Source organism: Amphiura filiformis, chromosome 14 (genome assembly GCF_039555335.1).
Source record: "Amphiura filiformis chromosome 14, Afil_fr2py, whole genome shotgun sequence".
Lineage (NCBI taxonomy): Eukaryota > Metazoa > Echinodermata > Ophiuroidea > Amphilepidida > Amphiuridae > Amphiura > Amphiura filiformis.
In genome coordinates, this window is record NC_092641.1 from 8,726,848 (window position 1) to 8,871,026 (window position 144,179).

Consider the following 144,179-nt stretch of genomic DNA (forward strand, 5'->3'; position numbering starts at 1 on the left):
CTCCATCTTTCTCTAGATTGACGAGACTTTGAAATGGAGTACCGCTTTTTAGCCTCATCCCTTTCAAGTTTAAGTCTGATGGTTGCATCTGATACCCAACTTGGTAGTCCGCATGGCTCTTGCTTTCCAATAACTTTCTCAGCAACTTCACGGACCGCTGTTTCGAAGGTCTCATACCTATCAGAGATGGGTGTGGTGTCATCCATGCTCAAGACCTGGAATCTGTTTGATAGCTCCAGCTGAAATTCCTCCTTTGTATCAGGATCTTGCAACTTCTTCCAGTTGAATTTTGGTCTCTTGCAAGGTTTTCCTTTGCTAGTTCGCAGACTGGCAGCTAGACGGATGCTCACAATACGATGATCGGAGTCCACTTCTACTGAGTTGTATGCTCGACAGTTGCGGAGAGAATTTACCCACTTGCTGTTTATTAGTATGTGATCTAACTGTGCATGGGTTGATCCAGCTGGATGGGTCCAAGTCCAGAGACGGTTCCTGGGTTGCGGGAATCTCATCTGGGCCGGTCTGAGATTGTACTCCTGGCAGGTGTTGACCAGACGCTCACCATTGTCATTTGATTCTAAACTTGCTAAAAACACAATTAAAACCCAAGGCCCAATGACTTGGAACCAGGCCCGTATCCAGGAGGGGTGGGGGTGCGACGCGGCACACCTTCCCTAAAAAATGCCAAAAAAATGACCCAAAATGTCCCACGCGAGCAAAAAATAGAGGTTTTTATACCAGTTTGGTCCAAAAATGTCCCAATCCGCTCGATCCCCCAGTCCAAAAAGGTCCAAATTTTGAAAAAAAAAGTCCACTTGTTCAAAATCAGCACCCCTAAATAAATCCTGGCTACGGGCCTGCTTGGAACTCATTAAATAAAGCCATTAAAAATTGCCGCTCCCTTGCTGCATTAAAAAAAACCCTTGCTCAATTCAACTCTATTGAGACCATCAACAAGTACGCTCCATTAATTTAAGTCATTATTATTGTTATATTCTTATGTCCCCCCGCACCTTTATTTTTCTTTATACAATCTAGTTCCTAAATCATATTCACCCATAATTAATATTATACACATGGGTACCTATATAGTTTTTCTGTTATCAAATAGTATCTTATTGCTAATATGCTTTCTTTATGAAGCATCTTCCATGGTATAATTATTTAGTGATTGTATATACCTTTGTTTTCCTTTCTGTTTTTGTTTTTCCTTTGGATTTATTGAACTATTATGTAGTTGTATTTATATTAGGCACTATGTGATATTTTTGGTATATTTGTGAATATGTATGTTTGAGATGGAACCAAATAAATGAATCTTCTCCAAATGGTTTAATTGCTTTTTGCAAGGAATCAGGAAACTGGTGGTGGGAAAGTGATTCATGGATGTGACGGGTGGAAGAAGTTACGAGCCTTAGTAGACTATCTCCTTCAAGGTCCTGGGGACTCAGAAGAAAGAAATGTCACGCGCCTACTCAATAAGGCACCGTATGACCTTGAATCGCACCAAAACACTGACTTGTGTATTCATTACGTGTTTCTTGTTTAAATGTCCTTTATGGAGTTACCATGGGACCCAGAATCCCCATTCCTTGCAAGAGATCGGTCATCTTTTACTGCTATTTTCGTCCAATCACCACTTCCGTACAAATTTCTTCCGTAACCATTTTCCTGATACCTTGCAGAAACCAATCAAACCATTTGGCGACCATTCTTAGCGGGGCATCTAGACATTTTGTGGACTACGATCTGTTTTGAAACCATGACATTTATATCTTAGACAAATAATAAGCAGACATTTGTCGAACCCAGTAACGCATGGTTCATTTGGTACTCCCCCACTATGGGTAGGTCACAGTAAGGCTTTGCACTCCCAACCTCTTGACTTGTAATGAGTACCGTGGATTAGCTGCGAAGCTCACCTGATCGGCTAATATCCCGGGGGTTCTTGCCTAGTAGCTAATTTGCAAGGACCGTTGGGTCGGGAACAAAGTTAGATTGATTCCTTCGTCTATGGTTTAATCAAGTGTGCCTAATTATTCAATTAAGTAGGCCTACTTTTACGAGACACAATAAAAACTAATTTGCATTATTCAATAGAGGTGTTTTAGGTGTCATTTAATACACAGAGTGTCCCAGAAAAAAATTACCGGGCGAATGAATTTGAACATCAGTCGAGAAATAGATATCAAAATCGAAACATCTAAATATCAGCGTGTAGCCCATCTTATTCTGCATCTTATACGCCAATTTTACTGGAATCGGTTCCCAGTGGGCACACCTGACGTTGAAATCACGTTGAAATTTCGACGTCGAAATCAATTTCGATATTAAAATCAGGTTGAAATCACGTTGTATTTGCAAATGGACTTCAACCTGATGGAGTTCAACCTGATTTCAACCCGATTTCAACCTGGAGGTTAGTTGAAATCAGGTTAAAATTTCAAAGTTGTATCAACGTTGAAATTTCAACCGGATTTCAACTAACCTCTAGGTTGAAATAAGGTTAGGTTGAAACTTCGACGTTGTATCAACGTTGATTCAACGTCGAAATCCTAACCTGTGCCCACTGGGTTGACTGATCGCGAAGAAATCAGCGATTACATAGCGCATGCGTCAATTCCAAGTTTGAAAGAAAGATCATTCAACACAAGGCACACTGGTGGTTAACTGTCAATGGGGTTCATATTTTGTTCTGTGAAATCCTTTTCGTTCTTTTTAAACAGTCTGTTTCTTGCAAAACATTAAATTAGGTTTTGTTCAAATTTGAAAACCTGTACGATATTGAAAATGAAAGCTTGCATGCATGTAAGATGATGCTCGGTACTTGTAATTATATTTTTTCGTTAATGTTGATATAAATGTTGCATATAGAATATCATTGTTGCATAAAGAATTCCAGCTGGCTTAAAAAAATTCTCACACACATTAATGTTTTTGGAATATTTCTAAGAAACTGTAATGCAAAGTTTAAATCTTTTAAAACTTCAACATTAATGTTGCATGGTATCAAAAATCACACGTAAAGCTGTAAGCACTTGATCATTGTTATTCTTGGCTCAAATGTTCTTTGGAAAGTTAAAATATTATTTGCACAACATAAAGAATCGAAGTTGGAAAGCTTCCAATTACAGAAAGCAAAGTTTTCTCTGACAAACTGTTATTTATCTTCAGTGAAAGCATGAATTACATAACACCGTCCGATTATGAAATAGATAATGTGGACTAAATTAAATGAGATACACAAACTTAAGGAAGCGGTGAGCGAGTATGAAAAAAGCCTGTTGATCAAACGTGGAATGAACTGAATTGATGCACGCATTATGTAATCGTTCATTTCTTCGCGACCAGTCAACTAAATCAAATACAATTTTCGTATGTGATGCACAACAAAATAAGCACAGTAAAGTTAGACGGATATTGGATATTGGATATTGGACATTCAAACTATACAGATTTTTGATATTCACTTTAATCCACCTTAACAGACTCTATACTAACATATGAGTGAAGAATAAATGTTTGAGATAGAGGGCGCTGCACACTTGAAATGATGCAAATTTGTCAATTTTTTTGCTAGTCAGAGCCCTTTGGTAGGACATTACTCTTATCCAATATTGAGCCTATTATAATATTTTTAGCTGAGATATTACCCATGCAAAACCCCAATTGTACATTTTTTGTACATTTTGACCCCCCTGAAAACCAATGTCAGGCATTTTGATCCACCATCAACTTCAGGTATGTTGAAAATATGTCCTTGGACAACATTTCTGAGGGATATTGGCTTTGGGACTCGATCGCGATGGCTTCAACACATCAGTAAGGTTTGCATTCTCCATAGAGTTGTACATAAATCATTATACATGCGAAATCAAAATGTGTACAACTCTATGGAAATGCAAACCTTGGGGTGTTTGTATCCCAAAATATCTCAGCTATCTTCAACATGAAAAAGTTGATGTATTCTAATAGGCTCAATATTGGATAAGAGTAATGTCTCAAAAAACCAAATTGGATAAAATGTCTACCAAAGGCTCTGACTGGCAAAAAATGGACAATAAAATTATTTTTACTTTTGGAGTTTTGACCCCCAAAGTTGGTCCTGGATGGACGAAGTTGCATTTTGAGGGCCCTATATCTTTTAAAGTAAAGGAGTTACAAGTTTTCTGATGCCAGATTTGAATTCTACACAAATAAGTACCCCAGAATACATACAAAGTTGTAAATGGTTCCCTTTATACATTTATGGACCTCCAAACGTTGTATTTCGCGTTGCGACACATTTTTTACGCTGACCCCCCTAAATTTCAAATTGATGCCACGGGAAAATGAAATGGAGTATGAAGCTCAAATTTTCGGAATTTTACTTTCTCATCAATGTCTACCACCACACAGAAAAAGAAAAAAATTTAAGAGGTGCTGCGGTGCACATCCCCGGAGTTGACATGGAAAGGGTAAAGTCGCTGGCACTATTCGCTGTCGAAGTTACGTAATAATCGGATTAACTACCATGGCAATGGATGAATACAATTTTTGAATTAAAACCTGTAAACGAACGAGAATAGCCTGAATTTTTTCTGGGACACCCTGTATATATATATACAGGGTGTCCCAGAAAAAATTACCGAGTAAATAGAATTGAACGTTAGTCGAGAAATAGACATCATCATAATCAAAAAATTTAAAATGTATCGCATAGCTTATTTTAATGTGTATCACATACAAAATTTGTATTTGATTCGGTTGACTGGTTGCGAAGAAATTAACAATTACATAATGCACTCATCAATGCAGTTCATTCCAAGTTTGATCAACAGGCGCTTTTTTCATACTCGCTGCACCGTTCCTAAAGTTTGTGTATCTCATTAAATTTAGTCCACGTTATCTATTTTATAATCCGAGGGTGTTATGTTATTCATGTTTTCATTGAAGATGAATAACAGTTTGTCCGAGAAAATTTTGATTTCTGCAATTGGAAGCTTTACAACTTTAATTCTTAAGGTTGTGCAAAATATGTTATATTTTAACTTTTCAAAGAGCATTTGAGCCAAGAATGACAATGATCAAGTGCTTACAGCTTTACGTGTGATTTTTGATACCATGTAACATTAATGTTGAAGTTTTAAAATATTTTAACTTTGCATTACAAAGTTCCAGCTGGAACTCTTTATGCAATAATTCTTTATGTAACATTTATATCAGCATTAACGATAAATATATTGACAAGTACCGAGCATCATCTTACATGCAAGCTTTCTTTTTCAATATCGTTCAGGTTTTCAAATGTGAGCAAAACCTAATTTAATGTTTTGCAAGAAACAGATTGTTTAAAAAGAACGAAAAAGATTTCATCGAACAAAATATGAAGCCCATTGACAGTTAACCACTAGTGCGCATTGTGTTGAATTATCTTTCTTTAAAACTTGGAATGAAGTGAATTGACGCATGTGTTATGTAATCGCTCATTTCTTCGCAATCAGTCAATCGATTCCAGTAAAATTAGCGTATAAGATACAGAATAAGATGGGCTACACGCTGATGTTTAGATTTTTGGATTCTGATGTCTATTTATCGACTTACCCTCAAATTCATTTGCCCGGTAATTTTTTCTGGGACACCCTATATGGGGTGATATTGGGAAATACATATCGGTTCTCATTTTAGCAATACAGCCCGTGGTTGACTCAATCTTTTATCGGGTTAGTAATCGCGCATGCAAAGACACAAAGTGTCATGAACCCGGAGAATAAACAAAACCAACAAAACGGTATGCCAACAGCGTATTATAAATGGTTCATGTTACCGGCCATGATAAGGTATAAAAGTGTACATTGTATATACCCTGTCATTTTATTTTCTGCAACTTACTTCCTTCTACATTATGAGAGTCATATTTCGAGTGGTATACTGTTATACATGATATAGAAGAAGAATATTATCCGTACAGTATATAAACGAATAGTGTTTCATTTTAGGTTTGGGTCTGAAAAGAGGAAATCGTTCACATATTTAATTAGGCCTCTTATCCCGGCCTCTCGACTTGCGGAAAGACACATTTTATTCTACACTCTACGTACAGTCATGGAATTGAGTGACATTGTATTACGTAGCGTATCTTCTAACTTGGGCTCTGAATGGGAGAAGCTAGCGAGTTTTCTGGGATTTAGTCAAGCTAAAATAGAACAGTTTATGATGGAATCAACAGTACGAGGTATAGAGAATGCTATGTTTATTATGCTAGTAACATGGCGGGAGAAACAGCCTGTTGGGACGACCAATTACCGAAAGGAACTCAAAAATGCTTTGGAGAAATGTGGCAGATGTGATCTTGCCGATATCATTCATGAAGGTAAGAGTAGTTACCATTCTAATAAATGGTTCTCTCTTCTAATTACGATGGATAGGTTTCTTTCGAGTCAAGTACGTTCTCGCACAGACAGGTATGTCCGGAGTTTTTACTCTGATATATCTGGCTATGCATGTCATATCCATTTGTAAATTCATGTTTAATTGTGCTAGTGTGCGATGCGTAATTCTTCTTGCCCCTGTTTGTTGATAATAGAATAACGATCAAGTATCATTAATTTGATCTCGTGCGCTACTTTGTAATGTTTGAATGTTTCCATGTTCCATACCAGTATGATTATATCAGGCTGGAGGGAGGGTAAACGTCATTAATTGATCTCGTACACTGGTATGTAATGTATTGTTTGTACTGTTTACCCTGACTGCTCATATCCATATAAGTACCAGACTTGAGTCCTATTTATCTGGCAGTCTAGCTCAGTGGTAGAGCGCTCACCCGGCGAGCGAGAGGTCTGGGGTTCAAGTCGCCGCACAGGCAGGTATGTTTTTACTCTGGTATATCTGTCTATGCATGTCATGTTTCCATTTGTAAATTCATGTGCTAATATTGAATAACGCATTAGAAAAAGGACAGCTCCCATTCACCCGAATTGGCTACGCCGTATAAACAAATGTATTTAGGTCAAAATATCACAGTTAATATTGCTTTGAATAGGTTATCTTCATAATACACGGAACCCCCCCAAAAAAAAAAAAAAAAACATACTAGATAGTATCGACCATAAGGCATATTCTAGCCAAATTTTGACACCATCTGGCTATTTTCTCTATCAGGTGGTGTATGACGTGCAGTCCCTAAATTCAGTAAATTTTCATCGTCAACCGTGTGATTGAATGGGATTATTTTGAAATTTTAAAACGCTTGAAATATCACAAACAAATAGGCCTATGTTGATAAATAATATAAATACAAGCTAAAACCGTTGGGGTTCGATAATGAACCCCACAAAACTAACTGAGTATATGGAAAATGCCATACGGCCGGGCGGTTTCACGAGTTGCCGGCTCGATCATGTCATCCGCCGCCTGTTCTCTATGTACCTTGCAGCATTCATAAATATTGGTCATAATTTCCATATTTGGAATTTAGCAAATACACAAATATTGGCCTAAACACATATACGCTAGAAATCCCCACACACGGAAAACAGCTAGTTTCTCTTTTGATGTTTACTGAGGTATGGCGAGTGTGGCCTTCAGCACGTAAAATTGGGAAAGTTATTTAGCATAACAAAGTGTTAGATCCCATTACACTGTGGAGCAAGGAAAGTGGTTATTTGCACAGTAATACACTAATAAATCACGGCGAGATGTAAATTGGGTGATGATGTCACAGTTCATTAAAATTTGTCCCTCGGTGTATTGCAACTTAATGCAGTGGGTTAAAAATAAAATATACAATCACAGGATCAGTCCAAAAACTGTAAATGAGTATTTTTAGAAAATGCATGTGGCATAAATAATAAATAGGACCTAAACCAGCTTTAACAAAAAACAACAATAATTTAAAACAACAACATTTGAAACAGCACAAGCAAAAAGAGGCCCGTCGGTGGTCGGCCCAGCGAAGTTCGAAGGGATAGAGCACATGATCCCAACCACCACGAAGGGCTCCTAGCCTAGGATGTCCAAGAGAGGCCTTCTAGGTATGATCATTTGTTAGAGAGATTATTTGGACTTTTTAAATGAGAAAACAAACTATTTGATAAAACCAATGACATTTTGATTTATGTAATGCAGACTCTCCAAGTGCACAACTAGACGCAATTTACTCTTCTTTGACCGGCAAGTTGGAGACCAAACCGGAGTTATTTGAGGACGCCATCAATGCCTTCTATACTGGCTACGTTTCTATGACCAATGACTCTGAAATAGCAGCAGCTCTTATCAATTTTGGCCAATCAATTGGTAAGTGTTAAGGTGTAGAGAAAATGAAGACAACGATGATGATGATGATGATGATGATGATGATGATGATGATCATGATGATGATGAATATAATTTCGAAATGAGATTTCCAAATATGTGGGCAATTCTAAGCAACATCATTCCGCATCGCGAAGTTTGCACATGAATTCTTTTTAATGCAGCAGCCAATTAGGTAGGTGAATAGTATAATGGAAACTATTTTTGGTAAGGGAAAGATTAAGGTGGGACCGTGGGAGAAACTTTTCCAAACGACCCTAATTTGTATATGGAATTGCCCATGTATTTCATTCTGTGAATTTTTCACAACAATCGAATCACAAAGAAACTGGTATTTACTAACCATTAACATTTTCTCAAAAGTAACTCAGATTGGTATAAATGCAATTAATTTTATGCAAGAGCCTTTGATTACAAAATCAGTGAAGCGAATCATACCAAAATATTACTGATTCTAATAATACTTAATTCGTTCTATGAATTTGATACAAAAACTGAATATTTCTTGCTTATTTTAACACATTTTCTCACTGAGTAATCCCCTAAGAAATATGTTTTTCTTCGGGATGATGGTGTTGTTAAGAATCTTTGAATGAGTTAGATTACGTTCCGATTAAATGATAATCAGTCTTTTCAAAACCAGTGAATCGAATCTGATCCAAATTTTACAGAAAGAAACAGTGTAAATGTGGTTTCGAATTATGTAAAAAGAAATAATCAAAAAGTCCTCACGTGCAGTAAACGAAACCCTTTCTCTCTATAAGGTGTGCGCATCGGCATGACGTCTTTAGGATTAAAGGCATTCGGGATTTAACTAAAAGTTAATCAAATAATTATGTCTACTTTGATTTCATTAGCGGCCTTCAAACCATGAATATTATGATGTGAAACGATGACATAACATACCGATAGGAATCGAAAATACGTTATCAGGCCCTTTTAGACTTTATTCTCCCCATCAAATTGATCAAAAGAAATAAAATATAATAATAATAAAAATTAAAAAAATTATGCGACCGGATTTTTACACATGTAGGCATATAAGACATGCTGGTTAATACGTGAAAGTGTTTTTAATACTTGAACATTGAAATTTAATCCTACAGGAAATATCAAGAAAAAGGAAACCAAAGAGGATATCTCGCCTCCAAAAAAGTGGAAACAACAAAAGAAAATATCCAAAAGAAGCGCGGACGATGATGACGTTTTCTCGTCGGCAAAAGTTATAACGTGGCATCAGTCTGGTGATTTCGCGGTGGTCGACGATATAGAACACACGACGCCTCAAGAGAGTGGATATGGGGTTCATCTCTTTACTCGGTCAATGTTTTACGTGTTTGGGGAAGACGGAACACAACGCTTTGTTATCAACACATCCGAAAGTCGTGGAAGCGGTGGTGCCATGGTCGCAAATTTGAAACTTCACTCTGCCGTAGCCGTTACCAAGCAAGGATATTTCGCCGTTACGGATAACACAACACAGGTGAAGCTCTTTGACATTAAAGGTGAAAATGTCGGCAACTTTACAATATCGGAAGACAACAAAGAAGGTGGAGATCGGGCTCGGTGTATCGCGGTAAATTCAAACGGTGAAATCTATGTTGGAGACTTTTCCGAGCAGGTTATATCGGTACACAATGCGGACGACTTCACCAAACTGAGAGAAATATTCATTAGTATCAAGCCATGCTACATCGCGGCAAACAGCCGCGGTCAGGTTTGCGTAGTCAGCTTTACTATTCGTATCCTTCATCAGAATCGCATGATGGTACCGACTGAGTATAGCAAAGTGGCTATCTTCGACGATTCCGGCAATGAGATTTTTACAATTTCTCCCACAATTTGGGGCAAGAATGCGACCCCTCTCGGTGTCATTTACGATGCAGATGATACGTTGCTACTAGCTGTGTTTGATAGATCAATAAATAGAGGGGGTCATGTTCATCGATATGGTAAGAAGGGGCAATTCTTAGAGTGCATCATCAAGGGAACAGAGCAACCCTGTGGAATCGCGTTGAGAAACAATACTCTAGCAATTGCTGATGGGAAATCAGTCCTGATATACAAAGGGGAGTAATAAATCTGTGTTTGTTTCTTGAGGTGGTTTATATTAAACAATTGTAGCCACATAAGCCTTAAACATTGCAGGACCCACAATTTGCCACTATCATGATCAAAATTAAACATAATGCATCAAAATGGCTGAAAACATGTATTACTTGCCTGCGGGAGTACGTGTTCTCAATCCAATCTCCCACATAGGGAGTGTAAATTTTTAAGAGGTTAACTGAATGGGTGATTCCATTTGAAATCTACACCCCCTGTTTGGAAAATTAAGGACTGGTCTCTTTGTGGTATCTATAATACAATTTTCAATTCGGCCTGATTAAAAACATGACTAACATGCCGCTTAAAAGTGTTTTTCAGTGCTTCCCGAATATTGGGGAAAAAACTCCCGATATTTCGGTAGGTTGTAAAGATCACTTTTTATGCATAATATCATGCCTTCATTTTCAAAATGATACTTTTTGTGGCGAAAGTTGGTCGCGTTGCATGAACCGTCGTGACGCCGTACAAAACTGTCAATTTCAACGTCCACCGTGCGTTACTCCCCCGGGTTACTCCGTGCGTTTGTAACAAAGATGTAAATCGCAATCTTTTTATACGGCCGATCTCATACGCATTTCAATGAACATTCTGTACGTATGAACCGCACGTATAAATGAAGTCAAATTCTTACACCTCACTTTACTTTATTATAATGATTTCTTACAAACAAAAGGATAATATTAATAATTAGACTTTCCTTCGTATGTTCAATATCCTTGACTGTCTTAATATTTATTATGTAAAATGGACAATTAATGTTATGCATTTTCTACGTTGTCCGTACGTTCATTTCGTACGTGCAAAAATCTTCAATACTGACTAAATAAGGGACTTTACTTCGTCATAGGAGAGTGACTTTGAATAGATAGACTGGCGTACAATCACGTTTAAAAAACGCAACCGTATACGTACTGTATTGTTATTGGTGTTGCCATACCTGAAATATTGATTTCAAAAACCTTGCGAATATAATAAACCACTATGATTTCCTATATAAACGAAATAAACCAAAGTAGTTTCATTAGGGGTGGAGGGATAAAAATGCTCGATTATGTTTGTAAAAAAAGCATCGATCTGAAGAATGTGTCATTATATGTGATGTGATCAAACAAAATCAGTGGGTACTCGGTAGTCAGAAATGTTGATTTTGAGATATAGCTACCCAGCAAACACAAAAACGTTTTAAAAACGTTTTAAACAAGTTATATTTTGGCTTTTGGTTTACATAAAACGTTTTAATAACATTAAAATGTCGGGTTATATAAAGGTCATGAAAACGTTTTAAAACGTTTTGTATGAAAACACACTACAACAATATTTTTTAAATGTTTTCAAAAATGTTATTGTAAACTATTTTTTCAAACATTTGTTTGCCAAATATTTTTTTAACACTTAAATAACATTATGTTAAAATATTTGCACCCAGCAAACACAGATATGTTCGTAAAATGTTTTTTTCAAAACGTTTTAATAACATTTAAATGTCGGGTTATATAAAGGTAATGAAAACGTTTTTAAAACGTTATTGCAAATATTTTGGGCAAACATTTTTTCGCGAAATATTTGTTCAAACCCAAAATAACATTCTGTTTAGAATGTTTTGTATCAAGTTTTCAAAAATATTTTTTGAATGTTATTAAAACTTGTTTATCCCCTTTATATAACCCGACATTTAAACGTTTTCTATAAAACATTTTTTGTTTGCTGAGCAGTAGATTATCAAAAAATGATTTTTAATGTTATGAAAACGTTTTATACCCTTAATATACCCTTTATATAACCCGACATTTAAACGTTTTCTGACAACTTTTTATAACCTTTTGCGAATGATGTCGAAAACGTTTTGTGTTTGCTGGGTAAACAAAGAAAGTCTTTCCTTTTGTTTTGGAAACTCTTCAACCGCTCATATCTTTCGGACTGGTTGTCCAAATTTAATGGTGTTTCTTGCAAAATTTAACTGTGCAAATGTTGTTTGCAATCTTGAAACAGAAACATTTATATGTCCGACTTCAGATTTTGCTTCATCACACCACATATTTGTAAACTTTTCCCTATTTAAATGTTTTTCCCAAAATTAAAAATTGCAAAACCGCTTTCAAAAATATAATACTAATAAATTATATTGCACTAATCAACATTTTTCCATTATTTGTATCAGTTGATCACATTAAGGGATCTAAAATGAGCGTTTATTGCTTTTCGACAGTATTTTTTGTGGAACATGAGAGCACCTCAAACCTATCGAATTGCATTCTGAATACGAAGCATGTCTTTCTGATATCAAATAAGTTTCATTTTTTGAAAATCATAATATAATACAAATTTTATGACAAATTATAAAAATTTATATTTTTAAAATTTTTGATATATATCAGTCCTCGAAGTAAATTATATAAATCTAATGACATATTCTTAAAGTGTATGTAGCAGGGAGGAAAAGCCGACGGTCAATTGAAAATTTTGACCTTTCATATTGAAGATATGGATTTTAATCCCAAAAAGACCTAATTTTTTTGGGTGTTTTGGGAAAAAAAATCCATATCTTCTATACGAAAGGTCAACAATTTTCAATTGATCGTCGGCTTTTCATCCCACCTACATACACTTTAAGTATAAATCATCAGATTTATAAAGTTTACTTCAAGTACTGATAAATATCAAAAATATCAATTTTAATGATTTGCCATAAAATGTGTATTAAATTGCGAATTTCAAAAATCAAAATTATTTGATATCAGAATGACATTCTTCGTATTCAGAATGCAATTCGATATGTCTGATGTGCTCTAATGTCCCAAAATAAATACTGTCCAAACGTTCATACCCCAGCCCTTAATGCAAACATTAAAAGGGGGCATATAATTATTATTTCTTCCTCGGCATTGTTATCATGGATATGGTACTCAGTCATCATGAAACACTGTATGGTTAACCGTCATTAGCATACTTAAACTTGAACTTAATGGCCATGGAGGTGAAAGCAATGATCCAGGTTTACAAAGAGAAGGAACCGGAGTTCCTGCTGGTGGTGTAACCCATATCACATACATAAGTTTTACTAGGTAGAACGACTGGGGTACGAACTCGGGACCTCATCCGGAGTCACGGAAATGAGTAAATTAAAGAAAGGTCACCATGCTAGCTTGACTATAGTCTCAATTGCCACAGGGACGTGGACATTCGTTTCAAAATCAAAGAACATGTCTATTAAGTATTATCCCCTAAACAATATACCAGGAGCCGTTGACATTGGCGATGACTCTCGGGGAACACCCAGCTCGATAGCTCTTTGGGGCTATCAATTTCGTGGGAAGAAGGGGTACCGAATTTACAAAAAGTCGGCGTCAACAATATTACGACCCCGCCCCCTTATTTCGTCAACAAAAAATGTATCCCCCCCCCCCACCATCACCACCACCGATACACCTTATACCCCAACCTAAGGCAAAAATTGAATTGAAATCATTTTTAAATTCAATAAACACACTATGTTTGGTCATTTTGTGACTCCACACATTTTGGTCATCAAAAATTTATGCCCCCTTTTTTCTTTCCAAACATTTTGACCCCCCCGTATATTTGGGACCCTCCTTCCGAAGAAAATGATAGTCTCCTTTACTGAAAGTTTACATCAAAGAGATTTTCTACACTAGCATAATGTGCAATTTGTACTCAGTGTCAAAGATAAATAGATCCCTATGGCTATTTGCGGGCGCGGGCGATATTCTTGAGAAAAATGATTGCAAGTGATACACTTTAAAACTATTCAGGTGCCGGGTTAAGGTGTTTCAATTACTTAAATCAGTGGAAATAATGACATTTTAAATTTAACTCAAAGGGCCCAAAATGTCTTGCCTCCCCTCAATTTTACCCTCCCACCAGGGCTCATAATTATTGCACAGTCCCTTATTTGGTGGAAGTGTGAAATCTGAAGTCACAAGGCGTGTGACAATGCCAGTTTTATTTACCATGTTTACTCATCCACGATACGCTTAATACTAGGGGTAATCTATGGATCTCGGTCACCTCCCTTTGCACAGTATTTAGTGGGAGGTGAGAGGACGAGAGTCTTCAACCAGTGCATATTACATTACCTACAATGACCTATGGTTGTGAAACCTGGACAACAACTAAGTTTTTAGAACAAAAACTCAAGGTAGCACAGCATGCTATGGATGGAGAGGAAAATGCTACATATCACAGCTTATTACCATATACGTGACAAAGTAAAAAATGTGGAAATCAGGGACAAAACAGAGGACAAAACAAATGTCAAAGATATCATGGAAAGGATCAAGGAGGCAAAGTGGAGATGGGCGGGACACATAGCTCGTAGAGGCGACAATAGTTGGACAAAGAGGCTAACGGAATGGCAGCCAAGAACAGGAAGGAGAAGAAGGGGAAGACAAAAACGAAGATGGCGTGATGATCTCACATCATATCTGGGTACAACCTGGGCAAGAGAAGCACAGAACAGAAGCAAATGGAAGCTACTTGAGGAGGGCTACATCATGAAGCAATTCCTGGAGAGGGCAATCCCTCATTTGCATGTGACGCATTCTTATTTAAATTAGCCATTGTGTTATTGCTTAATATTCATATGTTATGGGGAGCACTTTACACCGTACCACCAGGTTGGGCAAGTCATGAATAATTTAGCGTTGTGAAGCCAAATAAACTTATTATTTCTCAGGCTTGAAAAAAAATTACAGGCAGAGGTGGGAATCGATCTCGGTACCTCCCGGTTAAAAAGCACAGTGCAAGACCACTAAACCAGCTAAATATCTCTTGTGAGACGTGTAACATTAAATCAGTAATAAAAGAAGTAGATTCTTATTTTGGGCTCAAATTGTAGAAAAGGGGAAATATTTGTCTCTGCTCTAAAGAAAATAAAAATTGAAATGTTTAAACAAAATGTTACGGCTCTATTGAAAAAAAAAAAAGATAATTGAAAAAAAAACCACTTATATTTATTTCACGAGACGGCATTGTCACAGACGAACACTGTATAAGCTAAAAACTAGATCCTCACCACTGGACGACGTCGTAGCTCAGTGGTAGAGCATCAGACTGGCGATACAAAGATCGTTGGTTCGAGTCCTCCTGTCAGCTATGTTTATTTTGTGAATGCAATTCAACGATACCATTTGTTCACATTTTTCTTATTTATTTTTTATTTATTTTTTTATTTATTATTTTATTTATTTGTTTATCTGTTTATTTATGTAAATAATTATGCATGTATTTATTTTGTTTAATCACTCACTCACACTCTTTAGAAAAAAGGGCTCTTGGTCGATCAGTTCATTTATTCATTGTTTGATGGTTTGATATGTCTATTGATCGAAATTGAATATCATATAATTTATTCATATTTATTGTTTGTGAATTGATTGATTGGTTAATTAACTGATTGATTGATTTGTTGAGCCGGTGCAAATGAGTGCGTGAAATGTTAGAGGTGAGTTACTTGAACAAGCCTCAATAATTATAATAAATAAATAAATAAATAAATAAATAAATAAATAAATAAATAAATAAATAAATAAATAAATAAATAAATAAATAAATAAATAAATAAATAAATAAATAAATTAATTAAATAAATAAATAAATCGCTTTCCCTCTCAGCCTGCCAAAATATTGTGACCACCCCTGTTGGACATTCAAATTATTGGGATCCCAAATAATGATTAAATATATCAGATTTGTAGATGTAGGCCTACAGTAAGAAAACTTTTTTAAACTAAACCGATATTTTACTAATTATTGACCATGGTAGGCGAAACCGTCAATAGTGATTAAAGAATTTTTGTTCAAAATAAAATTTCCATATCATAAGCGTTTCCGGACCTTTACTGGAATTAACTCGGTGTGGGGTACTCACGTACAAGGTTTTCCACGACAAATCCTTAGACATGGGTCTCCCTTTAAGATTTTCCGTGCTATTTTTCCCCCGGGGGGAAAACATGTTGCTTTTACTATTTTCAAGCTCAAATCCTTAGATATGGGTTCTTACTTTCCTGACAATCCTTAGATATGGGTAAAATCGGTAAAATCGTGACCCTTAGAAATGGTTATGGGTTCGGAAGCTCGGGCCGCACATCTCCGTCGAAAAATAATCCAAGTACCCCCCGGTTATTCTAAGCCTTTTAAAGCGTTTTAAGGCCAAAATCGCATCTCTCTCACCCCAATTTTACCCTCCCCAGGACTCATAATTATTGCACAGCCCTGATAATCTCCTAAATTATTCAATTGTTTTTTCAATGGGCCTATAAAACTCCTGTAATATGCATGCACATATTAAATACAGCAAGCTACATTCAAATTATACATGCATGATACAAGTGCTATTCCAGAAACGCTGCACATCAGTGACATCACTTAATTATACCCGCATGCGAAGCATGGACGGGTATATTGCCATCCTGTGGTTTCTTCTTCTCCTCTTCCTCCTCCTCCTTTTTCATCAAACACATCATTCTGTCAAGGCTAGCGCTAAAACTACAAGGGCCCCAGGTCCCATATGTGGTACACTTATGGGCCCTACCCCTGTAGAAGTGCCTTTTGCCCATCTTGGCCCCAGAGGTCAAAGGTCACGGGCCCCAGGGGCCCAAATGTGAAAATACAAGCACGCCGTTTCTCATCAAATGAAGCAGCCTCAGGGCCCTGAGTTGGTACACTGATAGCCCTAGAGGTACTCTATATTTACAAATATACAAGAGCCCCATATGTTATATATTATGGGCCCCAGGGGCCCAAATGTTAAAATATGGTGCAACAGATTGACAAGCCTAGCTCTATAAGTATAAGATCACTAGGGCTCATATGTGGCATATGTATGGGCCCTAAGTTGTAGATGTGCCTTTTGCCCATTTTGGCCCCATATATACAAGGCTAGGGGCCCCAGGGGCCTAAATCTTAAAACAAAGGGCCGGCCGTTTCTCAGCAAATAAAGTAGCTACAGGGTTCAGATTTGGTACACAGATAGGTCTTTAGTATTATATTGTCATATGTATATATAACCCCCATATGTCGCATAATATGGGCTCCAGGGCCCCAAAAGCTAAAACATAGGGCCGGCCGTTACTCAGTAAATAAAGCAGCTACAATGCCCAGCTTGAGTTTACTGATAGTACTTGAGAATTATACTTCAACATATGTACATGAGCCCCATAAGTCAAATATGATGGGCCCCAGGGCCCCAAATGTTAAAACAAAGGGCCGGCCGTTTCTCATCAAATAAAGCAGCTTCAGGGCTCAGAGTTCGTACACAGATTGCACCTGAGAATTATATAGTTATATGTACATGTGAGCCCCATATGTCACATAATATGGGCCCAGGGCCCCAAACGCTAAAACATAGGGCCGGCCGTTACTCAGTAAATAAAGCAGCTACAGTGCCCAGCTTGAGTCTACTGATAGCACTTGAGAATTATACTTCAACATAATTATGTACATGGGCCTCATAAGTCAAATATTATGGGCTTGAGGGCCCCAAATGTTAAAACAAAGGGCGGGCCGTTTCTCATCAAAGAAAGCAGCTTCCGGGCTCAGAATTTGTACACAGATAGCACCTGAGAATTATATAAATGTTACTAACACCCACACACCCATCCACCCCACACACATAGGACTAAACGGACAGATCGTATTATATCATAATCGGAAATACCAGCGTGAAGCGTTATGGCTGTTCCAGTTAAATTACATACCCATTGGTTGTTCCATTTAATTTACATACTCCCTCTGAAATGTCCCCCAAAAGGCTGTTCCGTTTAAATTACATTCTCCCTCTGAAATGGCTGTTCCATTTAATTTACATACTCCCTCTGGAATAGTTTCCCCTGAATCATATCGCATAGCCTCACTGTGAGTAAGAGATACTGACAACAGCAACCTATGGAGAGTAAGAGAGACGACTCCCCTGGGAGGGGACGTTTTACAATTTCTTTATTTTAAGTGCTACGACAGTGCAACCTACATTCAATTAAAGCTTGTGACTTGGACTTCCACTTTTTACACATTTTCGGCCCAATTAGGCGACTTTTTACAATTTCTTTATTTTAAGTCCTCAGCAAATAAGGACTGTAAGTTTAGGTACACCGATAACATGCGGGTATAGCCGTATTTGTGTACAAATATATAGCCTTCTAGTTAATATTACCAGCGGTAGTGAATGGCAAGCTTCGAAGGTTGAAAGTGCGCCCGCTTTACTACCTGAGAGCAATCCGGTAGTGGCGTTTAAATTTATTACGTGTTGGGAAATCCACAAGATCAAATAGAACGGTGAGTGATGATTATTTACTTGTTTTTAAAAACAAACTTCTTAGGCCAGTAATAAACTACGTTCACGGCCGACAACTATAAATTTGAATGATATTTATTATCACACGAGGAAATAAAAACAAACGAATATGGCGCCTCACGTGCTTCAGGTCAGGTCAGTGGTCAAAGGTTTTTTTATCGCTAAATCGCTGGCTGAATATCGTATCAAATTCAAGTGATTCACTACCGTCGTATTATTGACACCAATTCCTAATTTCGACATTAGGCCTACTATTGCGAAAGGTTATTCCATTATCAAATTAGTAGACTCTCTGTAAAAAACAAGTCACTGTTGCCTGATGGGAAATACTAGTGCGCCATCACCGGATTACTCCCAGCTCTGCTAGCTGGCGCGCTTTCAAGCTTGCTACTCGCATTGAACAGGCAGAGTTCGCAAAACTAACGGCGTCGTTATTTTCCAACCCTAAAAGGGGTCGAAATTAATTATTCATATCCGATCGATAACTGGCCTCATTTTCTAACTAACAAACCAGCGATGATAATAGAACAACCGTGAAGTTAGTGTCACCCCCTTGGCTACATCCGACAGTGGATGACACAGCCTGTGAGGTGAGGTGAGGTGAGGTGAGAGCACATCAGACACACATTCTGATATCAAATAATATTATTGTGAAATTTGCGATACACAAATTGTATGCCATATTATCAAAAATAATGACTTTTCTGACATTTAACAGGCATTGCGTTACTAAAAAAATTGTGCCCAATTTTGACGTGAAATGACATTTTGCTCAAATGACTTAAATACCGCGACCGGTATGTAGCTGGGATGGGAATTCTAATAGCGATAGACCCTTCATGTAATCAAGCATGTAAATAACTCAAGAGTGTCATGACCCCATAGAGTAAACATAACCAGGCTGGCCAACAACGTACGCGTAACATATAAGAATTGATAAGGTATGAAAGTGTATATTTGAGGCCTTATATACACGGCATTACATTTTCTACAACTATGATTAACTATTGACATTCACTTCCTTGAGCATGTAAATCCTGTTTTGAATTCCAGTACATATGTATGCGCCTCGATATTATCTTAATAGAATCGGAGACAAAATGGTCGTATATTCTGCGAGTTTAGCGAAGGAAAGAGGAAACCATTACACTTATATAATTTATAGACTTGCAGAAAGACATACTCTTTTCTACACTCTACATAACAGCTATGGAACTGAGTGACATTGTATTACGTAGTATATCGTCTAACATGGGCTCCGAATGGGAGAAGCTAGCGAGTTATCTAGGATTTAGTCAAGCTAAAATAGAACAATTTTTTTTTTTTTCCACAGTAAGAGGTATAGAGAATGCTATGTTTACCATGCTAGTAACATGGCGGGAGCAACAGCCTGTTGGGACGACCAATTACCGAAGGGAACTCAAAAGTGCTTTGGAGAAATGTGGCAGATGTGATCTTGCTGATATCATTCATGAAGGTAATTCTTTTTAAAGAGATTTTTCTCTCTGCGACTGCGACAGAAGTTAGGACTAGTCTTACAAAACTAGAGTGGTTACCGCACCATAGCTGAACCATGGGTCGTTGACAGTATAATGTGGTATACCACTGCCACCCGAGGGTAATATCTTCTCGGGATTACGAATTTCGAGACATAGACCAAAAATAAGAATATCATTCAACCTTTAATCTTATGTACGTGAAGATTTACCCCCAGTGGGGAAATTATTTGCATTATATTCCTTACCAGTTTTTCTTTCATTTGACACCACTCAGGAGGCCATGCCCGGGGGGGGGGCACTTCAATTTGAAATGGATATAGGTGTAGGGCTGACACTTTCGCACTAAGGGACATTCGGTGAGAGCAAAATGTAAAAAATATGGGGTCATTGGGTGAGAACATGACCTTTTTTTAAATGGAATCTTTGGGTGAGAGCCGAAACAGCGCAACATAAACCTCGAAAATTGAATTTCTAGCTCTAAATGGCTTCAAATTTCTTTGTTTTATCAAAATAAGTGACAAAATCAGTGATAAATGAACGTTGCTGTTAAAATTGAACAAGTAAGGGTCTTTGGGTGACAGATCAAATGAAAAAATAAGGGGTCTTCGGGTGACAGAACATGTGTTCGTAAAAAAATATGGGGTCTTTGGGTGACAGCGATGCTGAAAAAGGGGGTCTTAACAGCCCTACACACGCGTCACCTCCAAAGTTGGAGTGCCCCCCCCCCCGGAGGCCATGCCGTCTTGACATTTCAAGATATGAAAAGGACCCACAATATTGACCTAGGTCTTATGAGGAGTGTCACCCCCGGTGGGGAAATTATTTTGATTATATTCTTTGCTTTTTTCTCTTTCATTTGACACCATGTGGGGGGGTCCCTTCTTTGGTTTTTGAGATATAAAAAGGACCCAAAATAGGAATATTGACCCGGGTCTTATGAGGAGTGTAAGTAAGTAAGCAATTAAACAAGCAATTACGTAAATAACATAAACTAATACCATTTCATGGTTCAGCGAAAAATAGGGGCCCAGTGCAAGTCTTGCCGAATTGGGTTATTCCAGTTAAAATCCATGCACCCTATGGAAGACATTACCATAATAATATGTTTTACACAGGGAGTGTGAATTTCAAATGGAATTTGAATTTGCCACCACTCCATTTCAAATCTCCACCCCGTGTGTCCATTGTCCGACCACTAGACGTAAACATGGAATATCAAACTTATATCAATACTGCCAAAAATCTGAATAACGTGTGCTACCTGGTTTTCTTTTCATGTGACACTATATTGTGTTCGCGACCCAGGTATTAGGGGGATGCACCGGGCCTGATGGGAGGGGGCACATACCGTTTTCAACGTTTAAGATGCAGCTCAATTCTCTTTAGTGTATTGTACCATGTGCACAATGTTACATTACATTAACCGACATTTATAAAAATTAAAAAAAGTCCAGGCGTCTGCAAAAAAGCAGTTTTGATTAATGCAAATGTACGCAAATTTCAATACGGTTTTAACCTGTTTAATGACCTGTTTAATAAAAAACATCTTACGTTTGATTTGTAGTCTCTCCACAAGTGCAACTAGACGCAATTTACTCTTCTTTGACCAGCAAGTTGAAAACCAAACCTAACTTATTTGAGGACGCCATCAATGCCTTCTATACTGGCTACGTTTCTATGACCAATGACTCTGAAATAGCAGCAGCTCTTATTAATTTTGGCCAATCAATTGGTAAGTGTTAAGGTGTAGAACGATGATAATGATAGTAATGATGCTTATGATGATGATGATGATGATGATGATGATGATGATGATGATGATGATGCTGTTGCTGCTGATGATGATAATGATGTATAGTTAAGCTGTTAAGCTCCCACATGTGGTACAATATTGTGTACTTTCTGATACAAGCGTCATAATTTGCATACATCGTCGTCCGTATTCCATAGTGGCGTATAGTGGGGCGCCGCGAATAAACAACTTTTCGAGAAAATCGGGTTTGAAGAAATGCCAATTTAAAATCGAGTTGTGTAAATCAGACATTCATTATATTTTGTAAATGATGTGAAATTTCTGTAGTAAACTAAATAGATTTTATTGTTATATATTTTTCAAAAGAAATAAATACATACTTTTGCTGGCAAACTGACAATAAAACTATACGTCACTATGGAAAACGAACAAAACGCAATACCTAACCTTTTTTTCGTATTCCATAGTGGCGTATCGACCATACGCCACTTTTTATACACATTTTATAATTATGAAATATCGGCAAAATGAAAAACATCGTATTCCATAGTGGCGTATAGGTCCGATACGCGTACGCCACTATGACATACGATGTTTTTCATTTTGCCGATATTTCATAATTATAAAATGTGTATAAAAAGTGGCGTATGGTCGATACGCCACTATGGAATACGAAAAATGTCACTTTGTAACTATACGCCACATTTAATTAATCAATTACTAATTAATTACCTAAACATGACTGCTGAGACTTAGAAAAATGAAAGAGAACATCATTAAAGACATATGTGCCAATTTTCAAAAAAATGACCAAAAATCACTATACGCCACTATGGAATACAGCCGACGACATGTTTTACATGGTCCCAAGTTTATTTTAAGATGTGGAGGCATTTTAAATTTGACCCCTAGTGACCGCCGGAGGTCACGAAAGGTCATACAGGGGTTAAAATTTGAAATTTCAAATCTTGTTAAGTGATATTATACCAAATTATTCGTCTGATCACAAGGATTTCAAAATGTATAGTTTTTGCTATCTGCGGCCTATCGTTACCGAGTTATTATACAAAAACATCATTTTGAGGTAAAAACAACACATTTTTATTTGTACAAGCGTAAAATTTCAACTTGTTCCGATTTTGGTGAAAAGGGTGGCAAAATGTTTGTCTTGATGACATGCGAATCAAGAAAAGGTATAGTACTTGCCATCTAAAATGTACTCTTTAGTTCTATATACAATATGAGCAAATACGTTAAGGATCAACAGTAGCCTATGATCTGTCAATGGCCTATGACTTTTTTACCCTGTACCTTATAAGGTTAACACCGTAGATATGCAAAACTATTCTTATTCTGATTCTATTCAGCTAAACATTCAATTTGCCACCATTTTCAACAAAATCAGAGCAATTTGAAAGTTTTACCCCCGTGCAACCAAAAATGTGCAATTTTGACCAAAAATTAGTTTTTTGTGTAATAACTCGGTAAGGATATGTCGTACATAGCACAAACTATACATTTTGAAATCCTTAGGATCAGACAAATAATTTGATATATAATTCAACACGATTGGAGAAATTTTAATTTCTTACCCCTATATGACATTTCGTGACCTCTGGCGGTCACTAGGGGTCAAATCCAAAATGCCTCCACATCTTAAAATAAACTTTGGACCATGTACTGCATGTGTGCAAATTATGATGCTTGTATCAGAAAGTGCCCCATTACTTGGCTTAGTAAAATAAATGAATAAAGATGCGAACTCATCAGGCCCGCCCAGGATGTTCATCATTATACATGTATTTGTCTACTTGAAGCAGAGGCTTTTAAACCATAAAGATTTGATGTCAAACGATAATGTAACATACCGATACGATATCTTTGAATTTATCAGGCCGTTTTGGAGCACCTTGAGATAAAAAACAAAAAAAAATCGGCGACCAGGCCTTTACCGTCTCGAAATGACCATGCTGGGTTATACGTGAAAGTTGTCAGTATTAACTTTAATCCTGCAGGTGCCGGAAATACCGAAAAGGAGGAAGCCAACCAGGAAGTCTGGTCTCCCAAAAAGTGGAAGCAACACAAGAAAATATCCAACAGAAGCGCGGAAGTTGACGACGTTTTCTCGTCGACAAAAGATATAACGTGGCATCAGTCTGGTGATTTCGCGGTGGTGGACGATATAGAACACGCGAAGCCTGAAGAAAGTGGCAATGGGGCTTATTCATTCAGTTTCAATGTAGAGACACAGATGCTTCTGTCCAGTAACACCAGTGTTCGGTCAATGATGTACGTATTTGGGGAAGACGGAACGGAACGGTTTGTTATTAACGCATCCGAATGTCTTGGAAAACCCTGTGGCATGGCGGCAAGTTTGAAACTTAACTGTGACGTGGCCGTTACCAAGCAAGGATATTTTGCCGTTACGGATAACACAAAGCAGGTGAAACTCTTTGATATTAAAGGTGAAAATGTCGGTAGCTTTACAATATCGGACGACGATAAAGGAAATCGAGATCGGGCTCGATGTATCGCGGTAAACGCAAACGGTGAAATCTATGTCGGAGATTTTACCGAGCAGGTTATATCGGTACACAATGCGGACGACTTCACCAAACTGAGAGACATATACATTAGTATCAAGCCATGTTACATCGCGGCAAACAGCCGCGGTCATGTTTGCGTAGTCACCTTTGATATTCACATCCTCCATCAGAATAACATGATGGTACCGAAAGAGTATAGCAAAGTGGCTATCTTTGACGATTCCGGCAATGAGATTTCTACAATTTCTCCTACAGTTTGGGGCAAAAATGTTACACCTCTCGGTGTCGTTTACGATGCAGATGACACGTTGCTTCTAGCTGCATTTGATAGGTCAATAAATAGAGGGGGTCATGTTCATCGATATGGTAAGAAGGGGGAATTCTTAGAGTGCATCATCAAGGGAACAGAGCAACCCAGTGGAATTGCGTTGAGAAACAATACTCTAGCAATCGCTGATGGGAAATCAGTCCTGATATATAAAGGCGAGTAATAAATTTATTAAGGAAGCAAAATTTCCAAATCGTCCCGCTGACACCTAAAATGACTTTACCGGGACAAATGTACACGAAACGTGCGAATGGTTGCAATTTTGTAAAAATCGAGGCCTAAAACCGGACCAGAGGTAGATATACACTTCGGGGCAAAGTCTCTAGGTTTCTTCATGGTTTTGTAGACCGATGAATATCCATGCAAATTGTTGGCAAATTTGATATTAAGGGATAAAAGCCGGTTCCCGGAGCTGAGGGGGTTCTCCATGGTAGAAGGTATATCCACGGTTTGGGGGTACCTTTTCAGCGATTTTGGTATATCGATGGGTGGGTTTTCAGTGAATACCAATGCGCCAAATTGGGCGCATTTGGGCAAAAGTGCTCATAAAAGGGACCAATTAGAGCAAATTTTGGTGCATTTTTGGTGTTTTGGTGAAAAATTGGTATACTGATGGGTGGCAAAAACAGCAAAAAGTAGGTGGTAGGTATAAAGAAAGTCAGCATCCAAAAGTCTGCGTGGTACATGCCCGTACACAATGTTTGTAGAATCCCCCGGGAGCCGATGCGTGACAGCCCAGCATACACAAAACGTTTTCGACATCATTCGCAAAAGGTTATAAAAGGTTGTCAGAAAACGTTTAAATGTCGGGTTATATAAAGGGTACATTAATGGTATAAAACGTTTTCATAACATTAAATAACATGTGTTGGTAATTTACTGCACATCAAACACAAATATTTTACAGAAAACATTTAAATATCGGGTTATATAAAGGGTATAAAAACGTTTTTATAACATTCCAAAAACATTTTTGAAAACTTGGTACAAATCATTCTAAACAGAATGTTATTTTGGGGTTGAAAAAATATTTTGCAAAAAATGTTTGCCCAAAATATTTACAATAACGTTTTTAAAATGTTTTCACGACCTTTATATAACCCGACATTTAAATGTTATTAAAACGTTTTGTAAAAAACATTTTAAGAACATTTCTGCGTTTGCTGGATGCAAATATTTTAACATATTGTTATTTAAGTGTTGACAAAATATTTGGCCAAAATTGTTTGCAAAAATAGTTTACAATGACATTTCGAAAACATTTTAAAAATATTGTTGCAGTGTGTTTTCATACAAAACGTTTAAAACGATTTCATGACCTTTATATAACCCGACATTTTAATGTTATTAAAACGTTTTTACCTAAACCAAAACCCAACTTATTTAAAACGTTTTAAAAACTTGTTTGTGTTTGCTGGGAAGGACTCCTGACGGCTCCTTTCCAATAATTCATCAGACATGTTAAAAATGTTTCCTTTGGACTGACGAAATTTATCTAATATATGGGGGTTTGCAACAAAAGCAGTTTTTGGCGGGATGCTTGGGTAGGATGAGCATCCCGCCAAAAACTGCTTTTGTTGAAAACCCCCTTATATCAGTTCTTAAAATTGCTCAAGTGGATGTAAGTGCTTTTGCAACAAAGCTCTTCATATGTAAAATATTCCAATTGTTCTATGTTAGGCAACAGAAACAAATTAGTTCGATCTTTCGATCGACCATCGATGATTGGTCGATCCTTATTACTTATGAAATCAATTAATTTACTATTTTTAATTGTGTTAAAATTGTAGTTTGGGCCTGTAGTGATATTGACCAATAAAAATGTAGCGTTAATTCTGATTAATTAGTTGATAGTTCATTAATAACAAGCATCGAAGCAGCATAGACGGTCGATCCAAAGATCGAACACATTTGTTTCTGGTGCCTTATGTAAAATGCAATAAAATTACTGCAAGATGATTTGTGTCAGTGGAACCATTGCATTATTTAAAAAGCAGTAAGATCGAAAGCGTATCATAGTTACAATTAAGACAGGCCTGATTAAATTATTGCGGATTGGACGCGGCATGCAAACGTATGACGTCAATTTGAGGTTACATTAACCAGTATAACCAATCGACACTCTTAAATCACTGCAGATTGACGTCACGCAATAGTGAACCGTCCAGGTGAAATACCGTAAGACCTCGTCTACAAGCATATAGTGTTTTTGATGAAAGCTTAATTACTACGATACATGCGTAAATATGCCAATACAATAGATTGGTCTTACAATTATACTTGTTTGTATATGCTTGGATCTGTAATTTATTTGCTCAAACTCCATAATGGTGCCTGGATTAATTTAGCTTTCGTCAGAAGCACTCTATATGCTTGTAGACGAGGTTTTACGGTACTCTAATACTGTCTACCTCCTTGATACAATTGTGACGTACTCAAGTAGCTGGGGTGCATTTCTTCTCGTTTAGTCATGTAAACTTATTAAGCGTAAAAAAGACCCAGAGGCATAAACGCGCGCATCTATAATACTATGCGGCGTCTTTAATCACCTCCGTGTTACAGTACACTTTGAGCGAACACTAGCGATACGAATCTTCGTCCAATGAAATGCGCACTGACGTCACTGCCACATCAGGTGAAAAATGGTATAGTAGAGTGCGCCCAACCGTTGACTGCGAATTATGTGGAGAGGATTTTCTATCCGCATATTCTGTAACCGATTGTGTCTTTATTAGATTGTTTTATTTGCTACGGGTAGTTACTACACCATGCCTGATTCCTAAAAAATGCCGAAATCTTCCTTGATTTGGCGAAATTTTTACGGTGTTTTCTGTTGCAAGGGAATAAGTGCGTTAACCCACTATACACACATTTGGTTTTACAAAATGATAAATTCAAAGAAATCATCTTACAGCTACAAATTTTCACAGTGTCAATAGGTTAAAATAATTATGGTGTTTCCACTGATACCAAAATCTCATGAGCTATATGGTACTGATTGGCACATCCTCCTTTAAGGTTAGCAACTATTTTAAACTGTTGCGATTTGGTAGTTCACAGCATCTTGCGAATGGTACTGAGCTTTGGCAAAAATTGCATTGATCATTTCATAGCGAGTGTGTAGAAAAATTCAAATATCACAGATATACTTTTGTAGGTCTGGTTGTTCTTGTGTTATGTTGTAAAGAGGGCTGAAACAACAGAACTTTTGTAAAACGTATAAACAATAAATCAAGCAAGTTTTCAGAGTATATGATTTGTAGAATGAACTTTTGCAAAGCCTCAAAGTGTTATTTTTCAATAATATATTGATTTAGATAATGAAATGAATTTTTTGGCTGCTTCGACCAACAATACCTCGTCTACCCTTAAGGATGTAATATAAATGTATTTTCCTGACATAACGACTGTATATACCTTTAAATCAGTTTTGTTTTTGTAGAAACCTACCATTGAAACAAACCATCACATGACCATGATGAGCAAGTGCTACACCTTTCATTATTTCCGACAATTCAATGCAGTTGACAATAAACTGTGGGCAACAAGCAGATTAATTAAACTTTATGTTTTATGCAGAGATTCGTTTTGCTTGTTCGTAAGAGTAGCGTATTAGGGGTCAATGTTATTTGTCAGATAGTCAGAGGGACAAAGATGAAACCAATACAGGTGCATTTTTGTGTGAACTATGAAATGGTCTCATGCAGCCTATTCTAGTCTAACTTACTTCCTTTTCTGACTTACTGACTTACTCAGCATGTCTTAAATGGACATATCTCGCAATGCCAAGGGGGTATGACCCACCCTCCGAGTGGTGTCACACGAAAGAGAAAAAACTAATGAATAGTATAAATAATAATTAGTGTTAAATGAAAGGGAAAATAGTAATGAATTCTTCTAAGATAAAATTAATTTCCCCACCGGGGGTGACAATCCTTATAAGACCCGAGTCAATATTAAAATTTTGGGTTCTTTTCATATCTCGAAATCCAAGGAGGTATTACCCCGAGTGGTGTTAAATAAAAGAGAAAAAAATTAAAGAAAACGCAACATACTGCTGAAGTCACATGGTTCAATGGAAGTCTTTCAAAGTCCCCAACTATGAGCAAAAACAAATTCCACACTATCACTAAAATCTCTTTTCCACCTAACTTTGTATACAATAAGGTCTGGAAATTAAATTAAAATACAAAGAAATACCCACGCAATACCTAGTGCAACAACATTTGCCCCAACTTCAACTTCCACCCCCCGCAAGACAAATGGTGCATCCCTAATACTTCCGTGGTATATTCTGCTTCTGTTTTGATTGCACAATCAAGGGTATTTCTATTAAAGTCAAGAATAGCCATACATTGTGTCTGCTAAAATTGGCATTGCGTATTTTAAAAAGTCATTTATTAAACTTATAATCCTTCATCGATTTGGAGAGATACATTATTTTCTGCAACCATGGAACTGAGTGATAATGTATTACGTAGCATATCGTCCAAACTGGGCGCTGAATGGGAGAAGCTTGCTGGTTATCTTGGATTTAGCCAAGCTGAAATAGAACAGCTTATGGTAGAATCAACTAACGACATCGAGAATGCAACGTTTACTATGCTAGTAACATGGAGGATAAACAGCCTGTTGGGACGACCAATTATCGAAAGGAACTCACGAATGCTTTGGAGAAATGTGACAGGTGTGATCTTGCTGATACAATTCATGAAGGTAAGACTTACCTGACTTTTACAACACATTGTTATCACTTTTAAAATCCCGCTCCTCTACAAAAAAAATCATGTTGCACCTCAACCTCCGAGCATCTTTAAAACTTCTAATGCGTCGTTTTATGCACACCCACGTCAAATGGCCATGGCGCACCGTCGTATCACTAGGACACATTTCTCTGTGTTGGATCGCAGATTTTTCACAGATTTTTCAACCGATCATGGATGTTTGTCCTCTAGTTGGCTTAAGGGATCTAAAATGAGCGTTTATTGCGTTTCGACAGTATTTTTTGGGACATGAGAGCACCTCAGACCTATCGAATTGCATTCTGAATACGAAGCATGTCTTTCTGATATCAAATAATTTCCAATTTTGAAAATTACAATATAATACAAATTTTATGACAAATTATAAAAATTTGATATTTTTCAAATTTTTGATATATAACAGTCCTCGAAGTAAATTATATAAATCTAATGATATATTCTTAAAGTGTATGTAGCAGGAAGGAAAAGCCGACAGTCATTGAAAATTTTGACCTTTCATATTGAAGATATGGATTTTTTTCCCAAAAAAGACCTAATTTTTTTTGGTGTTTTGGGAAAAAAAATCCATATCTTCAATACGAAAGGTCCAAATTTTCAATTGATCGTCGGCTTTTCACCCCACCTACATACACTTTAAGTATAAATCATCAGATTTATAAAGTTTACTTCAAGTACTGTTAAATATCAAAAATATCAATATTTAATGATTTGCCATAAAATGTGTATTAAATTGCGATTTTCAAAAAATCAAAATTATTTGATATCAGAATGACATTCTTCGTATTCAGAATGCAATTCGATATGTCTGATGTGCTCTAATGTCCCAAAATAAATACTGTCCAAACGTTCATACCCCAGCCCTTAATCAAACAACTTCATTATCTATGATATTCAGGACCGGATTTACCATTGGGCAGATGGGCCAGGGCCCAAACAATTTGCTGACCCCAAATTGCCATGTGCATCTTCCTTTTGATATGTCATGAGGCATATGACAGATAACAAATATTATTTTAATTCTTTTATTGCAGATTTACAGACCAACCCGTCAAATGAAGCAAGTAACAACAAAGTAGTTTCCAGAGACACGAATATGTTATTTGCATAGTCCTGACACTGGCGATAATACAGATCTTACATGTAATACTGCACCTGCTATCAATGTTACAGGAACGCTTAATATTTACAGCGGTGATGGCCAAGCTATCGTACAAGGAGACCAATTCAATCAAACGAAACCTGGTAAGAGAATAATTTAAATTTATACCACACATACATCATTGCGCACATGATTTACTGAATAGGTCAAGTAAACATATCTTCTTTGATCAATGAATATAATGATGTCACGGTCAGTGCCGCCGAGAACCATTACCATTACAGGCCCGGGGTAAATCAACGCACGGGTCCCTTTGATCAGTAATTATTTCATATAAGTCTGGGGGGATCTTAGTTGGCCGGTATAATAAAGAAAAGAAAAGATGCCATAATTACATTTTTACTTTTTACGGGCCCCCTGAGGTCCATCCCTTTTCTTAACTTTTATGAGCCCATTAAGGGATAGGGTATGAACGTTTGGACAGTATTTATTGTTGGACATTCGAGCACATCAGACATATCGAATTGCATTCTGAATACGAAGAATGTCCTTCTGATATCAAATAATTTTGATTTTTTGAAATTCGCAATGTAATACACATTTTATGGAAATTATGTAAAAATTGATATTTTTGATATTTAACAGTACTCGAAGTAAACTTTATAAATCTGATGATTTATACTTAAAGTGTATGTAGGTGGGATGAAAAGCCGACGATCAATTGAAAATTTTAACCTTTCGTATTGAAGATTTTTCCCCAAAACACCAAACAAATTTAGGTCTTTTTGGGAAACAAAATCCATATCTTCAATATGAAAGGTCAAAATTTTCAATTGATCGTCGGCCTCTCCTCCCAGCCACATACACTTTAAGAATATATCATTAGATTTATAAAATTTACTTCGAGGACTGTTATATATCAAAAATGTGAAAAATATCAAATTTTAATAATTTGTCATAAAATTTGTATTATATCGTGAATTTCAAAAATGAAAATTATTTGATATCAGAAAGACATTCTTCGTATTCAGAATGCAATTCGATATGTCTGATGTGCTCTCATGTCTCACAAAAAATACCGTCGAAACGCTCAAAACGCTCATTCCAGATCCCGTAATGCAAGTTTTCTTTATTTTACGGGCCCTTGGACCCCGGGCCCGAGGGTAACGTACCTCCGTACACCCCCTTGTCGGTGGCACTGCAAACGATGATGTAACATACAAATGAATACATGAATACAAAAGCCACCTAAGTCCATGCGAAGTTATTTTGAGAGAAAACCCGTGTATCATTTTAATTCCTTCAGTTAGATTTACCTGGTCAATATGGTAAGTTTTACGTGCAAATGAGTGGATTAACCTGTATTAGGTATGACGATTAGCATTTCAGGGACTTCGTGGGGTTAATTTTAAATTCTGGACTTAGGTGATTTTTTGATTCATATACAAAGACAACAATGTTAGAATGAGATTACCACTAGTAAGATAATACAAAAATAAAGCACACAGGTATGTATAATGTTGATAAGCATTCTGCCATGTAATATAAACTACACACTTTCCTTTATTAAACCCATTTTTTGTTCAAAAAGTCATTCTCTAGCAATGAATGTGTTACAAGTGGACTTTTATACATACTGGATTTCAATCAATGTGTTACAAGACTCAAATCATGGAATTGGGTGATTCTTTCATACATGCTATTTTTCACATGCCCAATAGACACAGAGAATGAATTTGAGTTGTTCTTTCATGCATATGACAGGCCTATGTATAGCAACAATTTCCCATGCTTAACTCAATTTGGCCAAAGTATGGACTTAGGTGGCTTTTGTATTCATATATTCATTAATGTTAATCGGAGCTACATTTCCTTGAATTTGTCAGGCCCTTTTGGACTCTACCTGCCCCATCAAATCGACCAAAATAATAATACGTAGTACATTTATTTGATTTAGATTTATTGATAATATAGGCAAGCAAACAAACAAAAACAAATGTGACAGGGTTAATACCGTTATACGTGAAGGTTTTTTAATACTCGAATGTTTAACTTAACACTACAGGCGCCGGAAATGCCGAAAAGGAGGAAGAGGAAGTCTTGCGTCCAAAAAAGTGGAAGCAACACAAGAAAATATCTAAAAAGAGTGCGGAAGATGGTGACGTTTTCTCGTCCGCAAAATCTATTACGTGGCATCAGTCTGGTGATTTTGCGGTGGTTGACGATATAGAATACACGACACCTCAAGAAAGTGGCAGTGGGGTCCATTGTTGGACTAGGTCAATGATGTACGTATTTGGGGAAGATGGTACGCAACGTTTTGTTATGAACGCATCCGAAAATCGTGGGAAGCCATGTGCCATGGTCGCAAGTTTGAGACTCAAGTCTGACGTAGCCGTTACCAAGCAAGGATATTTTGCAGTTACGGATAACACCACGCAGGTGAAACTCTTTGACATTAAAGGTCAAAATGTCGGCAGTTTTACAATATCGGACGAAAACAAAGGAAATCGAGATCGGGCTCGATGTATTGCGGTAAATTCAAACGGCGAAATCTATGTTGGAGACTTTTCTGAGCAGGTTATATCGGTACACAATGCGGACGATTTCACCAAACTGAGTGAAATATACGTAAGTATCCAGCCATGTTACATCGCGGCAAACAGCCATGGTCAGGTCTGCGTAGTCACCTTTGTTAATACTCGCTGGAGTGAGTATTGCAAAGTGGCTATCTTCGACGATTCCGGGGACGAAATTTTTACAATTTCTCCCATAATTTGGGGCAAGAATGCGACACCCCTCGGTGTCGTTTACGACGCAGATGATACGTTGCTATTAGCTGTATTTGACAGGTCAATAAATAGAGGGGGACATGTTCATCGATACGGTAAGAAGGGGAATTCTTACAGTGCATCATCAAGGGAACCATGCGACCAAATGGAATAGCATTGCAAAATAATACCCTTGCTATCGCTGATGGGAAATCAGTCCTGATATATAAAGGGGAGTGATATTTTGAAGGTTTTATCAATAGTTTGAGATTCCATACGCATCTAGCTCAAGTGTAGTACAGGAGCATAATTTGGTTATAGAACGTACTGACGTATAATGGTGTATAATATATCCATTCCATGCTTAGTAAAAGACTGAGTTAGGTGTCCGTATTTTGGGGCGAACAAAAACGGTAACAAGATTGATGTTCTAAATGTAGCAAATTGTCGGGCTTAGGAAAAAACAAGTTTATCTCTATTCGAGGAGAATAATTATTACATTACAAGTTGACACTCGATGCAATTTTTTATGCGTATTTCTCCTGAAAAAAAGAGAAATTGTGTGGGTAAAGTTCGGGCTCGTACGTGTTCTTCCCCCGTTTGAAGCGAAATTAATTTTCAAGGCAGCGGGCTATGACGTAAGTAAATGAAGCGGACATTATATCATGCTCTCATTTACTTGTGTGACACAATCACAATCACTTTGACAAGTTTGACATTAGCAACAATGAGTTGTACTATTATTTACCATAACAATGATGCATAACAATATGCAGACTATTGTTCTTATTTCGTAAACAAAGCCTTACACAGTATTGTTACTATGCGTTTCCGTTGTAATATTTCATCCAACTGAAACTATAATATAAACTATAGCATTGCAATATCGCACAGGGAAATCAGATACATGAGTTTGTGGACTCAAATTATTTTTAGCCCACATATTTCTCATGCTATTGATATACATATGAATTGTAATATCATAATTTACTAATATATATATAAAAAAGCGGCTGATTTTATCCATATGTTTAAAAACCATTAAATTTGTAATACTTAATTCAGAGGTTTTTTCTGTGAACAATAACAGTATACGTTCTGTGCATTGAGAATGTTTATAGTCACGAATGTTTATATGGACGAAAATTTGGCTTTGCCTCCCACGCTAAAATCCTGGTTACGCCACTCATTTTCACATGACCTAAATTTATGTAGAATCATAAATGTATTCTGCATGTAGGGTTTTTGGTTCCATATCAAATTATATTTTCATCGGTGATCATGATCATTATGAACTTATTATTTTCCAGCATGTTAATTGAAAGTATATAGTTCATGGTTTAGTTTTAATTTGAAAAGGTCACTTACCTCATTCATTACTCGTCGAGTGGTCGATAGACGTCCCAATAAATCGGTCACCGGTCAGTTCTACAGCATAGATATCCATGGCTAGCGATGGTTAACTATGGAAACATGTTAAAGGACATCAAGAAAATTTTCTAAGTTATTTATTTTGAGCTCTTTCGAGTATCGACGAGTAATGGATATATTCTGTAGATTTAGGTTTTGTCTGTGACTGCTAATGTGAGGCCGTCGTAGGTCGTACGGGGCTCAAACTCGGTGGGTGGGTGTAGTTCTGTCCTGGCAAGAAGAAGTTTATGTTCGTTAAGTCATCCGACCCCGGGGCCCCCTCCAAGGGGTCATTTGAGGTCAAATGACTAAAAACTGTCATATGGGCATAAAACTAGGTCCTACGGGGCGGGCTCAAACTCGGTGGGTGGGTGTAGTTCTGTCCTGGCAAGAAGATGTTCATGTTCGTTAAGTCATCCGACACCGGGGCCCCCTCCCAGGGGTCATTTGAGGTCAAATGACTAAAAACTGTCATATGGGCATGAAACTAGGTCGTACGAGGCTCAAACTCGGTGGGTGGGTGTAGTTCTGTCCTGGCAAGAAGAAGTTCGTGTTCGTTAAGTCATCCGACCCCTGGGCCCCCTCCCAGGGGTCATTTGAGGTAAAATGACTAAAAACTGTCATATGGGCATAAAACTAGGTCGTACGGGGCTCAAACGCGGTGGGTGGGTGTAGTTCTGTCCTGGCAAGAAGATGTTTATGTTCGTTTTAAAGTCATCTGACACCCAGGGGTCATCTGAGGTCAAATTACTAAAAAGTGTCGTATGGGCATGGAACTTGGTAGGTACAGTCAAAATTTAAAACAACATTTTGTTTATGTTCGTTTTAAAATCATCTGACACCGGGTCCCCTCCCAGGGGTCATCTGAGGTCAAATTACTAAAACTGTCGTATGGGCATGAAACTTGGTGGGTACAGTCAACATTTAGAGCCAAATTTTTGGAAGGTCATTTTGGGGTCGCCAGGGGTCATGTGAGGTCAAATTAGTAAAAACTGTCGTATGGGCATGTCACCATCAGCCTGGTAATCGCGCCCGGCCGAGAACCGCCAAATATGGTAACCGCCTAGTCTATTTTAAAACTGATGCATCAATGACTATGTTCATCATGTCATTATTGTATCATTCTCACATACATTAGGAAATGAATTTGGAGAATAGAGGCCTTGCATGTGACATATCATCCCGTAAATATGGCGGACTACTCAAATGCATTCAACAAAAGCATGATTGCAATCAAATAGGTTGATGACAACATTTGATTGAATGGACTGCACTCCGCCATAACTACGGTGAAGGACACCGGCTCAAATCCTTTGTTTGGAGCCAATCGATAATTTCATGCAGGGCCTCTATACTTTCTGTTAATAAAATACTATGCTGACCTCACACTCCAGTAATTTCAGATCATTGAGCTCAGTAATACATCAAAGAATGTCTTCCAATTCATGAAAACAAATAGATAATCTGAATATCGGATTAAAAGCTTGAGGCATTTCAATTACAAGACCCATTACTTATACACCAACAACAACATAGGCCTACAAGTGTATATAATGTAGCATGTGCACACATTATCATGTTGCGGATGGTGAATCAAGCTGCAGTCCCTACACATTCCCAAATGAATGCAGTGACCACTCATTCATGATGGACGTACTGATCATTATGTATGATTTAAACTCATAGGTGTTGTGCGTTAAGTTTGGCAATTTGGGAGGGGGTGGGTTCAAAATGACCCCATAGGATTATACGGGGGTAAAAAATTCAAATGGCTCAAATACCCCTTTCAAATATATCAAATTATTTAAATAAATAAATAAATAAATAAATAAATAAATAAATAAACGAAAAAAATTGAACAAATTGTAGCGTAGCATTAAAATCATAATAACCATTGCTGACGGGCGGATTCGAACCAACGATATTGACATTACCAGTCTGATGCTCTAACACTAAGCTATGCCATCATCTATAATGAGGGTCGAGTTTTTAGCGTATACAGTGTTTGTCTGTGATAATGCCTGCCTCGTGAAATAAATAAATATAAAATCTCAATTTTTAATTTAAATTTATTTGATAAGTTTCTAACCTTTAATTTCTTTAGAGCAGGGACAAATATTTCCCTTTTATCCAATTTGGCCGCTAAATAAGAATCTACTTCTTTTATTACTGATTTAATTCCGCGATTTGTTCCATTAAGCAATATCAAAGATTAATATCAAGCATCTCACAACAGATATTTAGTTGGCTTAGTGGTTTTGCACAGTGCTTTTTAACCGGGAGGTACCGAGATCGATTCCCACCTCTGCCTGCAATTTTTTTTCAAGACTGGGAAATAATAACCTGACATTCGCCGCTGACATTCGTACTGCAGAAGCGGAGTTATAACTTGTTGAACTTTGCTCCTTACGTAAAAGGGTACATTATGTTGGCACTACATGTACATTATTTCTTTTTTTCCACATTGCTGGTACAGCTCAAATTACCGTACTTTTCCTGACCAGACAGTCCATGCCAAAATTGTTACTACACCTTTACATTTCATCGAATCTCTTTTTGATGTCTGTCATTTTGAACATCACACTTGAAAGATGTATGCTATGTAGAAACTTTATTTTGCAATTTCATAATTTGCATATTATTAGCATATTTGCAAGAAAAAACATGAAAATCAATAAATACCTATATTTTTCACAATTTCAATATTTTATTAGAAATTAAGCATGTAGGCCGTTTGTTATGACTTGATGAATGAAGCTGTTAAACAGATTTTGATATTTTTGCTTATTTTTCCTTTTTGCCCCAAAATGTGTAAAAATCTAAATTTTTGGATGACCTATATTTTCTTTGAATATTTATAAAATTTCTTAATTTAGGTATAATACAGTGCAGAAAAGATGTCAAAAAATCTGTTAAACAGATTTCCAATAAATTGTTCCATTTTCCATGTTGGGTTAAATACTCAATTTTCATGCGCGGGATATTTGAAACATAAAATGAAAACATGTCCATTGCACTTTTTCCTCGAGATGTACTATAATATCAAGGTTACGGATATATTATAATCCTTCTTATCTTCACTGATCCATCAGATACCTATTGTTATGAATGATCAATGAAAAGGTTCAGAACTGGGCTACTGTCAAGTATCTATAGTTATTTTCATGACTGTGTCAACTCAAAAATCATGCAAGGTCGAATGTAGGAAAAGTACGATCAGTTGAGCTGTATTAAATATCAAATGGTCATAATTGGCGGTCACTTCAAATCATCCCCAACTGAACGAATATTATAATACACATTAATGTTTTAAGCAGATAAAATTCCAAAATATAATACGTTTTCTGTCTTTGCTTGTCACGTGGTAGGCCTATATTGAAGTTGCGATTATATTTTTAAATAAGTTTCAGATGAATAACAACAAGACAAGTGGTCGAGTGGTCTAAGGCGCTAGGCTCATAGAGTACTAGGCGTTGCGCCGTGAGTTCGAACCCCGCCTCTGCCAAACTTTGAAAGAACAAAATTAAAATTTGACTTTTTTAAATTTCATATTTGGGAAATATGACTGGGAGAATTTATGTATGGTGTGGAGTGGTGTGATAGGGCATGTACTTTAACTGGCCGGCGCGGTCCGGTGACTAAGTCTTTGGGCGTTTTATCGGCAGTCACCGAGTAATGGATCATGAAAATGTAGACATCCTTTGATTGTCAAGTTTAAGAGTACTTCAAATGTTTACCTCTTCATTGCTTATTGTCTTCCTTTGACAGAAGTTTTGAGTTAAGTGCACTTTGGCAATTTCAATTGATTCCTTTCAAACAAGTTAAGTGCCATGGAATTTATTGCCCTTTGTCCAATCAGAGAAGTAAACAGCTATTGACTTTGTTCTTGGAACACTTGAGAGTGAATAGGTGGTGTACTTATGAATGATTCATGAGAAAGTTTTAACAGGTTATGTATTTTTAAGATTTGTCATAAAGTAAATGCTTAGTTAAGGTTATTATTTAGACTGTTGCAGAGATGGTACTTAAAGTTGGGTTTCAAGCAATCTTCTGGTATCCTAGCAATTTTACTTCACTTCTCTACCAGGCATCCATCTGCCAACATCTACCAAATTTGATACATCCATCTCTACATATTGCATTGCTCTGTTGTACATCAATTTTGTGAATAAAATAACATTATACTCCATCGTATAAAACTTCAAGTATTCGCTTCCAGTATAGCCCAAATATTTGGTTATTTGGTCATCATCATCATCATCATCATCATCATCACCATCATCATCATCATCATCATCATCATCATCATCATCATCATCATCATCATCATCATCATCATCATCATCATCATCATCATCATCATCATCATCATTATCATCATCATCATCATCATCATCATCATCATCATCATCATCATCATCATCATCATCATCATCATCATCATCATCATCATCATCATCATCATCATCACCATCATCATCATCATCATCATCATCATCATCATCATCACCATCATCATCATCATCATCACCATCATCATCATCATCATCATCATCATCATCAATAGGCTTTTATTATTTTACAGAACCCTTGTCCCTACGATCATCGTTGAATTTCATCCATTTGTCCATCTATGGCATAAATCTAGCCCGTTACATGTATATTTCAGAATAATCCAACATTATCAGGTTGTTGAAAAGAAATTTTTATTTTCCACATAAGATGCTATTTTGTTGGGATTTGCATAATTTGCTATTTTCTTCACCCAATTCACACAATTTACCATTTTCCGCGCAATATGATATTTTGCACGCAATTGGCACATTGTTCACTCCTCATTCATGTATTTGATTATTTCAATTAAATCTGTAACTACTCGTTTCTCATGATCTCATGAGTTATAAGTACAGGTTTTGTCGACCAACATTATTGTTGATTAAAAACTCTTTAAGCTTTATTATGTCTTTGTTTGTTTTTTCTGATCTGAAAATTGAAAGTAACATAAAATGTATTGTATATAATGATGACATGCTATTATGACTGTTCACATGGTGACTCAATCACAGCACGTGGGATACTCGTGCTTACAGAAACTATATATAACGGAATCTGATATAGTCAAGCCGAAGGTCGATAGTTAGATATTTAAGAGGACAATAAAGTACTCTGTACTCTCGAGGAAAGCAATGTTATTAACACATACGCGAGATTCAATTTCAGTACAATCAAAAGCTTTCATGTTCATTATAATCTAATAAGAAAAGAAACAAAACCTGATATCTATCGAAAAAAGAATAGACAAATTAAAATTTGTCTATGCTTAAAAGTTTTGCACCAATGCTACATAAGAAAAGTCAACTTCTTCTTCCATGGCCAAGTTCTATGAAAACAATTGTGTCCTAATGTCCTTATTCCTTAATCTCACTTAAAATTGGCATTCCTTCTGCTTAAGGGTATATGAGGTATTGTTGGTCGAAGCAGCCAGAAAATCTGAATCAATATATTATTGAAAAATAACACTTTGGTGTTTTGCAAAATTTAATTCTACAAATCATATACTTTAAAAACTTGCTTAATTTATTGTTGGTAATGAGTTATGTAAGTTTTACAAAAGTGTTGTTGTTTCAGCCCTCTTTACAACATAACTCAAGAACCACAGGACCTACAAAAGTATATCTGTGATATTTGAATTTTTCTACACGCTCGCTATGAATTGAGCAATGCAATTTTTGCTAAAGCTCACTACCATTCGCAAGATGCTGGGAACTACATTTTTTTGGCTGCTTCGACCGACAATACATCGTATACCCTTTTAAAAGTATGCAAGTACACAGACAAAAACCAACAGTACAAGTTTATACACAAGGCAAGTAACATGCTGTCCCTTAAAATCTGTTATAATCGTATAATTTCTATTACATTGAAAAACAATTGAATACCTGAGTGGAAGAAGGGCTCAACTCCATCAAAACTGTTTTTTGAGATATTAAGAAAAAACTTTTTTAGTTTTATAGACAGAATGTTTTCATTTTCAGGGACCTTTAGTACATGAACACACAATATTACATACATTCGAAATTATATATAATGTTTACATGGCAGTTTACGTGCCAGTTCCGTGAGAGAGAAACAGCCTGTTGGGACGACAAATTATTGGAAGGAACTCAAGATTGCTTTGGAGAAATGCGGCAGATGTGATCTTGCCGATATCATTCATGAAGGTATTAAGATTTTATTCATTTGTGTACTTTACACATTGGAATAATTCTCTAAATTCAAATGGCAGTTTTAAGCGTTAGAGATGACCGGCCTTACATAAATACACACCAGGGGATACTACAAAGATCGAGTAAAACCCGCCAGCCAGATTTGGTGTACCAAGTTGGAGGTAGACTTACAGCAATAGATCAATACACTTATTGCGAACGGACAAACTTGGTTTCGTATCACTTCTTGATTTTATGAAAGGATGAGGATTTTTTTGATTTAGCAAATCATTGATAGTGTCTTTAAAGATTCATACCTATTGTTTCTAGTCCTTTTCTTTTGTTCCACCTTTCCATTTATTTTCTCTTGTTCAAAGTTTGTTGAACTGTCCAAAATTATTTAAAGTGTCATTACCAATATGATCGCCGTCTATATTACTCGAATATAATGGACAGTTTATCGAACTTTTAACGGACTTTGAACAATAGATAAATATAGCAGAAGGGCTACGCCATTTTAGATGTTAGTTGCTAGTTGAAAATTAAGTTAAGTATTTTATTATGTATTTTATGCGATTACTTTACACATACAGGGTGTCCCATAATCAATTACCGGGTGAATGAATTCGAACACAAGTCGAAAAATAACATCAGAATCCGCAAATGTAATAAACAGCGTGTAGCTCATCTTATTATGCATCTAAATTTGATTCGAATCTGTTGATTGATTGCACAAAAGTAATAAGTATAATTCAATTTGAAACGCAAGTTTTGATTTAAAGAGGTATCCTTTCGATCTTTTCTTTTTCTCCTTTACTCCTAGCAAATTCCAAAAATTAAAGTCCACCCATAAATATGAAGCTTTTATTTGCCCTTAACAGGATCTACAATAATTAAAAACATCGGTAGATGTTTTGCCACAAGTTTAAAAAATAACGGTTAGTTCATGAAAAAGAAGAAGTGAAATTTAGCAAAACGCGACGAGGTTTATTTGCCCGTAAGAGAGCTATATTGTTCCGCTATTGTATCCGCTATTGTATCCACTATTGTATTCTATTCATAAAAGCTACTGCAAGAATCGCGGCAATCCCTGATATTGCTGGTGTCTACCGACGGCGTTTCGCATTTATTAACATTCAAAATGATCCGATACTCTTACATTTATAGACTTATTACCGCTTTTTATATCATATTCAGAAATTGCAATTATGAAAACTACAAACTTTGAAAGTGAAATATATTTACCATCGAAAATATATCATACTTAAATTCTATAGAATCTATAGATACCCAACCCAGAAGTGCCATTTTCTAAATTTTTGAGTGAACACGATAATGCGATTGATTTTCTTACACGTAAAATACGGCCAATTCAGAGAGAAAATCTTGTTTCACGTATAGGGCCAGCTAAGGGCCTACTATAGACATTTTCTTTTTGTTGGCTGGCCGCTGAGCTACATCTTTTACTAATTATAGATACGTCAAAACGTGTTCCCATGTTGAAAGTGTACAAGCTATTTCTACTTGCTTTAGAGAGAGCACAATTGAATGAAGACGATTTATTTATGCCAGGATTTCATTTAAGGGACCGTTCATTATTTCTACCGGAGGGGGGGGCCGGGAGCAGACAGAAAGTCACTGCCGAAAACTATATGCCCCCCCTTCTCCGATAATAAAAACCATATGACCCCCCCCTCCGAGCTACATGAAAATCATATGACCCCCCCCCCCCCAACCAAAATTGAAAGTATTGCTGCGGAGGAGTCATGGGGTCTTTGTAATTTTGGTTACAGGGATGTGCCACACAGACCTTTGAATGCAGACTTTCTCGCATCTATACCATTTTTCATCACCATGTAGCAGTGATGTCAGTGTGCATTTCATTTATAGGCACAGCTTCAAGTAGCTAGTGGACACCCCGATGGACACTTAAAGCGCTGACGTATGCACACGCGCAATGATGCGCAATAGATGCGCGCATGGATCAGCTGCCTCAACGCATCACGTCACTGCCACATATCAGGCTGAAATACTATGCCTTTACTGTTTTTGCCACCCGGCTATCAGTATACCAATTTTTCACAAAAAGCACCTAAAATTTACCCTAATTGCAGTAATTGGGCACTTTTCTCCAAATATTGGTCTTTACTGAATAGCCACCCATCAATATACCAAAATCGCTGAAAAGGACCCCAAAATCGTGGCACATCCTCATCAACTAGGTAGAACCCCACAGGGTATTTTAACTTGATTTATTTATTTTTCTAAAATATTATTTATTTCACATGCAAGTAGGGCCTACACAGGTTTTGGTTCAACTGCCACCCTGTGCTCCAGCTAGTACATGTACATGTACTTCAATACCACAGGTCCCTGAACAAACCACAGTGATATTATCCATAGGACTACAGTTTTTTTGCACCAAGATCTTTCAAGTGGCAGGTTTGGAAACTTAGGGTCAAAATTATTATAATTCATTAGTTTTATGTAAAATGGCTGTAAAACGAATTTATTTCATTTTTTAAGTTGTAATTTAATTCAATCATACAGAATATAAAAAATCAAATGAGTTTAATAAACTATCAAGCTGATTTATTAATTTTCAATCTCTCAAAGTGTAAATATGCATCAACTTCTCATACATGTTGATACTGGGTGCAGTACATAGCCCCCTTTGGTGTAAAATGAATGAGTTGCAAAATCTTCTTCATCAGTTTATTAAAAGGAATAAAAAGTAGTTTGTGACATCTTACCATAAATCAGTGGTGTAGATTTCTTTTTGACATGGGGGGGGGGGATGGGCGACATAATTAGTTGATGGTACAAATGCGCTAAAAATTTTGATATTTTGAAGCTAAACTGATAAAATATGGTGCAAAAGTGGAATAAATGTGTGTGAAGCGTGTGGAAATTTGCACTTTTGGGGCTAAAATGGGCAAATATGTGGTCAGAAACCTACATTCAGGCGTCAACATTGGGGGATGATTGTATGGAGCATCCCCCTGGCAAAATATTGGGGGGGGGGGTCTACGCCTATGGTGATGTACTTTGGTTCGGCTCAAACGTGGACACAGAAGGTCCAATTAGATCCATGTAAAATGTGAAATGATTATCTAAAAATGTCAAAATAGATCTCAAATTTGATTCAAAATTTGTTGTCATAATATCCAACAAATCCACAAAATTATTTAGATTTATCTGTCACTTCCCAGAATCATTACTGTTATCGTTAATGAAATAATTGATAACTATACATATTTTAATTAATATTTTGACTATATAATAATATCTAAAATTTCTTTCATGGAACTTTCTAATTCATTAAACTCTTGAAAGAGAAAAAACATGCACACAGACATGTACACACCATCCATAGGGCTAGGGTGGCTGTGGTTTGTGTGTGTTCACTACTCAGTGGCAGTCACTGCACATTTGTCCGAACATTTGACCATCACACAACCATAATATAATTTCTGAAAGGGTGAATTTCTATTATTATTATTATTATTATTATTATGATGATGATGATGATGATGATGATGATGATGATGATGATGATGATGATGATGATGATGATGATGCTGATGATGATGATGATGATGATGATGATGATGATGATGATGATGTTATTTTTCTGTAATGTATTTGAATACATTGCCCAAGTTTATTGTCATGGTGGTTTGGGCGAGTCTTTGTAGTTTCACTAGGGTATGGAATATGACACCTGTGTGGGGTGGGGTTTGATAGTGGATGTGTATTGGGGGAGCAGTTTGGGGTGGTGTAGTTGTCTCTTTTCATTGTAAAAGAACAAAGATGAGTCTGAGCACAGCATTACTGTGCAGCAGCTTGATTATTCTTAATTCTCTATTACGAAAATGGCAGTGTACATGTATATTTATGAAATATGGTTCAAAATTCTCTTATTTCAGCAAATTTGTATTGTACATTTGACAAATTAGAAGGAAAATCTAGAATATTTCTCCATTTTTGGAATGTTTTACCCAATGACCCATTTTTTTCAAAATGTTATAATAAATTACTTACTTTTGGTGCAAATTTCTGTCAATTCACACCGTGGCAGGTGAAAAACAGGTGAGGCCCGACTTAAGTCCGGACCAAAGCGCAAATCTAATGGTCAGGGGTCCAGGGGCAATGTTCCAGATGGGGTCCAGGGGCGAAGCCCCCGAAGCTCCAGGATTTTGAGATGCAAAACCATCTGACCCCCCCTTTTTTTTGCCTGACAAAAACCATCTGACCCCCATGTATTCTCCCGGTGGAAATAATGAACGGTCCCTAATATAACTATTTTTTATTTTAATAATACCCCATACCTAACAAGAACATAAGGAAATATTATAAAGGCCATAAATATACGCACTCATGCATAGGGAGACAAACATGATAAAGTTAATCTGTTCTTTTCATTCTCGTTCATTAACCTTTGGAACATTTCACATGCATGATGTTTGCATCAATCCTTCTCGGCAATCTAGGGCCATTATATAGGCCTATAGTAATTTAAATCGTGAAACCGTAGAACGATCTGTTGGTTGGCATAGATATTGAATAAAATTGAATCCCATCACATCAATTCAAAGCTACACCCTTTTTGAAATACTGGTTACCACTGGCTTAAAATGAATTGACAATAACTTGAAATTTGGACATTTTGAGATAAATCCATATAATGGGTAATGTGAGGCCGCTCTTTTCATTGGTGACATCCTCAAATCACCACTATGCCACCAAATACTGAAAAGTAATTGAACAAAGTGGTGTTGTTCAACGATGTTTTAATATAAAATTATACACTGACGTTTCGTACAAAAGTACTTTATCAAAGTGAGCAAAATAGAGAATGTCTGCGAGTGCGGAAAAAACGCGATGTTAAAAGGTGTGTACTAGAAATGGCGCAACACGCAAATTAAAGCAGCGCGAGCGAAAGCAGTCGCAGACAAACTCTAGATATTAATTTAAAATGAAATGCAAAGAAAGAGGAAGAGAGACTGATGAAAATAAAGGAAGAAAGTAAAGAATGAACAAGAAAGAGCAAATAGAAAGAAAGAAAAAAGAAAGGAGGAAAGAAAGAAAGGAAGGAAAAAGAAATGAGAAGAAAGATAAAGAAAGGAAAAAGGAAAGGAAAGAATGAAAGTAGGCCTATGAAAGAAAGAAAGAAAATAAGAAAGAAAGAAAGAAAAAGAAAGAAAGAAAGAAAAAAAAAAAGAGGAAGAAAGAAAGAAAGAAAGAAAGAAAGAAAGAAAGAAAGAAAGAAAGAAAGAAAGAAAGAAGGAGAGAAAGAAAGGAAAAAAGCAAGGAAGGAAAATGAAAAGAGAAGAAATAAAGAAAAGAAAAAGAACTAAAAAGGAAAGGAATAATGAAAGTAGGCCTATGATAGAAAGAAAGAAAAACGAAAGGAAGGAGGTAAGAAAGAAAGAGAGAAAGAAAGAAGGGGAGAAAGAAAGAAAGAAAGAAAGAAAGAAAGAAAGAGAGAAAGAAATTAATACAAAAAACTGCTATAATGGAGAGAATGAAGATCTACCAAATGGGCAGGGCGTGACCAAAAGGAAATTAAAGTTTGAATGCAGAAAATTGGACATTAAGTCCGATGCTATCAGGGCCAGCAAGGGTGCCGTAATGGCATATAGTATGTATATGAATGGATGAAATACATTGATTGATTGATTGTATGTTGTTCCTTCAACCAACGCTAGTGATCTGAACCTGAGGTTTGGAGAAGGCTAGTGACTTTAAGATCAGACGGAATATGGGGAATCTCGTTGTAGTGGCGCGTGATGGGAGTGTCACGGTTGTTTTTGCTCACTTTGATAAAGTACTTTTGTACGAAAGTCAGTGTATAATTTTATATTAAAACATCGTTGAACAACACCATCTTGTTCAATTACTTTTCACTTTTTACCACGCGATGTTACGTGGGACTCTTAATTTTTTTCTGCACCAAATAATGAGATTTATATATTTTCTAAGACATTAGATCTGTTTAATAATTCATTTTATTCAAAAAGAAAAACGTCAAGTGTTCAAACTTTAAAGCTCTTTTTCTCGAAACAGCGATTTTAATTTCAAGTTAGATCATTTTACCAAATCAGGGCCGAATTAGGCTGTTTAGCTTAATCATGTGAAGTGACCTCTTTAAATGATATCACACTGATCAGACTGATCTTTATGTTATTACAGTGAGGCCCACATACAAAGTTCAACAAAAAGTGAACGATGTTATAGCTTGGAGGGCTAACAAACCAACACCGCCAAATTCGACTGACGTGTGTACAACGTGGGAAGCTATGAGGAAATTGAACATTCGTTGTCTGATCATGCATGTGTTTATGGTTATGGATAACGGTTACTTAGCAGCTCTCGTTCTGCTTGGGTTTATTGAATACACTCTATATATAGTCATCAATATGTCGTTTCCAGTCCTTCGCTGAACTATTGGGTTCAGCTATTAATTTTTGTAATAATTCTTACCCCATGCAGCTGATTGGGGTGGTTACGGGTCGCCAAAACCACTAACCGCGAAATGAGGATATCGAACTAGTTTGCCCTGCAAGGCTAAAAAGAACCACAAACCGCGAAATATGGATATCCAACTAGTTTGCCCTCGAAGCTTCAAAAACCACTCATCCCGAAATATGGATATCCAACTAGTTTGCCCCGCAAATCTACAAAGAACCATTAACCGCGAAATATGAATATCCAACTAGTTCGCCTCGCATGGCTACAAAGAAACACTTACCGCGAAATATTTTTTACCTAAAAAAAAGAATTAATATCTACCAAAAAACGTTTAAAAAAGTAAAAAGTGGCCAAAGTTTAAAAAAATCTTTCCTGTGTGGCTTTTCACCCTTTTTAAAACTTGGTCCCATTTATGAAAGTTTCTAAAGACCCATATGAAGTCATCTGTAGGCTACTTGTTTGTTTTCTTAGTTGTCATTGTTCATTTTGTAGAGTAAATGAATTAATGTTCGTGCGTGATTGAAGTTTTTCCGTAAAGACGTTATAATGTATTTTGATTTAAGCAAAAGTAGCAAATACTCACTTTGTTAAATTCTTAAATTGTTAAATTCGTCTTGTGCGATTCTGCGCCTCATGTACAGATGTAGGGCCTATATGCAAGTTGACAGACAGTCAATTTGCTAAGTATATATAATACTCTACTACTCTCTATGAACACGCAATATAATAAAACACAAACCTTTAAATCAGGCTCCCTCAAATAGATTTGTTGAAGCGCCACATGAAATTAAAAAAACACTGCAAAGCGCCACTACATGGCTTCCATACCTCGGAAGCTATCGATTTTTTAAATTTGATGTGCAAATGACGCCATTTGGTGCAACATTTTGTATACTATTTTAGCCTGTCTTTACAAGGATAACATGGGAATCGCATTGTTTATTTATTTATTTTTAAATCTAAACGGCGCCGCGCGCCACTCGGGAAGCCACGGCGCGCCACATGTGGCGCGCGCGCCGCTATTTGCGGAGCCCTGCTTTAAATGATTTTGATAGAACATAGCCTATGCTTTTGAACAGTCTTAAACCTAATTGTAGAAATTACTACTATACTAAATGGGACCAAGTTTAAAAAAGGGTGAAAAGCCACACAGGAAAGATTTTTTAAACTTTGGCCCCTTTTTACGTTTTGAAACGTTTTTTGGTAGATACAGAGTTTAAAGGTATGAAAATACTAAAATTGTTATTTGACATTGGTATATCTCGTCTCGTAATATATGCGAGTGAAGGGAGGGGGTAAGAATGGAAAGAATGGGAAAGACATGAAGGAAAGCAAACACCTGATTAAAAATGTTTGAAAACGATTATTTATCCTTTTTTTTTAAATGTCTTGATAAAATGATCAATTTATAGACATAGACAATTTATAAACATATGTTTTCAAAATATTGGATTTTTATGTATTTTGGTGTCTGAAAGGTAGCCAAAGTGGCTACTTTTGCCTTGCTCCCAAAAATAGGCAATCGGACAGCCAATTGGTTACTTTCAAACACCTTTTCAAAGGTAGCCAATCGGCTACCTTTTCAGATGTAAGACAAAACGCAGCCAATTGGCTACCTTTCAGACATTTTAGAAGCAAGGCAAAAGGCAGCCAATTGGTCACCTTTTGAGACATCAAATAAATTAAAATCACACATTTGCCAAGACATGTTGGTCAATTCTCTATTTGATAAGACATTTTGGTAAATTTTCTAAATCTACAATATTTTATCAAGACATTTTTGAAAAAGGGCAAATAATCGTTTTCAAAAATATATAATCGCGTATTAGCAATGTTCGGCAGGCCGAGGGCGCAATTTTCGGCACCCATACCTGGGGCTCATAATTATTGAACAGTCTATAATATATAATCTCACGTGTGAACTCACGCAGCATGCGTCATCTTGAGCGCAAGATGAATCTCCATCAAATCGGGAATTTCTTTTTCATTATTACACTTCTTTAGTTTTAATAACTTTGAGATTAGATGAAAGGGATCTTCTGCATGAGATTTTGGCTTTACCACTTGTTGCCTATTTCATTTGGTATTTTATGTTAAGCTAGAAAAACCAAATCAAGTTAAAATAAGGATATTCTAAACATTTCAGTCAACCTCCCCCATAATATCGCTCTCAAAAATATAACCAAGGAAGAGAGAAAGAGCAACTAATGCATATAGTCAAGCCCAAACTGAATTTCAATTTCCAATGAAAAAGATTTTACAGCTTTTTGTTTTGTTACTCGATAAAGTACTCTTGGGTAAAGTACCGTATGTTATTAAAAGACACGAGAGTTTCAATTTCAGTACAATCAAATCACAAGTTTTCCTGTTGTTTATAATCTAGTCAGAAAGGAAGTAAAACCTGGTATCTATTGAAAGACATATGGAAAGGTTAAATTTTACACCAATCAATGCTAGATATAAAGGTCACCTTCTTCTCCCATATCCAAGTTATATGAACACAACTGGTTGTCCTTATTCCTTAATTTTGCTTTTGGTATTCTTTCTGCTTGTGACATAAAGAAATCAGCAGTTCTAGAAAACACAGGCAAGTTATAACATGCTGTCTCTTGAAATCTGTTATCGTATGATAGTTTGAGATACAATTCATTATCACCGGTCATGGAACTAAATGACACTGTTTTGCGCCGCATTTCTACTAATTTGGGGTCTGAATGGGAGAAGCTTGCGAGCTATTTAGAATTTACACAAGCTGAAATTGAACAATTTATGACAGAATCAACTGTAAAAGCCACTGAGAATGCTATATTTGCTATGCTAGTAGCATGGAGGGAGAAAAAGCCTGTTGGGACGACCAATTATCGAAAGGAACTCAAGGATGCTTTGGAGAAATGTGGCAGATGTGATATTGCCGATATCATCCATGCAGGTAAGATTTCTGTATTCACACATTGTTATAACTCTCTGAATTCCAATGGCGTCTTTAAGGGTACGCGAGATATCGTTGGTCGAAGCATCCAAAAAATCGATTTTCATTGTCTAAATCTATATATTATTGAAAAATAACACTTTGATGTTTTGCAAAAGTTCATTCTAAAAATCATATACTTTGAAAACATGCTTTATTTATTGTTGTTAATGAGTTATGTTACAAAACGAGGACAGTTTGTGTGATAAAGCACATGCCTAGTAAGTTAAAAACAAACTTATACATAAAAGTAAGAGACACCAAAATGGCGCCTGCATACAAAGCGAGTACACATACCCCCACTTTTGTCGCACGTCGTTAAGTTGAATGTGTGTATTCAATATAGAGTTCTCAAATTCCCTTGACACCCCCCCTGTGCATTACATATACTTCCGAGGACTTGAAAAAAAAAGTCCAAATGTGCGTGTGTCCTCGGTGTGTCGGTGGGTTGTTATGTCAAGTGCTCAAGAGGTCCGTAATACCGAATAAATTCGATTCCGGTTAACACTACGAGGACATTAAGCTATAGAGGGGGTAGTAGGGTATAATACCTCATTTTCGACCGTTTAACAAGGTTTGCGTAGCGAGGACGCGTGTTTAGGTCCTCGGTAAAAAAATGTCCTCGGTGTGTCGGTGTGTTGTTATGTCAGAGTCCTCGGAAGTATTTATAATGCAAACGCACATACACACACACCAACCTGTTTCTCCTGACGAGGCAATGAACTGTGTTATTTATAAATCTCTGACATTTGCTTTACAGACTCTCCACAAGCACAGCTAGACGCAATTTACTCTTCTTTGACCAGCAAGTTAAAGACCAAACCTGAGCTATTTGAGGACGCCATTAATGCCTTCTTTTCTGGCTACGTTTCTTTGACCACCGACCTTGAATTGGCAGGTGCGCTTATCAATTTTGGCAAATCAATGTGTAAGTAAATCAGATTGTCAGATAGGCCACCATCTTCTAGGATGATAACGATCACAATGCTATTATGACGATGAAAAAAACAAACTACTATGATATACTACAAATACTACTACTACTACGCTACTACTGCTACTACTACTCAATTGTCATGTGCTCTCGCAGTGTGCTTTTATTTTTCACTTTGCACATACAAAGTGAGACACGCCGATAATATTACGCCTGCATTCATAGCGAGTACACCGCCACATTCGGTCGTACCCCAGCAAACACAAAACGTTTTCGACATCATTCGCAAAAGGTTATAAAAGGTTGTCAGAAAACGTTTAAATGTCGGGTTATATAAAGGGTATATTAAGAGTATAAAACGTTTTCATAACCTTAAAAACATTTTTTGATAATCTAGTGCTCAGTAAACAAAAATGTTTTACAGAAAACGTTTAAATGTCGGGTTATATAAAGGGTATAAAACGTTTTAATAACATTCCAAAAACATTCTTGAAAACTTGATACAAAACATTCTAAACAGAATGTTATTTTGGGGAGTTGAAAAATATTTTGCGAAAAATGTTTGCCCAAAATATTTGCAGTAACGGTTTAAAAACGTTTTCTTGACCTTTATATAACCCGACATTTAAATGTTATTAAAAGGTTTTTAAAAACATTTTAAGAACATTTCTGTGTTTGCTGGGTTCAAACATTTTAACATAATGTTATTTAAGTATTGACACAATATTTGGCAAAATGTTTGCAAAAATAGTTTATAATAACATTTTTTGAAAACATTTAAAAATATTGTTGTAGTGTGTTTTCATACAAAACGTTTTAAAACGTTATCATGACCTTTATATAACCCGACATTTTAATGTTATTAAAACGTTTTTACCTAAACCAAAAGCCAAAATATACTTATTTAAAACGTTTTTAAAACGTTTTTGTGTTTGCTGGGACTTTGCTTAAGTATTCCTCACGTTGAATGTTTTCATTCAATATCATTCAATATCGAACCCGCATTTCTCCTTTAATCCCCAACACACACACCCCTGTTTCTTCTGATGAGGCACAGATAGAGCTGTGTGGTTTTAAAAATCTCTGACATTTGCTTTACAGACTCTCCACAAGCACAGCTAGATGCAATTTACTCATCTTTGACCAGCAAGTTAAAGACCAAACCTGAGCTATTTGAGGACGCCATTAATGCCTTCTTTTCTGGCTACGTTTCTTTGACCACCGACCTTGAATTGGCAGGTGCGCTTATCAATTTTGGCAAATCAATGTGTAAGTATATCAGGATATAGAGATAGGACCCCATCTTCAAGAATGATGACGATTATGATGCTAAACGATGGCAATGATGATGGTGATGACGATGAAAATAATAATGATGATAATGACGATGATGATGTTGATGACAATGACAGAAGTGATGATGATGATGATTTTTGAGTTAGGATCTAGTTTTGCTACAATAATGGAACCAATGTTTTTTGGCATCCTTACACCTCAAATAATAAAACTAGAGAAGGGTCTAAGGTCATAATGGGCCAAATATTAAAATTTGTTCTATCATGTTGTAATATACCTCAAATTGTTCCTCTCATTGCTAGGAATAAAAGAGTCAAGTGTCATTCTGCACTAGAATGCTTAGTTCAGGAATTACAAAGTAAACTAGGTCAAAAGTCAAATATTTCATGCACAGAGGCCGAATTTTCAAAATGCACCGATTCAACCGAAACTAGTCTCAAATTACTCCTCTCGATAAATGAAATAGGTAAATTTAACAGCCTCCACGTAAATTGTATAAATCTAATGATATGTACTTAAAGTATATGTAGCTGGGATGAAAAGCCGTCCATCATATGAAAATGTTGACCTTTCGATTTTTTGGGGGAAATGTACATCTTCAATATAAAAGGTCAAAATATTCAATTGATGGTAAGGTTTTCATCCCAGCTACATACACTTAGAGTACATTAGATTCGAGGACTATCAGATATCAAAAGTTCTAAAAATATCAAATTTTAGTTATTTACCATAAAATGTGTATTATTTCTCGAATTAAAAAAAATCTAAATTATTTGATATCAGCATCAGCATGATCAGAATGACATTCCTCGTATTTAAAATGCAATTCGATATGCCTGATGTGCCCTCAGGTCCCACAAAAAATACCTAAACTTCCGGGGCGTTGCCCCATTGACCCCCGACAAGGGGTCTGCACTGGCACCTGGCGTGGATCACCGCTACCGGCTTAATCTCAGCTCGACATCGTCAGGGGCGTAGATGGAAGGGGGAACGTGCCCCAGCCATGCCGTATTGCCGTGTTGGATTTGGCGCCGAATCAACCGATATCTAATACATAAATCAGACGATTCAGCGCTCCCTCTAAACGGTGAAAGTGAAAATTTTCAAATAGTTACTATGTAACCATTGAAGCCGAATTTGTGACCAAATTAGTATTAAATATTGCTGTAAATTGTTCCGTGCTCCTCGCGCAATTTGTTCAGGAAGAGTGTCTATGGCAACAGTTCGTCTGTTTCTTCCTTTAAGAAGAGGGAATCATCTATCCTTGCCCGGACCATAAACCTGCTCCTGCTTTGCGGCAATGCAATAATTGTCACGTGTTCTCGCAATTGAAAGTTCTTTTATTTTTTTTAGGTCAGTCGGGGAATGCGGCATCGGCACCCTCTTGAAATCATATACGCACGACACTGTTTCTGTCCTCTCAGAACAACCAATCTTGTTACGCCTAAATTTTGAATAATGAAAATAATAATGTTATCTTTAATCACACAGGTGCCGGAAACACAACAGGAAAGGAGGAATGCAAAGAGAAAGTCTTACCACCCAAAAAATGGAAACAGCGGAAGAAAATTCTTAAAATAAGTGAGGAATATGGTGACGAATTCGATGAAACTAAAGCTATTACATGTCATAGGTCGGGGGAATATGCAGTGGTCGATGATATAAGACACAAGACAGGAAAATGTGGTTACACTTCTTGGCGAAGGGTACATGCATTTAGAGAAGATGGGTCGCAACGGTTTGTTCTCAACTCTAAAGGAGCACCTGAGTTACCCAACGGAATGTTAAACGCGATCTCTGGTGTAGCCGTTACCAAACAAGGATATTACGCTGTTACGGATCGCACAGCGCAAGTTAAGCTCTTTGACATTAAAGGTCAAAATGTTGGCAGTTTTAGCACGTCTGAAGAAGACGAAGGTGGACAGGAAGCAGGGGCTAACTGTATCGCGGTAAATTCAAACGGTGAAATCTACGTAGGTGACTTTCACGAGCAGCTTATAACGCTACACAATGCGGACGATTTCACCAAACTGGGAGAAATACACGTAGGTATCAGTCCCAGCTACATAGCGGTAAACAACCATGGTCAGGTTTGTGTAGGCACATGTGAATATCTACATGTGCGGGGTTCTAGAACTTGGTTTCAAAAAGTGAGTATCTTCGACGACTCCGGAAATGAGATTTCTACCATTTCTTCTACAATTTGGGGCAAGAATGCGACGCCTTGTTGTGTCGTTTACGACGAAGATGATACGTTGCTATTAGCTGTTTTGATAGATCGATAAAAGAGGGGGTCATGTTCATCGATACGGTAAGAAGGAGATTTCGTAGAGTGCATCGTCAAGGGAATTTCAGGATCACCCAGTGCAATTGCGTTAAGAAACAATACCCTAGCAATTACTGTTGGAAAATCAGTTTTGATATATGAAAAGGAGTGATTAATGACGGGAATATTTGTATTGCAGAATTTGGGTACAAACTGATTTCCGAAAGTTTTGAGTTGAACACTGATTTTTTTTTTTTTTTTACAAGGGGAAGACAATGGTATAATTTGCAAAAAGAGTAACAAATTGCAAGGATATTTTTAAAAAAAAATCTCATCATGAAAATGTTATATTATATGGCTAAATTAGAATACACGTTGATAGCGCCCTCAATTTGCACACACATAATATATAGAATAAAAATTACCTCAAAAGCAGAAAAAGTTGATACAGAAACAAAAATCTATGTTAAAAAAGCTACAAATAATAATTATGTATATTAGTGTGATAGCTGTTGGTATTATTCATGTCTAGAAGTGAACATTAAATGTTTTGTTGGAAAAATTAATAAATGATCACATCAAACAACCGTGACTCAGAATCCACGTACTGTATTATCGCGCATCGAATATCACAACAATCTCACCTATTTGTAAAGTGGATCTGAAGCGGCATCAACGATTCCAAAATCACGCACCTGGACGGGTCTTTGCATGGGCACGGTGTTGTAGCTTCTGTTACGCGATGAACATAAGAGATGAGATGAGATAAAAAACACACAAACAAACATACTTATATTGGTATGTGAAGACAACAAAAATATTGTGCTGATTGAGCATTGTTAAGGTAAACGTCATGAACAAAGCGGAAAGTTGTAAAAATAATTGTGTAATTTTATATATGGAGTTAAATGATTTCTGAATGTAAAAGGCAGGGTATAAAACATCAGATATTTCAGTATCTGTGTGTTATGTCACCTGCTGATAAATTGTTAAATTCTGGTTTTTACACGATTGTAATGTACTTTAGTCAATGAAGATACTCTGCAAAAATCAAGATTTTAGGTGCTGTAGTTTTGTCAAAATCCGAGATTTTGAATAAAACGATGGAACCGGCGTTTTATTATTACGATGAAAATATTAGTCGAACACGTATGCACAGTACGTACACGGCGTGCGAGACACACATACAAACACACCCCGAGGATCGTACCGTATTACAACCGTGGGAGGAACATGCATGGGCGCTTTACCTCACTTGTTCGGCTCAAAATTAAATGGGGACATATCTGACAGTAAAAGCTAACATTTTATGAAAATAAAATACTAATCTATTTTTACAGAAATGTTATAATATGGCTTTAAGTCTGTTCATGGATAGTGGTTCTGTTGACAAAATATGTGTTGGACGATTTTTGAAACAGTAAACGTGGTAAAATTTCGACTCAAATTAATATTTGTATCATTTTGTACCTGGCAAAATTGTGGTTTAAAACACAGACCCATAGCATGGAAGCGCGCGCAGTGATTTATAGTGCGCTTCGCACAGGCACAACGCCTAGATGTTGATCCACAAGCCTCAGCACACTTTGCATTCCATAAACCATTAACAACAAATAAGAGACTTTGCTGCTTCAAGAGCAAGCACCCTAGACATTCCACAAATAGCTTTTGCAACCAGGATTAGCTCGTCGAGTTTCGTACGGGTTACAACTAGCCTTTCTGAAAGGCCCGTTGGTTATTTTCCCACATAAATATTGTATCAGTAAAAATACCCAGTAGTAAAATAGCGCCGCCGCTTCGCGACTCGCAGCTCGTCGCTCCACGACTCGCTGTCGCGGCTTCGCCGCTCCCTTCCCACTTGACAAGGATCGTCGGGAGGGTTAGTGAGTCGTCTTTGACAAAGACTAGGTTACAACGAGACAATAAAGCAGTAAGTTCCTTGAACTCAATTTTCCAGGAGAGCGTACTAGGCACCACCCGGGTTCAAACCCGCAACCTCTCACAACATAGTCGAACGCCTTATCGATTGAGCTAACTTGACTTGATTTATTAAATGGTCCATGATTAAACATATACGGTCCAAAACTTATAAGTTCCCCCTAATACTTTTTTAAATAATTACAAAATGTCAAAATGTAAAAAGACCAATTTATAGCGTCACACGTCATTGCGTTCAGTCACAGTGGTTAATTTTGTAAGAAAAGATGCCATAGCAGTCAGGTTTTCTTTAACAAAAACATGAACAGACCTGGCCTACTGTATTGTTTGAGAGCTGACTCCTATGGACTCAGGTGCAACTTTTAACACTGTTTATAACGGTCTCTTTTTTACATAATGAACCATTGTGACTGAACGCAATGACGCGTGACGCTAAAATTTTCTCCATATGTGATGCGATCAAGCAAAATCAGTCGGAACTCGGAAATATTAAAATTTCAATTTCTTATAGGATAGTAAAAGGCATTTACAAAGCTGCATTTTGCAGAAAACCACATTGAAATTGAACAACCAGTTCCAAAGATATGAGCAATTAAAGAGTTTCCAAAACAAGAGGAAACAAAAGGAAATATTACCTTTCTTTGGCTATATCTCAAAATCAATATTTCCGAGTTCCGACTGATTTGGCTTGATCGCATCACATATGTGTTTAACAAATACGGCTACGCACACCTTTTTACAAGTTTGCATTTGGTCAAATATTTTTTGATTTATTAAAAAAATTATTTAGGGGGAACTTATAAAGTTGTGGATCCTATATTACATGTTTTAATAAATGAATAAGAATACTGAATAGGAGAAGAAAATACTGAATAGGAGAAGAAAAACTCCAAAACAGAGCTGCTAGAATCTCTACTGGTGTTGGTCGATATGAATCTGCGACGGCAGCATTAAGCACTACACTGCAAAATTCAAGTGTTTAGATTCTAAACTTCTAGATTTTCTAAACATGTCACAGTGTTTAGTTTCTATAACAATCAACACCTTGTTCAGAAACTAAACACTATAGTGTCCAGCTCAACTAAACACTACAGTGTTTAGTTTCTAAACATGGTGTTGTCTGCTGTAGAAACTAAACATGTCACAGCATTTAGAAACTAAACACTGTGACATGTTTAATTACCTGTAACACTTATAAGACACTGTGACACGTTAAGTTCTTACATCAATCAACACCCTGTTTAGAAAATAAACAATATAATGTTTAGTTGACCTGGACATTATAGTGTTTAGTTTCTAAACAATCATGGTGTTTACTGTTCAAACTGAGCTAATTAACATGCATAATTGAATATTCATAAACATGCTCATGAAAATATCAGAATAGTCACAATTTCAAGCAAAATGCAATACTTAATTTACAAAATCAATTTCCAATTTTGCAGGGGTAAATGAAATAAGTTAAATCACTTACATTAAAACTATCATCGGTCAAGTCATCTCTACTCCTAAACGCAATGTCATTTCTGATCAAAGTGCAAACCCTAACCCCCTTTTATAATTCTGTCCTTTCTATCAGTCTATCAGTCACAGAATCTTCAAGCCAAGTTTCGCTTATAGATAATGATGGCTGCTTCTGTTTTCCTAACCAAAGTTCTCAGTTCGTGTAGCCCATGCTATCAAGACAAGGTTGCAGAATTCATCAGGCGGACATGTGTTCTATAAACTTATTGATGATAAAAGTCTTGTCTTGCAGAACATGTTTATTTACAGTTACCTTAGCAGCAATTCACTTAGTAGCAATCACTAGCAAAGTAGCTATTCACCTATGAGCTACAACTGAAAGATGTAACCTCAAGGTAGATTGTTCCCGGTGATGACTAGAAACACGTCTTCTTTTAGCTATAAACAGCCTGTCCGTCAAGCTAAACACAGCAAGTGTCCCAGTTAAACACTGTGTTCAGTTTCTAAACACGTCACATTCTCGGTCACATGTCACATGTGTAGTTTTTAAACGCGTCACACGTTACCTATTTTAAACACTACGTTTAGCATATCAATCTTTATTTATGTGTTTACCAGCTAAACACTTAGTTTCCCAGCTAAACACTCTGTTCAGTTTCTAAACGCGTCACACGTCACATATTTAGTTTCTAAACGAGTCACACGTCACTGATTTTTAAAGTGTAGCACTATTTAAGAGAAAGGCATGGTAATTACCTTGCAAGTACTATGTATAAAATAATGAATAACCATGTGCCTTCCTATCTGACAAATAGATTTTCTATAAGAGAATTTGTATACAATCTAAGGGACCACGAAAACGTTCTCATCCCAAAACCCAGAACAGAGTTCAAGAAAAGGTCGTTTTCGTATAAGGCCGTGTAAAATTAATATTTTGGTTCTCGTCCCCTCCCTCCTCAATTTCTGGGATTTGTCAGATTTTTTTATTTTTTATAGATTTTTCAATTTTTTTAGACTTTGGAATGATTTATGAAATCTTCATACATCTAAATAAGTTTATTAGAGAACAAGCATCACTTCCAAGTCTTTTGTGGTACTCTAGGGGTTTATCCTCAGAATCTCACATTTGAAAAAAAAAAAAGGGCCTCATCGTTTCCTCGAGCACTGTTGGAGAAGACCGAAAACTACTGACATTGACAATGCTATTGTCATTGAAAAAAAAAAAAAAAAAACACCTCCCTCCCTCATCAATTCATAAAAATCCTCTGGACGAGAACCCAAACATTAATTTTATACGGCCTAAAGGTGCAAAATACTGGAATGCTCTTCCTGATTTGACTAAACAAGCGTTCAATATTTCGCAATTTCAAAACAGGTTACTTAACAAACATTATTTTTAAATAATTGAGATGGATTGCATTTAAAAATAATGTTTGTTAAGTAACCTGTTTTGAAATTGCGAAATATTGAACGCTTGTTTAGTCAAATCAGGAAGAAGGGAGATCGAACATTACCCTGTCGTAAATCACACTGCACCAATTACAAACACATAACATCTACTGATACTATCGTGGGACCTAAAGAACCATTCAAAGTCTCGAAAGCTTTTATAACCACCAACGTCGTCTATGCCATTAGCCTCGGTTCGAGGCGTTTAGGGCACTAGGATAGGTTTTTTTTGCTTCGTGATTTATTTTTTTTCTTTCATTTCATTTTTTTTTGCTTCTCGATTTATTTTTTATTCTAATCTCTCGAAGTGTTGTCCTCCAACCACTGCACTAATGCATACCCAATCGCCTGCGGTCCTGCTTGTCATGATTTAAACAAGCAAGGATGTGACTACAACAAATAGAGATAAATATTGCTAATCCCAATTTTCAACAACAACTCGTTCGCAATCTATTACAGGTCCCGTTAGTGATCTTTCTGGCTGCCCCGGCTGTTGTTGAGAGTAGTTAGGCCTAAGTGATGAATATTGGGATCAGCAATTTTGTTGTAGTCATATCCCTGCCTGTTTTTATCATGACAAGCAGGACCGCTGGCGATTGGGTATGCCTTAGAGCAGAGGTAGGTGGACAACACTTGCAGAGATCAGAATAAAAATAAATTAAGAAGCAAAAAAAATAAAAAAGAAGAAGAATGAAAAAAAAAAAATTAGGAAGCTAAAAGAAAAAATACTATCCTAGCGCCTATAACGCCTCGAACCGAGGCTACTATGCCATTCAGTATACCAAATGCAACGTCGGCGAAACAAAGCGACGTATAGCTGATAGTTCTATCGAACTCCTGCGATCCATCAGTATCGGACTTCCAGGTTTCCCATTAATAGCTCAACATTTCTCTGACGGACACAACAACTCACATTTCAAGATCTCAGGAATCTACCACTGCAACGGAGACAAGCAGTCCAGAGGAGATATACCCTTCAACTCAAAGACGCGGTTTTCACGTTAATTCCTTATTTTGCGCGTTTCATCCATTCTGCATTCAGCACACGAGGCGGTTTTTTTAATGTGCTCACATAGGCTACATAGTTTTATTTAAAATCAAGCAAGAGGAACCAAACATTATTTTGTTTATACTATGATTTATTCGTCGACTTTTCACTCCATAGTGGCTTTAGGTGGGCCACCGCGAATACACAACCTTTCTTCGAGCAATTATTGAAGACCTGAGCGCAAGAAGACCGCAAATCCACTTGGCCCCTCAACATGTATGCACTAAAGTTAAGTATAGTTTCTTAGGGTTTTATAATGTTTAACACATGTTCCAGGGTGAAAACATCATGAAAGATTTGTGTTGGCCCCTGAACATGTATAAAACATTGCCAAACTATACAAAACTATACGCAACTTTAGTATACATGTTGAAGGGCCAAGTATACTTACGGCCTTCTTGCGCTCAGGTCTTCAATTTGGGTTTGAAGAAATCAGATGTTCATTATTATATTGTTATGAAGAATATACGAGTTCCGTCAGCAAGGTATCATGGCGAATTGAAACACCATGATAGCTGACCAACTGATCCCCCAAGTTATCCCGGGGTAATAATCGTAAAATACTTTAAAATCGTTACTTCATGTCGGCGGCATTCCATAGTGGTGTAAGGTGACCTTACTATATATTATAAAATTGGTCTAAAAGTGGCGTAAGGTAGATACCTGGGTGGATACGCCACTTTGAAAAACACAAAATATCACTTACGAAAAATTAAAAAAAAACACCAATTACCGCCACTGTGGAATGAAGCGGACGTAATTTATAACAACTATTGCATAATTTGTTTTATATGTTCTTATATTATTAATTGGTACAAATTTATTAAGAACGAGTAGTTATTAATACAGTAATTTAGTATAACATAATAATACTGCAGCCTCTCAAGATAAAAGTGAGTCCAGTTGATCAGTTTTATGATTGAATATGATTGTACCTGGATGAGTGACTGCCTTCACAGATGCATATTATCTGTGCATATTACGCCATTTTGAGTTTCAATTAACTAGAACTAAACATTGAAAGCGACATGAAGGTTATCTTGTACTGTGACAGATTGGATTATTCACGAACTAAAAGCTATGCACTGATATGAAGATCGTCACATATTACGCTTCATATCATATTTTCAGCAACTCAAGTTTCAACTGCAAAAATTGCAATAAAAACCAAGATAAAATAACAGCATCCCTTTCTAAGTAGCAAAGCTATATAAAATCGTCAATAATTGTGTGCTAATGAAGAGATCAAGGTCTCAAGGCACCACTGGCAACTATATGATATTTTCTTGGGAGGTACTATACATTACCCCCACCCCACCCAGGTAGCGATATATGTCTACGGTGCAACATACAACATACTATCCGGGCTTCCTGGACCCTTATCCTGCAACACACCGCTCGTCCAATCAGCTTTCAGTTTCTTATATACGTCTGTAGGCTCCAATGTTGGGTCGTTCCCCAAAATAAGCGCCATTGCTCCTGCATAAAAAAGATACACGGATAAGTCAAGTAATTAGCAAACTCATCATTATGCACTTTTGAAAGTGATTCGCTTGCATGCGGGCTATTCAGTAAGTGTCCAAGCTGTCGATAGCTTTTGGATATGTATATAAATTACTGATGTAAAATTGGCCAATTACAAACATCGGACCTTAGAGGGAACATGTACAAGCTTTTTGAAACAGAGAGTATAGCCGACAATGTGTGTCCGGAACTTTTGGAGGAGGGTATATGAGAATACGGTTGACATAATGGATTGCATTTAAAGATTTCTTACCAGCAACATGTGGGGTAGCCATAGATGTTCCACTCTTAGTAGCCACCGCTGTCGGATAGCCAATATAAGTACTCAAAGTATTCACTCCTGGTGCAAAGATGTCTACACATGTTCCGTAATTAGAAAACCACGCGCGTTTGTCTTCGTGATCAGTCGCACCGACTGTAACTACCTATAACGAAATTAATAATATCATGGTGGTAACAGAAGGGTCACCGACTTGTTACTGCTGATGAACGTGCTTAAGTTTGAAAATATAATAACATTCGTATACGGCCTTGCTTGCTTACTTGCTTATGTCGACTCTTGTAGTCGGACTCCCATAATGGCTCTCCAAACTGCTCTGTCAAGCATACAATTCTTGATGTCTGGGCCTGTTAATCCTGTGTCATCTGCCAACATCTTGATGTAATCCTTCTTGGGTGCACCTCTTGTTCGCTTTCCATGTTTGGGCTGCCACATAAGAACACTTGATCAGCTGCTTCCTCTTCGCTTCTTGCACAGTGCCCTGCAAACTTTAACCTTCTAATCCTGAGCCTCTCAGAGATTGGTAACAGATTTCCATGAGATATCTAGTGCCTTCCGCAAGAGACGGGTATAGCAGCCATCCATAGCTTTTCTCATTTTGGTTGTTATTGTCCATGTTTCAGCGCCATATGTTAGTACCGATTCTACAGTGGTGGTAAACAACTTGATCTTTAGATCTCTTGGTAGATTACTTTTCCAGATCTTGTCCATGCTGTTGCATGCTTTCCAAGCAAGTGCCTTTCTGATGCTGATGTTACGACCATTGTAAAGGGCTTTGGATTGCAAAACCAAATCATTTAACTATCTGCAGTTAATATAATACTAAGGGATGGTAAAATAGTAAAATATTTATGGATACGTCAATATGCGGAAATCAGGACGATTGAGTGATCCGCACTTATAGAATTATGTTACATTACAGGAAGACTCCATAGCCAGTAATATTACTTTGTAAATTTGAAATGAATTCACTTCGTCATTTGAAGGTTGTATTTCATTTTATCTTTTAACTGAATTTATCCCCCATAATTATCTAGTTCATGTATGTCATTACAACAAGTTGCCATAGACCGAGTGACAAACTCTAATGAGCTGTGACCTCATCGCCCATTTTACATTTCGCCGTCCACAGCCAATACAATTTGAGCACCATTGGCCTGTTTGCCGAATACGGGCATTATAGTGGTGTTCGACCAATATTGATGAATATTGCATGGTACATCATTGGAAAATACCCGGATGGTATCCAAATTTGGCTCGAATATTCCTTATGGTCGATACTATCAAGTGAGTTTGATATTTTTAAGAATGAACTGTAGTATAAATAGTAGCACACCGCCATCCACAGCCTTCTGTACATATCAGTGCTGCTTGCATGGTACAGGTATTGTCAATGGCAGTATCGGGTATTGATTCACTACGAAACAGTGAAATGTTTGGTTGTAATCGGTACTGAGTCGTTTTAGAATAATAGAAAACAATGTATCTCACAATGCCTGTGAATCAGGACTCAAATATTTTATTTGTGGTGTCCCACAGGTATCTATAATTATTAGGTCCACTGTTATTTATACTTTTTACAAATGATATAACTAATACCACAAAAGTTCTAGATGTTATTTTATTTGCTGATGGCACCACTATTCTTTACTCGCATGAAAACATTGAGAGTCAAATAGATTAGCAATTGGTTCAAAGCAAACAAATTATCAGTGAATGCTAGCAAAACTAATTACATGGTATTAGGAACGCCCCATATGACAACAGTTAAAGAACAGTCTGATTTAAATATTATTTTAGATGATACAAGTTTGGACAGAGTGAAACAAACCAAATTCTTAGGTATCATAATAGACGAATGCATCACTTGGAAACATCATGTTGATTGTGTTTCCAAAACACTAGCACGAATATTGGTGTCATGAACAAATTAAAACACTATGTTCCAGAACGTATTTTACACACGATCTATTGTACTCTAGTAATGCCTTCCCTCAACTATGGAATACTTATTTGGGGAAATATCTGCAAAACTTTATATCTTGATAAACTTGTTAAGTTACAAAAGTAGTTTTTTATATAATATAGAAATAAATAAATTTGATTTGATTCAATTTGGCTTTTTTTAAATAATTTATTTGCATGAAATATGAAGATAACATATTCAAATCAATATTAATTGTGATATAGGGTCCACAAGTTCCACCTAAATACTTTTTGAAATAAATCAAAAAAATATTTGACGAAATGCATACGTATAAATGGTATGGGTATAACCTAATTTGTTTTACGCATAATGGATCCAATTATATCGTCACATGTCAATGCGTTAGGTCACAATGGTTCATTATGTAAAAAAGATACCGTTTTTTGACAGTGTTAAACGTTGCATCTGAGTCCATAGGAGCCAGCTCTCAAACAATACAGAAGGCAAGGAATATTCATGTGTTTGTTAAAGAAAACTTAATCTTTGTAATTCGTCGTTTTCAAAAGCAAAGCAGGTGTTTAACTCTTTTTTTTAAATGATAAATGGCTGAGTTGGGCGGGACATATTATTATTAGTTTCAAAACCCCTTACCCAAAACCATACATCGCCAGTAGTTCATCACATGTGAAGAGTCACATTGTAATAACTTATGGCGCGTTTGCCCGATTTCCTTTGAAATCGAGCAATTATGTTTGCTGGATAAAAATGTACCAGTGAAAGAAATTGCTCATCATATGGGAGTTGCGCCTAATGCGATTCGAAAATTGAGAACAAAAATGTCAGGTGACAGGAGAAGTGAAAAACCAGCCGACAGCATCCCGTGGACGTGTCACGTCTAGCTGTTCGTCAGGACATGTCAATAGTGAATTTGGCTGAAACCAGCAGCGGATCCGGACTTAATAAACAGCCATGCACAGACGTTATAATGCACTCGTTAAGAGTATAGGAGGACACATTCCCAACTAAATATCTAGTTTTTAGCTTTATTTTCATTACAAAAACATGAACAGACCCGACATACTGTATTGTTTGAAAATTGACTCCTATGGACTAAGGTGCAACTTTGTAAACTGCCCTTTTTTTACATAATGAACCATTGTGACCAAACGCAGTGATGTGTGACACTACAAATTGGTCCAGATTTGTAAAACAAATAAGGTTACTCGTAACTTTTTACAATTTTACATTTCGTTAAATAATTTTCAAAATGTATTAGGGGGAACTCGTGGACCCTATATTTTGGCCTAAATACATTTGTTTAGCAAGAAAGGAGTGGATGCGTGCAGTTGGCCTATACCCCTGAGTATGTGATTATTACGTAGTCAATTCACCACACACGGGAGAATGGGAGATCTCCTCCAACTTTTTCTAATATGTTATGTTACAAAAACACGATTAATCAGTGGAACTCGTGTATTAGTTGCAATGTTTGTTGATAATAAAATGTAAAGGAGTAAAAACCTGCATTTTTACAGAACTGAGTGCCCATCTCACATTCGTTAGCGAAAAGGCCAGATCTCCACCGTGAAATGTTGCTGTGGGGATCGCCACACATCCTCCACAGCAAGTTATTTTCCCGGTATTTAAAATACGTTACTTATTTGTACACCTGGGTGAAGAGGAGTATAAAGTGTCTTACTCAATGGTACAATATAATAGCGTCGAACCCGCAACTTTCCGATTATGAGTCGGGGCCCGTTCCGCTCGGCCACTGTGCTCATACATGTACTTTCGGTAATAATTATCTTATTGAAATGCAGTCACGTAATTGGATATTCTAAAGTTACCTTTTGTGCTCTGGCGGGAGAAAAATAGCATGCATCGTAGTCGCTATTTCCAGCTGCTACCGCTACTATCACACCAGCGGCATACAGGCTTTGAATAGCCTCATCTACTGCGTCGTTTTTCCATCCACCCAGCGACATCGAAACAACAGCTGGATCGATATGATTGTTGGCTACGAATTCTATACCTGAAACGATATTGTAAGCGAGCGAATCGTATCGTTTGTGATTGCCGATTATCCGGTTTATTAACAAGCTTAAGGCCCGGTCACACTATGACGGCAGATAACCAACGAAAGGTGACGAACGTAAAAATCACAAAATGCTGGCTGCAAAGCGACAGCAAAAGGGGACAAGTTGACGAGTGGGAACTACCTTCAGCGACAGCACGACGGCAAGGGACGAAAGGCTGCGGCAAGAAACGGAGACTAGCGAACAAAATCGGACGTTGTCTGGGCGGCGAGTGACGATGTCTTCGACGGAGCCCGACAACAAGCAACGAGGTCATACGGCTGGCAGCGGATTTGCTGGTGGCAAGGAATAATTGATATTTTTGAGTGGATGACCAGAACGTTGTGAGAGTGGGAACGCCAAAGTGGCCTACACGACCCGCACACACTCAGGCTTTGATGTCGACCGCTGAGTCACGTCATCATCCGCTGCCAGCTGTCTGACCTCGTTGCTTGTTGTCGGGCTCCGTCGAAACATTGTCACTCGCCGCCCAGACAACGTCCGGTTTTGGTCGCCAGTCTCCGTTTCCTAAGGCAGCCTTTCGTCCCTTGCCGTCGTGATGTCACTGAAGGTCGTTCCCACTCGTCAGCGAATCTTTTTTTCCTCTTTTTGCCGTCGCTTTGCCGTCAGCATATTGTGATTTTCACGTTCGTCACCTTTCGTTGATTATCTGCCGTCATAGTGTAGGGCGCCTTAAATTTCCTCCTTAATATTTTGAATTTTATTGTGGTACCGAACTTCGTGTTTACCTTCAATGACCCAACTCCATAATCCCCAGCCTCCGCATGATAGTACTTTTACACCATAAAGAGTTGCACCCCTTGCAATACCATAGTAGTCGGCTCCAATAGTGCCCGCACAATGTGTACCATGGCCATGGCAGTCCTGGCAGAATAAGAAATTTATTTCAGAAAATAGCAATTAATCCCTTCATTGTAGACTTTGGAAGTTAAGGGTATGTGCGGACAGCAGTTCGAATCTTGGGGTCTTTCTGTGAGCAGGGCCCAAAAAGAGGGTCTTTTCGTGACACTGAAAAAATGTGGGTCAAAATATAGAAGTACATAATATTCCAAAAAGTCATCAAAACTTAAATTTTTCGAAAAATCTGAAGAAAAACGGTGTGGTGAGAGATTATCAGAAACTTGTCAAAAGTTCTTGCAAAAAAGGGGTCTTTTGCTACCCCATTCGTCAAATGTCGTTCAATATTAACAACACAGTAGTGCCTTTACAGAAAAATACCCGAATTTAAAAGTTGCAGTTTACAGCGATCAATGGTTATAATGCCAGCACTGTAAACACGTAAAGCCCGCCATTATCTTCGCGCTTACTTTTAAAACACTGCTGTATTGTCAATATTGAACAAAATTTGACAAATGGGGTATCAAAATGCGCGTAAATAAACCATCCTTCTTTTTGTGTTGAAATATTGTGAAAACAAGTATTAGTTCTGAATCTATAGGCGTATAATTATATAACAGCTGAGTTACTTTTTGTGCAGACTTTAGTTAAATAACGTAGCCCCCTTCCGCTTTCGAATCATAATCAATCGGGATTATTCACTGAGTCACAGGCATATGAGCAGCTACTGCAAGGAAACAGGCAAGAGGAGACTCTGGGGTTATCCCCAGTATATATACCGTGTGTCGAAAGTCCGTTCCGCCTATATTCCGACTTCCCATGGAGCGTAGCATCAATATGGAAGTACCCCCTCTGTTTATTTGCCTTTGGGCTACTAGCTGCAATGAATCCAAAGGCGCATTGCAAAGAAAAAAATATGTCGGCCGTTGTTCTAGATTTTTAGAGCTACTTTTGTATGTATTGACAGATTCAAAGGTCTGCAAACCTCGGATTTCAATAGAAAAACAACAATAACCGAGGTTTGCACACCTTCGGAGGTTATCGACCATAAAGAGACAACAACTTCAAATAAATTGCTAAGTGACATTTGAATTAATCAAAAACAATAACCAGTAACAAATTAACATCAAATTAATTGTGTAAGTTTAATTTAAAGCATGTTAAAATGGTTTTCTTATGGGGGAGGAACAGACTTATGACACACGGTATAGAAGGATTGCCATATGAGGTATAGCGGCTAACTTGTGAAATCTTCCACGCGGAAGATAAACTAACCACTGCTCCGCCACCCCAAGCGTTAGTAGCGTCATAGGCAAAACGGGCCCGTCCACCGAAGTACTGGTGTTCTTGATAGATTCCAGTATCAATAATGTACACGTTGACACCGCTACCATTTCCTGTAAAAAATAAAGAGGGTTTCTTTTTTTGTGTGAGCAGAGATGATACGAGTGAGCTTGGTCTCAAATGAAAATAAATGCAGTATTTTGGGCCCAATATATGGTTATGATCAAGGGGAATGAGTCACATGTTAGCAATGTTTTTTAAATTAGACGTTTTGTACACCATTCTCTGGTAGTTTTCGAACACTACATCAAAATTGACTACGTAATGAAACCTACATCCAAACCGGACATCTGGTTACCGATCTATGAGCTCTTTGTAAATGGCTGAAAATAATACACAACAAAAGAATTTGAACTGTTTTTGACAATATCTCAAAAACAATATTAGCGACATCTGACTCATTCCCCTTAATCATGTCAAAGTTATTGATATGATTTATTGTCCAAAAAGATGAATTCCTGGCCAAATTTCGGTATAATATTCTAGCCAACAGAATGCCTCATTTTGATTTATATCATGAATCATCCACTTCTCATACCAGTAACCGGTAGAAAGTGACCGTGGTGTGCACAAACGGTGAGGGGCAAGGAATATGCAATAACCACTCTAATAGAATATGATTTAAAGTTGAACAATTTCGCATATTCAAATAATTATATTATAACTCACTAAAATAAACAAAACCAAATCCGTACAATATTCTTTAAAAATTGACAAATTATAGCTACGTACCGTTAAAGTGTGAATGTCCGTCCAGTGGTAGTTTTCGTTGATCAATTCTGTCCAATCCCCATGTCATTGCTTTTTCGAACACCGTTACATTGCCATCCTGTTGAACGTACTGTACATCGCGATTTTCTCGAATCTTTGTAAACAAACCAATCACATAAGAATGATATTTTCGGCATATCATGAAACTATTTAACCCTAATTATGCACACATCGATACAAATATCGTCACTGCGTACGTAGAACTGTTTAATGCTATGCACGTACAGCTTTGGCATGACTTATAAAACCGAGAAGGCTTTCGATATTTGTACCAAATTCAAAGCCGCCGATTATAAGGCCCGCCGAATATGGGTTGATAAAACTATAGTAAGTTGATAAGCGATAACAAGCTAAACAGATCATTATATAATCTATAAATATTCCGTTTAATTTTTACCACGTAATTTCAGACACTGCTCTCTATCTTGATCGTTTCTTAATTGTTTCTTTGCAATCATGCGGCAACCTTGAACAACATTGTCTTTCAGCACTAATGCTTTTTTAAATAAAGACCCCATTTTATCCAAAATGTATGACAATAGAAATTGGCGTTACTTACTTCGTCAAGTGCGCTTGTCGACGTGACTTCAACACCAAACCCCTTGAGTACTCGTCTATACTCCTGATTCACCTTGACTCCTGCGATCTTGGACAACGCTTGCCTATCTCTATCAACGTCACCCGAATTCTGAAAATATAATGATTGATTCCTTGAATTAGTCGTGTGATTAACTTAACTTAAATGCATTAGTGAAAATATTCACGTCGATGACATCAATATGGTATTTATAAGATTTGTCGTGCAAGATAACTTTTACCTTCCGTACTTGGGTTAAATAAAGCACGTGGCTGTTTAAAGTCCCTTGGTAGAAAAACAAAACAAACAAACAAACAAACAAACAAAAAAACCCAAAACACACAAAAAAACACTTAAGTTAAGTTTTCAACCCGCATGAGTCTGACTTAACTACCATGAGTCTGATCATTTTTTAGCATTCAACATTTGTTTGGTATGTTGAATTCGGCACCTTTCATTGCTGGCCATGTTGGATGAGCAGGTGAAGTGTATGTACCAGATATATCGAGGGTTCTGAACCAGAAAGCCTTATGTCACACAAAATGAGCATAAGGTTAACAAAATAAATTTCTGAGATATTCCACATTTGAAATCCTTATTTTATACCCCTTTAAAACATAATAAACATGTCTGGGTGGATCAAATGGAAAACTATGATTTTATACTTGCGATTTATTAAGCCAATGCTTTAAAATACTTATACTCGCACACCAGGTAAATAAATTGCACACCAGTAACATTAGAGTGGTCTTAAATTGACTGAACGGACGTAGAGTAATTTCGTATTGATGTATATAACTGACGTATATGGTCAATTCCAGCCAAAGCGGGCCAAAATTCTCTCTGGGGCCATTTTGAAAATGTTTTCCTTTTCAATTCTAGACTTATCAAATGAGACGATCATGTCTAGTGAATCATCAGGTGGAAGTGCCATCGGATTGAAAAATAACTTTTCTTGCTAGACCAAATAAAGTGTTAAATGCGCATATGCATGTTACCCACGAATTCAAGCATTTTTCACCTGTTGTACGCCATAAAATTTCACTTTCTTTAATATCTTTCAATATTTTATGTGTGACTCATATACACTAGAAACCGGTGAAGACTTTGAACGTAAAATAGAATTTTATTACATATATCTACAAAGAAATATTTTGGTTATTACAAATTTTAAGAAAGAACCAGGTGTACAGTTAAGATTGTGTCAATTCTTCGAACTCTTTCCAAAGTGGCTGTCATTTAACATTACTGTATTATTTCGAAAGATGAGAATAAATGCTTCATATAAATATAAAGTTAGATTTTGTATCTCGTCGCAGGATGAGGATCTCGGATGGATTCGTGGGTAACAGCGTCTGGAAAATAGCAATTCCTATTATTTTTTTTAAATAAAAATAAAAAATACTTTTCCGTATGTCAATAATTCAGGCTGCAATGGCACTAAAATGAATTTTAATCAAAATACAGACTACATGGAATATTTAGAATGGATCATTATGGCATTTTGGGTATAAAAGTTTTGAGAATAATGAAGTTGCCAAATTCAAATAGACAGAGCAAACAGTGTTATATTATTATTTTAGTAAAATCATTCCATATTTTCATGCAGCAATATTCTATTAACTCGTGTTTGACAGTTCCTATGAACTAAAACACTATCAATACATTGTTAACTATAATTCAAGTAGGGATTCGTGGGTAACCAAAATGTTCGTGGGTAACACATATTTGAAGGTATGTATTGGTAAGCGGCAAAATAGAAACTATTACAGAAGGTTGGAAACCACCATGCGGTTATTCCTCCATTGTGTTTCAATGATTCCCGTTTCTCTAACTAATTGCATTTACCCAAAAAATGGTAATTTAGGATAATCAATCAAAACTTCATGATGCAGCTTCAGTATACCTTCCAGGGGATGCTATTAAACAGGACTGTTTTGGAACCTATTTCGCATGTTTTCAAAATGTTAAGATGCATAAGAAACATATAATTTACGAGTAAATCCTTGGATTCGTGGGTAACGCCGAATTCGTGGGTAAAGCTATAAGTACTATAGTACCGTTTGGGGTTTGCGTTTCTTAGGTGTATAAACTGTAAGTACTGTCAAAATTATAGCATACCCATGGCTTGAATATGTGCTGATTTAAACTTAAAATAAACAATCTCCTTATTTTTCAAGGTTAGCATCTATTCGGGATTCGTGGGTAACAAAAGTTTAAACCGTCGTAGATTCTTTTTTAAAGCGGTGAACGTATTTTTACGATTTACAATTTTAAGCGCTTGTCAAACTAAATTCAGTGTCCAAAGTCATTAAATGTTAATTTAAGTTATGGCGATTATATTTGTTGGACTCGTGGGTAACAGTTGATACGTGGGTAACGTCAAATTTGATTTTATGGAATTTTATGGGTAAAACGTATTTGCATAAAATAATCACTTGGACCTCAGAATTATAGAACGAAACTTCGTTTCATGATATAGTCATTTATGGCATATTCACTTAACATTTTTCAGAACGATCATTTTATTTTTGATACGCGGGTAACAAAATTATTAGCCAAATTGACTTAATGGCCTCTAGAGTCCACAAACTTTGGTGGAATTCAATCGTTTTCATATGATGAGAGATCATGCAAACGTCTTTCTAACGGTAATAATTTCATTTTGATTGAAGGACATTCAATGACATATATGGTGCTTTATCTTTGAATTCGTGGGTAACGCCAAATCATTTAAGCTATCATAACTTGTCCCCTGGTATGACTTGCTAGTAAAGGCCTATATGCACAAAGAGAGCACATTGGACGTGACATGATATGCTCCATCAATAACGTGATTTCCTTTATTAATGACATTTTAAAGTGGAAAGTTAACATAGAGAGAATTTTGTCCCGCTTTCGCTGGAATTGACCATATATACTGCGCCAATAAAGTATCCTTACATTTGGAAAAATAATCACAATTTCCAAACTGAACAATATTGGAGTAAAATTGTTTTTTTAATAGATGCACTGTCTAATCCTGCACATTATGACACCACATTCAATCCAATGTGACTTCAAGAAGTAAAGTTACAAGCATTTGATTAGACGAATGTCCTGTTTCAAAAGTGACAAACTGGCCTATTCAAAACTCCACAGACCACAATTCTGGTTTGAGAGTGGTGAATGGCTAACTTATGCGTTTGGCTTTAATTTAAAACAAAAGGAACGAAAAAAACTGAAACAAAAGAACTGACAAATAAAGTGAAAGTTATGAAAAGTACAGAGAAGTAAAAACTGAAATAAAAACTGCTTTAAATAACGCTTCATTGAAGAAACTGTGTTGTTTCTTTGTTACGCTTGTCGGAATCTTTTTTGTGCCTTGTATAGGCCAGTTTGTCACTTTTAAAACGGGACCTTCGTCTATTCAATTGCTTGTAACTTTACTTCTTGAGGTCACATTGGATTCAATATGGTGTCATAATGTGCAGGATTAGATAGTGCATCTATTAAAAAACAAATTTGCCCAAATATTGTTCAGTTTTGAAATTGTGATTATTTTTCCAAGTGTAAGGATACTTTATTGGCGCAGTATATAAGCCTAGAGAGGAAAGTATTGGCCTAAGAATCGTCACGTGTCAATTGTATAGCCAATAAAATCACGTCTTACCTTTAACACCACAATGTAGTGGTTATCGATGGGTGAATCAACCGTTTTTAGTGGCGCTGTAGCACAACTTAAGCCAAATAGGCAGGTTAATAACAATATCAGCCTCTCCATCTTAGATTAAACCTGTTATGACAAGTTAAGGTTATTAATTATTTTAAACTGTTGTGACTTGGTAGTTCACAGCATCTTACGCATAGTAGTAAGCTTTAACAAAAACTGCATTGCTCAATTCATAGCGAGCGTGTAGAAGAATTAAAATATCACAGATATACTTTTATAGGTGCTACGGTTCTTGAGTTACGTTGTAAAGAGGGCTGAAACAACAACACTTTTGTAAAACGTACATAACTCATTAATAACAATAAATTAAGCAAGTTTTTAAAGCATACGATTTGTAGAATGGACTTTTGCAAAACACCAAGGTGTTAATTTTCAATAATATATTGATCTAAATAATGGAAAATCGATTTTTCGGTTGCTTCGACCAACAATGCCTCGTCTACCCTTAATATCAACATAACTATTATCATTTTATACCAAACGATCGTACTGAGATAATGTGAATCAAAGGGAGGGGTATATGTCTGAAACCACAAATTATTTGAAAGTTGGTCGATCGTTAAGCCTCATGTTATCACATAGCCATGCAACGTTATTAAACTTCTGTAATCGACATGGTGTTGTGTGAAAGTGGTAAAAGCCGAGAAAAATATGATCACCACTGCCTCTTTAAAACTGTATTGTGGGGCGAAATAGCAGAAATCGAATAACATCAAGATTTGAGAGAAAGTGGGAAAAAATCAAAAAGATGTTGTCTAAGTATGCACCAACGGAGTGTGGGATTGAAAGAGCGCTACCCGGAGCGTCAAATCCCAATGACTACTGAAATAGGGGTTAGCAATATATCGTCGACCGTATCACTGACGTATTTGAAATATACTTAAAGAAAGCATTTGATACTGTAAATCATGATATTCTGATTAGTAAACTTAAACAATATGGGGTATATGGGGATGAATTATTATGGTTTAAATCATACTTAAACAACAGAGAACAAACTGTTAACTCAACTTTTTCTGACTTTAGGCCAATTGATATTGGTATTCCTCAGGGCTCAATTTTAGGTCCTTTACTGTTTATCATTTTTGTTAATTGTTTACCTAATGCTGTGTCTGAATGTAAAACTGTAATGTATGCAGATGATACCTCTTTAATGTGTAAAGCTAAAATGAATCTGATCTTAAAATTCAATTGGAGTCATGTCTAAGTAAGGTAGCTGAATGGTTCAAAGTAAACAAACTCACTTTAAATGTTGAAAAGACTAAGTTTATGATCTTTGGTACAAACAAAATGCTTGAAAAGTTCAACAATATACATTTATTATATAACAACAATGACATTGAAAGAGTAGATGAGTTTAAATATCTAGGTGTAAAATTTGATAGCAAGCTGTCTTGGTCAGCTCATGTTGATAATGTTAGTAAAACAATTTCCAAAAGAACTGGAATAATAAAACGTATCAAGTATTTCCTTCCATACAAAACCACTGTAATGTTATCCAATGCTCTTGTTATTCCCCACTTTGATTATGGAAGCATGGTCTGGTCAAATTTTGGTGTAGAGTACCATAATAGGCTTCAGGTACTTCATAATAACTTAGCTAGAATAATTCTCTCAGCAGATATAAGGACACCAACTAATGAGTTAATGAATACATTGCAGTGGGTTAAACTTGATCAAAGATGGCATAATACTCTATTAATGACTGTTTTCAAATGTTTAAAGAATGAATATCCATCATACTTATCTTCTCAATTTGATTTTGTTCATGATAACCATAATCATATAACTAGAAATCATACTTCTAATACATTGATTGTACCAAAATTTAAATCAAATTCTGGTCAACGTACTTTTCACGTCAGGGCAGCCTATGCATGGAATTCTTTGCCACCGACTGTAAGAGCTCAGATGGAAAATATGACTTTAGGCCAATTTCAGTCAAAAATTAAAGAAATTTAGGCCTGTCTTTATCTACATTTTGTTCATTTGCTTGCTTGATTTTTGTATAAATATAATTATTGTATTTCTGTATTTTGAATCATGGTTTTTATAATTATCTTGTAGTTGATGATACCATTATACTTATTTGTAATACTAGTATATTGTAAATTACATTGTTAATACTGTATGCTATTTTTGTAAATATTGTGTATCGTAATATATTTTGTTGCTATAACATGTATACAATGAGGGCCTGCTTGAAAAGCAGTGTTTGTCACTGAAGCAGTATTACCCTCAATAAAGAAAGAATAAATAATAATAATAATAATAATAATTTGAATTTGAACATTTTCATTTGTTGCATAATCTGGATTAAAACATTATTGTCGATTAAAACTTGACCAAAACTAATGCAAATATACCATATTTTTAATCTAATTCATATATCACTATCAAAGTATAACTTATTCTGCAAAAATAAATAACATACGTCACTATGTGGATAGGACTAATGACAATTTCGCCGTTCTAATGACAAATACGCCGTGCAAATAAGTCACTATGTGAAACAGTTGCGCAAATATATCACTATGTGAAAAGTCACTATGTGAAACAGTTGCGCAAATATATCACTATGTGAAAAGGGAAAAAAACAGCAATTTTACCGTGCAATGACAAAGTCGCGCAAATACGTCGAGCAAAACGTCACTATGAGAAACGGCAAATTCTTCAAATTGCAGATACGACATACTGGGCTTGCGCAGTATACGTGATCGGCAAATACGTCGTTAACACATTTCAAGGTTTTAGCAAATACGACATAATAAAATTTATTAAGGGGTACTACACCTGTGGTAAATTGTGACTATTTTGCATTGTTCTCAAAAATAATAACACACTGGTAACAAAAGTTATATATATTATTGGGGCAAGGAATCCAATTACTACACTGAAATGTCAGTGACTCAAGACAAGCGGTTCAGTATATATGACCGGAAATGAGGTACATCCTAGCGGTACCTTATTTCTTATCATAAATAACAAACCGCTTGTCTTGGGTCACTGAAATTCCAGTGTAGTGATTGGATTCCTTGCCCCTATAAAATACGTAACTTTTGTTCCCACTGTGTAATTAGTTTTTGAGAAAAATGCAAAAATAGACACAAATTTATCGAGGGGTGTAGTACCCCCTTAACACCTTACTAATTAAGCCACTTTGAGGCATTGTTTTTGGTGAAAAAATAGAGTAGAACATAACAAACTAATGTACCAATGTTAAAAATGTCGAATACGTTAGTATGTGATACCCCAACAAACACAAAAACGTTTTAAAAGTTAAATATTATATTTTGGCTTTTGGTTTAGGTAAAAACGTTTTAATAACATTAACATGTCGGGTTATATAAAGGTCATGATAACGTTTTAAAACGTTTTGTATGAAGACACACTACAACAATATTTTTAAAATGTTTTCAAAAATGTTATTGTAAACTATTTTTGCAAACATTTTTTGCTAAATATTTTGTCAATACTTAAATAACATAATGTTAAAATATTTGAACCCAGCAAACACAGAAATGTTCTTAAAATGTTTTTTCAAAACATTTTAATAACATTTAAATGTCGGGTTATATAAATGGAATGAACACGTTTTTAAAACGTTATTGCAAATATTTTGGGCAAACATTTTTCGCAAAATATTTTATCAACCCCAAAATAACATTCTGTTTAGAATGTTTTGTATCAAGTTTTCAAGAATGTTTTTGGAATGTTATCAAAACGTTTTTATACCCTTTATATAACCCGACATTTAAACGTTTTCTGTAAAACATTTTTGTTTGCTGAGCAGTAGATTATCAAACAATGTTTTTAATGTTATGAAACCGTTTTATACTCTTAATATACCCTTTATATAACCCGACATTTAAACGTTTTCTGACAACCTTTTATAACCTTTTGCGAATGATGTCGAAAACGTTTTGTGTTTGCTGGGACGACCGACGATATATACATAAGAGAGCTTGCGATTTTCAAACATACGCTCTCTCATGTGCCGGGATTTTGTATAGATGCACGTAAGCTCTCTATTATGTTTTGGTTTTGCGTAAGCCGGTATCCATGGTAACCGTCATAGCAAAATGCGAAAGTGAACAACATTTAGAAATATACATGTGATGTCACATGTAGGGATAAACGTAACTCTTATCAAATGATGTGAATTTCCACAAATTAGTTTAATGAACATTTGTATAATGTGTTTTCTTTTAAAGCAAAAACATATAAATGGTCAGTAGAGCCTGCCACGTGTATAAGGAATAATATATAGAGAGTTTGCGAAATGCAGTTCAAAAGCATACATGTCAACGTCTAGACTGAGGATTATCTATTCAAAACCACCATGTCATGAAACTCTCTAGAGGTCGAAGTGAACGCGTCAATCGAAAATAACAGCAAATTAAAGGGGAATATCCGGGGGGAATATGCCCTTGTAATGAAATTTTAGGGTCAAAATTAGATTTTTAATTAATAATAATGCTTGACAAATCTTTATGTCTTTATTCTAGTTTATTCTAGGGCCAATTTCACAAGCTTTTTAAATGCTTTTTATCCCATCTCTCTAGGGTGAATACTTTTTGAGATATCTTGCGCACAAGGACTTGTAAGTTCAAAATTGGCGTTTCCATGGTAACTGGTCATACTATCCGCATTGTATTTTCTAAAACTAAAATGTATAAGGTTACCTCTGCTTCCTTGTTAGGAATGATAAGGAGGATCAAGTTCTTTGTATCAAATATTTGCATGTTTATAGAGCAGAGTTGATAACGCACCCTTGGTACCTAGGGAAAATTGAAGTAATACGTGTCTGTTAACGTCAGAAATGCATACTATGCGGAATTCGGTATTGGCCTCACAGAACACGCATGTCTTAATTATTTGCATTTGAATGGATAAATGGGCGTTATCATTCATTCAAAGAACGCACACGTAGGAAGATCAAAGTAAGCGAAACCTTGCCTGCCAATGCTCAGAAACAGAGATGTTGATATTTTCCTTTTTCAGGAAACTGTTTCAACAACTGACATTTAACAAATATTGGACGATTGGGGTAGCAATAGGGGAAAGTGGGGTAATGCCGGACTGTGGGGAATCCCGGACATAACGATTGCAGCTAAACGGAGAAGGGTGGCACTATTATACTGCCTTGGGGTATTAGCTACCCCGAGGTGTACCTCACGTGTACTACTACCAGCGTTTTGGGTCTCGTCTTTCTTTGTGAAAATTACGAAAAAACTGAAATTGTCATTTTTGACTTTTTATCTGAAAAGTACGATCGACTAGTGATTTATTAGCTGGGTGACAGTTAATGCGACAAGGGACACAGATGAAGTATGGATGAAAATTGTGTTTGATACTTGATTGTTAGCTGGATGTATGAATTTTGGTATCTTGAAAATGGATTAGTAGAACAAGCACTGAAAAATTAAATCGGAACCGTGAGGGTAATCCCGGACACACATGCGTCTCTATACAGATGGGGTAATGCCGGACACTTGTTTTTTTAAATATAGACAACAACAACAGCCCCATAGTTGTATGCTTGAGGTTACAGAAGCACCTAATACATTCTAAAATATTATCATCCTACTCCACTTTCCCTCTTAGCAACAATCATTGTGTCCGGGATTACCCAGTGTCCGGCATTACCCCATCATTTTTTACCATTTTGTTTTTTAATTATAACTTATTAACTATAGATGTTGAGTTATTAAAAACTGGTTACTAGTTAGAACATTACTCCTACTTTGCATTGATATGATTTTCACTGATGAACTTTATTTAATCTTCTACCTGTGTAGCCTTAACGAAAGGTGCCCGGGATTGACAGTAGTGTTTTATTTCAGAACTCGTGTAACTTCCAAATTAATAAAACTTTTTATGACAATGAGGGCCGTGTTATTATTTTGGATCTTATTTTAGATCAGAAGTTCTACTAAATGTGCGCGATTTACAATTTTCCCCCATGAAACATTTAGTAGAATTTCTGCCCATTTTATCACCATTTTGTAGAATTAAGCACATATTTCATGTTCCTCAACAGATTTTATATCGATTTCTGCCGATCTTATCAGATTGATCAAAATTTTGAAACAATCTTAGTAAATCATTACCTATGTAGTGATCGATCAAAATTTAGCAAGAGTTGAAGTGATCGGTTAAAATTTAGCATATTTTTAGGCAATTTACAGCAAGTTTTTACAATGTACCGAAACTTACTGCAATCTGGTCAATTTTGGGCGATCTTCCATTTCTCCTCATGTGACATGGGCCAAATGAAGTTACGCTTATTGACAAATAAGGATGACCCAAGTTTTTGTTTGTTTTTGTTTTTGAGAATATTCATAGAAAGTTGTCTGATTTTGACTCTGAATCTATTATTTGGGGACCAGATTTCAGTATCCTTAAGTTGAGTGGGATAAAAGAGGTGGTTGTGCTCATCCCCATTTAAAAAAAAAGGATTCAGGATGTCAAGATTATTGATTGATATCTGGATAAAGAAGAATCACAAATGGTACTCCAACACAAATACACTTTCTCAGATTGAAGATTACTCCTGGATTTGAAACAGACCACCCCTCCATTAGCCTTAATGTTGTCACAACTAGGCTAGAGGTCGCGCATTTGAAACAGACCACCCCTCCATTAGCCTTAATGTTGTCACAACTAGGCTAGAGGTCGCGCATTTGAAACAGACCACCCCTCCATTAGCCTTAATGTTGTCACAACTAGGCTAGAGGTCGCGCATTTGAAACAGACCACCCCTCCATTAGCCTTAATGTTGTCACAACTAGGCTAGAGGTCGCGCATTTGAAACAGACCACCCCTCCATTAGCCTTAATGTTGTCACAACTAGGCTAGAGGTCGCGCATTTGAAACAGACCACCCCTCCATTAGCCTTAATGTTGTCACAACTCTAGAGGTATAGATTTGAAACAGACCACCCCTCCATTAGCCTTAATGTTGTCACAACTAGGCTAGAGGTCGCGCATTTTGCCTTGAGGGACTGGAAGTTCATTGGATAAAGCTCGCAAAAAGACACTCGTTGTATTCTATCACATAAGTAAGAACGAAAACAATTTAACTGTTATTTCAGTTGCGCCCAATTCATGTGATTTACTCAACAATATGTGACCATCCACCACAACTGAGCCCGGATGTCTCCAGTGCCACTATTGAGGTATGCTCCATTGAACTTAACAATAAACAATAGGAAACAAAGGATTTATTGACTGTTTTATTGATTTTTCACTACTTAAATGTCAAGTACTATAGACATGATATACATCATTTTAAAGCTAATTTCAAGCAGAATATTTTGGTTGAATATCTCAAAAATGATGATTGGCGACTTCAGGGCTCGGTTGTGCTGGATGGTCACATATCATGGTTGACTGTGTCGAATGCTTTACTCAAATCAACAAAGGCTACATCTGTCATTTTACCTGAATTTATATTACACAGCCAACAATGATGGTTAATCAAATTGTGCTCACTGAAGTTCTCAAAAAGGGATTGATGATGTCATGAAAGATTATGATCTAGGCCTAATTGATATCTGGAAAATGACGAATCCTACCTTTACGAAAATGCAATCACCAAAAAACTGTTTTCAGATAATACGTGGCACTCCTACACAAACCCGTTGAATTTCTAACTAACTACAACCATGGCCAAAATGTGTTGGGACATTACATACATACATACATACATACAATATTTCTACATTTTTTTTATGTATAGCGCTTTTTCGCAGTTCAAAGCGCTTCACAAAACAAAGAAAAACAAATGAAATTACAACAAATCAAAAAGGTGGGTTTTAAGATGCCTTTTAAAGATCTGTAGTGACGGGGCCTCTCTGATGGAAGTGGGCAGTGAATTCCAGTGGCGAGGACCGTACACTGAGAACCCACGGTCACCTGCAGATCTTTTGGTCTTGGGAATAGCAAGTCTAGTAACGTCCTTGGATGAGCGAAGATTACGTTTGCTGGAATGGGTGTTATACATAGATATTAGCTCAGACAAGTAGGTAGGGGCACTGTTATTAATACACTGATACATGAGAACAAGAATTTTGAAGTTAACTCGCTGCTTGACTGGGAGCCAGTGAAGACGGGTGAGATACGGTGAAATATGATCGCGCCTACGAATACCGACAATCAAGCGAGCAGCTTTGTTTTGAATGCGTTGAATTTTCGTGAGTTGGGCTTCGGTGATACCAGCAAGCAGCGAGTTACCATAAACCAGGCGGGAGCTCACAAGGGCTCGAACAACATGATGACAGTTTTCTTCATTGAGGTACCGCCTTATACGAGAAATATTTCGGAGTTGATAATTAAGAGTACGGCATAACCCATTTACATGATCTGACATAGACATAGTACAGTCAAAAATGATACCAAGATTACGGACCTTATTAATAGATTTAACGGTAGTTGTACTTACTTTAAGAGTAAGAGCATTCATAGATTTAAGGTTATGAGGTGAGCCTACAACAAAGAACTCTGTTTTCTCCATGTTTAACTTCAACTTAGCATGAGTCATCCAGCACTGAATATCAAGGATGCAGTTCTGAAGCCGATTTATAGCATCAATTTGACCCATGGGTTGTTTAGGGTTATTAAAAAGCAGTGTATAACTGAGTATCATCAGCGTAAATATGGTAAGAAAGTTTGTGTTTACGAATGATCATGCCATATATACACTATATTATGGCCTTATTTCCGCTATTATCAGCGTGATTAAGTGGAGGTTTCTTTGGTGTCAAGCTTAAAACCCTTTCCTAACACCCCTACCCTCCCCCTTCGCCACCAATCAATGTTGGGTGCCACTAGGCGCGTGTGACCAAAAAAGTAGTATTCAACATTGATCGGGGGGAGTGGGGGCTTATTTACATTACCCTATCAAACCGTCCCAACACTTATGCCCAGCATTGTAGCAAAATAAACACTGGAAGAAATTTGTGGCCATAGAATTAATTAAAAAGTACATCTATATTGTATTTCTAAGTAAAGTTTGTCAGCAAATGTGCCAATCTGAAAATTCATTATGGCTGTTAGCGGCCATCTTGGAAAAATGAAATAGATTTCGAATGGATTACTGATCATAAAATTATTAAGGAATGACCCCTCAATCTGGTCTCTAGATGATTATATTCAAAAGGTATGCTTTCTTTTGAAATCCAAGAAGACCGACGGCAGCCATTTTGGATTTTGCCGTTTCTTGCAGTTAGCTCATTCTTTTGGGAAGTAAAAAGAAGCTTATTTTTTTCTAAATACCCTTAAGGGTATACGATGTATTGTTGGTCGAAGCAGCAGAAAAAAAGTAGTTCACGGCATCTTGCGAATGGTAGTGAGCTTTAGCAAAAACTCCATTGCTCAATTCATAGCGAGCTCGTATAAGAATTCAAATATCACAGATATATATTTTGTAGGTCCTGTGGTTCTTGAGTTATGTTGTAAAGAGGACTGAAACAACAACACAACGCACATAACTCATTAAGAACAATAAATTAAGCAAGTTTTCAAAGTATATTATTTGTAGAATGAACTTTTGAAAAACACCAAATTGTTATTTTTCAATAATATATTGATTCAGATAATGAAAATCGGGTTTTTTTTTTGGCTGCTTCGACCAACAATACCTCGTATACCCTAAAGTACCAGAATCCACCTTCAAGCCTTCTTTAGCTCTCAAAGGTCACGAAAAGAAAATGTCCCTACTATCTTTCTTTTTTTGAATGATGATTGTCAAAATTACCCCTAGGTTTAAACCAGATCACTCCTCCATTAGCTGTCCATTAGCCAGCCTTAATGTTGTCACAACACAAGCGAGCATAGAGGTCGCTGATTTAGGAAATTTAACACATATTTGTGCATGATAATGTGTATGATAATGAGTGCATGATAATTAGTACATGATAATGAGTGCATGATAATGAGTGCATGATAATGAGTGCATGATAATGAGTGCATGATAATGAGTTCATGATAATGAGTGCATGATAATGAGTTCATGATAATGAGTGCATGATAATGAGTGCATGATAATGAGTTCATGATAATGAGTGCATGATAATGAGTGCATGATAATGAGTGCATTATAATGAGTGCATGATAATGAGTGCATTATAATGAGTGCATCATAATGAGTGCATGATAATGAGTGCATTATAATGAGTGCATTATAATGAGTTCATTATAATGAGTGCATAATAATGAGTGCATTATAATGAGTGCATGATAATGAGTGCATGATAATGAGTGCATTATAATGAGTGCATAATAATGAGTGCATGATAATGAGTGCATGATAATGAGTGCATGATAATGAGTTCTTTATAATGAGTGCATAATAATGAGTGCATGATAATGAGTGCATGATAATGAGTGCATGATAATGAGTGCATTATAATGAGTGCATAATAATGAGTGCATGATAATGAGTGCATTATAATGAGTGCATGATAATGAGTTCATTATAATGAGTGCATAATAATGAGTGCATTATAATGAGTGCATGATAATGAGTGCATGATAATGAGTTCATAATAATGAGTGCATAATAATGAGTGCATGATAATGAGTGCATAATAATGAGTGCATTATAATGAGTGCATGATAATGAGTGCATGATAATGAGTTCATTATAATGAGTGCATAATAATGAGTGCATGATAATGAGTGCATTATAATGAGTGCATTATAATGAGTTCATGATAATGAGTGCATTATAATGAGTGCATGATAATGAGTGCATGATAATGAGTGTTAATATTGTAAAGTAATGTATATAATGATATTGATAAGGACTTTTTGAAATGTCAAATAAAGTCGATGACAACAGAATATTCTGCCAAAATTTCAGGAAAACGCAGGATTTAGGAGGACAATTTTTTTAGTCACAAAGCTAAATAATCTTGAACAAATGAACAAAAATATAGGGATGACCCTTCTGAAGGTATTTTGGATGAGATTAAAGACTGTAAATTTCAACTTGATTCTCTTTTAAAACAGAAGGATGCATTGTCAGGTCCAGAGCCAAATGGGTTGAGCGTGCTTAACGAAATTCCAAGTATTTTAATTTAATTTATTTTTATTTTAATTTAACTAATTTTGAATTCTTTTGAAATCAAAAACAGAAGGTCATCACTAAATTGAAATCCGATAATAGCCACATCTGTACTAAAGGTGCTGATATTCGTAATAAGGAAAAACATAAGAAAATTTGAACCACAAAATGTGTGACCATTTTACAAATACCAATGATGGAAAGACTTGTTGTTCCTAAACTATTCATCAGATTCATTACTCATGATACATGAATCAGCCCTTTGTCATAATATTTGTTGAAGATATACTCAAGAAAAGTTGCCAAAAACATAGAAAATGTACATTTCCTATGCTTTAAGATGCCAGCGCCGCCACCTGCACCGCCGACATCCGCACCTTCATACCTGTCTCTTCAAACTTAACGTGCTGTAATATTTCTTACTGACATTGTATTGGTTTCATTTTAGCAGTATTATCACGGGCATAGTGCGGGAAAATGTTCCACCACCACCCTTTTTGCATGCCACCTAATGATTTGCGACCCTTTATCAATGACAACTAGTATTAATTTTCTAAAGTTAAATGAGGATTCCCAAAATTTAGACGATGTCACTAAATGAATGTAAGCAAGCTTTAGTTTTCAACTCGAATTCACAACTCGCACATTATGCACCCTCTCGTCACGCTCCGAGCTAATTTGGGGAAGTGGTAGGAATGAAAGAAGGAAGACAGAAAGAAGAAGAAGACTCATTTTTCTCGGGTGCGGTTTTGAACCAGAGACCCTTCGGGTGCCAGATACGCGCTTCGCGTTGGATACCCGTGCTTGTAGATGCTTGTGAATTGATGCCTTTTTGAAGTAAGAACGAAACCATTTCAGTTCGCCCATTTCAGTTCGCCCAAATAATGATTGACTGTGTCGAATACTTTAAAGTAAATCAATAAAAGCTACGCCAATGATTTTATCTAAATTCATATAACTCAACCAGTATTGAGGTTACTTATGTTGGTTAATCAAAAATGTCGTTTCGATGATCTTACTTGTTTCGATGATCTTACTTGTATAGCAGTGACGGCACTACTGAAAGAGGGCATTTTGCTGCAATTTTAATTTAATATTAATGAAAATTGATTTGTGTTGTTCGAGTCGTCACCTTTGTGAAGGGGAACAACTTCAGCTACTTTCCGCACGTTTGAAAAAAACACTAAAAAACAATAACCACACACCTGTATACAGTAAGCTAAAACCAGTAAGACTTCAATGTATTTTAGACATAATCATGATAAAGCTAATTAGCATTTTAGTTCAAATGTCAACATACCAGGTTCCAGTTGGCAAAATCCACAAGTCTATAAATGTTTGGTTTTTCTAAGTCGGTGAATATTGCTATGGGTGCCTTTAAGTTATAACATCTAGATCCACAATGTTGTAAACTGAAGATGCAAAGTCACTCTCTCCTCACCCAACACCGGTACGCAAATGACTTTCTGGCAATGTGGTAAGGGGTAAACTGGTTTGATTTTATTTGGGACCAGGATTAGGCTAGCACCGCCCATGACCCAATTCTTTTTTCACTTTAATGTCAATGATTTTATTTTAGAAAAAGACATGTTCAAGTTGTGGCAACAAATCCCACTAAATTGGGTGCATCGCTCAATCCGACACGCAGCTAGTCCGACTACACAAATTCCCTATACTTAGGGGTGCGTCAATCCGAAAATGAAAAACACTGCGCTAGTCCGAAAAAAAAGCATGCGCTAGTCCGAAAATGGAAACCACTGCAACAGTCCGACACGCCGACAGTCCGAATCTCCAAACACTTTTGCAGTCCGACACGCCGCTAGTCCGAATCCGAAAAAAACACTCGGCTAGTCCGAATCAATATCCGGACTAGTGCAATGTTTCACATATTCGGACTAGGGCATTGGTTCACATATTCGGACTACCGCAGTGGTTCACAAATTCGGCCTAGCGCCGTGCAATTTAGACCTAATTATGATTATCTATCACTCAGCTTCAGCTTTAGGCATGTATTTTTCTAGTGTTTACATGCAGATATGAAAATGGTATTATTTCCCTCTATCTGCCTCTCTGAAAATTATTATTATGCTTGGAGGGGCAGGTTTGTGAACACGTTTTTCTGTAGCGTTGCATGAGCTGACCTGAGAGTAATCGCTAGGGGCCTCTGAGTCAAGATATTTTACCAAAATGTATATGATGTCGCCCATTTGAACAGTATCTGATGAAGTTTTTGTGTATTGCTGCATCACCCGCCATGGAGGTGACCGAGGTGCATTCTGCCTGAAAATCGAGAAAGTTTTGTTTGTCAAAATGTATGCCAAAATCCTGTTTAAAAATAATAACATACTAACCCTCTCAACCCTCCTTCCCCTGTACATTATTATTTGCTGTATTCTTAGGCAGCAGTAGTTCTCTTTTATGTGGTTACCATACTACTGTTTTAATATGTTCCGGACGGTATGGGGGGCACCTGATCACCGAGATGGACTCCGCTTCCACCCATCCTCCTGCAACCCTTTGTTACTAACAGGGCTGCCCGAACCCAAACGGTAGCTATAGTCAGTGCGCCTCTATCACTTTATGATTAATTTGTTTGTTTGTTTGTTATGTTTGAAATGTGATGATAAAATAGCATGAACCCGACGTTATAAAATTATTCCAACTTTTTAAGAACTGAACATCATGTGTCCTTCAGGTATCTGAAATCCAGGACTAGCGAGAGGGGGTTAAAGGCATATGACCTGCGATCGCTGTCATAAATGGACAAACTGACACAGGTCAATTTTCTTACTTTGAAATTGACATAATATTATGCTGAATTCATTCAATAGAAGAAGTTTTAATCGACATAAGTAAGCTAATCTAAGTAAAATTTACATATGCCAATGACCTTAGGAGAAATCGACATAATAAAGTTCATTATTTTAAAACTAGTGTCGAATTTATTACTGTTTATTGGTTGCTGCACCCTGCATTATGTCTCATCGGCTGAAATTACCACTAGAAAGATTAAAAATGTAATAGACATAATGTCAACTTATTGACATATGTGACCCGGCAGCACAAACGAGCCGTAAATTCCCTAAATTGTATTCTGAGTTATGGTGTAAAATGTGTACGAAGGTCGTATTCATCGGTCACTTAAGCTGGCGCGACATCTGTCTTATTTGGATAGTCACAACACCAATCAATAATCCTATTATTGAAGTGGATAATAAGCTTCTACCTTAGATGGCTATAGAACCTTTAATAGCTCTGGTCTTTGTTTGCTTTTGCTAAATCCTTTTCAAGTGGTGGGTTATTTGTATAGGTATGCATAACCAACAATTAACAATGAGAGAACCTTCTTAAAGCTCGTTGACTTGGGGATGATTTGAAATGACCGCCAATTATGACTGTTTGATTTTTATTGCCAGCAATGTGGAAAAAGAGACACACATAGAAACGAAAAAAAGTTATAATTTTCTTGAAGGAGCAAAGTTTAACTAACCATAACTCCGCTTCTGGATATCGTTTGAAGTCAAATGATATACCATTTTTAAGTTTATGATGTTTATTTTTAAACACGAAATAAAACAAAATTGACCGGGAGAGGAATTTACGGCTCATTCGCCGTGGACGGTCACATATGTGAAGTCCCAAATCGCTATGTTACGAATGCGCCCAACTTGCATGTACATACCACATGGTCAACGTTGACACCTCGTGGTCTTTTTGGGTGTATTCTTTTCTGCAACCAATCACATGTCTTCAAATTGACATATTATGTCGATTTATACCATATAAATAGCAGCGAACAATTTCAACCAATAAGCTACGTGACATTTACGCACACGGCGGTTTCAAAGTTGTTTCAAATAATGGACATGTCAATTTGCATCCTTGGAAATGACATATTTCGATTTGACAAGTTTGACATGAGTCAAAAAACTAATACCTTTTAATAACCAATAGTGTTGGGTTATTTTGGGTCACATGGCTAATGCATTACCTTTTTTTTTTGTAGTGCACATAATTATGTTAACCGTTACTAACCGTTGTTATGTTATATGGTATGTATGTTACTTACGATGAAAGAAGTAAAATAAACCCCCGGGCCACCTTAACGTTTTCCTTAAATCTACACTCTAAACTAGAAAGACTTAAAATTTAAATCTTAGTTGAGACTTGAAAATTTTTAAGTCTTTAAGACTTATTTTACGCGGGGTTTGATTTAAATTTTCTTTGGGATAGGGAAAAAGATAATATATTTTTAAATCGTTCGAAAGACTTAAACAGTAAACCAATCACAACGCGATGGTGCGTGCACGTGATCAAATCGAAACGTTTTCCTGGACTGCTCAGTCGCCATCTTTCTTTTGCGATTTCGTGTGGTGGCGAGCTAATGAATGAAGTGAATTGGACGAATTTGTTTTGCAGAATGGCATCCAAGATGCTGTAATTGCCAATGTCAGTGACTATAACTTCCATGAGAAAGCTTACATTGTTGTGCACGAAGGGCAAATGTGAACATTATCTTCAACCGCCGAGGTAGTAGTCTGTGCTTCTGCTGTATAAGCTTACCTATACACATATAAATATAATTTATAAATGGGTAAGCTTATTTCCATGAAGGATCACACTCGGCCACTGATGCAGTGACACTGAAATTATCACTGGCACTGCAGACTATTGCTTGAACTTTATGAAAGAAGTAGTCCTGACTTGGTATTACTGCCGTGAATAGACGTATTGCTTGATAAGAAGTCGCACAGACTTGTATTTAATATCGATATTTAAATCCCCATAAAGATTTATATTATTTTGAAATAAATCCCAGATATGCTTAAAAGTAAATCTTAAAGGACTTGAATATTAAATCCAATGGACTTGCATTTTTAAATCCCTGTGGGACTGAAATTTATAAAACTTTGTAAAGACGTATTTTAATCCTATATTGATTGGTCCCTAACTACAGTCTCTGAAAGTTTTGAAAGTAAGTCTTTTGGATTTGAATTTAAATCCCTGTAATTTAAAGTGTAAGATTGAGGCTAAAATCCCTAAAATCCTTAATAACTCATGTTTACAGTCCTAGAATGTTATGGAATCGTTTAATATTATCTTGAAATGTACAGATATCGGTTAACATAATTATGTGCACTACAAAAAATAGGTAATGCATTGCCATGTGACCCAAAATAACCAAACACTATATGTCTGCATTTGGAAAAGAATGATGAAATGAGTTCATGTGTCATTATATTTAACTTCTAAAACTTCAAAGGTGCTTGTTTGTTCATTGAAGCATAATGATCAAAATAGATCTAGGGCCACTGCTAAAGTGTACATGAACCCAAGATGACGGCCAAAATCGCAAACGGATTAATTCATACCAATTTGATACATACCGAGTGTACACCCAACCTCTTGGATGTTGTTCTACCATTTGACATTGTGTACCTTATGTGCTCCTCAAGGGGAGGTCCCAAGAAAAAATATTCAAATATCCCTTTTTTGCCGAAAATTCACGACGTTGAGCATTTACGAATTGACTGCATGATTAAAGTAAAAAGTATAAACCTTGACAACGTCAGTTGAGTGGTGTTTTGCAGCTCGAGAGGCCGCGGCACACACCCATCACAATAATTCAATAATGACCCCGGATTTAGTCTAATGAATCATGTTTCATATGCATCAACGTTTATTGATAAAGATATCTCTGCTTGACATTAGAGATGGGGTGGGGACATATGTCTGTATATATAAACCAACCAAATCACGTGTCTATGATAGGGATAAAATGATGTATACTATAAGGTGTATTTTAAACTTGAAGCTTTCTTATGCATACCGCTAATTTGGTGAATTTGGTCATAAACGGGTGTAAGAAAGAAGCCTACACTGCAATGTTTTGTCGATATTGGGAACATTTTCAGCAAAAATATGAATAATTAGCACAATTTAGCAATTAGCTAATTTTCACAAAATCCCGAAACCAGCTGAAACTGAGTGCAGTGGAAAGTGAAAGGTACATACACTTGTATATCAGTGTAAATACTCCAGTACTAGAAATTAAATGGGTAAAAATCAAATAATGGCTAGCTAATGTTAAAACATAGTTTTTGTGGGCGGAGTTTGGCCCAGATAAACAATTTTGCAGACAGCTTGCTGATGTAGGTTGGATCGTGACTAGTGCAATGAATCCCCGGTGGTACATGACGTACGTAGGTTTTGTGGCTTTAAAGGTGGTGTAAACACCTAATATATTGGGAACCAGGCAAATTTTCTGCTTCGTCAGCTTACTACGATATCTTTTTTTTTGTAATTTTGAGAAAAATGACTAAATATAGTTCACGCATTACGTAATCACCCTAAATATTTCTAGTGCAAAGATTTCCTGGTTGTACTTGACGTAAGTAGGTTTTGTGGCTTTAAAGGTGTTGTAAACACCTAATATATTGGGAATCATGCAAATTTTCTGCTTCGTCAGCTTACTACGATATCTTTTTTTTTGTAATTTTGAGAACAAATTACTAAATATAGTTCACGCATTACGTAATCACCCTAATTATTTCTGATTATTTCATTTAATTTGTCTCATTGTTTCTTCTTGTGTAAAGATTGGTCAATAAATATGTTTAAATGCATGCTGGACTCATATTGTACATTGTTCTAAAAATTACAAACAATTACTGACGATGATCCTGATATGATGCAAAAGATGATAAATGCCATTTCAAGGTCACCAGAGGTCAACCAAAGGAAAAAAAGGGTAAAATCCATGTTATATGTGATACGGTATGTGATGATAATTATTAAATAAAAGCATTAGAAGACCATTGAATTCTCGCTATTCGCAATAAGGGCGCCGCCAGCGGTTTGCGATGTAATCGTGATGTATCATGGGAAAATCGTGATGTATCATGGGAAAAGGTCGACATCAAGTCCGCGCAATACGAATATTACCATGCTATTACATAGGAACACGTGACAATATTTTTTAGTTTGTCAATATAACGGTATTACACGCAAATCGATAGAGAAAAAATAATTGTGCACATTTCAAATCACATATTATTGAGTATCGATTCGCGTGTAACACCTTTATTTTGACAAACTAAAAAAATATTGTCACGTGTTCCTATGTAATAGTATGGTAATATTCGTATTGCGCGGACTTGGATGTCGACCTTTTCCCATGATACATCACGGTTACATCGCAAACCGCTGGCGGCGCCCTTATTGCGAATAGCGAGAATTGTATGACAACATCCCCATTGGACCGTAAAAATTGGAGAATATTGTGTTCAACAGGACGAGTGTCTGACATTGACCTCCTCTGAAACTGAAACACTAAGTGTAAATATCCAATTTTTTTTACTAGTACTACTCATTTATGACCAGCTGGTTAATAACACTATGTCATAAAAAGGTCATAGCTGATATAGTTGCTGAGATATTGTCTTTTTAAAAAAATACTTTAAAAGTGACATGCTTTTTTACCATTTTAACTCTTACATACTTGGTCACTAATTTTCTTGTAAGCTCACCTAGTATAGTCACCAGAGGGGGTTCCCATGCACCGAGTGCTTTTTTTTCTAACTTACATTTTTGTAATCCTGAAGGTGTCTAGTAAATGAATTTTGATGTTCCCAAAATTAAATATTGTCCCATGGGGTTCATTTGGCGGCCATCTTGGATTCCGACAAAATTCAATTAAATTGACATAACTTTTGAACTAGACATCATAGGAAGACAAATGACCGCATTTTTCGGGATAATGTGGACATGAGCAATCAATTAAAAGGGTTATTTTCATGATTTAAACATGTTGGATACATTAAAATGCAAAATATTATGTCCCATGGCGTTCATTTCGCGGCCATCTTGGATTCCGACAAAATTCAATGAAATTGACATAACTTTTGAACTAGACATCATAGGAAGACAAATGACCCCATTTTTCGGGATAATGTGGACATGAGCAATCAATTAAAAGGTCTATTTTCATGATTTAAACATGTTGGATGCATTAAAATGCAAAATATTATGTCCCATGGCATGGCGTTCATTTGGCGGCCATCTTGGATTCCGACAAAATTAAATGAAATTGACATAACTTTTGAACTAGACATCATAGGAAGATGTGAAAGACTGGAAATGAAAGTGTCTGGAAAGACTGAGAGATGCATCAAATTCCCAGCATTCAAGGACAAATACGGAGAATTTAAGGAGCCTAATTGGAAACAGATTGAGCCTCGGGCACTAGAACTAGAACTACATCGTATAGCATGGTGCAAGGTGAGGACCTGTTTGCAAGAGAGGCGAATTTCCACTATTCCTGTCGCGATTCTTTCAACACGAAGTACACAACTTACCTGCGTGATGAAGCGAAAGCGACAATTGAAACAGAGCAGGATCGTAAAGCTGCTGCACATCTGCTGGCATTCACTGTTGTCCTTGATTTCATTCAAGACCGAGTTGTTGGGCAGAAGGAGGTTATGTTACTTACATCGCTGAGTCTTCTGTACAATCATACAAGAGTTTGAAAGAAGTGGCTTCCCCAATCCAGAGTATAGAATTGACAAGCTGAAGGTCCGACTTGAGAACCATGATATTCATGACTCGATCACCTTTGCCAAGTTTTATGCGGGTGACAAAGGCTATATCACCTACAACCTGGTCTACAGCGCCATCATCTCTGTCGCAGACGCGGTGACTTATTCATATAAGCTGGGGTTCAAAGATACGTATAAGGATGTGGCCATGTTTCTTCTACCAAACTACCAAAGCACATGCTGCACTAGTATCAGGCACCTCTATAGAAGCAATCAACTCACCACTATCTTCAGTAAGCTGGGTCACTGTGATCGAGACATGCAACTTCGCCTTAGGAACTAGAGACAGTGCTGGCTAAGGTGTCCACATGATACTCCGCAGATCATTACCAGCATGGGAAACAACATGTTTCATCTTGTATGGGACAATCTAAACAAAACAATGACGAATATCCATGGCTAAAATGTTGTGAACAGCACTGGTGGGAGAATGATACAAGATGTGAAACCCGGGTTTGATACCACTAACCAGGATCGAACTCTCCCTCTCTACGCGCGGAGCAATGTGCGCTCCCTAAAGGTAGATACACCCTAGACCATGGCTCCTGATCATGTTCACATCTGTGGAAGCTATTGGGAGAAGCAACCTGTCCCAGGGTTTGGTGGCTGATCTCCTCGTGAGACCCTCGGCCTCACTTTACAGGACCCCTCCACTTTTAACATGCTTGTGAAGTATGTCACATATGAAGACAAGGACATACTCCTGATCCACTTGGATGGTGAAGGGGTGATGGATAGGGGTGAAATAGTCGATAGTTGACTTTCTTTGGGGTTTCACACCGGTATAGGAAGCCACCAAACCCTTGGGACAGGCTGCTTCTCCCCACTGCTTCCCGTGTAAATGACCAGACACGATGTTCTTTGAGATGCATGTTGAGTACATTTCGCTATTTATCATGGGCGGAGTGAATGAATATTTGTCATTTTTTTGTTTAGATTGTCCCATTCGAGATGAAACACATCCTTTCCCTCGCCGGTAATGATCTGCGGAGCAAGGGATGTGGAAACCTCATCAAGATCCTTGGCCAGCACTGTCTCAAGTTCCAAGACGAAGTTATATGTCTCAGTGTCACAGTTATATCCAGATTACTGAGAATAGTGGCGAATTGTTTGCTTCTGTAGAGGTGGCGGATGATAGTGCAGAGCAGTATGTGCTTTGGTAGTTTCCAGTCACCGCGTCTGCGATGGTGCCGCTGTAGACCAGGTTGTTGGTGATAATGTGGTTCTCAAGTAGGACCTTCAGCTTCTCATTCGCCTCTCTTGCAAAGAGGTCCTCACCATGCTATGTAGACGATGTAGTCCTAGTTCTACTGCCCGAGGCTCAATCTGTTTCCAAGTAGGCTCTTTAAATGCTCCGTATTTGTCCTTGAATGCTGGGAATTTGATGCATCTCTCAGTCTTTCCAGACACTTTAATTTCCAGTAAAAAGATACATTCTGGAGGGAACAGTCGCATGACAGTTGGTAATCGTAATTTACGGTTACGAGAGGATTGTGATGTTGAAGCTTCATTAGTTCCTGCACTACATTTCAAACGATATTGATTTTCAGTAAAGTTTTGGTAGCAGCCTCGATGATATCCAATTGTTTCTATATAAATCTACACCAGCAAGACTCTCTGGAATGTGATTACAGATATCATCCATGCGATAGGGTGAATCATGAGGTTCAATGTGTCCTTTGTCGCAAATGTCATGTAGCTGAGCCGGCTTGTCAGTGGCGGAGCCCCTTACTTTACTGAGCTAATCTAGATGCTCAATACCACTCACATGTAAAATACAATTTACAGATGGACGTTTCTGCAGTGAGTCTGACTCGGTACCTTTATCACCCTTGCGTTTTGGCATGATTATCCACCACTTCACTATAACTATGCTACGATTTTTAGTTCACTAACACCAGTTCTAGCTAATAATTAGTTTAGTCATGCACCTAGAAGAGAAAATAGTAAATAAATCAATAACATCAAAATATCCTTCTCAATGTACCAAAAAGAGCTCCTATTATATACAGACGAATATGCCTTGAAGATACTTTTTTTAGTAATATTTTGCATTTTAATGTATCCAACATGTTTAAATCATGAAAATAACCCTTTTAATTGATTGCTCATGTCCACATTATCCCGAAAAATAGGGTCATTTTTCTTCCTATGATGTCTAGTTCAAAAGTTATGTCAATTTCATTGAATTTTGTCGGAATCCAAGATGGCCGCCAAAGGAACGCCATGGGACATAATATTTTGCATTTTAATGTTTCCAACATGTTTAAATCATGAAAATAACCCTTTTAATTGATTGCTCATGTCCACATTATCCCGAAAAATGGGGTCATTTGTCTTCCTATGATGTCTAGTTCAAAAGTTATGTCAATTTAATTGAATTTTGTCGGAATCCAAGATGGCCAAAATGAACCCCATGGGACAATATTTAATTTTGGGAACATCAAAATTCATTTACTAAACACCTTCAGGATTACAAAAATGTAAGTTAGAAAAAAAAGCACTCGGTGCATGGGAACCCCCTCTGTACTAACCTTGGAAGCACAAAAGGTATCCATGTCCAATGGTAGAACAACATTCAAGAGGTTGGGTGTACACTCGGTCTGTTTTTATTTAGCACGGAATGAGCCGTTTGCGAAGTTGGCCGCCATCTTGGACCCAAGTGCATTTTTGCAGTGAGCCCTAGATCTATTTTGATCATCATGCTTCAATGGACATAAAAGCACCTTTGAAGTTGTAGAAGTTGTTTATTATGACTACTATGAAACATGGACTAATTGTGTCATTTCATCATTTTTTTCAAAGGTAGTCACATAGAGGGGTCATTTTGGGTCACATGGCAAATCAGCTGAATGTATTTGCTTTGTTGTGCACATATGTGATGCGATCAAGCAAAATCAGTCGGAACTCGGAAATATTGATTTTGAGATATAGCCAAACAAAGGCAATATTTCCTTTTGTTTCCTATTGTTTTGGAAGCGCTTTAATTGCTCATATCTTTGGAACTGGTTGTTCAATTTCAATGGGGTTTCTGCAAAATCCAGCTTTGTAAATCCTTTTTACTATCCTATAAGAAACTGAAAATTTATTATTGCCGAGTTCCGACTGATTTTGCTTGATCGCATCACATATGTTAACCGATATCTGTATTTAATTTTATAAATAGTTCCGTAACATTCTAAGCCTGTAAACATGAGTTATCGAGGATTTTAGTGGAATTTTCTTCTTTTTTTTTTTTTTAATTGGACCTTTTTTTTTTTACCAAAAGGCCGTTACCTATATTACGCTCGTAAATGGGACTTTTAGGTCGAAAAGGGGACTTTAGGGGGCGATTTGGGATGAGAGCACCCCCTCACTCCCGTTTACGGGTCTGCTCATCTTCAAACTACATTTAGGCACACTTCAACCAAATGGACCGTCCGGGGAAATACTCGCAAGATGAATAGATTCTTGTAAAAACGTGACCCAAAGATGGCTAATTTTTGTACAATAATATATTCATTGTTAATGTTTAAAATGAATAGGCAATCTTATCAAATTTGATAAGTTTCTTGTTGAGAATATCCGATTTATTATGAAGAGAAATCTGATGGCCCCGTCTCAATAGTAGTCCTTGTCAAATTTGACAAATTTCTGTTCAAAATGAGTAGATCGTTTTAAGAGAGTATAGAAAACAAACTACGGTACGCCACACCGGCCGTGGCGTTACTCCACGTCGGCTTTATTTCATAGTGGTGTGAGGTGACCGTACGCCACTATGGAGTTTGTTTATAATATTACTACTAAAATGTGTCTAAAGAGTGACGTAAGGGGTGGATACGCTACTATGGAAAACACGAAATGTCATTTTGTAACCATACGCCAAATTTAATGAATTATTTATTAATGAAGTAGCTAATTTTTGCTGGTGAGACTTAGCAAAATGAAAGAAAACATCATTAACATACCTGACAATTAAAACAGATGACCAGAAAATCACCTTACCGCCGCTATGGAATGAAGCCGACGTATAATTACATAATACAGATCGCATAATTTGTTTTGTATGTTATTATAATAGCCCTAACCAATATAAATCTTACAAAATCTTTCAAGGAAAACCACTACGCATGCATGCGCAGTGATGCCATAGCGCAATCACCCTTAGTCATAATATGCCCACCAAATCGCTGGTCAGGCAAGCGGCTCTCCCGTGGCATGAGGTCGGTGATCGTGTGCATGGCACCCGAGGGGTCCCAGGTTCAATTTCCGGGGGTGCCAAGTGAAATCTTTCTTCATCTTCTCTCCTTCTAACGTTCCTTCTCTGCCTTCCGATAGCAAAAATGCGTGTTCCTTGTTAGGGTTGGTATTGGTACAATTTTAAAGAACGAATGGTCATTTGAATGACTAGTCTTTTAATGTATTAAAATACAGCAATTTAGTATAACATAATATTTCGGTAGCCTCTCAAGATAAAATTGAGCCCAGTTTATCAGTTTTATGATTCCAATTTAATATAGAATATACCTGGATGAATGACAACTTTCACAAAGGCATAATATTATCTCAGCATATTATACTTTTAATAAGTTTCAATTCACTAAATCTAATCAGTAAAAGCGACATTAAGGTTATCTTCTACAGTAACATATCACAATTTGATTATTCACAAACTAAAAGCTATGGACTGATAATAAAGATCTTTAAAAAAAAACAAGATAAGAAAAACATTGTTTCAGTACACAACAATAATAAGATTTAAAATAACAGCATCAATTCTAGTAGCAAAGCTTTATAAAATCGTAAATGATTGTGTGTTGATAAAGAGAACAGGGTCTTAAGGCACCACTGGCAACTGTATGATATTTTCTTGGGAGGTACTATACACTACCCCACCCCACCCACGTAGTGATATAAGTACGCTACGGTCTACGGTGCAACATACAACATCTTATCCGGGCTCCCTGGACCCGTGTCCTGCAACACACCGCTCGTAGAATCGGCTTTCAGTTTATTCCACACGTCTTTAGGCTCCAATGTTGGGTCGTTCCCCAAAATAAGCGCCATCACTCCTGTATAAAAAAAAGATACATGGGTGGCACAGAACAACGCGTCATTTACGATGCTGATTTTTCTTTCTATTATTGCTATAGTCAAGTAATTAGCAAACACATCATTGTGCACTTTTAAAAGGGATTCGCTTGCATGTGGGCTTTTGGGTAAGTGTCCGATCTATCGATAGCTTTGTATGTAAATTACTGATGTAAAATTGACCAATCACAACCATCGAAACTTACAGGGGCCGTGTAGAAGCTGTTTAGAACAGAGAGTATCGCCGACAATGCGTGTGCGATTGCTTTTGGAGGAGGGTTTATGAGAATACGGATGACATAATTGATTGCATTTAAAGATTTCTTACCAGCAACATGTGGACAAGCCATAGATGTTCCACTAAAAGTACCCGTCGCTGTCGGAGAGCCAATCATAGTACTCAAAACATCCACTCCTGGTGCAAAGATATCCACACATGTTCCGTAATTAGAAAAATACGCGCGTTTGTCTTCGTGATCAGTCGCACCGACTGTAACTGCCTAAAATGAAATTAATAATAACACGGTGGTAACAGAAAGGTCACCGACTTTCATTTCCAAAAAGCATACTTAATAACACATCAAAAGTCCCAGAAAATCCCCGTAGTGGAACAGTGCCTAATTTGCTTTTTGCACAAGATTTGCAATTTAAATTGGACATTGCTCATTTTAATGTAGCTTTGTGTGCTTTTTCATTTAATGACATAAAATTTGAAAAAATATTCTAAGGAACACTCCTGAGGTTTTGACTTTTTATACCTACATTCTGGTCAAAAATGTGCTTGGATAGGTAGTTTTCAACAGCTTTACCATATTCACCTTGCTATTGGTTATCTCTTGATTTAACGTAAAAAGGAGTTTTTAGGGGGACGTGTTAGGTTTCGTTTGACATAAAAAAATTCTGATTGGATGAAGGGAACACTTGAGGTTTTGGCAAAACTCAATCACAGATGTCTTTTTCCACTAGATCTCACACAGCTCTTATGATGCTATGCACTCAATCGTGTAGTATAACACAGACTGCGTGGTACATTATTTAGTTTACCATCAGTTTTATATTTTCCAATTATGAATCATTTCACTCCAAATTGTGTGCCCAGTGCATGGACAGCCTTGTGGCCATAACTGCTTGCTTTCACTATCTCGTCCATAGGCACTCAGTGCACGATTTTGAGTGAAAATTGTACCGAGCGTATTTTATTTTTTGGTTAAATGTTGTATGTTGTAACTTTAGGCCGAGGGCACTGCACCTCACGCTCTGCGTTTAGCAGTGTCCCCATCCATCTCATTGACGTTTTTCATAAAAATAGTTGCTTTTTCCATTATATTATTGTATATAAAATACATCATTATTGTATCTCATTGTATCATAATTATATTGTTGTATAATGAATGGATGAAATAAATTGATTGATTGATTGATTGATTGATTGATTGATTGATTGATTGATTGATTGGCTAGACTCGCTCATTCTCGCTGTGCTGGAAATTTTTGTGTACTGGGGTGTATTGAGGTGGAAACTGCGTAGATGCAGTTATAAGAGAATCGTTTTTGTAGTCAAACCTTTTCATGTGTAAGGATTCAGAAAAAGTATAGTTTGACCTATCTCCGATGTACAGTTTTTGAGTTATAGGGAAAAGATGAAATGTCAAACTTTTGAATCCACAGGGGACAGAAATTGAAAATTCTCTGATTTAAATTTAAAAAAGGTCTAAGATCAAGATCATTTAAAAAAGAATAATTTGCTATATCACAGATGGATTTTTAAATTGCTAACACAGCAAAATAGATCAAAATCCATTAAGCCCTGTTGACCTTGACCTATTTTGTGACGTTACCTATGGAACAAAATACCCAAAACAATGTAACTTTTCTCGATTGGATTCATTATTGCCAAAGGAACAGTTTGAGACCAGTTGAATTAGAATTGGAGCATTTTTCAACTATAGATAGATCTGTGGACCCCAACACTTTTTTGCCTATAACTCGAGAACTATATTATATCGAAGACATGTCAAACTATACTTTTTCTGAATCCTTATGATGAGAGCAAAACATTGGCATGATGATTTTTTTGATATAAGATTTGACAAACTTTGAAATAAGCGGCCATTTTGCATTTATGCAAATTCAGCACTGTTCCACTACTTGGATTTTCGGGGACTTTTGATGTGTTATTCAATATGAAGGGTGATTAAATGGGTTCTGTTGCAATGAGTGGTGAGTTAACCGATTATTTTTCTTAATTTGACTAGCTTAAGGGATCTAAAATGAGCGTTTATTGCGTTTCGATAGTATTTTTTGTGGCACATGAGAGCACCTCAGACCTATCGAATTGTATTCTGAATACGAAGTATGTCTTTCTGATATCAAATATTTTTCATTTTTGAAAATCACAATATAATACAAATTTTATGACAAATTATAAAAATTTGATATTTTTCAAATTTTTGATATATAACAGTCCTCGAAGTAAATTATATAAATCTAATGACATATTCTTAAAGTGTATGTAGCAGGGAGGAAAAAGCCGACGGTCAATTGAAAATGTTGACCTTTCATATTGAAGATATGGATTTTGTTCCCAAAAAGACCTAATTGTTTTTGGTGTTTTGGGAAAAAATCCATATCTTCAATACGAAAGGTCAAAATTTTCAATTGATCGTCGGCTTTTCATCCCACCTACATACACTTTAAGTATAAATCATCAGATTTGTAAAGTTTACTTCAAGTACTGTTAAATATCAAAAATATCAATTTTAATGATTTGCCATAAAACGTGTATTAAATTGCGAATTTCAAAAATCAAAATTATTTGATATCAGAATGACATTCTTCGTATTCAGAATGCAATTCGATATGTCTGATGTGCTCTAATGTCCCACAATAAATACTGTCCAAACGTTCATACCCCAGCCCTTAACAATCGTATACGGCCTTACGACCATTGTAAACGGCTTTGAACTGCAACCCAAAGATCTTCCCCCTCTGCAGTTAATACAATACAAGGGGATGGTCAAAAATTATCTGGGATACGTCAATATGCGCTAAACACTCCATAGCCAATAAAAACTTTTTTTTTAATGAATTCACTTTGTCAGTTGACAGTTGTATATCATTTTATCTTTTAACTTAAAATTTATGAGCCATAATTATCCAGTCCATGGATGTAGTATGTTACCGGAAAACGATTAACCAGTGGAACTCTTTAATAACTTGTTAATAATAAAAGGTAAAAACGTAAAGGAGTCGACCTGCATTTTTACAGGACTGTGTGCCCATCTCTCTTTCGTTAGCGATTAGGCCAGACTCCACCGCAAAATGTTGCTGTGGGGAATCGCCACACATATTCCAAAGCGAGGACACAATACGAAAACGTCACCGGGGCTCGAACCCGCAACCTTCCCATTATTACTTTTTGTTGATAATTATCTTATCAATATCGTATTTTTGCAATATTTATGGCACGAATTGCAGTCCCGTATTAGGTTTTCGCAAAGTTACCTTTTGTGCTTTGGCGGGAGAATAATAGCATGCATCGTAGTCGCTATTTCCTGCTGCCACTGCCACTGTCACACCAGCGTCATACATGTTTTGAATAGCCTCATCTATTGCGTCGTTTGCCCCTCCACCCAGCGACATGGAAGCAACAGCTGGAGAGATATGATTGTTGGCTACGAATTCCATACCTGAAACGATATTGTATGCATTTTTTACTATCTCAAAGGGAGCAAATAGTATCGCTTGTGAGGGAGCGAATAGTATCGCTTGTGATTGCCGAATATCCGGCTGTGTTTTTTAAGGGTTTTTTTAATTATCAATCAAAATATAAATTATTATATGGCTCTAAAGAAGCTGGGTTTACCTTTCCATCAAAATGTCTGAAAGTAAAATCGCTGAACTCTAATGCTGAAAATGTCCTTTCTTTGCCCGTGCTCTCCGTTGTCAGTGGCTGAGCCAGAATTTCGATTTTACGTTTGAGTAAAACGGGAAGAGCATAGACGGTATATGAGGTTTTTTTTTTTTTGGGGGGGGCATCTACCTTAAAATCATTTGTTGTGAAAACATTGCAGATGGAGTGTGAATCACGACGCTCCTTTTAGGGTATAAATAGTTTGAAATTTATATGGACCAGGTTTGTGTGTTCATTGTGTATTTTATTAACAAGCTTAGGATGCCATGAATAATGTAATGAAGTTTTCCTCCTTATTCTGAATTTTACTGTGGTATCGAATTTGTTAATTACCTGCAATGACCCAACTCCAATATCCCCAGCCTTGGCATGATAGTACTTTTACACCATGAAGAGTTGCACCCCTTGCAATACCGTAATAGTCGGCGCCAATAGTGCCCGCACAATGTGTACCATGACCATTGCAGTCCTGGAAGAATAAGATAATTATTTCAGAAAATAGCAATTACATTGTATACTCTTGTTTAGTGTTTGGGGAGGGGGCAACTCGACTTTGGAAGTGAAGGGTATGTGCGGACAGCAGTTCGAATCTGGGGGTCTTTCGGTGAGCAGGACCCCCAAAAGCAGGCGGCGAATGGCATGATCGAGCCGGCAACTTGTGAAACCGCCCGGCCGTATGGCATTTTCAATATACTCGGTTAGTTTTGTGGGGTTCATTATCGAACCCCAACGGTTTTAGCTTGTATTTATATTATTTATTAACATAGGTCTATTTGTTTGTGATATTTCAAGCGTTTTAAAATTTCAAAATAATCCCATTCAATTACACGGTTGACGATGGAAATTGACTGAATTTAGAGAATGCACGTCATTCACCACCTGCCCAAAAAGGGATCTTTTCGTGAGACTGAAAAAATGTAGGTCAATATAAAAGTTGATACATAATATTCAAAAAGTATTCAAAATTTGAAATTTTTTGAAAAGTCTGAGGAAAAAACGGTGTCATTCGATGAGAGATTATCAGAAATTTGCAAAATGGGGATCTTTTGTGACAGTAAAACAAAAGGGGGGGTCATTGGGTGAGAGAGAGTAAAGTAAAAAAAAAAGGGGGTCATTGGGTAAGAGGCACTTTTTTGGTGAGTGCAAACTCCAGACTATGTTTCACCATAACTGTTAGACTATGCCATAGTCGATTTTTGTGTAAATAAAAATATGTTATTAATCATGATGAACGCATTCAGTTGAACTCAAAATTATACTGATATTTATTACATCAAAATACTAGTATAAAATGGTTATGAAAAAGTTTATAATTATAATTATATTTGTGACAGTAAAAGTAAAATATACGTAGGCTTTGTTATTGAATGCAACATATCATAATGGCATAACTATAATGGTACTCCAATACTGAACAATTCTAATTTTAGAATCTGCCTTTTTATTAATCGCGAAAGCCCGAGTTAAAAATCGACTATGTACTTTGAATTTTAAACGGGACTTTGAACGGGCAAAGTCCCTAACACACACACTGTCAATCATACTTGTTTATCAATCCAATTAAACCGCAAGCAAGTACAAGACGCGCTCATGCACCTACAGAGAGTTTAATGTTCCCGCCAACACAAAGGGCGGTATAGTTGTGTACCATGTAGTTATTAATGGTAATGGCAGGTGCCCGGAAGATTTAAACCATAACGAGATCTGGGCGACCAATCACAAGCCAGATCCATTTAAAGATGCATTACATCATGGCCAATTTTAGGGCCAGAAATCCGACAATCTCATCCATAGACAGCCGTGTTAAGCATGCAAACCGCAATCCAAAGTCAGTAGTCCACTTGGGAAGCTATAAACAAACAGAGGGAGTACGGTGACTGAAAAGATCAGATGTGAAAATCTATCAATTGTGCACAAATTAATTGAATCAGAGTTTTAAGCTATAAATGCAATAGCCAGAGTATGCACAATTGACAAGTGGACTACGGAGAAGTCTACGTAACTGTAGGTGTATCCTTACTGTAAAACCATTAAAAAGATAACAGAATACAGTTTTAACACCTCATTGTAGTAATTTTAACGGCAACGACACCTGGTAGTAATGTCAGTGCTTTTATGCGTTTGTACTGTAAGCACGCAGACAAACCGCCATTTTATACGTATGTATATATTTTACAGGATTAAATGAATCAATGCTTCAGATTTCACACCACCAAATAATATTATATGGTTGTGCGCCCTGAATGCATTTCTCAGAAAAACTCATAGATGGCGTAAAGTAAGCATTAAAATGAGCAGAAATTTGCATAACTTTGGCTAAATTTAAATTGATCATGAATAGTATTATCAAATCCTGCAAGTGTACCACAGATGGGAGAGATTGAGTATTTTTTGATTTTAAGCAGCCTTTTCTATACAGAAACACTGGCATGGATTTTGCAAGTAAATTAGGTAATTCCCAGACATCATAGACTTCGAGGGCCCGTCGTAAAAAATAATGACGGTCAACCGATATTTTTCCCAGCCAGAGGGATCAGACTAGGGCTAATTTGAACCATCATAGCTGTCGCTAAGAACTGAGTCGCTCCTGCGAAGAAGAAAATGAGGATTTATTTGGTGGTATGAGATCTGCATTGGGCTGTGTATTCGTGTAGGCGACACGCTTTGTTTACATCTCCGCGATAAAAAAAAATGTCATTAACAATAATATTGAACCAGATTTAGTCCCGAATTAAGTGGTTTGTGTAAGTGTTCTGTTAAATGAACATTAAATGGGGTAGGGGTGGGGGTTGGGGTTGGTGCTAGATATGGCGATTTAGAAATGTGCTCAAAAATGGCTTGCTTTAGACTGAAGTGTTGACTTTAAGCTTACAGGCATTTATTCTTACACTGGGCCGAGCTTGATCATGCTAAAGTAAATGTACACAGCTAGTCTAGAACATTCAACACGCGCAAGACATCAAGGCCTATGAACTAAAAAATCAGGGTTTTGTCGAGTAGGCTTGACCGTGAGTATGACTGAGTTCTGTTAGGTCTGTATAGTTGCAGTGATCTGTCTGATTTCAATTTTGTTTTTGTTAAGGTGTGTGACCATCATGGCATCAGGGATAAAGTGAAAGAAGACATCCCTTAAGCTTTTGAGACTATTTACAAGCAAGATTAACGAAGCAAAACCTGAACAAAAAACCCTTTAAAAGGGATCCTGGTGTCCATGAGTAAGTTTAATTATGGTGCTCCCTACTTGAAAATTGATCTGGATATATTAACATTTGTTTCAACTTTTACATGTGCCCTGTGACTCAATTAAAAACATCTAAAAGATTGAGATTTAAAGAAATAGGCCCTGCATAATTATCCTAACATGCTTAATGTTGCTATCTTTAGTAGATTGGTTAGCAATGCACATGCTGCATTGATTTGAGTCAGCATCATACTTTAACTTGAATTATTTAACTTTTAATGGTCAAGATATGTTGAGATAGGGAAATGATGTAAAATAATCCTTTTGAAAAATATTTGCTCCCTTTATCTAGTTAAATAACGTAGCCCCTCTTCCCTCCCCTCTCTGAACCAGAAATCAATCGGGGTTAGGGAAGAAGTTATTCATTGAGTCACACGCATACGAACAGCTACTGCAAGGTAAGAGGAGAAGAAGATACACTCTCTCTACAGTAGGAGGATTGCCAGAAGAGGTATTGCGGCTAGATGGTGAAATCTTCCACACGGAAGATATACTAACCACTGGTCCGCCGCCCTCCTCATCAGTAGCGTCATAGGCAAAACGAGCCCGTCCACCGAAATATTGGTGGTCTTGGTAAACTCCAGTATCAATAATATACACGTTGACGCCGCTACCATCTCCTGTAAAATAATAGAGAGGGTTTCTTTTTGTGTAAATAGAGATGACTAGTGAACTTTGTTGTAAGAAAGAAAGAAAGATCTGATAGCTAATCAGCAATAATTTCTTACCAATTGGAGAAGTGACGTCGTGGCCAGTGAAAATACTTGTGTGCTAAATCAGTATTTAGTGCTGCAATGTATTTCTAAGAGCCATGAAAATATCACTGATAATTAGAGAAAACCATGCATAGGACTACGCATAGTGGGGTTTATAAGTAAGTTAAAGTATCAACGATAAGATTCTTCTTAAAGAAGTCATTCTGACAAAACTATGCTCACTAAAAAACACCAATCCGTATAGTATTCTTTAAAAATTGACAAATCATACCGTTAAAGCTTGATTGTCCGTCCAGTGGTAGATTTCGTTGATCAATTCTATCCAATCCCCATGTCATTGCTGTTTCGTACACCGTTACATTGCCATCCTGTTGAACGTACTGTACATCACGATTTTCTCGAATCTTTGAAAACAAACCATTCACATACGAATCATATTTTAAGTATCATGATGCGCACATCGAGAAAAAATATCGTCACCGCGCACGTACGTAGACCTACTCTGTAATGCTATGCGCAGCTCATCTTAGCATGACTTATAAAACCGCAATGGCTTTGGGGATTTATACCAAAATTACCTCTTACAAAGCCATAAAGAGGATGATCATAATAATAGGACTATAATCTGTATATCTACCGCGAGTCATCGGCACTAGCTTTGAAGTTTAGCGTGTTCTGCGTTAGCTTAGCATTACTTATTGCGTGTACATACTTGTGCGTGTACATACTTTTACGCGAGCGATCAATATGCCGCATATGTTCAAAGCTAGTGCCGGTGACTCGAGGTAGATATATAGACTATAGACTGAATCCTCCGTCGCCTATTGCGGGATACTTGTTAGTGACCGACTGAGGGCAGCAGTCTTAATATTTGACCCCTCGCCCGCCTTTAAGAGTAGAAATTGAATTTTGTATCTACATATACGTAGAGGAAAAAACGCATTTGGTTTTGGATTTTTAATTTCTATTAAAAAAAATAATGACTAATTTTGAATTCATAATCAATTTGTCATGCACTAAAATTGTTGGTGCATGACTAATTGATGATGGATTATGACGTCATTTAATTTGCCATGCACTAAAATATTTGACACACTACATATTTATCATTCAATTATTTGTCATGTTACAAATTATTCATTTATTCGTCATTAAAAAATAAATATCTAGTATAAGTCGTGAAAATATTTGTAATGGTGAAAATTAATTTGGTATGCTATAAATTGTTACCTCGATATCCCAATCATATTTTCAACAGTTTTATCTTGAATGATAAATATTTCATAATGCAATGACGAATTTTAATTTGTCTTTTATTTTACCAATTAATCTTTTCAGTGTATGGTAGTTAATCTGGTTGTTACATCACTTCCGGGGGGTCACTCCCATTGTAGCCTGTACACCATCAGCGATAATCAACTTTTGAAAAGCACCCTAAACAAGGATTTAACCCTTGGCTAAAACGATACCCTAAACACGGATTTTCTTCCTTGCATCAAATTTCATACCCTAAATTTCATTTCCGCGTATTAGCAATTGCAATTTTGCTACCCTTTTTTCCAATATTTCATGTTTTTGACACCCTAAACACGTTACGCGCGTATCGTGCCTACCCACGAAAAAACTACCCTTTTTACGCGTTTTCATTATCGCGGATGGTGTACAGGCCACAATGGGATTGACCCCCCCCGGGCATCACTTCTACGTCGAATTACATGAAACAAAGCATTATCAAGGTTGTTGTTTTGATAGCAGTACTTAAGTCTGCACTGCAGTCACGCACGGAAGAATTAAGGCCGCACCAAGATACGTTACTTTTGTTGTTGTTGGGGGGGGGGGCTGAGTCCATTTTAACCGAAATGTATGACAATAGAACATAACGAGGGTTCAGAACTAGAACTCACTATGAGCGTGTTTATAGTGAGCCAGATTATCCGGTATTTAGAGTATAAGTACATCTTGTACGGTATTGGTCGCCACTATAAACAGACCAATAGCGCTGTTTGCCGCACATAATAGAGAGATTGCGAAATTTACGTGAAACGTGACACGGGAACGCGAACGGCAAGCTACATTAGTCGAAAATCGGTTATTATGCCCTCTAGAGGGTGAAATCTATTGTGAATTGGTCAATCGTGGAATTACCGTAAGGCGATTACGTTGCGGTTGGTAGCAAAAAATGACGTTCCAAAATTACAAAAAAACGCATTATAAAATGCAGAAAAATGTTATGTTTATCATGTTATGAAACGAATCAAAGTATCCTAATAGAACAAGTAGAGTCCGACATGTATAAAATCCATTTTGGGGGGTAAAATTTGATCTCGTATAGACAAGAAGAAGTGAACAAATTTCGATTTTTTTCGACGCGAATTCGAACGGGTAGATTGCCTATTCATTTGTGTGTGGAAAATGCCGTCCAAAAATCAGCTTGCGAAGAGGCGTTTTAGGCAAGATTGTGTCGTGTTACGGCATAAATGCGGTATAATTGTCTGTTTGGGACGGGGAACAGAAGTTCGTGCAACGCTATTTTTCGCCTTGCTTTTCCGTTGTGCATTAAACAGCTGTCAAAGTGTTTTGCTTATGGATACTATTCAGCAAGCTCCAAAATGTTTTTAAAACATGATAATGCATGTGTTTTTGGTTTTAGTTAAAACGTTTTGATAACATATCGATGTATGTTTATATAAAAATCATGAAAACTTGTGTTATACTGAAAAAATAATACAACAACATTTCAAGCCAAAATTCGAAATGCTATAGTAAAATATCATTTGGCAAACATATTTAAGTGTCTATTGTGTTAGAACGTTTATCAGCAAGTTTAGAACAAAGGGTTTTTTGAATGTTATTAAAACTTTTAATGCCCTTGACCCTCACATAACCTTTAACCCGACATTTAACGTTTTCTGTAATATATTTGTGTTTGCTGGGTAGTAACTAGGCATATTAGATTATCTATTTTCATTTTGCTTTAGAAAGTAAACAGTGTTTTATTTATATGATAATGGAGTTTGTTTCTTGTTATTCGAATAATATACACCAAGACTTCCTAGGCATCCAACACCAAACTCTGTTTAGATTATTCAGACAAATAGCATACACGTGTGAACATAGGCCTATACTCATTTTCCAATAGCCCGCAAAACTCAAATATCGCTAATCTGGACTGAATGCTTAGAGCATTATGCACATATCAAATGCAACCCCGGCCCCTGGGGACCCGGGGATGGTCCGGGACTTGACATCGTGCGACCCGGGATTTGACTCAAAATGTGTCCCGGGGGGAGCCGGGTGTTGGCCGGGACTGGTATAAGACTTGACTTCGGCCAAACTCCCGGGAAATTGGCCTGGGACTTTACCCGGGGAGGGCCGGGATTATGTCGTAACTTACCCGGGGTTTTACAACTAGTAAAATGGGCCGAAATGGGTCGTGAACATGGCCGTGGTTTGCTGGTAAGGATGCCCGCATTTTTGGGCCGTGGAATCATATCACTTGGCGGTACTTGACCCGTGGATGTATATTAATAATCCACTGAGTCGCCACATTAATGTTACTGTTCATATAAATCCATTCCAAAAACAAAATCTTGGCTGTTTTATTCAAATTTTGCAGTAGGCCATGTACTAGTATCTGCTATTTAGCGGGGCTCTAAAGTTAGCATGTTTAACCAGACCACACTGGCTTCTTGACATGCATGTGCAAACGAGAGCCTGCTATACGTTTATTTATGCCAAATGTATTGGTTATTTTAAAAAACGTTTTAACCACCCGCCGAGAGTAAAGTTTTAAATTATTAGGCCTACACTCAAAAACAAAACTGACCGTGTAAATAAAAGAATCCATGATACTTTTGTGACATTTGGAGCGGTTATCATTAATCACAAATCGTTGAAAGGATGTTTCACAAGGTAGGCCTATTTAGATGGGGTATGGGCCTTTACAGAATAGCCTCATTATAATCTGAAGTTGCATTTTAGATTGACATAAAAAAAATCATATATATGCCTATAATATTATGAGCTTAAAATGGTTATGCAAAGATCGAACATTCGCCACTCCCGTATCCTGGACAGATGTGAATGCAGTGATATGTTTCTTTCATATCTTTGATGTGTTAATCATATGAACCTACATGTAGGCCCTATACACATGTCCATTTGTTCAGATTTATTCAAGATTTGGTAATTTTCTTGATTATTTCTTGACTTTAAATTGTAATGAACAGTTAAGAAAAGTCAAGAAATGGTCAAGAAAATGTCAGAATCTGAACTAAATCTTGACAAATGAAATTCCTAGTGATATCAATACGATATTCTTGGTTTATTCCCGGCATTTTCCGACCCGCCATTCATGCCGCATAATATTTAAAACAAGCATGTATATTAAATTAAATACGAAATTACTAAGTGGGAAAGTCGGGTGATTGGGGTTCGACATTGATAATATAATGCAACTTATTTACTCCTTCGACGGTGTGCTCGTTTTTGACTTAATAGACGTTAGTCCAAAAGTTGAAACAGTAGGCCTATAACATTTCACTTCTGAATGTGAGACACACTTCAATATATAGTTCGAATATGAAGAACACTCATAGTCCGAATTTGAAACATGGATCTAGTTTCCTTTTAACCCGGCTTCTAACTACCTTTACGTGTGTTCATAATCGGACTTACGCCGTGTCGGATTAAGCAGCGTTTTTTTGCTGAACCATGAAATGGTCTCAGCCTATATTATTTGCCTTTCTCACTTCCTTACATACTCAGCAACATTTTGGTCTTAAATGGGCATCCAGTTGGGCGCAGCTCGGCAGTCCATTGAAGACATACCTGCCGAATTTTGAGCCCGCGGCATGACAAGATTGCCACGATATTAAAACCATATTAAGATCCAAGCCTATATCCGATGCTCAGGGCCGGGAACTTGGGCCGAGGAATACCCAGGGTTTGCATCGGATATTCGCCCCGGGGGGCCGGGGAGTGGCTGAGAGTTTTGCCCGGGTAGGTCCGGGACTGGCCAGGTGTTTACCCGGGACTTGAACTTTTAAACCCAAAATCCACGGCCCACGACACGGCCATCCCCGGGTCCCCAGGGGCCGGGATTGCATTTGATATGTGCATTATAGATACAGCCAGTCGTATTTGCATATCAATACCGAGGAAAGTAGTTCGATGAAAGAAGATAATCTTCTCTGGTTCGATGCACCCAAGGTGAATCAATGGGTGCTTCCTATTACCTTTAGATTATTTGTCTCAGCATAGCGCCATCATGATTGCAATTGCGTTTATACGTAGTCTTGGGTCAGACTCTATGCGGCTATCACGAACATAGTAGGAACGACGAGCGTTAGGACCGACACAAACTGGCTGTGTAGGAGGCTAGTTTGGATGTGAACGGGACTATGACGTTCTACCGCAAAATGCAGAAATCCGTAACCCGTATGGCGTTTGCAGTGAACGCCTCTCCGCAATCTCTCTATTATGCGGAACTGATATCCTTCGATATCGATGGATATTGCAGTATATTCATTCCGTATACGGCCACTATAAACAGACAGGGATTAACGATACCGTTATTCAAGGAAGTGGAGCAGGGTTGTATGACTCTCCCAGCTCAAATGTATCACTGTAATAACACATCACCTACAAATATGGTACAGTACTGTAGCAATAATGTTAAAAAATAGGCCGGTATCGTTGCGACGGCAAACTATTTGAAACTGTGAAAATATTTGTGCCTCCCACATTGCATTGCGGTGACCTCGAACACGCAGAGTTCAACCACCTCGGATTCAGAATAGCGCTATTGGTTGCCACTATAAACAGCCGAGATAACGGATAAGTCACATTCCATCCTAATCCCATATACGTATAAGGATACCGTATAAATACCGTACACAATGAGCGTGTTTATAGTGAGACAATCTTTCCGTTATTTAGCTAAACTACCACGCAGTCTATATTTGTTTATGTTTTACTAACCATTGCAAATCTAGACTACGCGGTAGTTTAGCTAAATAACGGAAAGATTGTCTCACTATAAACACGCTCCACTATAAACACGCTCAATGAGCGTGTTTATAGTGAGCCAGATTATCCGGTATTTAGCGTATAAGTACATCTTATACGGTATTGGTCGCCACTATAAACAGACCAATAGCGCTATTTGCCGCACATATTATACGGAACTGATATCCTTCGATATCGATGGATATTGCAGTATATTTAATCCGTATACGGCCACTATAAACAGACAGGGATTAACGATACCGTTATTCAAGGAAGTGGAGCAGGGTTATATAACTCTCCGAGCTCAAATTTGTCACTGTAATAACACATCACCTACAAATATGGTACGGTGTTGTAGCAAAAATGTTAAAAAATAGGCCGGTATCGTTTCGACGGCAAACTGTTTGAAATTGGCACCATATTTGTGTCTCCCACATTGCATTGCGGTGACCTCGAACACGCTGAGTTCAACCACCTCGGATTCAGAATAGCGCTATTGGTTGCCACTATAAACAGCCGAGATAACGGATAAGTCACATTCCATCCTAATCCCATATGCGTATAAGGATACCGTATAAATACCGTACACCACTATAAACACGCTCTATGACTAGCTCTCACAAAATGAACATAAAGTTGGCTGCTTGATTTGGCCTTCAAAAATCAATATTTCCTCCGCAATGTCTTTTGTTTTCTAGTTGAATTTTGTCATGATTAATGGACTGTATCTTTTATAGTGCCCTGGCGACTTTATGCTCATTTTGTGGGAGCAGGTGATTGTGAGTTGAGGCTTTCTGGTTCTCAACTCTCGAAAATAGCATCACTTACTTCGTCTAGTGCGCTTTGAGATTTCACTTGCACACCAAAACCCTTGAGTACACGTCTATACTCCTGATTCACCTTGACTCCTGCGATCTTGGACAGTGCTTGCCTATCTCTATCAACGTCACCGGAATTCTGAAAATATAAATTACTGATTTCTTGAATTTGTCGCGTGATTAGCTTACGTTAAATGCATGTAGGCTTATGTATTCACGTCATGATGGATTTTGATAATGTTGATTACATATGCGGTTCCAGTTATCTGTTGTTGCACTGCACTTGGTTGAAGTAAAACACACGGCTTTTTAAACATGTTAAAGTGCCTTGATCAAAACACGTTGTTCATAAGTTTACTTATAGAATACCCAGGTAAGTGAGATTGACAACCTAATGCCACAAGGTTAAGTTAACTATAAAACCGAATGACCGTATAATCTTATATAACTCATCACTGGCACGGCTGGGTTATATACTGCCTCCAGCTATATGACAACCTGTCTCTGTGGTCAACTATGCGTTAGATAACGGAGAAACCACAGATTCTAGAATTTGTGGAGAAAAAGACCATTTTCCAGTTTTCAGAGTTAATCGGTGTCTGTTTGAGTATAGTAAACATAATTATTCCAAGCAACTAAGATGATATTTAATTATTTTATTTATTTTTCACCCAACTTACCCGGGTGAAAAACTAATAAAATAATTATATGGCTCCTGCGCCTAATGCCTCAACAAGACACCGATTATTTCTGATATTAAATGGTCTGTTTTTAACCGTTTACATATTCGGCGATTAAAATTAAATTCTTTGCACCATAATAAACATATGAAGCCTATATATAATAGTTCAAGTCAAAGGCAATTTAATGCCAAACTTTCTTGAATTAAAAACACTAACACCTCAGACGCCAGCATTATCAAATCAATACAGATCAAGGAATTTTCAATAGGGGGGGGTCATGGGCGCTGAGCCACCGCCTCGTGGCCCACACAAAGTCAGGCGCCTCTCGTTTGGGTATTCTCTTAAAATGGAAAACTATGATTTTATACTGTCGTTTTTTTAGGTCAATTCCTTTTAAATTGATTCATCTGATGATGTAAGTGTAGAGATAAAAGTGTTGGCGTAAGAATCGCCACGTGTCAACTCTGTACCCGATGTAGCCAATAAAATCACGTCTTACCTTCAACACCACAATGTAGTGGTTAGCGATGGGCGAAGTAATCTTTTTTAGTGGCGCTGTAGCACAACTTAAGCCAATTAGGCAGCTTAACAACAATATCAGCTTCTCCATGTTAGATTAAATTCTAGGAAGCAATGACAAGTTGATATCTACATAATTATTATAATTTTATACGATCGTACTGAGATGTGTGAGTCAAAGGGAGGGGTCTGCCCGAAACCACAAATATTTGTAAGGTGGGTCGTTAAGCCTCATAATGTCATCACATAGCAGTGTAACGTGATTAGTGTTTACATGTGGAACGACATGCTGGAATTTCTGTTTTTGAAGAGGTAAAAGCAGAAAGAAATATGAATTAAGACTGTCTCAGTGATACCTCTAATAATTATGAAAAAGTTATATTATATGTGACCGGACACTACGAATCAGCCGTAAAGTCGGCCCGGTCAAGTTTGTTTTATTTCGTGTTTAGAAAATATATATCATAAGCTTTAAAATGGTATATCATTTGACTTCAAACGATATCCAGAAGCGGGGTTATGGTTTGTTGAACTCGGCTCCTTCAACAAAATGGTACCTTTTTCGGTTCTACATGTGTCTCTTTTTCCACATTGCTGATAATAAATATCAAACAATCATAATTGGCGGTCATTTCAAATCATCCCCAAGTCAACGAGGTTCAGGAATGTCCTCTCATTGTTAATTGTTGATTTATACATACCTAGACAAAATACAATGCTTTGTACCCCACCACTTGGATTTAACCAAAGCAAACAAAGACTAGAGCTATTTAAGGATTCTATAGAAATAGTTAGAAGCGTATTATCCTCTTCAGCAAGATAGGCCATTCATTGCTTTCTTTTGTTTCATCTGCCAAAGTCCTGGGCATCTTCATACAGCAAGATCTTAAATGGGATGCCCAGGTGGATCACATGTGCAAGTGTGCTAACAAACGCCTCTTCATGCTCCGTTCTCTGAAACGTTTTGGTTTCAACGTTTCGGAGCTGACCACAGTTTACGTTGGTTACATACGTCCCCTGTTGGAATACTCTGATGCCATTTGGCATTCATCGCTCACTGTGAAACAATCAAATACACTTGAGCGAGTCCAAAAAAGGGCATGTAGAATCATTTTGGGTGTTAATTATATTTCGTATGATAATGCAGTTAGTGTATGTAAGCTAGACTCTCTCTCTGCCAGGAGGGAACAACACTCGCTGAAGTTCGCGCAATCGCTTGCTAAATCAGAGCGTACCAAGATGTTGCTCCCTCCTAGTAGAAGTGAAGTCCATGGAAGACAGCTGAGAAATGCAGCCCATATCTCCAAATTGCGTGCACGCACATGCAGATTTGCTGAAAGCCCCATTCCCTACTACATTAATCTGTTGAATAAGCAGTAGTAGCTTGTGTGCTGGTGGCTTCCCATTGTGCCCTTTTGCATCTCTCTGCTGTTTTTGCATGCCAAGTTGCTTGTTTTTTTACTTTATAATTTTGTGTATTTGATTTCTTTCATAATATTTGTTTATTGTCTCTTGTATAATGCAATTCGGCCGTTTGGCCGCGATGTTGTGCAGGTTAATAAAATCATATCATATCATATCAGCAATAGGATTATTGATTGGTTTAAACGGTGTAAATGAGATACATGTGGCACCAAATTGAATACGACCTTCACGTATATTTTACACTGTAACTCAGAATGCAATTTCCCAACTTTACGGCTTATTCGTATTGTACGGCCACATATTGAAAATTTGTCTGATTTAAACTGTGAAGTGAATCTATTATTTGGGGAGGAGATTTTAATTGTGTCCTTCATGTTGTGTGGGATATAAGAGGTGGAAGTGCTTATATCCATATCAATTCTCAAAAAGGGATTCAGGATGTCATGAAAGATTATGATCTAATTGATATGTGGAGAATGAATATCCCAAACTTTTTCAGATAATACGTGACACTCCAACTCAAATCCCATTCAATATCTAACTTAGCCTAAATATCAAAAAAAAAATAGAATTGAATTGAAAGGTACATCTATAATGTATTTCTAGGTAGGGATGGTCAGCAAATGTGTCAATCTAAAAATATTCAATATAGCTGTTGGCGGCCATCTTGGATTTCATGCTGAAGGTGTGACCCCAAATTGAAAAGGTAACCCTTTGATTGGATTCCTGATCATTACTTTAGGAGGTGACCCCTCAATCATGTCTCTAACGTGATTATATTCAAACGTTATGCAATCTTCTTAATTCCAAGATGGCCGCCGACAGCCAATTTGAATTGTGTCGTTTCCTGGATGTAGACCACTGTTTTGGGAAGTACATAGGAGCTCAGTTTTTTTTATAAATACTCTTATGTACCAAAATCCACCTTCAAACCCTCCTTTCATCTCAAAGGTCACAAAAAGACCGAATACGACGATACTATTTAAATCTATTTGCTCAAGATTGAAAATTGTCAAATTACCCCCTGGCTTTAAAACAGATCACTCCTCCATTAGCCTTAATGCTGCCACAACAATAGGTCGCGAATTTTGCCTTGAGGGACACCTGTACTAACTGGAAGTTCATTGGATAAAGCTTTGTATTACACTCGTTGTATTCTTTTACATAAGTGAGAACGAACCCATTTAAGTGTTATTTCGGTTGCGCCCATTTCATGTAATTTACTCAACAATATGATTAACTTCGTCGAATGCTTTATACAAATCAATAGAGGCTACACCATTCATTTTACCTGAATTTGTATTATTTGTAATATTCAGCCAGCATTGATTATAACTCGTGATACATGCCTTTCTATTAAGTGGGAAACACGTGCTTGCAGATGCTTGTGAATTAAGATTTTTTATGTTGGTTCAGTTAGGGTTAAGGTAATCATAGGAGAAAAATTAAGGTGTTTTTAATTAACCTGCAATGTCACGAGCGACACCCCCACTAACAGTTGACGGTGTGGTATCATCAGCATACATTAAAATATGGCAATGCGTACTTTGTACATGATATGAAGCCCCCTTAAAACACACTCGTAACAATATAATACGAACTCATTTAATTGGGTTTTTTTCAGTTGTGCCTATTTCATGTATTAAAAAACACTCAACAAAATATGATTCATGATTGACTGTGTCGAATGATATGCGCAAGCCATTATACCTGAATTTATATTTTAATACTCAACCAGTATTAAATTATTAATGTTGGTTAATCAAGTTGTGTTCACTGAGAAATGTAAAACACGTGTATCATAATTAAGTAGGCCTACTGCCGTTTCGATGATCTTACTTGTATACGGCACGGGGGGGCTAAGAAGGGACCCAAGTTACCCCTCTCCCCTTTTGAGGACAACATGACTAAAAGTCTTACTAAAAGTTTCTGCGGCGATTTTACGCAAAATTTGTTGATCCCCCACGCTCCCTTGAAATTTACTTCCCCTCATGCCCCCTCCCTCCTCTGAAAATCATGGCGCCGCCACTGTTGCACAGGAAAGAATGGAAACTTATTAGTGTTAAATTGCCACTGTGTGAAGGGAAACAATTCTAGCTGCTTTCCGTACGTTAGGAAACACCTGTATACAAAATACATTTAATTATATTGCATGCTAAAAAAATATCAAAAATTGCATAATGAAATGATAGAACATGGATATATTTAGACGTAATCACGATAAAGCAGATCAGCATTTTAGTTCAAATTTTAACATACCCGGTTCTAGTTGATAAAATCCACAAGTCTGGAAAGGTTTGGTTCTTAAGTCGGTGGATATCGCTATGGGTGCCTTTAAGTTGAATATCCAGATCCACAATGCTTTTAACTGCTGATACAAAGTCACTCTCTCCTCACCCAATACCGGCACGCAAATGCCTGTCTGACAATCTGGTAAGGGGCAAATAGGTTATATTTTGGGACCTGGATTTATGCTAGCACTAGCAAGGTAGCATTTAGCAAGGGGCTATATCTATAATATTTGCATAATATATGAACTATAATAAGAAATAGGAAGTCAAAAGTGAAAGATTTGATAAATAAATGTGATCATCTTCAAAACTATCAAGATTGTGCATTACAATATCAGATCGTTATCATGGTTCTGAGGATATAGCTAGATAAAATTGCTGAAAATTCCAACCAGTTTTTAAGTGTTCATCTCAACAATATAACGTTCTCAGTGTATTTATATAGCCTCCCGTTTTCTTGCTGCCCTAAAGCAACATCACAGAAACCTGCACCGGCATGCCGCCTTGGACCGAGGCTAGTTTTAGAACTGTGCAATAATTATGAGCCCACGGGGGTAAAATTTACAAACGGCTCGCTAAAAATCGCTCCCCCCCCCCTCGGCTGGCCAAAAATCCATTGCCCCCCTCTCGGCCTGCCAAAAATCTTTGCCCCTCCCATATGAACATGCCAAATTTTTGGGATTACAATTTGCAAACCTTAAATGGTCTGTTACATGTTGGGAGCGCAACGAGCAGGAACATTTGCATATTTAAGCGTTTCCGTACTGTTTTCGTAACCCATTTTAGAGCGTTTTATTTAAAAGGCGCCCCAAGAATATGTGCCAAAGATTGCTTTCCCCGTCTCGCCAAAAATTGTCTCCCCCCTTCGGCTCGCCAACCCCCCCCAAAAAAAAAAACCATTACCCTCCCACCAGAGCTCATTATTATTTCACAAAAGACTTAACCAGGGAAGTCTTTTGATATTTGCTTGTTTTTGGTGCTGAAATAGTGACAAATTGTTTAATCAATCAATACAACATGCACTCGTGTACAGTACATCCGACTCAAGATATCAATATAACACAGTTTTTTTGTTAATTAAAAACTGAATCTACATGTATTAGATCAGGTAACTTCAAACCAAATGATTTCTTCTTCACACCATTATATAAGAAACTGAAACGGAAACCGAATCTCCTTGATATATACAAATTTTAAGTTTTTAACAAAAGGTAGAAACAAAGATATCAATATCTTGTGAGTCGAGAGTTTTGGGAGGATAATAGGAAACCACGTGACCAAAACAAAAACAAAAACAAAAACTCAATATTTGAAATGAGGCACTGTTTAAAACGGTCTCTTTTTTACATAATGGACCATTGTGACTGAACGCAATGACCTGTGACGCTATAATTTGGTCCACATGTGTAAACCAAATACGGCTACCTATACTTTTTAACACGTTTGCATTTTGTCAAATATTTTTTCGATTTATTTTAAAAGGTATTTAGGGGGGAAGTTGTGGACCCTAAACATATGCACTAGAGTTATTAAAAAGAACAACCTCTGTAAAATCGCGCAAAATGGGGGTACCTGACCAGACCTTGTTTTCGCGTAAATTGACCAAAATTGGTCAAACATGCCTATTTTTCGCGACAACAGTCGTAGTCAACTGTGCACATACATATTTTGGTGCGTACAAACGCGCTAGTATACAGGCGCGATCTGATGCCTGTTTACGGTTAGACTACCCCGTAGTCCACTTGCCCATTGTGCATACTCTGGATATTGTATTTAAGCTTAAACCTCTGATTTAATTAATGTGTGCACAATTGATAGATTTTCACATCTAATCTTTTCAGTCACCCTACTCCCTCTGTTTGTTAGCTTCCCAAGTGGACTACTGACATTGGATTGCGGTTTACATGCTTAACACGGCTGTCTATGAGCTTCTATGGATGAGATTGTCGGAAATCTGGCCTACTAAAATTGGCGATGATGTAATGCATCTTTAAATGGATCTGGCTTGTGATTGGTCGCCCAGATCTCGTTATGGTTTAAATCCTCCGGGTACCTGTCATTACCATTAATAACTACATGGTACACAAGTATGTGGCCTACGCCGCCTTTGTGTTGTGTAATTGCATGAACGCGTCAGTAAGTCAATGAGCGCGTCTTGTATTTGCTTGCGGTTAAATTTGATTGATAAACAAGTATGATTGACAGTGTGAGTGTTAGGGACTTTGCCTGTTCAAAATCACGTTTTTAATTGAATGTCCATAGTCTATTTTTAACCTGGAATTTCGCGATTAATAAACTGGCAGATTCTAAAATCAGAATTGTTCAGTACTGAAGTGCCAATACAATTATGACATTATGATATGTTGCATTCAATAATATAAGCCACTTTACTTTTACTGTCACTAATATAATTATATTAACTTTTTCATAACAATTTTATACTAGTATTTTGATGTATTAAATATCAGTATAATTTCGAGTTCAACTGAATGCTTTCATCATGATTAACATGCTTTTATTTATCAAAAATAGACTATGGCATAGTCTAGTTTACGGTCTGTTTACGCATCAAAGTTCTCAATTTCTCTGATTTATGAATTAACTGCATGATATTAAGTTTTAAAAAAAATAACCTTAGCAACGTTAATTGAGTGGTGTTTTGCAGCACGGGCGGCCACGGTAGATAATAGATATCCACCAAAAACAATTCCATTAATAACCCCCGGATTTAGTCTCTCATTTTCCATCTATGTTTATTGATACAGATATTTCTGTTTGACTTTGGATATGAGGTGGGGATGGAGGTCAGTCTACTATAAATAAACCAACCAATATCGTATCCATGACAGCGATAAAATGACGTCTACTATAATAGGCTTATTTTGAACTTGAAGCCCTTTTTATATAAACATAGGCCTACATTAAAGGTACATTAAGTCTGATAATGTGTTCAAGTTTGGTCTCAGGAATGACAAAATGCGAACCACGAAAATCGTAAACTTAAATAGTTTCATAACACAAAACAATGCATGGGTAATTTTTCAACAATACTTCATTTTTGAGTAATATTACTTGTACGTATTGGGGTAACGTATCTGTGGTAACGTATCTGTGAAGCCCTTTCCCACCTTTGTCTTAATCGTGCAAGTGTAAAAACTTACCGACTTAATACCCATACTTAATCAGTCATCACACAATGTACTAAAGTCTGGTATGGTATTTGGCTTCATTTATCACAGCGTTTTTTCACAGAGGAGTATAATTTAGGTAACGTATTTGTGACGACATGAACGTAACATCAGGACTTTCTGCCATTAATAGTAGGTATATCACCCCAAAAATAAGCGCAGCAGAAACATGTTATTTGACGCTTTTGATTGAATCATCGTTATGAATGCTTCAAAAAACAAAAAACAGAATTAAAATCGGATAATGCAAAGTGATGTAACGTCAACTTGAAGATACCCGGAAATCGGGTGCAAACCTGCCACAAATTGCTATAAATGGCAAAATGGTAATTTTTGGGATTTGTAATGCTTATTCGGACACTTACTTGAAATGGTAGCATTGATTTAAGTATCACATATTAATTGCATATCTTTCCGGACTTCGTTAAAGAAAACAAGATTAAAAAATCTCTCCTCGAATAAATGTAATAAATCCACCAAATATACAATTTTAGCCATTTTGACCAATCTGCAGACAAATAAAAGCTTAAAAATGACTAAGTCCAGCTAATTAATATGCAAAAATAATGCCAACAGAGAACCGTACATGATATGAGGATGCGGTTTTTTTTTTTCACATAAGTACCAAAAGTTCTTTCATTTGGTAACAAAAAATACACAAAAAGTCATTAATTATGCAAATTAGCTAATTACATCTAATTATATATTTATGCCATTCTTATGTTAATTAGGCATATGTAATTTTTACTTTTTTCAATGTTTTATTTATGGTTTATTCATACAGCATGATTTTGTCAAATATGAACCTGCTGTGATGTTGAATAAAGAAACTGCAGTTAATTGCCTAAGTGCACCGAGTTTTCAATTGGTATAGGGAAGTGTTTCACTCATTGTCCAAGGAAAAAAAAATACATGATAACAAACACTGGTATTTCAGACCGGTGGTACTACAATCAAGGAAAAAAGTCCTTGGAACGCTTGGCACACTCTGTCGAAATTCCGTGCAGAATTTCTTATGTTCATGGAAATGACCTATATTGTGTTTGGGAAGAAACATGACATCTACAACAATGATTTACCCTTCCCTCTCCCCATCAAGCAATGTTGGAACACATTGGGGAACCGCTGAAGACATTGGCAGTTCTCAACATTGCACGGGGAGAGGGGTGACAGTTTTCCGTTATTTACACGCAAGCGTTCCAAGACTTTTTTCCTTGATTGTCTCTACCGAATGCAAAATATTTCATCTAAATTTCGTTTTTGTCTCATAACTCAAAAACGGAATGTCGTATGAGCTTCAAATTGCACACGATTTGAGAGTGGATCATATGCTTTGTAATCATAATAAAATTGTTAATAAAGAATTTGGTTTATTTAGGGAGTGGTCATTGGAAACACCCCTATGCTAAATTACTCACGTTTCTTAATCATGGCTCTAAAATGCTCTAAAATGTCGTTTTTGTCCATAACTCAAAAACAGAATGTTGTATGAGTTTCATATTGCACCAGATTTGAGAGTAGATAATATCCTTTTGAATCATAATAAAATTTTGATAAAATTGTTGGGTTATTCAGGGAGTGGTCACTGAAAACACCTCCTATGCTAAATTACACAAGTTTCGTAATTATGCCCTCTACTGTAGTCAAATTTCGTTTTTGTCTCGTAACTCAAAAACACTACAAATACATTTATTTACAATATCACAATGTTTTGCAGCATGTTTCCAAAATATTTTCAATGTTATTAAAACTTCAAACATTTTGTACCCTTTATGATATAACCCAACATGTAAATGTTTTGTCTAAAACTTGTGTTTGCTGAGTATAGGCATATATAATGTTTTCTGGAAAACTTGTGTATGCTGAGTATAGGCATATCCGAGCGAATCACAAAGATCATGATGTAACAATTTGAAACAACTCATTTCTGAATATTATTTCTATTAAGACACGCTTTTGCGATGAGAAAAACAAGAAAAAAAAAACACAATTGAATATACTTTTTAAAAAAGACCACCACTGGGACTCGAACCATTCACATCGGTCAATAGTCAAAAGGTTATCAGTCTGAGGACTAATCCGCTACGCCACGCTGCCATTTCGCAATCGAAGTAACAAGTTTTGTTCTTTTGTAGTAATCAGGTATCGGGGAAAGTGTAAACATGTATAGAGTGCTTGCACGAAAGGTCATGAGTTCAAATCATCCTCCAGACACGCTCCATAAGATATGCTAATGCATGGAGTACAAAGAATTACTTTGATCAAAACCAGTTAAACAGGTGATTGGTATTGTACTCCGTGCATTTGCATGTCCTCTGGAGCGTGTCTTTAGGATGGTTTGAACTTTGTGATCTTCCATGCAAGCACCCTATAGTAGAAACCTCAAAATGTATCAGTTTACCATAATGACAAAATGGTCCAAAATCGATATTTTATGTTTTTAGGCCGCATCTCACGAAGCGTCACGTTCGTTTACATTTGCTATACCAATTGAAAATGTTTTATTGCAACAGGAATGATATAAAATTTGTTAACAGTTAAGTTTACCAATTTGAATTGAAATAAATACGCATAAACAACTCATTTCTGAATATTATTTATATTAAAATACGCTTTTGCGATGAGAAAAAAAAACAAGAAAAGAAAAAGAAAACAACAATTGAATATACTTTTAAAAAAGACCACCATTGGGACTCGAACCACATCGGTCAATAGTCAAAAGGTTATCAGTCTGAGGACTAATCCGCTACGCCACGCTGCCATTTCGCAATCGAAGTAACAAGTTGTGTTCTTTTATAGTAGTCAGGTATCGTGGAAAGTGTAAACTTGTATAGTAGAAATGGCAAAGTGTATCAGTTTACCATAATGACAAAATGGTCCAAAATCGACATTTTATGTTTTGAGGCCGCATCTCATGAAAGCTTCACGTTCGTTTACATTTGCTATACCAATTAAGAATGTTTTAATGCAAAAGAAATGAAACATTGATTTCATATATGGAATTTGTTAACACTTTACCATTTATGAATTGAAAGAAATACGCATATATATATTTAAATGTTTTACAATTTCAATAAGATACCTTTTGATTAAAATTCTAAAAATAAAAAAACTTGTTACTTCGTTTGTCAATGGCAGCGTTATGGCGTAGCGGATTAGTCCTCAGCGACTGTTAACCTTTTGGCTATTGACTGATGTGCATGGTTCGAGTCCCAATGGTGGTCTATATTTTTCTTTAAGTGTATTAAATTGTTGTTGTTTTTTTCTTTTATTTTTTCTCATCGCAAAAGCGTATTTTGTTATAAATACTATTCAGAAAAGAGTTGTTTCAAATTGTTACATCATAATCTTTCTGATTCGCTCGGATGTGCCTATACTCAGTAAACACAAGTTTTAGAGAAAACATAAATTTTACACGTTAGGTTATATCATAAAGGGTACATAACGTTTTAATAACATTAAAAAAACATTTTGGAAACATGCTGCAAAACATTGTGATATTGTACGAAAAATGCATTTGTAGTGTTTTTGAGTTATGAGACAAAAACAAAAATTGACTCAGTATCATACAGAAGAGGGCCATAATTACAAAACTTGTGTCATTTAGCATAGGAGGTGTTGTCAGTGACCAATCCCTAAATAACTCAACATTTTTATCAACAATTTTATTATGATTCAAAAGGATATTATCTACTCTCTAATCGTGTGCAATATGAAGCTCATACAACATTCTGTTTTTGAGTTATGGACAAAATCGACATTTTAGAGCAGTTTAGAGCCATAATTATGAAAAGTGTGTAATTTAGCATATGGGGTGTTTTCAGTGACCACTCCCTAAATAAACCAAATTCTTTATCAACAATTTTATTATGATTGCAAAGCATATAATCCCCTCTCAAATCGTGTACAATATGAAGCTCATACAACATTCTGTTTTTGAGTTATGGACAAAAACGACATTTTAGAGCAGTTTAGAGCCATAATTATGAAACGTGTGTAATTTAGCATATGGGGTGTTTTCGGTGACCACTCCTAAGTAAACCAAATTCGTTATCAACAATTTTATTATGATTGCAAAGTATATAACCCACTCTCAAATCGTGTGAAATTTGAAGCTCATACGACATTCCGTTTTTGAGTTATGAGTCAAAAACGAAATTTAGATGAAATATTTTGCATTCGGTAGAGACAATCAAGGAAAAAAGTCCTTGGAACGCTTGGCACACTCTGTCGAAATTCCGTGCAGAATTTCTTATGTTCATGGAAATGACCTATATTGTGTTTGGGAAGAAACATGACATCTACAACAATGATTTACCCTTCCCTCTCCCCATCAAGCAATGTTGGAACACATTGGGGAACCGCTGAATACATTGGCAGTTCTCAACATTGCACGGGGAGAGGGGGTGACAGTTTTCCGTTATTTACACGCAAGCGTTCCAAGACTTTTTTCCTTGATTGTCTCTACCGAATGCAAAATATTTCATCTAAATTTCGTTTTTGTCTCATAACTCAAAAACGGAATGTCGTATGAGCTTCAAATTGCACACGATTTGAGAGTGGATCATATGCTTTGTAATCATAATAAAATTGTTAATAAAGAATTTGGTTTATTTAGGAGTGGTCATTGGAAACACCCCTATGCTAAATTACTCACGTTTCTTAATCATGGCTCTAAAATGCTCTAAAATGTCGTTTTTGTCCATAACTCAAAAACAGAATGTTGTATGAGTTTCATATTGCACCAGATTTGAGAGTAGATAATATCCTTTTGAATCATAATAAAATTTTTGATAAAATTGTTGGGTTATTCAGGAGTGGTCACTGAAAACACCTCCTATGCTAAATTACACAAGTTTCTTAATTATGCCCTCTACTGTAGTCAAATTTCGTTTTTGTCTCGTAACTCAAAAACACTACAAATACATTTATTTACAATATCACAATGTTTTTGCAGCATGTTTCCAAAATATTTTCAATGTTATTAAAACTTCAAACATTTTGTACCCTTTATGATATAACCCAACATGTAAATGTTTTGTCTAAAACTTGTGTTTGCTGAGTATAGGCATATATAAATGTTTTCTGGAAAACTTGTGTATGCTGAGTATAGGCATATCCGAGCGAATCACAAAGATCATGATGTAACAATTTGAAACAACTCATTTCTGAATATTATTTCTATTAAGACACGCTTTTGCGATGAGAAAAACAAGAAAGAAAAAACACAATTGAATATACTTTTTAAAAAAAGACCACCACTGGGACTCGAACCATTCACATCGGTCAATAGTCAAAAGGTTATCAGTCTGAGGACTAATCCGCTACGCCACGCTGCCATTTCGCAATCGAAGTAACAAGTTTTGTTCTTTTGTAGTAATCAGGTATCGGGAAAGTGTAAATGTATAGAGTGCTTGCACGAAAGGTCATGAGTTCAAATCATCCTCCAGACACGCTCCATAAGATATGCTAATGCATGGAGTACAAAGAATTACTTTGATCAAAACCAGTTAAACAGGTGATTGGTATTGTACTCCGTGCATTTGCATGTCCTCTGGAGCGTGTCTTTAGGATGGTTTGAACTTTGTGATCTTCCATGCAAGCACCCTATAGTAGAAACCTCAAAATGTATCAGTTTACCATAATGACAAAATGGTCCAAAATCGATATTTTATGTTTTTAGGCCGCATCTCACGAAGCGTCACGTTCGTTTACATTTGCTATACCAATTGAAAATGTTTTATTGCAACAGGAATGATATAAAATTTGTTAACAGTTAAGTTTACCAATTTGAATTGAAATAAATACGCATAAACAACTCATTTCTGAATATTATTTATATTAAAATACGCTTTTGCGATGAGAAAAAAAACAAGAAAAGAAAAAGAAAACAACAATTGAATATACTTTTAAAAAAGACCACCATTGGGACTCGAACCACATCGGTCAATAGTCAAAAGGTTATCAGTCTGAGGACTAATCCGCTACGCCACGCTGCCATTTCGCAATCGAAGTAACAAGTTGTGTTCTTTTATAGTAGTCAGGTATCGTGGAAAGTGTAAACTTGTATAGTAGAAATGGCAAAGTGTATCAGTTTACCATAATGACAAAATGGTCCAAAATCGACATTTTATGTTTTTGAGGCCGCATCTCATGAAGCTTCACGTTCGTTTACATTTGCTATACCAATTGAGAATGTTTTAATGCAAAAGAAATGAAACATTGATTTCATATATGAAATTTGTTAACACTTTACCATTTTGAATTGAAAGAAATACGCATATATATTTATTTCAATTCAAAATGGTAAAAGAACAAAATTTATAAAAGAACATTCCTTTGCATTAAAATGGCAACTTATGCGTAGCGGATTAGTCCTCCGACTGTTAACCTTTTTTGGCTATTGACTGATGTGCATGGTTCGAGTCCCAATGGTGGTCTATATTTTTTTAAGTGTATTAAATTGTTGTTGTTTTTTTCTTTTTATTTTTTTTCTCATCGCAAAAGCGTATTTTGTTATAAATACTATTCAGAAAAGAGTTGTTTCAAATATTACATCATAATCTTTCTGATTCGCTCGGATGTGCCTATACTCAGTAAACACAAGTTTTAGAGAAAACATAAATTTTACACGTTAGGTTATATCATAAAGGGTACATAACGTTTTAATAACATTAAAAAAAACATTTTGGAAACATGCTGCAAAACATTGTGATATTGTACGAAAAATGCATTTGTAGTGTTTTTGAGTTATGAGACAAAAACAAAATTGACTCAGTATCATACAGAAGAGGGCCATAATTACAAAACTTGTGTCATTTAGCATAGGAGGTGTTGTCAGTGACCAATCCTAAATAACTCAACATTTTTATCAACAATTTTATTATGATTCAAAAGGATATTATCTACTCTCTAATCGTGTGCAATATGAAGCTCATACAACATTCTGTTTTTGAGTTATGGACAAAATCGACATTTTAGAGCAGTTTAGAGCCATAATTATGAAAAGTGTGTAATTTAGCATATGGGGTGTTTTCAGTGACCACTCCTAAATAAACCAAATTCTTTATCAACAATTTTATTATGATTGCAAAGCATATAATCCCCTCTCAAATCGTGTACAATATGAAGCTCATACAACATTCTGTTTTTTGAGTTATGGACAAAAACGACATTTTAGAGCAGTTTAGAGCCATAATTATGAAACGTGTGTAATTTAGCATATGGGGTGTTTTCGGTGACCACTCCCTATTAAGTAAACCAAATTCGTTATCAACAATTTTATTATGATTGCAAAGTATATAACCCACTCTCAAATCGTGTGAAATTTGAAGCTCATACGACATTCCGTTTTTGAGTTATGAGTCAAAAACGAAATTTAGATGAAATATTTTGCATTCGGTAGAGACATGTCTCTACCGAATGCAAACACCCCTATGCTCAATTACTCACGTTTCTTAATCATGGCTCTAAAATGCTCTAAAATGTCGTTTTTGTCCATAACTCAAAAACAGAATGTTGTATGAGTTTCATATTGCACCAGATTTGAGAGTAGATAATATCCTTTTGAATCATAATAAAATTTTTGATAAAATTGTTGGGTTATTCAGGGAGTGGTCACTGAAAACACTCTCCTATGCTAAATTACACAAGTTTCATAATTATGCCCTCTACTGTAGTCAAATTTCGTTTTTGTCTCGTAACTCAAAAACACTACAAATACATTTATTTACAATATCACAATGTTTTGCAGCATGTTTCCAAAATATTTTCAATGTTATTAAAACTTCAAACATTTTGTACCCTTTATGATATAACCCAACATGTAAATGTTTTGTCTAAAACTTGTGTTTGCTGAGTATAGGCATATATAAATGTTTTCTGGAAAACTTGTGTATGCTGAGTATAGGCATATCCGAGCGAATCACAAAGATCATGATGTAACAATTTGAAACAACTCATTTCTGAATATTATTTCTATTAAGACACGCTTTTGCGATGAGAAAAACAAGAAAAAAAACACAATTGAATATACTTTTTAAAAAAGACCACCACTGGGACTCGAACCATTCACATCGGTCAATAGTCAAAAGGTTATCAGTCTGAGGACTAATCCGCTACGCCACGCTGCCATTTCGCAATCGAAGTAACAAGTTTTGTTCTTTTGTAGTAATCAGGTATCGGGGAAAGTGTAAACATGTATAGAGTGCTTGCACGAAAGGTCATGAGTTCAAATCATCCTCCAGACACGCTCCATAAGATATGCTAATGCATGGAGTACAAAGAATTACTTTGATCAAAACCAGTTAAACAGGTGATTGGTATTGTACTCCGTGCATTTGCATGTCCTCTGGAGCGTGTCTTTAGATGGTTTGAACTTTGTGATCTTCCATGCAAGCACCCTATAGTAGAAACCTCAAAATGTATCAGTTTACCATAATGACAAAATGGTCCAAAATCGATATTTTATGTTTTTAGGCCGCATCTCACGAAGCGTCACGTTCGTTTACATTTGCTATACCAATTGAAAATGTTTTATTGCAACAGGAATGATATAAAATTTGTTAACAGTTAAGTTTACCAATTTGAATTGAAATAAATACGCATAAACAACTCATTTCTGAATATTATTTATATTAAAATACGCTTTTGCGATGAGAAAAAAAAACAAGAAAAGAAAAAAAGAAAACAACAATTGAATATACTTTTAAAAAGACCACCATTGGGACTCGAACCACATCGGTCAATAGTCAAAAGGTTATCAGTCTGAGGACTAATCCGCTACGCCACGCTGCCATTTCGCAATCGAAGTAACAAGTTGTGTTCTTTTATAGTAGTCAGGTATCGTGGAAAGTGTAAACTTGTATAGTAGAAATGGCAAAGTGTATCAGTTTACCATAATGACAAAATGGTCAAAATCGACATTTTATGTTTTGAGGCCGCATCTCATGAAGCTTCACGTTCGTTTACATTTGCTATACCAATTGAGAATGTTTTAATGCAAAAGAAATGACATCTTAATCTCTTATATGAAATTTGTTAACACTTTACCATTTTGAATTGAAAGAAATACGCATATATATTTATTTCAATTCAAAATGGTAAAATATAACAAATTTCATATAAGAGATCAGGTGTCATTCCTTTTGCATTAAAACATAAACATACTCATAAAAGAACAAAAACTGATATGACAACTTATTATCTAATAAACTATACAAGCTTATTTTCCTGATACCTGATAACATTGTTACTTCGTTTGTGCAATGGCAGCGTGGCGTAGCGGATTAGTCCTCCGACTGTTAACCTCTTGGCTATTGACTGATGTGCATGGTTCGAGTCCCAATGTATCTATATTTTTCTTTAAGTGTATTAAATTGTTGTTGTTTTTTTCTTTTATTTTTTCTCATCGCAAAAGCGTATTTTGTTATAAATACTATTCAGAAAAGAGTTGTTTCAAATTGTTACATCATAATCTTTCTGATTCGCTCGGATGTGCCTATACTCAGTAAACACAAGTTTTAGAGAAAACATAAATTTTACACGTTAGGTTATATCATAAAGGGTACATAACGTTTTAATAACATTAAAAAAACATTTTGGAAACATGCTGCAAAACATTGTGATATTGTACGAAAAATGCATTTGTAGTGTTTTTGAGTTATGAGACAAAAACAAAAATTGACTCAGTATCATACAGAAGAGGGCCATAATTACAAAACTTGTGTCATTTAGCATAGGAGGTGTTGTCAGTGACCAATCCCTAAATAACTCAACATTTTTATCAACAATTTTATTATGATTCAAAAGGATATTATCTACTCTCTAATCGTGTGCAATATGAAGCTCATACAACATTCTGTTTTTGAGTTATGGACAAAATCGACATTTTAGAGCAGTTTAGAGCCATAATTATGAAAAGTGTGTAATTTAGCATATGGGGTGTTTTCAGTGACCACTCCTAAATAAACCAAATTCTTTATCAACAATTTTATTATGATTGCAAAGCATATAATCCCCTCTCAAATCGTGTACAATATGAAGCTCATACAACATTCTGTTTTTTTTTTATGGACAAAAACGACATTTTAGAGCAGTTTAGAGCCATAATTATGAAACGTGTGTAATTTAGCATATGGGGTGTTTTCGGTGACCACTCCCTAAGTAAACCAAATTCGTTATCAACAATTTTATTATGATTGCAAAGTATATAACCCACTCTCAAATCGTGTGAAATTTGAAGCTCATACGACATTCCGTTTTTTGAGTTATGAGTCAAAAAACGAAATTTAGATGAAATATTTTGCATTCGGTAGAGACAATCAAGGAAAAAGTCCTTGGAACGCTTGGCACACTCTGTCGAAATTCCGTGCAGAATTTCTTATGTTCATGGAAATGACCTATATTGTGTTTGGGAAGAAACATGACATCTACAACAATGATTTACCTTCCCTCTCCCCATCAAGCAATGTTGGAACACATTGGGGAACCGCTGAAGACATTGGCAGTTCTCAACATTGCACGGGGAGAGGGGGTGACAGTTTTCCGTTATTTACACGCAAGCGTTCCAAGACTTTTTTCCTTGATTGTCTCTACCGAATGCAAAATATTTCATCTAAATTTCGTTTTTGTCTCATAACTCAAAAACGGAATGTCGTATGAGCTCAAATTGCACACACGATTTGAGAGTGGATCATATGCTTTGTAATCATAATAAAATTGTTAATAAAGAATTTGTTTATTTAGGGAGTGGTCATTGGAAACACCCCCTATGCTAAATTACTCACGTTTCTTAATCATGGCTCTAAAATGCTCTAAAATGTCGTTTTTGTCCATAACTCAAAAACAGAATGTTGTATGAGTTTCATATTGCACCAGATTTGAGAGTAGATAATATCCTTTTGAATCATAATAAAATTTTGATAAAATTGTTGGGTTATTCAGGGAGTGGTCACTGAAAACACCTCCTATGCTAAATTACACAAGTTTCATAATTATGCCCTCTACTGTAGTCAAATTTCGTTTTGTCTCGTAACTCAAAAACACTACAAATACATTTATTTACAATATCACAATGTTTTGCAGCATGTTTCCAAAATATTTTCAATGTTATTAAAACTTCAAACATTTTGTACCCTTTATGATATAACCCAACATGTAAATGTTTTGTCTAAAACTTGTGTTTGCTGAGTATAGGCATATATAAATGTTTTCTGGAAAACTTGTGTATGCTGAGTATAGGCATATCCGAGCGAATCACAAAGATCATGATGTAACAATTTGAAACAACTCATTTCTGAATATTATTTCTATTAAGACACGCTTTTGCGATGAGAAAAACAAGAAAAAAAAAACACAATTGAATATACTTTTTAAAAAAGACCACCACTGGGACTCGAACCATTCACATCGGTCAATAGTCAAAAGGTTATCAGTCTGAGGACTAATCCGCTACGCCACGCTGCCATTTCGCAATCGAAGTAACAAGTTTTGTTCTTTTGTAGTAATCAGGTATCGGGGAAAGTGTAAACATGTATAGAGTGCTTGCACGAAAGGTCATGAGTTCAAATCATCCTCCAGACACGCTCCATAAGATATGCTAATGCATGGAGTACAAAGAATTACTTTGATCAAAACCAGTTAAACAGGTGATTGGTATTGTACTCCGTGCATTTGCATGTCCTCTGGAGCGTGTCTTTAGGATGGTTTGAACTTTGTGATCTTCCATGCAAGCACCCTATAGTAGAAACCTCAAAATGTATCAGTTTACCATAATGACAAAATGGTCCAAAATCGATATTTTATGTTTTTAGGCCGCATCTCACGAAGCGTCACGTTCGTTTACATTTGCTATACCAATTGAAAATGTTTTATTGCAACAGGAATGATATAAAATTTGTTAACAGTTAAGTTTACCAATTTGAATTGAAATAAATACGCATAAACAACTCATTTCTGAATATTATTTATATTAAAATACGCTTTTGCGATGAGAAAAAAAAAAAAGAAAAAAAAAAGAAAACAACAATTGAATATATTTTTTTTTAAAGACCACCATTGGGACTCGAACCACATCGGTCAATAGTCAAAAGGTTATCAGTCTGAGGACTAATCCGCTACGCCACGCTGCCATTTCGCAATCGAAGTAACAAGTTGTGTTCTTTTATAGTAGTCAGGTATCGTGGAAAGTGTAAACTTGTATAGTAGAAATGGCAAAGTGTATCAGTTTACCATAATGACAAAATAGTCCAAAATCGACATTTTATGTTTTTGAGGCCGCATCTCATGACGCGTCACGTTCGTTTACATTTGCTATACCAATTGAGAATGTTTTAATGCAAAAGAAATGAAACATTGATTTCATATATGAAATTTGTTAACACTTTACCATTTTAATTGAAAGAAAATACGCATATATATTTTATTTCAATTCAAAATGGTAAAATCGTTTGTGCAATGGCAGCGTGGCAAGGATTAGTCCTCACTGTTAACCTTTTGGCTATTGAACAAAACTGTTACTTCGCATGCAGTTCGAGTCCCAATGGTGGTTATATTTTTCTTTAAGTGTATTAAATTGTTGTTGTTTTTTTCTTTTATTTTTTCTCATCGCAAAAGCGTATTTTGTTATAAATACTATTCAGAAAAGAGTTGTTTCAAATTGTTACATCATAATCTTTCTGATTCGCTCGGATGTGCCTATACTCAGTAAACACAAGTTTTAGAGAAAACATAAATTTTACACGTTAGGTTATATCATAAAGGGTACATAACGTTTTAATAACATTAAAAAAAAACATTTTGGAAACATGCTGCAAAACATTGTGATATTGTACGAAAAATGCATTTGTAGTGTTTTTGAGTTATGAGACAAAAACAAAAATTGACTCAGTATCATACAGAAGAGGGCCATAATTACAAAACTTGTGTCATTTAGCATAGGAGGTGTTGTCAGTGACCAATCCCTAAATAACTCAACATTTTTATCAACAATTTTATTATGATTCAAAAGGATATTATCTACTCTCTAATCGTGTGCAATATGAAGCTCATACAACATTCTGTTTTTGAGTTATGGACAAAATCGACATTTTAGAGCAGTTTAGAGCCATAATTATGAAAAGTGTGTAATTTAGCATATGGGGTGTTTTCAGTGACCACTCCCTAAATAAACCAAATTCTTTATCAACAATTTTATTATGATTGCAAAGCATATAATCCCCTCTCAAATCGTGTACAATATGAAGCTCATACAACATTCTGTTTTTGAGTTATGGACAAAAACGACATTTTAGAGCAGTTTAGAGCCATAATTATGAAACGTGTGTAATTTAGCATATGGGTGTTTTCGGTGACCACTCCTAAGTAAACCAAATTCGTTATCAACAATTTTATTATGATTGCAAAGTATATAACCCACTCTCAAAGCGTGTGAAATTTGAAGCGCATACGACATTCCGTTTTTGAGTTATGAGTCAAAAACGAAATTTAGATGAAATATTTTGCATTCGGTAGAGGATCATGTCTCTACCATAATGCAAAATTGTTCATAAAGAATTTGGTTTATTTAGGAATCTTTGTATTGGAAAATGCTCTATAAATTTCACGTTTCTTAATCATGGTCTAAAATGCTCTAAAATCAGTTTTGATCAAAAAAACAGAATGTTTCATATTGCACCAGATTTGAGAGTAGATAATATCCTTTTGAATCATAATAACATTTTGATAAAATTGTTGGGTTATTCAGGGAGTGGTCACTGAAAACACCTCCTATGCTAAATTACACAAGTTTCGTAATTATGCCCTCTACTGTAGTCAAATTTCGTTTTTGTCTCGTAACTCAAAAACACTACAAATACATTTATTTACAATATCACAATGTTTTGCAGCATGTTTCCAAAATATTTTCAATGTTATTAAAACTTCAAACATTTTGTACCCTTTATGATATAACCCAACATGTAAATGTTTTGTCTAAAACTTGTGTTTGCTGAGTATAGGCATATATAAATGTTTTCTGGAAAACTTGTGTATGCTGAGTATAGGCATATCCGAGCGAATCACAAAGATCATGATGTAACAATTTGAAACAACTCATTTCTGAATATTATTTCTATTAAGACACGCTTTTGCGATGAGAAAAACAAGAAAAAAAACACAATTGAATATACTTTTTAAAAAAGACCACCACTGGGACTCGAACCATTCACATCGGTCAATAGTCAAAAGGTTATCAGTCTGAGGACTAATCCGCTACGCCACGCTGCCATTTCGCAATCGAAGTAACAAGTTTTGTTCTTTTGTAGTAATCAGGTATCGGGGAAAGTGTAAACATGTATAGAGTGCTTGCACGAAAGGTCATGAGTTCAAATCATCCTCCAGACACGCTCCATAAGATATGCTAATGCATGGAGTACAAAAATTACTTTGATCAAAACCAGTTAAACAGGTGATTGGTATTGTACTCCGTGCATTTGCATGTCCTCTGGAGCGTGTCTTTAGAATGGTTTGAACTTTGTAATCTTCCATGCAAGCACCCTAGAGTAGAAACCTCAAAATGTATCAGTTTACCATAATGACAAAATGGTCCAAAATCGATATTTTATGTTATTAGGCCGCATCTCACGAAGCGTCACGTTCGTTTACATTTGCTATACCAATTGAAAATGTTTTATTGCAACAGGAATGATATAAAATTTGTTAACAGTTAAGTTTACCAATTTGAATTGAAATAAATACGCATAAACAACTCATTTCTGAATATTATTTATATTAAAATACGCTTTTGCGATGAGAAAAAAAAAACAAGAAAAGAAAAAAGAAAACAACAATTGAATATACTTTTAAAAAGACCACCATTGGGACTCGAACCACATCGGTCAATAGTCAAAAGGTTATCAGTCTGAGGACTAATCCGCTACGCCACGCTGCCATTTCGCAATCGAAGTAACAAGTTGTGTTCTTTTATAGTAGTCAGGTATCGTGGAAAGTGTAAACTTGTATAGTAGAAATGGCAAAGTGTATCAGTTTACCATAATGACAAAATGGTCCAAAATCGACATTTTATGTTTTTGAGGCCGCATCTCATGCAGCTTCACGTTCGTTTACATTTGCTATACCAATTGAGAATGTTTTAATGCAAAAGGAATGAAACATTGATTTCATATATGAAATTTGTTAACACTTTACCATTTTGAATTGAAAGAAATACGCATATATATTTATTTCAATTCAAAATGGTAAAAAACTTGTTACTTCATATAAGAATGGCAGTGTGTAGTGGATTAGTCCTTTGCATTAAAACTTTTGGCTATTGACTGATGTGCATGGTTCGAGTCCCAATGGTGGTCTATATTTTTCTTTAAGTGTATTAAATTGTTGTTGTTTTTTTCTTTATTTTTTCTCATCGCAAAAGCGTATTTTGTTATAAATACTATTCAGAAAAGAGTTGTTTCAAATTGTTACATCATAATCTTTCTGATTCGCTCGGATGTGCCTATACTCAGTAAACACAAGTTTTAGAGAAAACATAAATTTTACACGTTAGGTTATATCATAAAGGGTACATAACGTTTTAATAACATTAAAAAAAACATTTTGGAAACATGCTGCAAAACATTGTGATATTGTACGAAAATGCATTTGTAGTGTTTTTGAGTTATGAGACAAAAACAAAATTGACTCAGTATCATACAGAAGAGGGCCATAATTACAAAACTTGTGTCATTTAGCATAGGAGGTGTTGTCAGTGACCAATCCCTAAATAACTCAACATTTTTATCAACAATTTTATTATGATTCAAAAGGATATTATCTACTCTCTAATCGTGTGCAATATGAAGCTCATACAACATTCTGTTTTTGAGTTATGGACAAAATCGACATTTTAGAGCAGTTTAGAGCCATAATTATGAAAAGTGTGTAATTTAGCATATGGGGTGTTTTCAGTGACCACTCCCTAAATAAACCAAATTCTTTATCAACAATTTTATTATGATTGCAAAGCATATAATCCCCTCTCAAATCGTGTACAATATGAAGCTCATACAACATTCTGTTTTTGAGTTATGGACAAAAACGACATTTTAGAGCAGTTTAGAGCCATAATTATGAAACGTGTGTAATTTAGCATATGGGGTGTTTTCGGTGACCACTCCCTAAGTAAACCAAATTCGTTATCAACAATTTTATTATGATTGCAAAGTATATAACCCACTCTCAAATCGTGTGAAATTTGAAGCTCATACGACATTCCGTTTTTTGAGTTATGAGTCAAAACGAAATTTAGATGAAATATTTTGCATTCGGTAGAGACAATCAAGGAAAAAAGTCCTTGGAACGCTTGGCACACTCTGTTGAAATTCCGTGCAGAATTTCTTATGTTCATGGAAATGACCTATATTGTGTTTGGGAAGAAACATGACATCTACAACAATGATTTACCTTCCCTCTCCCCATCAAGCAATGTTGGAACACATTGGGGAACCGCTGAAGACATTGGCAGTTCTCAACATTGCACGGGGAGAGGGGTGACAGTTTTCCGTTATTTACACGCAAGCGTTCCAAGACTTTTTTCCTTGATTGTCTCTACCGAATGCAAAATATTTCATCTAAATTTCGTTTTTGTCTCATAACTCAAAAACGGAATGTCGTATGAGCTTCAAATTGCACACGATTTGAGAGTGGATCATATGCTTTGTAATCATAATAAAATTGTTAATAAAGAATTTGGTTTATTTAGGGAGTGGTCATTGGAAACATCCCCCATGCTAAATTACTCACGTTTCTCAATTATGGCTCTAAAATGCTCTAAAATGTCGTTTTTGTTTTTAACTCAAAAACAGAATGTTGTATGAGTTTCATATTGCACCAGATTTGAGAGTAGATAATATCCTTTTGAATCATAATAAAATTTTTGATAAAATTGTTGGGTTATTCAGGGAGTGGTCACTGAAAACACCTCCTATGCTAAATTACACAAGTTTCGTAATTATGCCCTCTACTGTAGTCAAATTTCGTTTTTGTCTCGTAACTCAAAAACACTACAAATACATTTATTTACAATATCACAATGTTTTGCAGCATGTTTCCAAAATATTTTCAATGTTATTAAAACTTCAAACATTTTGTACCCTTTATGATATAACCCAACATGTAAATGTTTTGTCTAAAACTTGTGTTTGCTGAGTATAGGCATATATAAATGTTTTCTGGAAAACTTGTGTATGCTGAGTATAGGCATATCCGAGCGAATCACAAAGATCATGATGTAACAATTTGAAACAACTCATTTCTGAATATTATTTCTATTAAGACACGCTTTTGCGATGAAAAAAAAAAGAAAAAAAAAACACAATTGAATATACTTTTTAAAAAAGACCACCACTGGGACTCGAACCATTCACATCGGTCAATAGTCAAAAGGTTATCAGTCTGAGGACTAATCCGCTACGCCACGCTGCCATTTCGCAATCGAAGTAACAAGTTTTGTTCTTTTGTAGTAATCAGGTATCGGGGAAAGTGTAAACATGTATAGAGTGCTTGCACGAAAGGTCATGAGTTCAAATCATCCTTCAGACACGCTCCATAAGATATGCTAATGCATGGAGTACAAAGAATTACTTTGATCAAAACCAGTTAAACAGGTGATTGGTATTGTACTCCGTGCATTTGCATGTCCTCTGGAGCGTGTCTTTAGGATGGTTTGAACTTTGTGATCTTCCATGCAAGCACCCTATAGTAGAAACCTCAAAATGTATCAGTTTACCATAATGACAAAATGGTCCAAAATCGATATTTTATGTTTTTCGGCCGCATCTCACGAAGCGTCACGTTCGTTTACATTTGCTATACCAATTGAAAATGTTTTATTGCAACAGGAATGATATAAAATTTGTTAACAGTTAAGTTTACCAATTTGAATTGAAATAAATACGCATAAACAACTCATTTCTGAATATTATTTATATTAAAATACGCTTTTGCGATGAGAAAAAAAAACAAGAAAAGAAAAAAAAAACAACAATTGAATATACTTTTAAAAAGACCACCATTGGGACTCGAACCATGCATATCAGTCAATAGTCAAAAGGTTATCAGTCTGAGGACTAATTCGCTACGCCACGCTGCCATTTCGCAATCAAAGTAACAAGTTGTGTTCTTTTATAATTAGTCAGGTATCGTGGAAAGTGTAAACTTGTATAGTAGAAATGGCAAAGTGTATCAGTTTACCATAATGACAAAATGGTCCAAAATCGACATTTTATGTTTTTGAGGCCGCATCTCATGAAGCGTTCGTTCGTTTACATTTGCTATACCAATTTTGAGAATGTTTTAATCAAATGGTAAACTGAAACATTTGATTTCATATATGAAATTTTTAACACTTTCCATACCTGACTATTATAAAAGAAATACAATATATTTTACTTCAATTGTGCAAAATGGCAGCGTAAAATTAGTCCTCCGACTGTTAACCTTTTGGCTATTGACTGATGTGCATGGTTCGAGTCCCAATGGTGGTCTATATTTTTCTTTAAGTGTATTAAATTGTTGTTGTTTTTTCTTTTATTTTTTCTCATCGCAAAAGCGTATTTTGTTATAAATACTATTCAGAAAAGAGTTGTTTCAAATTGTTACATCATAATCTTTCTGATTCGCTCGGATGTGCCTATACTCAGTAAACACAAGTTTTAGAGAAAACATAAATTTTACACGTTAGGTTATATCATAAAGGGTACATAACGTTTTAATAACATTAAAAAAAAACATTTTGGAAACATGCTGCAAAACATTGTGATATTGTACGAAAAATGCATTTGTAGTGTTTTTGAGTTATGAGACAAAAACAAAAATTGACTCAGTATCATACAGAAGAGGGCCATAATTACAAAACTTGTGTCATTTAGCATAGGAGGTGTTGTCAGTGACCAATCCCTAAATAACTCAACATTTTTATCAACAATTTTATTATGATTCAAAAGGATATTATCTACTCTCTAATCGTGTGCAATATGAAGCTCATACAACATTCTGTTTTTGAGTTATGGACAAAATCGACATTTTAGAGCAGTTTAGAGCCATAATTATGAAAAGTGTGTAATTTAGCATATGGGGTGTTTTTCAGTGACCACTCCTAAATAAACCAAATTCTTTATCAACAATTTTATTATGATTGCAAAGCATATAATCCACTCTCAAATCGTGTACAATATGAAGCTCATACAACATTCTGTTTTTGAGTTATGGACAAAAACGACATTTTAGAGCAGTTTAGAGCCATAATTATGAAACGTGTGTAATTTAGCATATGGGGTGTTTTCGGTGACCACTCCTAAGTAAACCAAATTCGTTATCAACAATTTTATTATGATTGCAAAGTATATAACCCACTCTCAAATCGTGTGAAATTTGAAGCTCATACGACATTCCGTTTTTTGAGTTATGAGTCAAAAACGAAATTTAGAATGAAAATATTTTAAATTCGGTTTTTGTCTCATAACTCAAAAACGGAATGTCGTATGAGCTTCAAATTGCAAATGATTTGAGAGTGGATCATATGCTTTGTAATCATAATAAAATTGTTAATAAAGAATTTGGTTTATTTAGGGAGTGGTCATTGGAAACACCTCTATGCTAAATTACTCACGTTTCTAATCATGGCTCTAAAATGCTCTAAAATGTCGTTTTTGTCCATAACTCAAAAACAGAATGTTGTATGAGTTTCATATTGCACCAGATTTGAGTAGATAATATCCTTTTGAATCATAATAAAATTTTTGATAAAATTGTTGGGTTATTCAGGGAGTGGTCACTGAAAACACCTCCTATGCTAAATTACACAAGTTTCGTAATTATGCCCTCTACTGTAGTCAAATTTCGTTTTTGTCTCGTAACTCAAAAACACTACAAATACATTTATTTACAATATCACAATGTTTTGCAGCATGTTTCCAAAATATTTTCAATGTTATTAAAACTTCAAACATTTTGTACCCTTTATGATATAACCCAACATGTAAATGTTTTGTCTAAAACTTGTGTTTGCTGAGTATAGGCATATATAAATGTTTTCTGGAAAACTTGTGTATGCTGAGTATAGGCATATCCGAGCGAATCACAAAGATCATGATGTAACAATTTGAAACAACTCATTTCTGAATATTATTTCTATTAAGACACGCTTTTGCGATGAGAAAAACAAGAAAAAAAAAACACAATTGAATATACTTTTTAAAAAAGACCACCACTGGGACTCGAACCATTCACATCGGTCAATAGTCAAAAGGTTATCAGTCTGAGGACTAATCCGCTACGCCACGCTGCCATTTCGCAATCGAAGTAACAAGTTTTGTTCTTTTGTAGTAATCAGGTATCGGGGAAAGTGTAAACATGTATAGAGTGCTTGCACGAAAGGTCATGAGTTCAAATTATCCTCCAGACACGCTCCATAAGATATGCTAATGCATGGAGTACAAAGAATTACTTTGATCAAAACCAGTTAAACAGGTGATTGGTATTGTACTCCGTGCATTTGCATGTCCTCTGGAGCGTGTCTTTAGGATGGTTTGAACTTTGTGATCTTCCATGCAAGCACCCTATAGTAGAAACCTCAAAATGTATCAGTTTACCATAATGACAAAATGGTCCAAAATCGATATTTTATGTTTTTAGGCCGCATCTCACGAAGCGTCACGTTCGTTTACATTTGCTATACCAATTGAAAATGTTTTATTGCAACAGGAATGATATAAAATTTGTTAACAGTTAAGTTTACCAATTTGAATTGAAATAAATACGCATAAACAACTCATTTCTGAATATTATTTATATTAAAATACGCTTTTGCGATGAGAAAAAAAAAACAAGAAAAGAAAAAAGAAAACAACAATTGAATATACTTTTAAAAGACCACCATTGGGACTCGAACCACATCGGTCAATAGTCAAAAGGTTATCAGTCTGAGGACTAATCCGCTACGCCACGCTGCCATTTCGCAATCAAATAAAGTAACAAGTTGTGTTCTTTTATAGTAGTCAGGTATCGGGTAAAGTGTTAACCAATTCCATATATGAAATCAATTTTTCATTCCTTTTGCATTAAAACATTCTCAATTGGTATAGCAAATGTAAACGACCGTGACGCGTCATGAGATGCCAATTGGCCTCAATGCAAAAATAAACATGTCGATTTTGTTACCATTTTACCATTATTGGTAAACTGATACATTTTTTCATTTCTAAAATACAAGTTTACACTTTCCCTGATACCTGACTACTATAAAAGAACAAAACTTGTTACTTCGTTTGTGCAATGGCAGCGTGGCGTAGCGGATTAGTCCTCCGACTGTTAACCTTTTGGCTATTGACTGATGTGCATGGTTCGAGTCCCAATGGTGGTCTATATTTTTTCTTTAAGTGTATTAAATTGTTGTTGTTTTTTTCTTTTATTTTTTTCTCATCGCAAAAGCGTATTTTGTTATAAATACTATTCAGAAAAGAGTTGTTTCAAATTGTTACATCATAATCTTTCTGATTCGCTCGGATGTGCCTATACTCAGTAAACACAAGTTTTAGAGAAAACATAAATTTTACACGTTAGGTTATATCATAAAGGGTACATAACGTTTTAATAACATTAAAAAAAACATTTTGGAAACATGCTGCAAAACATTGTGATATTGTACGAAAAATGCATTTGTAGTGTTTTTGAGTTATGAGACAAAAACAAAAATTGACTCAGTATCATACAGAAGAGGGCCATAATTACAAAACTTGTGTCATTTAGCATAGGAGGTGTTGTCAGTGACCAATCCCTAAATAACTCAACATTTTTATCAACAATTTTATTATGATTCAAAAGGATATTATCTACTCTCTAATCGTGTGCAATATGAAGCTCATACAACATTCTGTTTTTGAGTTATGGACAAAATCGACATTTTAGAGCAGTTTAGAGCCATAATTATGAAAAGTGTGTAATTTAGCATATGGGGTGTTTTCAGTGACCACTCCTAAATAAACCAAATTCTTTATCAACAATTTTATTATGATTGCAAAGCATATAATCCCCTCTCAAATCGTGTACAATATGAAGCTCATACAACATTCTGTTTTTGAGTTATGGACAAAAACGACATTTTAGAGCAGTTTAGAGCCATAATTATGAAACGTGTGTAATTTAGCATATGGGGTGTTTTCGGTGACCACTCCCTAAGTAAACCAAATTCGTTATCAACAATTTTATTATGATTGCAAAGTATATAACCCACTCTCAAATCGTGTGAAATTTGAAGCTCATACGACATTCCGTTTTTGAGTTATGAGTCAAAAACGAAATTTAGATGAAATATTTTGCATTCGGTAGAGACAATCAAGGAAAAAAGTCCTTGGAACGCTTGGCACACTCTGTCGAAATTCCGTGCAGAATTTCTTATGTTCATGGAAATGACCTATATTGTGTTTGGGAAGAAACATGACATCTACAACAATGATTTACCCTTCCCTCTCCCCATCAAGCAATGTTGGAACACATTGGGGAACCGCTGAAGACATTGGCAGTTCTCAACATTGCACGGGGGAGAGGGGGTGACAGTTTTCCGTTATTTACACGCAAGCGTTCCAAGACTTTTTTCCTTGATTGTCTCTACCG

At 36.3% G+C, this 144,179-nt stretch overlaps 6 protein-coding genes across 6 annotated transcripts; 4 read left to right on the forward strand and 2 right to left on the reverse strand.

Annotated features, from left to right (window-relative positions):
- Positions 1 to 5,883: 5,883 nt before the first annotated feature.
- On the forward strand, positions 5,884 to 11,664 carry LOC140169654 (uncharacterized). The gene is made up of 3 exons (XM_072192940.1): positions 5,884 to 6,352; positions 8,110 to 8,277; positions 9,402 to 11,664. Exons 1-3 carry the CDS (start codon positions 6,085 to 6,087, stop codon positions 10,370 to 10,372), a joined length of 1,407 nt encoding a protein of 468 aa, XP_072049041.1. The 5' UTR covers positions 5,884 to 6,084; the 3' UTR covers positions 10,373 to 11,664.
- An 8,022-nt stretch (positions 11,665 to 19,686) lies between these two features.
- Positions 19,687 to 28,048, forward strand: LOC140169656 (uncharacterized). The gene is made up of 3 exons (XM_072192941.1): positions 19,687 to 20,189; positions 21,776 to 21,943; positions 23,980 to 28,048. Exons 1-3 carry the CDS (start codon positions 19,922 to 19,924, stop codon positions 24,999 to 25,001), a joined length of 1,458 nt encoding a protein of 485 aa, XP_072049042.1. The 5' UTR covers positions 19,687 to 19,921; the 3' UTR covers positions 25,002 to 28,048.
- Positions 28,049 to 29,160: 1,112 nt separating this feature from the next.
- Positions 29,161 to 35,429, forward strand: LOC140169658 (uncharacterized). Its single transcript, XM_072192943.1, has 3 exons — positions 29,161 to 29,554; positions 30,633 to 30,843; positions 32,766 to 35,429. Exons 1-2 carry the CDS (start codon positions 29,291 to 29,293, stop codon positions 30,675 to 30,677), a joined length of 309 nt encoding a protein of 102 aa, XP_072049044.1. The 5' UTR covers positions 29,161 to 29,290; the 3' UTR covers positions 30,678 to 30,843; positions 32,766 to 35,429.
- Positions 35,430 to 50,118: 14,689 nt separating this feature from the next.
- LOC140169657 (uncharacterized) lies at positions 50,119 to 55,203 on the forward strand. The gene is made up of 4 exons (XM_072192942.1): positions 50,119 to 50,490; positions 51,290 to 51,457; positions 52,565 to 52,732; positions 54,251 to 55,203. Exons 1-4 carry the CDS (start codon positions 50,223 to 50,225, stop codon positions 55,042 to 55,044), a joined length of 1,398 nt encoding a protein of 465 aa, XP_072049043.1. The 5' UTR covers positions 50,119 to 50,222; the 3' UTR covers positions 55,045 to 55,203.
- A 5,791-nt stretch (positions 55,204 to 60,994) lies between these two features.
- LOC140169668 (extracellular serine proteinase-like) lies at positions 60,995 to 86,519 on the reverse strand. The gene is made up of 9 exons (XM_072192953.1): positions 86,363 to 86,519; positions 73,933 to 74,055; positions 70,263 to 70,391; positions 69,665 to 69,797; positions 68,864 to 68,985; positions 67,480 to 67,615; positions 66,503 to 66,687; positions 62,702 to 62,873; positions 60,995 to 62,403 (listed from the first exon to the last, which is right to left on the reverse strand). The coding sequence occupies exons 2-9, from the start codon at positions 74,041 to 74,043 to the stop codon at positions 62,261 to 62,263; spliced, it is 1,131 nt and encodes a 376-aa protein (XP_072049054.1). The 5' UTR covers positions 74,044 to 74,055; positions 86,363 to 86,519; the 3' UTR covers positions 60,995 to 62,260.
- A 10,678-nt stretch (positions 86,520 to 97,197) lies between these two features.
- On the reverse strand, positions 97,198 to 118,478 carry LOC140169665 (extracellular serine proteinase-like). The gene is made up of 9 exons (XM_072192951.1): positions 118,313 to 118,478; positions 114,609 to 114,732; positions 113,437 to 113,565; positions 106,871 to 107,003; positions 106,382 to 106,503; positions 102,976 to 103,111; positions 102,234 to 102,418; positions 99,058 to 99,229; positions 97,198 to 98,710 (listed from the first exon to the last, which is right to left on the reverse strand). Exons 2-9 carry the CDS (start codon positions 114,717 to 114,719, stop codon positions 98,568 to 98,570), a joined length of 1,131 nt encoding a protein of 376 aa, XP_072049052.1. The 5' UTR covers positions 114,720 to 114,732; positions 118,313 to 118,478; the 3' UTR covers positions 97,198 to 98,567.
- Positions 118,479 to 144,179: the final 25,701 nt, after the last annotated feature.

Bases quoted from the DNA above. Each gene is read 5' to 3' on its own strand.
- LOC140169654 (XM_072192940.1), top strand. From the start codon at position 6,085: ATGGAATTGAGTGACATTGTATTACGTAGCGTATCTTCTAACTTGGGC. The intron at 6,353-8,109 runs GTAAGAGTAGTT...TATGTAATGCAG, and splicing joins TGCCGATATCATTCATGAAG to ACTCTCCAAGTGCACAACTA. The intron at 8,278-9,401 runs GTAAGTGTTAAG...TTAATCCTACAG, and splicing joins CAATTTTGGCCAATCAATTG to GAAATATCAAGAAAAAGGAA.
- LOC140169658 (XM_072192943.1), top strand. From the start codon at position 29,291: ATGGAACTGAGTGATAATGTATTACGTAGCATATCGTCCAAACTGGGC. The intron at 29,555-30,632 runs GTAAGACTTACC...CTTTTATTGCAG, and splicing joins TGCTGATACAATTCATGAAG to ATTTACAGACCAACCCGTCA.
- LOC140169665 (XM_072192951.1), bottom strand. From the start codon at position 114,719: ATGGAGAAGCTGATATTGTTGTTAAGCTGCCTAATTGGCTTAAGTTGT. The intron at 102,419-102,975 runs GTAATTAACAAA...ATATCGTTTCAG, and splicing joins TTGGAGTTGGGTCATTGCAG to GTATGGAATTCGTAGCCAAC. The intron at 98,711-99,057 runs GTAAGAAATCTT...TTTTTTATACAG, and splicing joins GGCTTGTCCACATGTTGCTG to GAGTGATGGCGCTTATTTTG.
- LOC140169668 (XM_072192953.1), bottom strand. From the start codon at position 74,043: ATGGAGAGGCTGATATTGTTATTAACCTGCCTATTTGGCTTAAGTTGT. The intron at 62,874-66,502 runs GTAACTTTAGAA...ATTTCGTTATAG, and splicing joins CTCCCGCCAGAGCACAAAAG to GTAGTTACAGTCGGTGCGAC. The intron at 62,404-62,701 runs GTAAGAAATCTT...TTTTTTATGCAG, and splicing joins GGCTACCCCACATGTTGCTG to GAGCAATGGCGCTTATTTTG.
- LOC140169657 (XM_072192942.1), top strand. From the start codon at position 50,223: ATGGAACTAAATGACACTGTTTTGCGCCGCATTTCTACTAATTTGGGG. The intron at 51,458-52,564 runs GTAAGTAAATCA...TTTGCTTTACAG, and splicing joins CAATTTTGGCAAATCAATGT to ACTCTCCACAAGCACAGCTA. The intron at 52,733-54,250 runs GTAAGTATATCA...TTAATCACACAG, and splicing joins CAATTTTGGCAAATCAATGT to GTGCCGGAAACACAACAGGA.
- LOC140169656 (XM_072192941.1), top strand. From the start codon at position 19,922: ATGGAACTGAGTGACATTGTATTACGTAGTATATCGTCTAACATGGGC. The intron at 20,190-21,775 runs GTAATTCTTTTT...TTTGATTTGTAG, and splicing joins TGCTGATATCATTCATGAAG to TCTCTCCACAAGTGCAACTA. The intron at 21,944-23,979 runs GTAAGTGTTAAG...TTAATCCTGCAG, and splicing joins TAATTTTGGCCAATCAATTG to GTGCCGGAAATACCGAAAAG.